General features: G+C 35.5%; 10 protein-coding genes across 14 annotated transcripts; 5 read left to right on the forward strand and 5 right to left on the reverse strand.

Moving 5' to 3' along the window:
• The first annotated feature begins 1050 nt into the window (after nt 1-1050).
• Nucleotides 1051-20863, forward strand: hrg (hiiragi). Of its 2 annotated transcripts, none has more exons than XM_053764566.2 (14): nt 1051-1265; nt 2110-2308; nt 3311-3540; nt 4897-5004; nt 5875-5986; nt 7021-7179; nt 8183-8394; nt 9380-9500; nt 9864-10040; nt 11723-11830; nt 12589-12638; nt 13028-13189; nt 13475-13633; nt 14059-20863. In XM_053764566.2, exons 2-14 carry the CDS (start codon nt 2185-2187, stop codon nt 14194-14196), a joined length of 1860 nt encoding a protein of 619 aa, XP_053620541.1. In that variant the 5' UTR covers nt 1051-1265; nt 2110-2184; the 3' UTR covers nt 14197-20863. The 2 variants fall into 2 exon arrangements, with proteins under 2 accessions (XP_053620541.1, XP_053620542.1); XM_053764567.2 differs by having other exon boundaries at nt 13475-13624; nt 14059-15399.
• LOC128681030 (zinc finger protein 2-like) lies at nt 18141-25927 on the reverse strand. The gene is made up of 8 exons (XM_053764568.2): nt 25771-25927; nt 25476-25685; nt 24724-25284; nt 23645-23985; nt 22866-23007; nt 22200-22337; nt 21413-21562; nt 18141-21089 (listed from the first exon to the last, which is right to left on the reverse strand). Exons 2-8 carry the CDS (start codon nt 25659-25661, stop codon nt 21084-21086), a joined length of 1524 nt encoding a protein of 507 aa, XP_053620543.1. The 5' UTR covers nt 25662-25685; nt 25771-25927; the 3' UTR covers nt 18141-21083.
• Nucleotides 25928-26142: 215 nt separating this feature from the next.
• LOC128681053 (zinc finger protein 28-like) lies at nt 26143-31641 on the forward strand. The gene is made up of 3 exons (XM_053764599.2): nt 26143-26522; nt 27801-28471; nt 28642-31641. Exons 2-3 carry the CDS (start codon nt 27803-27805, stop codon nt 30589-30591), a joined length of 2619 nt encoding a protein of 872 aa, XP_053620574.1. The 5' UTR covers nt 26143-26522; nt 27801-27802; the 3' UTR covers nt 30592-31641.
• Nucleotides 31642-34004: 2363 nt separating this feature from the next.
• GCS2alpha (Glucosidase 2 alpha subunit) lies at nt 34005-57501 on the reverse strand. The gene is made up of 21 exons (XM_053764598.2): nt 57353-57501; nt 56990-57224; nt 56552-56679; nt 55926-56139; nt 52275-52386; nt 50978-51122; nt 49817-49954; nt 49332-49440; nt 48245-48384; nt 47019-47206; nt 45737-45879; nt 44256-44353; nt 43579-43701; nt 42357-42522; nt 41321-41457; nt 40393-40505; nt 39177-39334; nt 38455-38568; nt 37591-37700; nt 36593-36732; nt 34005-36000 (listed from the first exon to the last, which is right to left on the reverse strand). The coding sequence occupies exons 2-21, from the start codon at nt 57221-57223 to the stop codon at nt 35927-35929; spliced, it is 2784 nt and encodes a 927-aa protein (XP_053620573.1). The 5' UTR covers nt 57224; nt 57353-57501; the 3' UTR covers nt 34005-35926.
• Nucleotides 57502-58164: 663 nt separating this feature from the next.
• LOC128681082 (uncharacterized) lies at nt 58165-63807 on the forward strand. Its single transcript, XM_053764670.1, has 3 exons — nt 58165-58690; nt 58908-59211; nt 60041-63807. The coding sequence occupies exons 1-3, from the start codon at nt 58406-58408 to the stop codon at nt 60124-60126; spliced, it is 675 nt and encodes a 224-aa protein (XP_053620645.1). The 5' UTR covers nt 58165-58405; the 3' UTR covers nt 60127-63807.
• Nucleotides 63808-64543: 736 nt separating this feature from the next.
• On the reverse strand, nt 64544-68999 carry LOC128681081 (valine--tRNA ligase-like). 2 transcript variants are annotated; one of them, XM_053764668.2, is made up of 4 exons: nt 68652-68999; nt 68003-68112; nt 66904-67394; nt 64544-66790 (listed from the first exon to the last, which is right to left on the reverse strand). In XM_053764668.2, the coding sequence occupies exons 1-4, from the start codon at nt 68896-68898 to the stop codon at nt 64654-64656; spliced, it is 2985 nt and encodes a 994-aa protein (XP_053620643.1). In that variant the 5' UTR covers nt 68899-68999; the 3' UTR covers nt 64544-64653. The 2 variants fall into 2 exon arrangements, with proteins under 2 accessions (XP_053620643.1, XP_053620644.1); XM_053764669.1 differs by lacking the exon at nt 68652-68999 and having other exon boundaries at nt 66904-67482.
• Nucleotides 69000-69259: 260 nt separating this feature from the next.
• Seipin (seipin) lies at nt 69260-76815 on the forward strand. The gene is made up of 8 exons (XM_053764811.2): nt 69260-69876; nt 70312-70457; nt 71095-71179; nt 72312-72429; nt 73045-73183; nt 73471-73553; nt 73789-73858; nt 74439-76815. Exons 1-8 carry the CDS (start codon nt 69608-69610, stop codon nt 74531-74533), a joined length of 1005 nt encoding a protein of 334 aa, XP_053620786.1. The 5' UTR covers nt 69260-69607; the 3' UTR covers nt 74534-76815.
• A 655-nt stretch (nt 76816-77470) lies between these two features.
• LOC128681055 (uncharacterized protein) lies at nt 77471-84036 on the reverse strand. Of its 2 annotated transcripts, none has more exons than XM_053764602.2 (6): nt 83463-84036; nt 82779-82941; nt 82410-82505; nt 81209-81383; nt 80721-80833; nt 77471-80148 (listed from the first exon to the last, which is right to left on the reverse strand). In XM_053764602.2, exons 1-6 carry the CDS (start codon nt 83951-83953, stop codon nt 80077-80079), a joined length of 1110 nt encoding a protein of 369 aa, XP_053620577.1. In that variant the 5' UTR covers nt 83954-84036; the 3' UTR covers nt 77471-80076. The 2 variants fall into 2 exon arrangements, with proteins under 2 accessions (XP_053620577.1, XP_053620578.1); XM_053764603.2 differs by having other exon boundaries at nt 77471-80130; nt 83463-84035.
• Nucleotides 84037-84281: 245 nt separating this feature from the next.
• LOC128681054 (uncharacterized) lies at nt 84282-90474 on the forward strand. Of its 2 annotated transcripts, XM_053764600.2 has the most exons (9): nt 84283-84545; nt 84841-85125; nt 85535-85698; nt 86067-86237; nt 86782-86964; nt 87202-87600; nt 87870-88103; nt 89228-89331; nt 90113-90474. In XM_053764600.2, exons 1-9 carry the CDS (start codon nt 84464-84466, stop codon nt 90204-90206), a joined length of 1716 nt encoding a protein of 571 aa, XP_053620575.1. In that variant the 5' UTR covers nt 84283-84463; the 3' UTR covers nt 90207-90474. The 2 variants fall into 2 exon arrangements, with proteins under 2 accessions (XP_053620576.1, XP_053620575.1); XM_053764601.1 differs by lacking the exon at nt 89228-89331 and having other exon boundaries at nt 84282-84545.
• A 2553-nt stretch (nt 90475-93027) lies between these two features.
• Nucleotides 93028-106687, reverse strand: tsr (twinstar). The gene is made up of 4 exons (XM_053764605.1): nt 106222-106687; nt 95517-95707; nt 94834-94965; nt 93028-93760 (listed from the first exon to the last, which is right to left on the reverse strand). The coding sequence occupies exons 1-4, from the start codon at nt 106222-106224 to the stop codon at nt 93640-93642; spliced, it is 447 nt and encodes a 148-aa protein (XP_053620580.1). The 5' UTR covers nt 106225-106687; the 3' UTR covers nt 93028-93639.
• Between the last annotated feature and the right edge of the window lie 629 nt (nt 106688-107316).

A 107316-nucleotide genomic window follows, 5' to 3' on the forward strand; every position in this document is an offset into this window, starting at 1 on the left:
GCGGGCGCCGTCACATGGTCTGCCGGTAACGATTCCGGTACAGTTTGAAGAGTTGGCCGCATTGTGGTCGACATTTTCACCAGTTCACTTGATCAGACACTTAACACCTCGCTAACCCACCCTCTCCACTCGCATCCCCGCGGCCCTCCCTGGCCCAGGCCTTCACCAGCTCGCCGTAACTCCACCGACGGACCAACAACGCCCATCTAACCGCTTTTTCTACCAGAAAAACACATCGCGAAGTCCTGCGACTTGAACTATGACACGGTACCGATAACTTCAACACTTTCACGTATATGCTAACGATCTACGAGATGGAAAACGGAAATAGACACGCAAAAAACGATTAGAAAGCTTACGGTGTCCTCTCCTGTCACATAAACACTAATAAAGAATTCGGCGTTAGAACTTTATGGTGCACGCAACGCGCTTCCCATATACCGACCCGGTCCAAAAAAATGTGAGCAGACGCTACGTTCAAAAATGTTCATCCATTTAATAATAAAATTACTAAAGATAATCACTTAACTCCGATAAAAGTCCTCACATTCTTGAATTCACTCTCAAGATGGCGGATTTTACCTACTCGTAAATGGGCACAAGGCTGACACGAAAACATCAACCGGCTCTCTATCAATCCCTTTCTTTTCATATGTTGTGAAACGAGACAGTAATATGTGAACAAGTTCAACGGCGTTTTGATACGTCGAGGATACGTCACACAAAAAAAACTGCCAATAGACATGCGCAAAATTAACGTATTGAGTGAACGCACTGGAACTATACTGGAACGCACCCAGATTTTTTTGCTAGTTTATTTAACACGAATTTCTTAAATCAATTTTATGGTGTCCGATAAGTTAATTAACGATGTTAGAAATGTAATAAAGACTTCAAAATATTGAGCAAAATCAACTAAAAATTCTATGTTACGTTATACTATTGCTCTTGTTTTAAAAACGTTACAATGTTACGGTATTGACATGACAATTTTTGGCATGGCAATACTTGCTGTGGTCCTTTTTCTCGAAGGGCAATATAATAAACGCCATCTTGCTAAAATGGCTGCCTTGTTGTTGGCGACTGTTGGGTGCTTGTTTGGAAACTAATGTTTATTTCTTTCAATTATTATGAGTTCAGTTGGTTGTTTGTGCGAAACATCGTGTAGTTCGTCATTGTGTTAGAATTTGTGATATGTATTAATCTGTATCGGCGCTATAATACGGGAATCCGAAGACAACGTAATAGCTGTTGGTTCGGGCAACGTGAGTTTTTTTTCAATAACGTTAGATTTCTTTGTTTCTGTACAAATAACTCCATACTATCTTGCATTGGTATCTTGTATATGTTTTTTACTTACTAATATTTGTTTTAAGGTCATTGTGCTGTTATTTACATAAGTGACCTTTCTGTAAAATGGCATACAAAAGATTTAGGTGGCTTCTATAGAATGACTAGTAACATCTTAGAGAAGAATAACATGTTTTGATATTTTGCTTAGCTTGCTGACGACAAAGTTATCATTAATGCAATGTTTCATTGAAATAGAGTATCACAAACTATATGTACTGTGCAACCGTCACAATAATAGGTGAATGAACCCTTTAGAAATCCGTAAATAGTCCAAAGGAAACTTCCTTTTTATTTTTGTTATGCCTCGTGTTATTATTCTGTTGCTAACATTTTATTTGGTTGCTATAGGGCGTTCAATGGTTGTGGTATTTTTCTAACAAATATATTTTCATTAAGTTTGACATGCCTTGATGTAGGAACTTAGGAAAGGCATATATCCACAGCTGAAAGGAAGTTAATTTTGACGCCGACCCTCCCATTCACCCCAATTTCTGGATGGGGTAGTTATATTTGTCAGTTTATTTTTAGAATTAATTATTATATCTCTTAAAAATGGGAAGATTGTGATGTTTGATTTTGAGTAATTGTAGAGGCTGCGTTCTTTAAAATCCATGGGTTTTTTCTTGCCCTCTGTGGCTGTCTCTTGTGTGTTTGTATATTACTATGTCTAAACAACAGGCACTTGGTGAAAAACAGATCACCGCACCTCACAGTAAATCTTTTACATATACAACACTAGCCACCCGTTGTTTACAGACCCGGCACAGTGAGCCCCAACAGAAGCCCTGTAGGAGAGCCAAGCCAATGAGTACATCCCGCAAGTAAACAACTATGTCCAAGATGTGGCCGGCGTCGCAGTACACACACTCCAATCTGAACACCCAGAAGACCAATGAGCATCAGAACCAACAGAATCTCAAAACATTGGGGATGACTTCGGCTATTTCTATGGCTGGTAAGTTACAAAGTACTAATTTATGCCCACAACTCTGCCTGCAAAAGTACAAAACATAATGTACAAACTCAATCAATTATTAAGTTTGTAATTGGAGGTTGTTTTTTGAACACAGAGTCACCAACCAAATTTAATTAGGATTTGGTCTATGACTAACAACAAATAAAAGACAGTCAAAACTATTAGATTCCTTACACTATTCCTTGTTTGACTTAATGCCTTTAGGCGACGTTTTTATAATACAGAATGACCAACCAAATTTAATTAGAATTTGGTCTATGACTGACAAAACAAATAAAAGGCAAAACAATTTATTTGAGTTTTACCAAGTTCAATAATAAATTGATTTATTTTTTTAATTTTTTAATTTATGAAATAAGAACAAAAACAGATTTGTACTGACAAATATGTGTCTACTATAATCTATTTGTCCTACTATAATAACATCAAGCAAGCAAACAATAATACAATAGACAGGCCGCATTTGCACCAGATGCATTGAAAATTCTATAATCAATTCACTGAATAAGTATTTTGCTAAAACACTAGCTGTTTACCTGCGGCTTCGCCAATAACTTTTTTGAACCAATTTTGATGAAACAATCTATAAATGTTTGTGAAAGTTTTAAATAAATCGGTTCAGTATTTTGAGAGATAATCATGATCATTCTTACAGATTTTTTTTTACTTTCTATTAAAGTGTCCCTCTATCCATTTCAGTTAAAAATACTAAATGTAGAGATATAATATCTTTTCTGTTTTATTATATGTTAAATAGCACTTAATTAACAAAGGACTTCTAATCATAATTTTTTCTCCCCTGATGGTGCACCCAGGATCGGCTACCAACGAGGGAACTCCCTCCACCCTCAACGGTTCGGACATGGGTTTTTGTCAGGCGTTAAATGCCACTAGATCTCTCTGACGACAATAAAAGCTTGTGGCAAAAATGTAATTTTTGTTGAAAACTTGTTTATACTATATCATTAATTTAATTTCCAGGTCCCAAGCCGATAGACATTGAGAAGACAAACGAACTGAAAGACTCGCTGACACCGTACGGAGTGTTTGAGTCTGAGAATGAGATGCATCACCGCATGGAGGTGCTGGGCCAGTTGCATAGGCTGGTGCGGCAGTGGATCAGGGACGAGTCGCTCAGGAAGAATATGCCGCCCAGCGTGGCCGATACTGTCGGCGGGAATATCTACACTTTTGGATCTTATCGCCTTGGGGTCAGTACTTTTGATAAATTCAAAGAATGTATATAATATAGGCCTTTTCAGACACATTTTCACGTCAAATTTATATAACTAGTTGTTCGCCACGTTTACTTAGACCTCGCGAACACAATATTTTTTTATACAAAATTGTGAATATTTAAAAAACGACTTAACCGATTTTGATGCCCCACAAACTTAAAAATTCTATTGACAGATCCTACATACCTTTTAAATTTCATCAAAATCAGACCTACGGTTCGAAAGTTATCGCGTTACAAACATACAAAAAATTTATTTGTGCCCAAAGTTAATATGTAGATATAGATACTAGATGTTCGCCGCGAACGTAAACCTCGCGAACACAAAAAAAAATATTGTGAATATTTCAATTGGGATCTCATGTCTAATGGAGGTGGCCAAAAACCTCTATCTCTCTTCCTCGCGTGGTCCCTGTTACATGAATATACAACCACATGATTCCATGTTCGTACTCAGGAAAAACATTCTGCCAAATACACGTTTAGCTTTCATCGGTCATAATTTTCCATAAAACAAGTCTCGAACTTACTTTGGGGCCAACTCAGTCTGTGTGATTTTTACTCTTGGAAACTGATGTCTGATGTGTGAGTGGTGGTCCAAACCTCTTCGCTTGTCCCTACGCGTCTTGTCAATGTCTCCTTACCTCAAGGCAGCGTGACAGAGATTGCACTAATGATAAGGTCGTCTATCGTACATCTTTTTAGTTGTCTTAATCGGAAACTAATGAGGGACCCGTTTCTCACGCAAACAAAATTCATTTGGGATTTAACACGCATTTTGCATTTAAAGAAAAAGTTCCATCGAACTTATTGATCTGTCAAAATCAAATCGAAATAGAATTTATCGATTGTGAATTTGCTTAATATCTGCGAAAACAACTGCGAGAAAATTTATGAAATGAAAGACAATATGAACTGAACTAGGTCACAACCCTCATTTAATTCTGTTGGATCCAATTTAAATGCTAATTTGAATTTGGGCCCATCTGGGTAATTATAAAATCTTATTGTATCCTCCATTCTGGTACAAAATTGTTGTGGCCTGGAAGATATTGCTTCTATTGATAAATCCATTATACTAGCTGCGCTCTGAGGCTTCGGCCCGGGGGAATTTCGGTGTCAAAAATACCCATGGGCTTTTCCAGGTTATATTCTACCCGTGTACCAAATTTTATAGCAATCAGTCCAGTAGATTTTGGTGTGATATATCGTCACAAACTTTCGCATTTATAATATTAAGAAAATTTTGGTTTAATTCTTGATTTCGCGGGTTGGTCTCAATATTATTATTATTATTTTAATGTCATAAAAAATACAATTTTGATTGCAGGTTCACCACAGAGGAGCGGACATAGACGCTCTGTGCGTCGCCCCACGCCACATAGAGAGGACAGACTATTTCCAGTCGTTTTACGACCTTTTGAAACAACAGCCGCAGGTAATTAATTGGCCACTCGGCTGGGTAAACAATTAAACGAATGAATGTATTTAAATAATAAAAAACGATAATTAAATGTCACTTTGATCAATTTTATTAATTACGAAATATACTATTTTTTCGGTCTCAATAAAGTGTATAAGAAATGCTTTTTGACTCCAAAATCCGTGAGGTCGCAATACATTATCATACAAGCATATAAAATACTAGATTTTTCCCGCGTAATTTTCCCATAGGAACAGTTATTTTTCCGCGATGAAAGAATATAACCCTATGTCCTTCTCCACACTTCAAACTACATGTATGCAAATTTTCAAGAAGATTGGTTGAGTAGATAGAGCGTGAAGAGGTAACAAACAAACTTACATTTGCATTTATATAATATTAGGATTATTTTTGACATTAGAAAGAGTTGACTGGTTGGAGAATAGTCAGTTGAGTGTTTAACTGTCACAACAATACATTAAAATATATAATATACTAGATGTTGCCCGGGGCTTTGCTCCCGTGGGAATTTTGAGGTAAAATATAGCCTATAACAATCTTGGATAATGTACCTTTCTAATGGTGAAAGAGTTTTTAAAATCGGTTCGGTAGTTTCGGAGATTATCCGCCTCAAACATACAAACTCACAAACGCTACCTTAACAGTATATTACAGAAAAACACAGCATGCACACATTTTTCTTGTACTAGTTGTTGCTCGCAGTTCTGCCCCCGATCACTAGCACACCTACCGTCAACTTTTGCCGTATGAATCAAATGCAACGCAGTTCGAACCTGAAATCACATCGCATACGAAAATCCTACTTGAGCGAAGACGCGGGGTACAACTAGTTTCTCATTTATATTTATATATTATTTTTATCAGGTGCGCGACCTGCGTGCGGTGGAAGATGCTTTTGTGCCGGTCATAAAGATGAATTTTGATGGCATCGAAATTGATTTGCTGTTCGCTAGGCTCGCTCTTAAGGAGATACCAGGTGAGGCGTGAAATCTAAAGAAATAAATAAATAAAATACGGGTTGCACTCCCGGCACTCAACAAAGCACAACGTTAATACGTTGTGTATTTTTGACGTCTTACGAATTTTCGACCGGTGTGCGTAGTGCGAGTTTGCTATTTACATCTTACATCTAGTCTATTCGCAGTGAGACAGCGAACCAATCACATTGCGCCAACCGCACTGTAATGTGATTGGTTCGCTGCGTCTCGCTTCGAATCGATTCGATGATGAGAAGTGAAATGGAAACCCGCACTAACCCCTCAGTTCACGTGTCCTGACGCAAGTTTAACATTTTTTACCCATAGCAAAAAGTGCAACGCCGCTAAAGAATTTTTCACTTCAAAAGGATTTATTGACATAATATGTACTTATACATACATATCTAAGATTATCTAAGACTATTGTATAATCTAAGATGTTGTGGGCAGTAGCTAGTTATCCAATAAGAATATTATTTTATTATTTCATATTGTCTAATATGAAATAATCAAACACAAAAAATCGTAAAAATCCGTTTCCCGTGGGAATTTCAGGAATTTCAGCTTTCTACGCCCAGTAGTTTCGGCTGTACGTTGTCTGTTAGTCACTCAGTAACGGAAGAGTTTTATATACAGGGTTACTTGTATCTGTAACTGGTCCTTCGAAAGCCGTATAAGATACATAGAGACTAACATCTTTTGTTCTATGACTTTTGTCTACACTTATTAAATACAAAAATTTTCCTTTTTTTCAGTTTTAATGTCGTTTCTATAAAACGTTAAGTATATGTTCAATTCCGCTACATAACGCTAATGTACTGTCTCGTGTTGCTTGGCTATTACATAGAGTTAAAATGTGTAGAATCGCAAATAAGGTTGTTTTTTTTTACGAAAAATTAAACCACCGAATCACGAAAAGTCATAGAATAAAAGTAGCTTGTTTTGATGTACCCGAGTAGTCTTTAACGAGGTTTTGCGTTTGATACCAGAATTAACCCTGTATATACTTGTCAAAAAAATATATCTTCCACAGATTCCTTCGACCTGCGGGACGATATGCTACTCAAGAACCTGGATCAGAAATGTGTTCGTTCCCTGAACGGGTGCCGCGTCACGGACGAAATACTACGACTTGTGCCAAATATAGACAACTTTAGGCTGACATTGCGCGCCATCAAGCTGTGGGCCAAACGTGAGTCTTTATTTATTTATTCAGTAGCTTTTGCCCGCGACTTCGCCCGCTTATTTACTGTATTACTAGCTGCGCCCAAGGGCTTCGCACCCGTGGGAATTTCGGGATAAAAAGTACCCTATGTGTTATTCCAGGTTATATTCTACCGGTGTACCTAATTTCATAATAATTCGTCCAGTAGATGTTGCGTGAATGAGTAACAAACATACACACATCCTCACAAACTTTCGCTTTTATAATTTAGTAGGATAGTAGGATTAGCACAAATTACCAGCTTCTGCCCGCGTCTTCTCCCGCATAATTTCTCACAGGAGCAGTTATTTTTTCGGCATGAAAGGCACCCTATATCCTTCTCCATACTTCAAACTATATGTGTGCAAAAGTTTCAAGAAAATCTGCTTAGTAGAAAGAGCTTCAGGAGGTAACAAACTAACTTACTTTCGTCTATATAATATTAGTTAGGATTTCGTTTATTTCGTACGCCCGCTCATTACTTATTATTAATAATATTTCGGGTTCTTAGCAACGTATCGTAACGTATACAAGATTTTAAGTTAGACTGTTTGCTAAGTACACTTGTGAACTGCAATATATTTCATCCAACTTTAGGTTGACCTGCGATTCTGCTGTCTTGATCATATTCTTTCATCTAAGCGTTTTTACGGTTGGTTTCTTCCTTAACCGTAAGAAGTCGGAGCCAAAGTGAAAAAAAAAAGTAATTTTTTCTAAACTTTCATATTTGTAATACCGAAATATGAAGACGAAAACCGCTTCCAAACTAATATTTTTTTACGAAAATGTCATTTTTGACAGAAACTTACTGTCGTCTGCTGTGCTGTGAACCCTCGTCGGGAGACTATACTTTGTCATATTGAAAAATAAAAAATTAATAGGCATTTAATTATTTTCTTAGTTACATATTAAATTTAACATTTTCCCATATATTGCAAGTCAAATAAAATCTTGTAAAAGAACTACTATAATCACATATAAACCCACCCAGGTCACGGCATCTACTCCAACACCCTGGGATACCTGGGTGGCGTGTCGTGGGCGATGCTGGTGGCGCGCACCTGCCAGCTGTACCCCAACGCGTTGCCAGCGACGCTGGTGCACAAGTTCTTCCTCGTGTTCAGCCAGTGGAAGTGGCCTCAGCCGGTGCTGTTGAAGCAACCGGACAACGTCAACCTCGGCTTCCCTGTGTGGGACCCCCGGGTGAGACACTTTAGTGTTACATTTCTCTCCGTGGTGTAATGGTTAAGGCGCGCGCTGTGAACTAAAAGGTCCAAGGTACGAATCCTACTCGTGCCGCATGAGTTATACCAATATGACTCATGTGTAGTATTTTTTATCAACCACCACTTATTTCCGGTGATGGAAAACATTGTGAGGAAACATGCACTCAGTAATAAATAGTGCCAAGAAAGTCGTTGTGTATTTTATTCCATTTAACGACCATCAGCCATGAGGAATATGACTATGAAGTATGAAGTTTCTCTCCACCAGAGGTCAAGGCGTCAACCTACTCCACAGATTAGTTGTTTCAATAATTAATATATATATGTATTATCAGCACTCTGATCACAATCATAACCTGTTTTGAGATACTTTTGACTACCTATGTAGATTATGTACTTTGGTATATTATCAGAAACAACAATAATGGCAAGCCCCTCTGGCTTGATAGGGACCAACACTGTTCAAATGAGTTTCTTTCGGCATTTCTTCTCAGTAGTGGTCGTTCCCAAATTCCAGTAGCTTGTAGCTTGTGAGAAATTACTATTTAATATAAAAATTGACGTGAGAAGTGCCTGTGTGGGTTTAATTATTGAATAAATGATTTGAATTTGACAGATCAGCACATCTACCTAAATAAAAAACAAGCTCCCGGACGAAATCGTTGACAGCGTTGGTATCATTTAAAACGAGTTTGAAACAGTGGCTAATTGAAAGGACCCTGTACAGCATCGAGGAATTCTTACAATTAAAATTTAAAAAGAAATTCGTATTTCTACTCTGACATTTAGTATAGCTACCATTAATTATTGTTTTCTTTCTTTATATAAAAACGTGTATTTTTTATATAATGTAATATTAAGTATGTTCCTTTATTTTAGAGCAATTATATATGTATGACGTGTAAAAAATATTATGAATAAATGAGTATTGAGTATTAAAAACAATTTATTTTCGCCAACAGGTAAACCTCTCGGACAGATTCCATTTGATGCCAATCATCACACCCGCTTACCCCCAACAAAACTCCACCTTCAACGTGTCTGCCTCCACCAGGACTGTCATTTGCGAAGAGTTTAGACTCGGTAAGGTCCCGATATCCTTATAAAACAAAGTCCACTGCCGCGTCTGTCTGTCTCTTCGCGATAAACTCAAAAATTGATGCTTTGATTTTCATGCCGTTTTCATCAATAGATAGTATGTTATGATTGAGGAAGATTTAGGTGTATAATTTATTATGTTTTTGCACATGCGAAGTCGGGTCGGGTATAATTTTATAATAAAGTATAATAGGCATGCTTTTTAACTCCAAAACTGTGACGTCGCTGTCATACAAGCTCTACATAGTAATTTTTTGTCATGGGAAAAAAAAATTGTTTAGTTGAATAGAAACAACTATTTCCACGATTTTATTACATGTATTGATATATATATTTTTCAATTAACAGGTTTAGCGATAACAGACGAGATTATGTTAAGTAAATGCGGCTGGGAGCGATTATTCGAAGCGCCGAATTTCTTCTCTCGCTACAAACACTTCATAGTGCTTCTGGCGTCGTCGGCGAACGGCGACGACCAGCTGCAGTGGTGCGGGCTCATCGAGAGCAAGATACGACATCTTATCAGTGAGTTTATTACCCTTTATAGTGGAGACAATGAGACTTTTTGACGGAAATTTCATTGGACGGAAGTACGGGTTAGAATTTTAATGTGCTCACTGTCGGATCGATTCGCAGTGAGACGCGGCGAACCAATCACATTGCAAATTCAAATTCAAAATAATTTATTCAGAAATTAGACCTTCACAGGCACTTTTTCACGTAAATGTATATCTTAAATAGCAATTTCTCACAAGCTACAAACTACTGGCATTTCGGAACGACCACTTCATAGAAGAAATGCCGAAAGAATCGCATTACACAGTGTTGGTCCCTGTCATGCCAGAAGGGCTTACCATTATTAGTGTTTATTTTTTTTTTTTCTTCTAATAATATATTAAAGTACACAATGTATTTTGCGTTGTTGTCGTTGCGTTGCAATGGCGCACTGTGATTGGTTGGCTGTGCCTCACTGCGAATCCAAGTGATACAAATAAGACAGCGGGCCCAAATGAATAAGTTAATACGTACACACCGTATCCTCATAGCTAATTTCATGTAAAACGGTCGAGTGGATTTTGCGTGATGCATGTGATGGAACGGATAATAAATTCAGAACTGCCAAGTAATCTGTGTTCAATTCTCTGTCGTTTTTTCTTACAAGTCTAATTATATAAACAATGTGGTCACGTCTTATGTTCAACAATAAGTAGCGCGAATATTACAGGAGTTGAAACTATTTTCCCTGGTCCCATAAGTGAATGGGTCTATGTTTAAATTATTTTTTACATCATCCAATGGGACTACATTAAAGAAGGGAAGATTGTTTACATGTCTATGTTTAGCATTTATTTAATACTAGTTGTTGCCCGGACTTCGCTCCTGTGGAATTTTGAGATAAAATATAGCCTATAGCAATCTTGGATAAAGTCTTGGATAAAATACAAACTCACATTTACCTCTTTATAATAATAGTATAGATGTCGGTTTTATTATTGTTTGAATAATTTCTATAAGTGAAGATGTACTTGTAAATGGCTATTGGTTACTATTTTAGCTTTTTAACCCCCGACGCAAAAAGAGTTTTATTTTAGTTTGAGTAGTGAGTTTTTTTTTTAGTTTTAATTTTATCCCAAATGTTCTTATGTTGCGCCATGTTTCATGAAAATCTGTTCAACCGTTCAAAAGTTGTAGTGAAAACATACCAATAACAAATAAACTTGTTATTGTTACATTATCTCAATCAATTAATTTAAGAGCTTTGTTCTTGTCGGTGGAGCATTTTCCATCTACTTCTGTCCTCAGCCATGGATTTCACTTCCCTATACGACACGAGCTCTGCCTTCTCTTTTATTATTACATTATCTGTTTAGCCGAGAATCTTCCAATCAAATAAACAAATAAACAAGTTAGGACACATAAGAAAAAGCGAAATGTACAGAATTTGACAATACTATTCACTTCATTTTTATTGTAATGTGTAAGCACAGTTGTGCAAAGCAGTGTTAACAATTGTTATTTACTAGAGGACTGTCCCGGCTTCGCTCGGGTAAAACCATAATATAAAAAGAAGCCTATGTCACACCAGAAGGTTTCGTCTATCTCTGTGCCAAATTTCATCAAAATCGGCCCAGTAGTTTTTGAGTTTATTTATTGCAAACAAAAATACAAATCTTTTCTCTTTATAATATTATAGTATTGATTTACAGACACGCTGGAGCGCAATCAACACATAACTATAGCGCACGTGAATCCGGAATGCTACAGTTCTGTTCCGCTCAATACTAACAACGGTCAACCTCTTGCCTTGCCACCAGGTGAGATTAAAAAAAGTAAAAAAAAAAACTTATGTACTCCGGGAGTTCCGGCAGAAGTGAAAACTTGAATATTATCGTTGTGCACTTTTGACGTCTTACGAATTTTAGATCAGAGTCACGTGTCCTGACGCGGGTTAAACATTTTCTACCCATCACAAAAAGCGCATAACGCCGCTAAAGAAGTTTTCACTTCAAAAAATATTTTCCTCAACAATCGTACAGACAAAAGCACACCAAGTTACCTTGCATTAACCTCTATGGCGCGGTAACAGCGGCGAGTTTGCAATGAATTTGGGTAGGTTCATGTGCTGTTGACTGTACATATGAGAAAACAAATTTTTGTGATGTATAAGTAATGTTATAATGAACTAGCTTCGCCCTAGGTTTTCGTTCCCGTGGGAATTTCGGGATAAAAAGTACCCTATGTAGTTATTCCAGGTTATATTCCAGCAGTGTTGGTACACTGCTGGAATATAACCTGGATGTCATGAAATTTGGTAATTTCATGACATCCGTCCAGTAGATTTTGCGTGAAAGAGTTAACAAACTTACATACACACATTCGCACAAACTTTCGCATTATTAATAGGATAAGGATAGGAATGCCTGGAGGAAGTTAGGGGAGGCTTTTGTCCAGCGGTGGGACTTAAATAGCTAGGGAAAAAAATAATGTTACCATCATTTAAGCGGGCGAAGCCGCGGGTAAACAGCTAGTGTCTAAATAAATGTTCTATTATTCGGTACCTACGCCATTTCAGGAGCACCGGTTCCAACCGACCCTGCGCCAGTCCTTGAGAAAAATGAAAACGTAAGCATAAAAAAACCCCCTATATTCTTCCTTTTATAAAATCTCACATTATTGTTAGCAATAATACATTCGGTATCGCTAACACTAATGTGAGATTTTATTATGAATGTATGCTAGTAGTGGCATGCACAGCACGCTAGTGATTTATATGGTTAACCAGTCTGTTTTATCTAAATTTAAATTAAAAAATAATTTTCATATTTTTTATCAATTTGTCTAGTATCTAGTTATAAAAAAACTTGAGTTGATTTTATATTAAAAAAATAAAATAATTTCCTATTTTTTTTTCTAATTTATCTAAATCTGGGATTTTTTATTATCTGTGAGTTCTGTGACATGACAGGTAGACATTATTTTTTATAATAATGTAATTTATTTGAAATCTACAGGGCGATATAATCCCAAACCACTGCTCAATGTGGTTCATAGGCCTCGTCTTCGAGAAGACCAACGTGAATGTGGACCTGACGTACGATATTTTGTCGTTCACTAAAGCCGTGCATTACCAGGCCGACCACACCAATATGCTGAGGGAGGGCATGACTATCGAGGTGAGAATGTTGGGAATAACGGGAAACGGGAATTATAGGTTGGGATGTATAATTTACACTATAATGTTGCACGAAGAGATGAATTGCTAAATAGTGGGAATTCATTGGGAATTCATGTTTATTTGCACCAACATGTTGTATGGGGTCTTAAAAGTTCATGTAACAATAATGGGAATTGTGTGAATTTAGAAAATACACGTTTTTATGAAAATAAAAACAAAATTAGAGGTACATAACGGCATTGATTTTGTGTATCTATTCCAACTATCTATATTTGTCCCCCAGGCCCGCCACGTCCGCCGCAAGCAGCTGCACCAATATCTCTCTCCCTCTCTGCTGAAGCGAGAGAGGACGTCGTCGTCGTCGAAACGGAAGCCGGAGCCGTGCGGAGCGCCCGCGCCCAGCAAGAAGACCAAACGGGTGTCCGAGAGTAGCGTGAGTTGTGTAGGATATCAGGCTTTATTTATATAGGTCTTGAATGTTACTGTTGGGAATTATGGGAAATGTGGGAAAAGTAGGAAGGTTGTGTAGGATATATGAATTTATTTACCTAGGTCATAAATTTCTTTAGCCAGTTTCAATATAATGTTTGGCAATTTGAGTATATCGAGAAATGTGGGACAAACGGCTAAAATGTAGTGTTTGTTGTTTTGCAAATTTTGGAAAATATGGGGAAAACAGAAATGTTTGTGTAGGATATCTAGCTTTTTCTTTCACTTCGTGCTAAGTATATAGTTAATATATGTATATATACATATGTAATTAGATGTCATTAGTAACAAATTTCGTAACAATCTGTCGAGCAGTTAAGCAAGAAATATTTAAAGATTTAGAAAATCATATTCCATCTGTAAACACTTTTCTTTCAGGCGGATGAAGTAAGCCTCCTATCCTACAACGATGACTCGAACTCGTCAAACATGTACGAGGTCCAGCTCCAGAACGGGACGCACACAGACAAGCAGACAGAGAAGCCGGAGCCGTCCAGCTCTATAGCTGTCTCGTAGCAGTACGAGACGTGGAGACAACGGTTCATATACGGGACCGGCAAGCGAAAATTGTGAACTTGTTTTAGTGATACAACAGTGAATTGTTTGTGACTATGTGAAGTGTTAAAGTGTAGGGAAAGGTGCCAGGTATTTGCTCGGTGAGTATCTTGGATTTTACGCTGGTGTTATATTGTTAGAGACTGAATTATTAAGTGTAGACGAATGTGGCAGGTTTCGGTGAGTATCGTAGATTTTATCGCAAACTTGTTATGAAATTCAGAACAGATTAGCTATATCTAAACTGTCTGACACTTAACTCTTTCGCCAGGCACGAATTAAGTAATATTTTTGTCTTTATATAAAGAGAGTAAACTATGAATGTGGTTGGCGAATTACTTAATATTTGGTCATAAATATACAAAGACTAAGAAAATTATGAATGCATAGCCACATGAGATAGAACTATTACTGCAGGTGGCGGCCCGTGTAAAAGCCCGCATACAATGAGGGACAAAAGATATTAGCGTTCTGTCTAGTTTCTCGTTATGTGATTTCAAAACGCGTTTCTTGTTCTTGTGAGCAAAATCAAAATGTAAAGAGGTCTATAATTTCCTCTGTATATCTGACTAGTGACTGTACTATGCGTAAAAAGTTATTAAGCTGATAGTGCGTTTATAGATCTATTTGATCTACTTTCTAAATCTTATATTCCACAGAGCTATAGGCGAAGAATACGCCGAATGGACTCGAGTTCGATATATATTGCTGGTTATTCCTTGCGTTGATACATAGCTCACATTAACTGCCAGCAGTGTATTGTATCTGAGTTTTGCTATTTGTAGCAAGCCATAAGGCATGGGAGTATGTTGCAGTCATGCCAAATGGAATGAGAATTCATTGATATTATAAAAGGGATTTAAGAGGAAGTTTGTTACGCCACACGAACTATATAACATAGGTATAACTTCACCGTCATAGTTATACCTTTCAGTGCACAAGAAAGAGATGTTGGGCTACAGATGAAAGGGATGGCAATACGTGAACTTTGGATGAAAAAGTTAAGAGGAGTATTGGCTACCTATGGACATATTTAACGGAAAGCCGATCTGCTTTCATCCTGCTTCTCATTTTTTTTATAACTGCATCCCTTTCTGTGTCGGTCGATAGTTTCCAAGTTGGATTGTCTGTTACAAGTTTAACAGAATTATGACTTAAGGAAAAGCCAAAGGAAGATAAATAGAAAGTATGAACGAAAAACGCGATACCATCTACAGTAAGGGCATGCACGAAAAATGTTGTTATTGTTATAATAACCATTTTGCATATACTAACGATTTAAACAAGGGCAAATAATAACCCCAGCCTTAACTTTACTAAAATAAGATTCATTTTCAAGTGATACTCATTGATACTCAATTAAGAGATAGATAGCCTAAGATGTCTTTAATTAGAAATAATTCATCTTAATTTCCATGCAGAATTTGAATGAATCTGATTTTAATAAAGTTAAGGTTGGTCTTTTTTGCGTTTTTTTTTCTTAATTGTATTTTTCTGCTTAGTCCTGTAATCTGTTGGGGATATATAATTCTTGTTCGTAAGCAAATAGTTTACTGTAACAATTTAACAATAATTTTTGTGCATAGTTATCAGTGTATAACTGTCGTTTTGGTTGGGTTAGTAGACACTCTAATTTTGCTATGATCTCGACTCTTTCGCGTCGTAACTGTAAAGACCGCTTTGAGAAGAAATATAACACAAAGTTTGACTAAATATATTCTATACTGATGTCAAATTGTTTGTGTTATATGTTGCAGAAAAATCAACAGATATACTATAGACAAATTTACTTGTCGAAAGCATTGCTAAAGACAGATTTACAGATATTCTTGACAATTAAGAACAACAATTACATAGTAATCGATTTTTCTGTGACTCTAGGCAATTTGATTAAAGAAATTTGATAATGGAATACCAACCTAATAGGTAAGTATCTAATTAGAACAGTCAAAGTTCAAATAGTCAGCTATTTGACAAAAAATACATAGTCAAGGTACTTGGAAGTAATTGTATTTGGTCATCTAAAATAATTTATATGCAATATGATTATTATGAGGGAAAATTTGTTGAGTAGAATACCCCCCCCCCCCCCCCCCCTAATAAGTGGTTATATCACAGAAATTACTGAATTTTGATTACTACTATTATTCTATCATTGTTTCACTGCTTACAGTAAAATGTTTATAGTTTCGTGAAAAATATCACCTGCGTGTTGCTTTTTGTTATGATGTTTTGACCCTATCTTCTTTCTTTATAATATTTAATAATTAACATGAAGAGACAAAACATTGCCTGAACAGGATTTTTACGAATAGGGGGGTTAAAAAATCTAGCTATATTTATTAGAAAGGATTAAAAAATATATCTGTATATCCATAACCTAAATACTAATTATCCATAACAAAAATAAGCAATATCTGACAAAAAAAATAGATATTTTTCTAATTTAAATATTTAATTCTTATTGTTTTTTAGGTTAACGATTTGGACAATCGTACAGACCTACGTAAGTCGATGTATAGCTATAGTGTGATGCATTTCGATATATGAAAATTATAAAAAAAATATATGTGAATATTATATTGTAATGATTGGTTTAGTTACAACCCGACGTGCATTCGGGGTACTATTGGGATAGCTGATTCTGTTTTTTGTAATGTGTGTTTAAATTAATACCGGCTTCACACTATCGCCAAACTCGGGACAGATGTCGACGCGTGATGCATGAACATTGCGTAATTTGTATGAGTGCTTTTATATACTGCTAAAAAAATCAGCAATGTATACAGAGGCCGCCAAAGATCGGCGAAATTTTACTCTAGTTTAGTGTGGAGTCGGCATAATGTACAGAGGTCGTAGTGCGACTTTGCTATTCGATATCAACCGCCGTGCGTTTTCGAAACGAGATGCAGCGAACCAATCACAATATATTATTGTGATGTGACAACAACTACAACATAATGTGATTGGTTAGCCGCGTCTTACTTCGATATCTAATGAAAAAGTCGCCTCAAATAATGTGATATTAAATATGTCCGATTTGCTAGGTTTCAGTGAAGTCAGTTTAACAAAACCAGAGAGTTTTTTTTTCGAAAAGTATTCTCTACTCGTAAAGATTATCAAATTGGCAGAGAAATAAGAATCACAATAAACAAAATAAAACTAAGTAAAATATAAATAACATCGCAATGCATGTGATATTGGGCGTACATACGTGTTTTTGGCTGTGTCTTTTATCTACTTTCGATGCGCCAAAAGCTTTTTGACCTCACATCATATGTAAGAACATATGATGTGGGGTCAAAAAGCTTTGCTGGTTGAAAGTCCTTAAACAATATTTCCATACGTTATTTGGTTCGTCATTTTTAATGCAATCAATATTTATTTACCGGAGCCTCCTTAATTAAAAAAAAAATTAAAACCTGAGAAATCAAATAATGCACTAATAAAATCTGTCTCTTCTGATTGTTTATAATAATATAATGCAAATAATAATAATATAATGCAAACAGTTATTAATTAATATGTTCGTAACTATCGTAATGAATATCAGATTTCAGCCAGTTTATTTTTTACCCAAGCCTCCTTAAAATATGTAAATGACTGAAGCCTAATATTTCGCTAAAGTCCATTTCTGAGTTAGAAGGAATAATAAACAATAAATACCCTGAATAAATATTTCTCTATCATTTATACACAGCAAATCTTGAAGTATCATCAGATTTTTAATCTAGCTCAGAAAAGGTCTTTAAAAAAAACGTTGTCACAGATGAAATCAATCCATTTGTTATGTGCGATTTGATTTTTATGCGATCTTTTATGTAGTTCTAAAACATGTACGTCTGTATTGATTTAGCCTTTGATTGAGATATTCCATATTACTGTACCGTTTTCAATGAAATATAGTGGTGACTTAAATAAAATTTTCTTCGACTTGTAAAAATCAAGGTGTAGTCTTGAGAGTCATCAGGGGTATTCGGGACTAAAAAATCCGGATGGCTACCATAGATCGATAAAAATATAGAAATTAAAGCATACCTACCCAAACTAGGTTAGGTTTGCGACCCACATTAGGTTGAAATGGTTGCATTTGTTTTAATTGCGGCCTTAATGTATATTTTTCTAACATTTTAACCGTAAGTCCACTGGACTTAACTTTTTAATAATATCACGAATTACTATATGTTACGAGAATATTAAGAACAGAATCAGCAGTCCCATTTGGTTTATACGGATAGTTTAAGTTTGTTAAGCGCTACATACAAACGTATGCACCCGTGTTTGCTTGCAGGTCGCTGTCGCCGGGGCATGTAAGTTGAATATTTTTAGTAAGAGCTGACTGAAAGAGAATGTATGAGACATTCTCAATTTACACGTCAAAATTTGTATCAATATTATGTTTTATTCTTCTATTAGGTGACTGACAGACAACACAGACGAAACTAATATTTCCGGTACCGGGTGTAGGGAATGTCGAAGGATTTTCCGGAAATTTCGAAGAACAGGAAAAAAATTAATTACACCCGTGTTTTAAGTCTTGAGCAAAAATTTGTTTTAGAATAATTTTATATTTATTTGATTTACGATAGTAGACTTGATTAGTACCACCGAAATAAATCAGTAGTTTTTGATATATTTTGTATTATCTTCGAGTGTTGAAAACTTGAGTGTGATCAACTAAAACATAAAAATAATTTCTGAAACTATTCTTGTTGTTAATCAAGGGTCCTGTCTCTTTCTCATCAGCTTTTACTATACACCTACTAATCACATTTGCAAGAAATATTATTTTAATATTTCACCCAATAACGAAAGCGTTCAACGAAGTTACACAAAATGCCAAATATACCGGTATATTGGTATAATCTGCAATCGCGAACATATTCGAAGTCAATATTATACAAAGACGTCTTCAAATTATTCTGATGTTATAACGTAAATTTTAATTTACATTCGATATTGGAGCGAAATTGCAATAAAGAACCTTATCGCGCAGTATATTAGAGTCCCATTATTAGATCGTCGGCGTCTCTGCTTCAAATTGCTTCTGATTATTCCCGCGCATTCAGCTAATATTAACAGCAACCGAGTAAGAATTTTACAAAGAACATAACGGCACATTTTTTTATTTATTTAAGGGGATATTTTGAAAAAGCGTGACATATATGTTTTAAATCGCGCACCCCCCGTATAACCCATATAATAATAATTTTAACGCCATTTGTGTACTTTTTTAGGTCGATATCTTTTTTTATGATACATAGTATAAATAAATGTAAGGTGCTATCAATTTCCAAAATACATTTTAAATAATATACCCAATGATTTTACGATGATTTTTACACTCGCAAAAATATTTGTGTAAAACATAGATAAAATAAACGAAACCACTACGAAAATACTTATATTTAAATTATTGAGTAACATTTAGTTTAGATTTTATAATATCAGCTTTCACATACCATACTATTATGTATATATATTATAATAAATAGCCATTGTAAATAGCATTGATTTCTATTATTTTAATGATATTTCTTGCAAATGATAAAAACAGGTACAAAGTGGAGGACATGTCGTGTAGTAATTGTTTAGTGTTTTGTTTTTACCTCATTGTACGCGTTCACTTAATTAAATCGCAAGAAGTCTAGGTTTAAAAAATGAAAACAGATGAATAAATAAATGCTTTTATATTAATTTCACATTATAAATATTCTTTTTATACAATCAATAGTTAAAATTCTCACTTTTTCATTTTATATCAATATTTCCTAAATTATTTGTATAGATAATTTAAAAATAGGTACTTAAATCTTAGCTTCGAGCGAGCACTTTATGTGAACCTAGATAAACATAATAATTCCGCGTTTTAATCGAGAAATATAAACATTATCGTGTTAGTAACAATTGCAATGTCGATTGTTTATTGTATTTTTAATACTTTTATATGAGATTGATGTTTCCATAAAGTTTTATTTATTGCTCTGTCCGAAAACAGTTTTAGCGGCGCATTTTTTCATATATTGAGAACCGATTGATGTTAACAGTGGTGCAAATTGTGACACGGCAGTAGTGGAACAAAATTACAGTTCATTAATGTAATGAAACTTACAAAATGAAATCAATACCTCTAGTAACAGCAGACATTTTTTTTCCGACTTTCCATAATATTTAAAATCTATGACGTCGTGTGATAAATACTGACTTTTGGACTGTAATCGTGGGCTAGGCTACATTTAATAGGATGAAAACATCAAAACGTGTATCGTTAAACTGTATTTACGGATTTATTCGTGTTGTTTTGTTATCGGATTTAGGCAAATACGGTTTAAATTTAATTTACATCTAAATACCAACAGGAAAAGAGATTTCTTCTACTTTCAAAATTATTTTCTCAGCGGTAAATGGATATTTTTTTTCTAAGCATGTGTGCGTACACGATTTTCTTAGATGTTTAGATTTAAACAATGATTCCACCTAGTTATAAGACTCAAATGTATCTTCAGGACACTCGTACATTGTAAGTTGTATATAACGATAGCCAATTGATTATATATAAAATATATATCTCGAAAAAATATTTAAAATTGAACAAAAAAAGCGGAATAAATGTACATACAAAAAGGAATTTGTTTTTCATTTCAATATCTTTGTCAAACTTCCTGAAATATTATTATATATGGTTCTACACATTTTGTTAATAAAACACTTTATTTCAAAAAATACTGTTAATATAATTACAGACTAGTCTCACATAATTTCATATACACTGTACAATGATTCTTATACAATAAGTCTTATTTCATCTATATCTCCAAATCTCCAAAAAAAATTGAGAATTTTGTTGTTTATACCTGTAAAAGGGAACTGCATTAATATAATGATCAATTTAGCAAAATTATCATATTTCCTTCTTGAATTGTTTATAAAACATTTTGTAGGTTACAATGTTTAATGCTTAGAATTTCTTGGAAGTGATAAAAATAATAATAATTATTATGTAATTAAAATAAATATTATCTAGCAAATAAAACAGCACACACACAAGTTGTATTACTTTTTTTAATCATCTTCCAAACTGTTTTGGACATTTAGATACCCCGGACTCGATTTTATTCATTAAATTAGTATTTTTTTTAAATTATGAGTGTGTGAAAGTTTCCACGGGTTCGCTAACCTCAAACTCGTGTTCCCCCGAGGCTTGTAGCTCCAAGATCTGGTTCTGTATGTCGACGCTGAGCTCCTGGATGGGCACGGGCTGCGTGGGCCACATCGCGCGCTGGTGGCGGCTCGACCGGTTGCGACGCTTGTGGGCTTTTAGGTGCACCTGGGCCGAAGGGGGAATGAAAAGTTTTTTATGTTATTTTGTCACAAAAAAATGACACTTTTGTTGTGACAAAAATGACGTTTTTGTAAAAAAAATAACGATCTGTTACTCTTTCACACAAAATCTAAAATTTTGCATACATGTAGTTCGAAGTACGGAGAAGAACATAGGTACCTTTCAAAAATCGAAAAATAATCTAATAATCTTGGAAAAATAACTGCTCCCGTGGGAATTCTCGCGGGCGAAGCCTCTCGTGTTGCTTGACTATTACATAGAGTTAACATGTGTAGAATCGCAAAGTAGATTGTATTGTTTTTTATATTAAAAAAAAAAGTTGTAGAAGAAAAGTTGCTTGTTTTGATGTACCCAAGTATTATAAATATAATAAATATATTAGGACCAATCACACAGATTGAGCTAGCCACGAAGTAAGTTTCTAGACTTGTGTTATGGGATATTAACTCAATGATACTATATTTTATCTACTGTCCAAGACCCGGGCCAATCAGAAAAAGATCATTTTCCATCATGACCCGACCGGGGATCTAACACGGGACCGCTTTACCACTGCGCCACCGAGGTCGTCAATATATAATGATGTCGTAAGCGAAAGTTTGAAAAGTAGAAAGAGTATAACCTTCTTGATGTGCGTGTTGACCATAGAGCGGAGATGGAAGAGCGCGGGGCAGAGCGGGCAGCGGCGCGCGGGCGCCGAGTGCGCGCACACGCTGTGCTGCTTGCGCCGGTTCTCCGACACGAACCCGCGACCGCACTCCTGTGTTTGCGTTACACTTCTCACCGTCGATTCGATTCGCGTTGAGACGCAGCGAACCAATCACATTGCGCCATTGTGACGCGACGACAACCACAATGCAATGCGATTGGTTCGCTGCGTAAAAAAGCTTGTAAAAAAACGTGATATATAAATAAAATTGATTAATGTAACCCCCCTGTCGCATCTGTCTGATTTTTGTACGATTTTCACCAATAAATAGTGTGATTCCAGAGTTTAGGTATAAAATTTATTATGGATTTTATCCGAGCGAGCAAAGCCGAGACAGGCTGCTAGTGTATATATATAAATGAGAAACGCGTTCACAATTTTGGTCACTTTTTATAGAGCGTTTGTCGCAGGACGCGACTAAGGGACAGTTTTTAGCAGCGAACAAGCAAAAATAATCACGAGAGGGTTGACATCGCACAAATATTAAATTCACAGTCGCATCTTCAACATTTTAAGGCCAATTTGTCACACTGACGTCGGGCTTCACGGCGTCACAGCCGAGGCAAGTGAATTACTCACTTCGCAGGTATAAGGTCGTTCGTTTGTGTGCAGTCTCTTATGCCACACTAGCGCCCTCTCCCCCAAGAAGTTTCTGCCGCAAGTCTCACAGGTGAACCTCTTCACGTTTGCCTGTTCATCTGTTTTGACTGGGTTAAGTTGTCTGCAATAGTTATAGGATAATAAGCTATTTTAGCACATAATTATGAAATTGTCAGAGTGACAAACTACTTTTGTATCATGATTATAATATACGATTACTGTCAATCGTTGTTACAAGTAATCTAATTCATACTAATAAAATGAAAAGATTTGTATTTAGGTTTATTTTAAATTATTTGTTTGTAATTAATAAACTCAAAAACTACTGGACCGATTTTGATTAATTTTAGCACAGAGATAGACGAAACGTTCGAAGTAACATAGGCTACTTTTAAAATTATGATTTTACCCGAGCGAAGTCAGGACGTGATGCTTTACACTTTCAGGTGAAAAATCCACTATCCAGCTTAACACATGGGCCTTGACTTTTGAGTCTCGTGACTCTTGGCTCTGTCTGTCCCGAAAAAGTTATTGAAGTTATTAAGAAAAAGATAAACTTAACCAGATAATGTTGCTAGTGAAAAAATAATATGAAAACAATCATGCGTTCATTGAAAAATCATTTGATTGATGTAAACAGATTACATTAATCATGGTTACTTTACTAAATGTAGATCGTTAATCTGATTACTTTTCGCATATCTCCGGGCGCAGCTAGAATTGTACATATAACAAAACAATAACTCAATAATACTCACTTCAACGCTTTTCCATTCAAATACTTCTCATGTTTCTCTATATGTTTATCAAAACTGATCTTTCCCTTGTACATCCTACCACAATAATAACAGGTATAATTCTTATAATGCTTCTTGTCACTGTGCTCCTGCAATTCTTCTTCGCTATTAGTTATTTCTCCACACACCTTACAAACATAATTCGCATCTGTATTCATTTTAGATTCGTGCCATTTAATATGGGCAATCATAGTTTCTCGTTTGTGGAATATGGTGTCGCAGAGTTCACATTGGTGTACGTTTGTGTGGGTTTTCAGGTGTTGGCGGAACTCAAATTCATCTTCCATAAGAGCTTGACATATCTGTAACATATGTTATAGAAAGATTATCATATATTGCTGCATAGCATTTTTATTTGAGAGTGGCTTGTGAACACTGTGGTGTTACTCCGTTCAAGTTCCTCTGTGATTATAATGTGAAGTAGCTGTGAGATTATGGCTATCTGTGTGATGAGATGAGATGTTAAGGATATTGTAATTGCTACATTACCATGGATAGTAGATGTAACTGTTGTGATCTAGAGTTACGTGCGGGGTGGAGTACAGAACCATGGCGTGGATATAGGCAAAGTTGGATGGGCAACAGTGCCGATAGGGAGTGTCTGTCCGACATATGTGGTCGTCCAAATCAAAAGGGGCCTTATGGCGCTCGGCACTTACGCCATTATACGCCGTTGTTTTGTATGCAAACAACAGCATAATAATCCGATTTGATTTGGACGACCACATATGTAGAATTTCAAGTCTCGACTGGAGTAGATACAACATGACAAAGTTACATTTAAAGTATATTTAGAACTAGCTGATTATCCGTAACTTCATCAGTGTAGAATAGTTGCTACTGACAGCATAATTAATCTTTTGTGATTAACATCATGCCCATGCCAGATTACTTGCCTTTGGTCATCTTTTCAACATAATTTTCATACAAATATTCACACCCATTATAGTATTTTGGGGGTTGAAGTTGGCCATGAAAGTGGAACAGACCGACAGACTTTCCTATTTATATTATTGGTATGGATATGAGAATATACAAACCTTGCATGCATACAAAACTATTCCATGCTCTGTTCTCATATGCTCCTTTAATTTGGCAACAAATCTATACTTGATTGGACATCGGCTACATTGTTTAAACAGCATTGGTTCTCGCTTCTTCCTCATTTTCTTCTCTGTGGTAACCACATTAGGTTTCTTATTCTCCATATTAATCTGGACAAGACTACCGTCCAAAAGAGGTTTGTAAAATGTCTGCAACCCATTTTCGCTCTTAATGATAACTATGGTATCTTCTTCTTCTTGTTTCTCCTTTTTAACAACACCTTTAGGGACATTCGCTTCTGAATTAACCTGTTTCAAAACTCCGTCTAAATTATAATCAAAATCGGGTGTTGACGGAGTGAATTCCGGTAATGATATACATAAACTATCTAGGGCTATAGAGTCGGGTAATACAACGGAGTTAGCATAGCTCTCAATCTCATTAACATAAAAACCAAAAATTTCATTGCTACGCTTTGTTTTTAAGCAAAAACTGTACGCATTTGAGGCATTTCTGAAGCATTCCAGACATACAAAATATTTGTCTGTTTCTTCAAACTGGAAATAGAAAAATTATTATGTATAAGTAGTGTAGTTAGAGCATATTCATCTCATTATCTAATAGGCCTCTCCCAAAGACATATTAAAGTCAGAAATATAGCGGGGTTAATTTCGAGTAGGGAAACATGAAGTTTCAATCAAAAATAGATTGGTATGTTTCCCTTCTCAAAAGCCAACCCAATACTAACCGTAATGCCACATAATTCTTCTAGCACATCAGCAATACAATAATCTTGATCCTCTTTGCTTATTTTAGTGAATATACTCTCTCGAAGTTCAGCAAGAGGTTGAAAACAAATCCTACACAAATTCTCTTCAAGATCTCCATTTAGAAGGTGGTTTATAACCAATTTCAGGTCTAAGATGCTAGTCATGTTTCTGAAATTTGTTGGCCGCTCCTGTTACAGAAAATTATTATTTATTTAAACATTTTCCCAAGTTTCTAAATTAATACAAACCCAAAACACAGTGTTTTCGATTTACCACTCAAAATAAAGATGCGTTCTTCTTTCCAAACAAAAGTGCAAGAACTTTGATACGATTTGGCAGCGATCCATTCAAAAATATTACGACGCCATTGTTGTAATTTGGTAAGTGGTCGACAACGTCGACGTAATTCGACTTGGATAGTTTGATTGAAACCAATTATTCTGAAATTATTTTGCCTACAGTAAACAAGTTAAAACAATATATGTTAATACATTATATATTTGTTACAAAATAAATTGAAAAATGTACTTGCGACAGATTTGGATTTATAGTCAAATACACTTTGCCTGTCCGTACGGACAGGCAAAGTGTATTGTAGTGTGGTTAAGAGAAATAAAAAATACTAATGTCAAATTTATAATTGATGGGTTGTGGTTGATGGATTGTATGGTCGATCTGCAAGGTTTCAATAAGAATTTTAATTTAGCTCTTAAATGTAGTAATTTGGATTAATAACTTCTGTAAATAATTACATCGCATAGTATCCAACTTGGGAGTTGAACTTGTGATGCGTGAAAATTAAACGAACACCTACAACATGGTGCAAAGTTTCATGAATGTCGGCTACTAATTACGACGATAATTATCCTATTTTACAATGTTCCTTTTTGATTTTACCATTAAATATAATAGTTTAAAATTAGGAAGAAACGTAACTTTCGAAATAATCGCATAATTTTGTTTAAAAGATAATCGTTATGTGTGAAATTGTTTTGGTATATTGATATTGATAAAACAATATTCAGGTGAGTTGTTTTTATTATTTTTTATAATTGTATCTGTAGTGTGTTGCACTTGTGCATGCTTATTTTCAGCTTATTGTAATACAACCTTGATACATAGTTGTTCTCACCTGTTAGGTACCTGATTGTACATTTTATTTAGTATGTAAATTTTATTCAATATTTTCATTGTTTCAATGTCTCTTAAATTTCTCGTGAATTATTTTCGTTTCTCATTTATAGCCTTGAACTTATTTTTTATTTTTACCCTTTGATATTTCTACTTCTATAAATTAACTAGCTTTTGCCTGTGACTTCACCTGTGTGAATTTTTCTGCGAAAGCAGAACAGACATGTTTTTCATACAAACTTTCCCATCCTATCATAGTCATTGTCATCCTATCATAGGGTTGATTTTTGAAAATAGAGTTCCCTATGTATTAGTGTGGGTCTTTAAGTTCATGCATACAAAATTTTATCAAAATAGATCCAGTGATTTAGCCGTGAAAGCGGAACAGACAGTCAGACATACAAACAGACTTTCTTTTTGGCTTTTATAGGTAATAATAGTATGGATAATGATACAATTTTCAAATAGAATAAAAAAACAGTTTTAAAACTAAAAACTTTTGGTAAAAATTATCTTTTTTACTTCAGTTTTTTCTTTTTGCTACTGTGGGGTTAGCCAAGTATGTTAAATCCTTTCATTTTGTCCTGACAGGAGACTTTTCAATTCACTTGCTTTTGCTGCATGAAAACATCAGTAGGAAACCTGCATACTGGTAGACTAAGAGTTCCTGGCTGCACCATCATATCATGCTTATCATAATAATGCATCGTCATCCAAACTAAATGCATGTATAACATTTCAGCATTGAGCTGAAATGTTGTACATGCATTTAGTTTGAAGATACCTGTTTCAAAATTGAATTGCTAGATTCCACCTGAATATATTCAGGTGGAATCTAGTAATTCAATTTAACAGGCATAGGGACATAGTTGCAAGTTAAATAAAAGTTTGTAAGAATTGCAAGTTAAATAAAAGTTTGTAAGAATTGCAAGTTAAATAAAAGCTTGTAAGAAAGAGATAACATCGTTCTATTATTCAACTTGTGTACAACTACAATCAAAGGTGCACAGAACCCTGTTAAGGGGTGCATTCCCATTCATCCGCCTCAGCCCCGCTTATCATACACAATTTTAGTTACATAAATGGCAGCTATAAGGCATCATCTTTGTTTTTGCTTCATGTTATAACATATATTCTGATTTAGTTTTGATAGTTTCTTTTATCTTTTTCAGCCATGTCCGAATCAGATCACCCCGTTGATTACAACATGGATGTCAACATCAAAGACGAGATGGAAGTGATAGAAGACATTACCATACACATCAAATCTGAAGTTGAAACAGATGATAACACTACATCTGATAATGATCATATAACTCCAGACATAAACCACACACCTGATGATCATATAACACCAGAAAAGGAATTAACTGATGATCACGTCACTTCAGAAATCAGTGAAAAATCTAATTGTGATCATATTAGTTCAGATAATGAAATAAATTACCACGACCACATAACATCAAATTTAAACGAAACAACTCATAACCAGATAACTCCGGACATAACAGATTTTGTACCAAATGATGGAACAACATTTGAAACTGTCCAGCTCGAGGTGAAGGGGGAAATTTTGTCTCCGAATTATGAAAAAGACATTGTTCCATCACATTGCAATATCATGGTAACATTGCCAACGAATTTGGATGGAGATATAGATAAGAACATTGAGATTGATAAGGTCGATGTGAAAGAAGAGGTGGGTGGTGATATGGTTGGCTATGATTATCCGAATTTTGATGATGAGAGCATGGATAGTGCTGATGCGACAGCCCTTGGTAATGTCGAGGCCTGTCTGCAAGACGATGTTGGTGTTAAAACTGAAAATGAATATTATACAGATGTAAGTATTATTTATGTAAGTGGAGGGATATAGTTGTGTAAAGAATCCTAAAAGTTTTTTTTAATAACTGGCCAAGTGCATGTCAGGCATAGAGTGAGGTTTTTAACAAAATTCTCTCTCTCTTGTCTCTCAGCTTTTAAAAAAAATAATATTACAATAATATTTTGCAGGAGCTGAATACCAATTACCTGATCAAACAAGAACCAGACCTAACTGTAACGGAAACACATTTGATTTCAAACAAAGTCATCAACACAACTTCAACCATCACCCATCCACAAGACGGCTTGATCGAGTCACGAACAACTAAGACATTAGTCATGGAAATACTACCTATGACGACCATGTCTCAACCGTTGAACAAAATCGGCAATCCAGAAGAAATCCTACCAACGACACATGCGAGCGATGATTACGATTCTTTCCAACTCAATTCTATTACAGGGAATGTATTGTCTTTAGAACAGGAAGCTTATGGGCTGTTAAAAGCAAAATCTGATAAGAAGACAATGGTAACTTGTCCAAAATGTCCGAAAACTTTCAATAATTACTATGGCTTGAAGAGACATTTAAGTGTACATGTCAGTATAGAAAACAGGGAAAAGGGTTTAATTAAAGGGCTTGAAACAAGGAAGGAGAATCAACAGAAAAGACTTGAATTAATGGAAAAACATTTGGAGGAAAGATTGCAAATGAAACAGCAGAAAAAGAGCGCGAAAGTCAAAAAAGAATATTCTAGAACTAGATCTGGCAAAATTCATGTCAAAACTGAGGTCCAAAAGAAGAAATTGAAGAACATCAAGTCGGAAGATATTGAAATGAAGCCTGTTGAAATTAAAATAGAAGGAGACAGAAACAGGAGTGATGTTAAAAAAGAAGGGTATGTATGTACGTGTGGGGAAGTTTTTCAAAGACGCAGCCGTATGGAAACGTGTTTAAGATCGCACAACATGTATTCCGATATAGATAACAAATATCCATGTGTTACTTGCATGAAACAGTTCAAAGATAAAGCAGAGTTGGCATCGCACCGGAAACGGTTGCACAGAAAGAAATTCCCTTGTAAATTCTGCCCTACCGACTATGGGACTAGGAAAGAACTATTCAAACACTTGCAAATACATCAAAAAGTCCAATTGCTAGAGTACAAAGTCGTGTCGGAATTTGTTAAAAACAAGAAAAAGTTGCGTTGCTTTATATGTACGAAGAGTTATGCAGAGTTATCAGATTTGAAGTGCCATGTTATGGAAGACCATAAGGAACCGTACATCTGTCCTATTTGTAGCGGAACGTTTTGTAAAATTATAGACTTTGCACATCACACTAAGAGTTTCCACCCTGAAGTTGAAGGGCAATCGGTTCTGGATGTCATCGAAGCATTCTCAAAGTTAGTCAGGGCTTGGAAGTGTGAAGAATGTAACGTACAATTCCATGAAGCGGATAAACTAGCTTTGCATCAAATAGAAATTCATAGTCCGGATATGAAACCGGACTGTCAGTTCCAATGTCCGGATTGCAGACGAGTCTTCATTAGCCAGAAAGGTTTAACGTCCCATAGACGGATACACCACAGCACGGAGAGCACGGAAGAAACTGAGGTAGTGGAGAAAGGCGTTATGTGCGTGGAATGCAGAAAGATATGTAAAGATATGACGGCGCTAACCTCACACATGAGACTGCATTCCCCGGAGAGGAAATATCCGTGTAAATTCTGTGACTTCCGTTTCGCTACTCCTGAAAAGAGGAAAGCACATGCTGAAATACATAACAATGTGGGTGATCTTAAATATGTATGTTTTATTTGCGAATATCAATGCAGCTCGGAAAATAGACTGAAACAACACAAATTATCTGTAAAACATTCTAGTATGAAGGAGTATTTGTTAACGGGCAAACCTTTGATAGAAGAATCTTCTTCGTCTAAAAAGAATGATGGGAAAAAGAAGGACAAGAAGAAGAAAGAGAGAAGAGATAGTGATAGTGAATCTAGTGACGAGGTGTCGTGTGACATTTGTGGTGAAAAGTTTAGGAGTGAAGCGGTGATGGCCGAACACAAACTGACGCATCCTTTCATAGAGTTCCCCAACGAAGATACACCAAGTAGAATATTTTTTAAGTAGAAAACTTGCCAGATATTTAGTTTAAGTGAAGTTTCAGCTGGTTTAGATCTTTTCTACAGTTATTAATGTGTTACTTTAAGGAATCTTTTTATTTATTCATTCTTTCTTGGTATAGACACGAGCGATTTTTAACACGCGATAAAAAAAATATTAGAATGAAACATAAGTTATCTATGTATCATAATGTTTATTTAAATTTTTAGCGCTCTGCATTGGACTGACTGTTGAATGTCGTATGTAACTAATCTTAAACGCCTTTTAAATGCGCCTCCGTCGCGCGTTGAAAAAGCGCTCGATGAATGAACCCTTTTATTTTGTTTTTTGGAAGAAAGTTTATGTTTCTTCAAATTGTCAAGCGAGTCATTCGATAGAAGAAGCACTATTCGTAATCGAATAATTTAATAATTATAATTACTGATTCACTTTTCCGATTATTTTAGTTCATATCGAACTTTAAAAATATTTTTTTCTATTTAATATTATTTTTTCAAATTTCACTTTTTTTTTGTTATATTTTGGGCTCAAGTTGGGGTTATACAAGTTTTTTTTAGTTTTATCGACATGAAGAGTGATTAGCACAAAACAAATTATTATGTACGAAAAGTTATTTAAGATTAAGATTTTATATTAAAAATTGAGTTTTACTTTTTAGCTCATCAAAATTTTTCACGTTTCATATTTGCATTACAAAAATAAAAATGTACCTAATCTGAAAATTAAAACTCAATTTAAAAATGTATAAAAATTATAGGATTATTTTTCAATTATTTCTTTTGTATCTGTGATTTGAAAAAGTTCTAAATTGCCAGTGATTGCTAGTCGCAAGTGTTAGACGGAGGATTGCTAAAATTATTTTTAAAAAATAAATAGGCATGGATGAGTGAGACATAAAATAGGAATGTTCCTATTTTATGATGAAAGTACTACAATTTTATTGGACTATATTACTATATCCCAAAGAATGTTATGATGTCAATCAGATAGAACATTTCCATACAATGGCAAAATCTCGTACAAAACGGTGAGCATTGTAAAACCGGGTACGAATGATGAAGGACAAAAAAAAACAGGAATAAATGAAAAGAAACGGGACAGAGCAAATCGGAAATTAGTTGTGTTGTATCTCTTTTTAACACTACAGTGCTAAAAGAAGATAGAAAGATATGTTGACTCGGTTTGGACATAGCTTTTATGAAACCACATATTTTACAATTACTGCAAATGTCTTCAAAAACATAGATTATAGATTGTCGAAATTGGACTTGCTTCAAAAACCTACCATTTTTATGTAAATATTTTTTCATGTATTTGCTACAATAATTTGAACTCGTCCATGCCTAAGCGATATAGTCAAAGATGTATGCTTCCATATGAGCGTGATGTTTTAACTTTTAACCGCTGCAAAACTAAGCTTTCACGTTATCATTTTCAACAATAATAAAAACTCAATAAGAGAAATCTATTTTTAAAATGAAACCCTCTTAATCATACAATAAAAATCGTTTTGTCCCTCACTTTGCAATGTTTGATACTGAAAGAACGAGACAAAAATATTGAAAGGGATTACATACACACACACACCGCACCTCTATTACAGTTTTATATATTTCTTAGTTTGTGAGCGCTAGTGTGCTAAATTTTCGCTAATAATAAATTGTAAAAAAATCTTCGGCGGCGTTAGTGTGCAGCTATCTCGATCGCATATTTCTGTTATTCAGAAACATATGATCGAAGTGTAGATTATAACTTTTATTATGAACAAAATGGTAAAAAAACTGTTAAAACCAGCTATTAAAAGTTAAAATATGTATGTTGTAGTTGTTTCAGTGCCTATATCGTTAGTTATAAAGCTCGGTCCGCGGCGGCCGGACCGCTTGCGGACATTGAGGCTAATTGTGTCATACAAGTTATATACAATGTTCCCTTTTTTCACCATAGCATAGTGTTTTTAAGAGAATTTGGACGGATTTTCTTTTATACGCAGTTTCTGAGGCAGTGAGAAAATTTGAAAATGCTTAAAAAAAACAGCGTGAACAGAAATAAAAGATCGCGATTTCACCTTCTCCTTTTTATTGAAGTCGGTTAAAAAGAATATTTTATTTCTTGTAATATGAATATTGAATTTGGAAATGAGTCCTTCCTCAAGAAAATTGACGGATCGTAATGACAGCGCGGCCGCAGCGGTTGAAACGCTCTGGGGTGAATTTCACGACTGTTTGAACGCGGCGTGTCACACATTTTTTAAAATAAAGATTTTTTTAAATTTAATATTTATAAAATTAACATTATACCAACACTTTACTTATTAATAAAATAGGATAATTAAATTGATTACTGTGTATGGTATAATTTAATAAACACTAATGACAGCCCGCGGCGGCGTTCAAAACGCTCGTGAAATTCACCCACGCGAATTCACCCACTCAACGATACTATATTTTATAACAAATGCATATATAGATAAACATCCAAGACCCGGGCCAATCAGAAAAAGATCATTTTCCATCATGACCCGACCGGGGATCGAACCCGGGACCTCTAGGTTCAGGGGCAAGCACTTTACCACTGCGCCACGGAGGTCGTCATTCACAAGAAAATGCAACTTTTCAATTTGGTCATGTATCCTTATCTGTTCGATGAATATTGTCTAATTGTATTGTAATCGAATCGTCTAGGGCCCGCCTAAAACAAGAATCAGTCAATCCTACACGAACAAATCCACAAATTACTTTTTATTTTCGAATTATTGTTTCATTCGCTAAACCTCTTTAATTATAAAGTGACTAGAGAAGGCAGTACGTAGCATTGCTTCCACTGGCTCAGAAACAGACTATTCATTTGCAGCTGTTTTATTATCTGATTTAGGACACCAGACTGTTTTATACTAGTTTACTTGTTATATATTATGGGGTATGGATGTCATGTCAAGTGTGCAGTATTCTTTTAAAAATTAAAAAAAAAGACCTTCATTGTATTCAAATGCTTTTAGTAGGAATTTGAAATAAAACCGCCAAGTGCGAGTCGGACTCGCGCAATAATAAATATCGTTGATTTGCATGGGGCCGCCCTTAAACATTTATTTTATTCTGTTTTTTAGTATTCGTTGTTATAGAGGCAACAGAATTACATCGTCATGTGTGAAATTTTCAACTACCTCACGGTTCATGAGATATAGCCTGATGATAGACGGACAGACCGCGGAGTGTCTCGTTTTACCCTTTGGATAGAGACACTAAAAACTTATTTAATACGTGTAGTATTAAAATATATATTTTTTTACATGTAGTATTTTAGTATCGCAAAATTTTGTAACATTTTTTGTTAAAAAATATATTTTGTAATATCCTTTTTTTATAATTTTAAAAGATCACTGCACATTGACACAAAAGGCTTACATAAATTAAAGAGTGACATATTTAAAATTTGTTTTATTATCACCAAACTAACACTCCACATACCGCTGTTGTGGTAAAACATGCGTGATTCAGAATTAACCTTCCAAAATATTATCTTTTAAAAATAATATGTTATATAAATATCCCGTGGTCCCACCAGTGGACACCAGACAAATCGGTAGGACCACGGGTACAATATGAACTAATTAAATCTCGATCAAAAAAAAAGGACGCCATTTCGCCATTGATACGCTAACGCGCTTGCATGTGCACGGAATGAATATAACCCACGAGTTGTCAACTTCTAACCATATGCTTTTTGCATATGCGATTGGATGGATCATTAATCTATGGTATACAAATCCTTGACCCGGTGATCGAAATTTGAAACTTTCCGAAGTCTTATTACAAAAGTAATTTCCTTGTCAAATTTATTCAACAGTAGCGACGCCATCGCCGCGCTTTATAAGTTTGTTCCTCTGTGGGTTATATGATCCAATCATACATGCAAGTGAATCTATCAAATTAACGAAGCGCACTTATACCGCACCGGCAATATGACGTTCATTGAAAAATTAGCTTTAAAACGTCGTCTGTAGGGCACACTTTGCATTGGCAACAAATAAGCTGAATGCTCAATGTCAGCTCTCATGTCGTCAATGTAAAGTATATCTACAGAGCACGTTTTAAAGCTCACTTTTCAATGAACGTCACCTTGCCGGGAGAAGAGCGGTATATGCCGAGATATTTTTAAATATATATAAAAGACAACATTTTCGAAGGTCAAAATTCGGTGCTCACAAAATTGTGACTGAATTATAATAAAATAAAAATGCTGAGTTGGTTTCACTAGTAACATTACAATAATAATTAACATTTAACTATTACAGGTAAAATAAATCGAACATGTTTCTTACAACTTAGCAAAAAGTGCATTATATTATTAAGTATATACATAGCCTATAGTTTATGGCAATAAAATAGAATATGCAGTGAAAAGAAAACACTATTAAAAGTGTACATATTTTTAATCAATTGTCGAGCTCATATTAAACTTCAAATACTACATTTGTTAAAATCAATGGGAATATCATCTGTCCTTTTCTATCGTATGTTAGAAAGAGACGGCAATATTTATGCCTCAGTACATTTAACCAATCTGCTGACTCATCCGTATTTAATCATTTTTAAATTTTGTTCTTTTATTACAGTTTTGACTCGTAAGTTTTAAACTTCAATCGTCAATAGCATTATTTTAAAAATACACTTTTAAATAGGAAGAAATTTTATATTTAAATCAATATTTAGAACAAAAATACCATAAAATCAGAAACACATGAGATAAAAGTGATTTGAATAAACTTAAAATGATGTCTGCCATATCGTACCTACCTATGTATAAATTTAAAAATCTATTCTAGATATTACTGACTGATCCAAAATAAAACCTTATACCAAAGAGTATCTATGATACTGTACACTGGATACATTATCTGCAAACTAAAACAGGCTCTATAACTTTGCTCATTAAAGTTTATATTGCAATAACTTTCGCCGACTTTTATCACTACTTTGTACCTTAAAATTTGATCAATTTTCAAAATTTGATAAATTGAAACAAGTTTCAAATACAATTTTCAAATTAATTAATGACAAAATACATTAAAAACTATTATATTCAAGAAAAAACTGTCATGGAGCTTACTGGCAACATTTTTTTGGTAATTTTTGACAACGGTATATATTTAGTTATTTTGTTGTTGTTTCCAGTATATATGTATTGTTTGTTTCCATTAATAGGTATTGACACCCTGTATATATCCATTTTGGCAGTTGTCAAAAAATAATAACCTCAAAAATCGTACAACAGTTGTATAGCAATGCGTCCAGTGTGAAAACTATCACAAAATTGTGGTCAGCCAGCAAAGAATACCTCACAATTAATAGCTAAACGTGATCTTCCATGGTTTGGCCATGTTCGCCGCAGGCTTGCGGATCACCAACACGTCGTTGCCTGAAAATAAATCAAATTTTAAAACTTAAAAAATCCTTACATATTGTAACAAGTTTATTAGACAAATTAAAAAGAAAACGACTTTCAATAGGTATATTATTTTGCTACAACTTTTGAACGGCTGAACCGATTTTCATGATACATGGCTAAGAATACTCGGAATAAAATTATCTATGACACAAAAAAAACTTATAACCCCCCCCCCCCTAGGTTTTATAGTAACGCTTATCTTGAATATTATCTTATATATTTTTCAAAAAGCACTATTTCAAAAATTCTGTTTCAATGAAAATGGGATAACATTGTCCAACTAGTTACAGTACAATGTAACTAAATACAACCTATACTATTATTATAGAGGTAAGTGTTTGTGAGTTTGCATGTTTGAGGCGGGTAATCTCCGAAACTACCGAATCGATTTAAAAATTCTTTCACCATTACAAAGGTACATTATCCAAGATTGCTATAGGCTATATTTTATCTCGAAATTTCCACAGGAGCGAAGCCCCGGGCAACATTTAGTAATAAATAAAACTGAGATCTAGAGCTGCATTGCCGAGAAAAATCTAATTGCAAAAGTAGTAATACTGACCTTTGTGCAGTGTCATGAGTAAAGAAGTGGTAGAATCCCCTTGCAGTAGTTTGGCGCTGCGCGGTGCGGTCTTGATCCCCGCTACCACGATGCGTTCCACCCACGATCCGGTCGGATATGTCGCGGATTCATCTATGTAACTGGAAATGTAAAGAGATAAGGGTTTTAAACAGGTTTATTTTTTACAAAAATGTCATTTTTGCCACAAGGTTTCATTGTCGTCAGAGAGATCTTATGGCATTCAACGCCTGAAAAAAAACCCATGTCCGTGCTGGAAACCGTTGAGGAGTTCCCTCGTTGGGAGCCGATCCAGGGAGCACCATCTGGTCACGCTTATCATAATAACGCATGTTCAGGAAACTGAAGCGACGTGGGAAATTTCAACTCAACTGGCCAACTGGAAGTGGCAAGAACCTAACTAGCAAGATTTGATTGCAGACAGACAGCGGGACAGGTGAAACTAAATAAAACCTTGCAAAACACCTTTTTCACTTGTTATGCCCGTAAAGTGTGTCCGTAAAATTAGATATTAACCGCAATAGCTTTTGCCCGCGGCTTCGCCCTCGTTGCTTTCCCACGCAAATAGTCATTTTTCCGGGATAAAAAAGTATATACTTTATGTCCTTCTCCATACTTTAGACTACATGTATACAAAATTTCAAGAAGATTGGTCGAACAAATAGAGCGTGAAGTGGTAACAAACAAACTTACTTTCGCATTTATAATATTAGGATTTGGATAGTTGTAAGTTAGTAAGCCCCAAAGTAAGTTATAGACTTGTGTTATGGGATACTAACTTAACGATAGTATATTATATAACCAAAGACCAGGGCCAATCAGAAAACTATCATATTCCACTGAATGGGGATCGAACCCGGGAACTCTCAGTTCAGACGCAGGCATTTTACCGCTGCGCTATCGAGGTCGTCAAAAGTTTCGTCGGATTTTCTTTACTTTTACGACTAACGCCATCTAGTGTCAAGTATTGTAATACTCACGTGTATGTCATTCTTTCCTGTGTGTACTCCAGTTTGGCGTAAATATACTTATTGTTTTTATAGTCGTATGTTTCGCCATCGTCTATGTAGAGTGTGCCAGTGGCCGTGTTCTGTAATTTAGGTTTTTTTTTATATACATAATTATCTTGTTCGCGATAAACTCAAAAACTAAGTCTGCACGGATTTTTATGCGGTTTTCACCAATAGATAATGTGTTTCCTGAGGAAGATTAGGTTTTTGACGAGCGCAGTCGGAACGGAACGCTAGACATATTATAAATTTATGTGATGAGGTAAAGACATTCGGGTCTTGAGTTGGGAATAGAACCTACTCTAACCGGGTGTAATTCCACCGCACCGGCAATGCTTTTGTGATTCAACCTTCAAAATTATTTACAAATGTAGGTTCTTTAACTTAGTGGTTAATATGACTGTCCCAGTTAGGCAGACGAAAAGAAGAAAAAAACATTCACGAATATCTTTCTTTAGTCCATGGCTTTGAGGCGTCACAGCCAAGAAAGCAGCGGAGAGCACGTCGAGATAAATTTATAAATATATAGAGGGGCAAAATCACACAGATTGTTTTGGCCACAAAGTAAGTTCGAGACTTACGTATTATTGGATACTAACTCAACGATACTATAATTTTTAACATATACATATATATGGGCTAAATTTAATATATTTTTAATAATTTAACTACCACTAAAAGAAAAATAAAACAAAAATAGATAAACAACCAAGACATCAATCTGAAAAAGATAATTTATCATCCTCACCCGCTAGGAAGAAATCGATAAATCATTAAGTCGACATGGAAGATGTAAAAACATTGTTGAAGTCGGTAAACAGAAAAGCGACTCACGTTAGCGTCGAGGGCCACCACCAGGGTGTAGGGGTCGTGTGCCATGAGCGCGGAGGACCTGCGCACGCGCTCCTTGCGCGGGATTATACTGCCGCCTCGCTGGTACACAGGGATCTAGATTTGACAAATATAATTCATATTATGTAAAGAGAAAATATATGTATGTTTTTTGTTTGCAATGAATAAACTAAAAAAAAAACTACTGAGCCGATTTTCATGAAACTTGGCACAGATATAGACGAAAACTTCAGGTCTGCATGCATGTCTATATTTTTTCGCTATCAATTGTATTTGGCCGCTATAATAGTTACTTCATAAATACATAGTATGTGCCAGTTGCTTCTCCTCCCGCGCAGATTGTAAAAGTCAATCAAGGGAAAGGGTTATATATTGAAGACTCGTAGGCGCTTATGGTGGGTCTTTACGAGACAAATAAAAGACAATTTTTTTTTGTCTTGCTTGCTTTCAGTACGCTTGTTCGCATCATGCAAAAACTGCTGGTCGGAATTTGATGCGGTTTCCACAATTGTATAGCTGATGATCTAATTTAAAATCTGGTATAGGTTACATCGCCATACGTCGCTTAGAACCAGAGATATTGACAATAATAAGTTATGAGCGGACGGCAAAAGCTATAGTCATTTTATAAAACAAAAATGAATCAATTTGTAACTTTAATGAGCAAATAATAAAGTCGATATTGGATCGTTACAACAGCTCACCTTAGATATTGGCGTGTCAACGGTGATATACCCGTCGGCCGGGTAGGCCTGGTAGGTGTCGACGTCGTACCAGACGGTCCGGGTTCGAGCCCCGGGCAGGTACACTTGCACTGAACTCACGCCTTTCTCTAACACCGGTCTCACTAACATTTTGTCGCCTGGGAGTCAAATTTTTTATTTATGTCACGTGGATTTATTTAGCCGCCTTGGAATACGACTACTACGTATCCTCTTGTAGATGTCGTAAAAGACGGCTAAGGAACACATAATATTGGCAGCTGAAATGGCGTGAGGTCATAGAATAGGATTTATCTATAATCGCATATTCTATGCTTAATTAGTTAATGTTTTGTTTAGTTGATGTTTGTCTATAAGAGATTCTGTAATTAGCTTTAGATTGGTGAATATTGAAATGTGTAAAGGTATTGTTGTAACAATTGTTGATACAAACAACTTTATAAATAAATATAATAGGATATAATACTAAATCCTCTCGAGGATGTCGTACAAGGCGACTAAAGGAGACATGCCTTAATAAGCCGGTTTTAAAAGAATAGCTAAATGTTAAAAATTCAATGGTTGATATTTTGTGTGACCTTATGTGACTGAGAACACGCGAGGATGTGACAGTGAATTAGAAGCTGATAGTCAACAACAGCATTTCAAAGGGGGGTAGACGACAGACAGGCGGCCGTAAATTCACAGCGGAATCTTCAAGATTATACGATTTATTTTTTACGCTGACTCCGGAGACGACATGTTAAGCTTCTGTCAACCACAAAGCCACTAAAATTCTACGTTATTCGTAACTGAAAATATATATTGGGACCATATCACATTTGTATAGCAGACTTTATATGGGACACATTTTGAGTAAAAAGAAAGGACATTTAGGCAATGGAACATTTTTGTGGTGAGGACAAATTATTCATTAATAAATCATTTATTCAGAGATTAAACCTTCACAGGAACATTTTCACGTCAAATTTTATATCAAATAGAAATTTCTCAAAAAGCTACAAACTACTGGCATTACCGAACGACCACTGCTGAGAAGAAACGCCCGAAACTCATTAAAAACAGTGTCGGTCCCTATCATGCCAGTAGGGCTTAATTAAACAAACCATCATTGTTTATTACATAGTTTCTTTCAATATAAAGAAAAAAATTTGACACCGAAGGACATTTTGAAAAATTCCAGACAAATTGGACTCACCGAGCAGATGCTGGTTGTCTATGGTAAGCACCTCGCTCTCGTCCCCGTATTCCACGAATAAGGGCCTGAACACCGGTAGACCGTCGCGGGTTTGTTCGAAGAATAGTGTGTACCTGGTGAAATTACGTGTATTCATTACTCATGGGTTGCACCGGTCAATGTTGACAAGTTTGACCTGCGCAGTAACACGCAAAGTACGAAAATGGAATCAAAAAAGGAATTTTAATTTTTTTTCTCGGGTGAATTATTGAGCGTTTCGATCACCGTCATTACGCTATTTCAAGTTTCAAATAAATAAATAAATAAATAAATTAAATTAAAAAATATATTAGGACAAATCACAAAGATTGAGCTAGCCCCAAAGCAAGTTCGAGACTTGTGTTATGGGATACTAACTCAACGATACTATATTTTATAACAAATACATATATAGATAAACATCCAAGGCCCGGGCCAATCAGAAAAAGATCATTTTCCATCATGGCCCGACCGGGGATCGAACCCGGGACCTCCTGGTTCAGAGGCAAGCGTTTTGCGCCACCGAGGTCGTCATTAAACAACAGGGTAGTAAGACATATTTTTACTACCCTAATTATAACTAGCTTTTGCCTGCGTAATTTTCCCACGGGAACAGTTATTTTTCCGGAATTGAAAAGTATCCTTTGTCCTTCTCCATACTATAAATTACATGTATGCAAAATTTCAAGAAGATTGGTTGAGTAGACAGAGCGTGAACAAAGCCTTCTTAGAAATCGCGGGCGACCGCGTGTGTTCTCTGTTCTCTGTACTTCTAAGAAGCGATATCTTAGCTTTTATAGCATCTAAGCCGCGGTCAAAATCCAGTGAAAAAATAAAATAAAAATCCCGTAATTTAATGTAACTAACGTGGCACTTTTTTTATTCTTGTTGGTACTAATACACTACTCACCAGAAGTCGAGTAGCGCGTATCTCCTTCTGTTAGCGTCTCTGATGAGGGAAAGGGTCTGGGCGTCGTAAAGCCAAGGCTCCCGGCGTTTGGTCTCGATGTGCGAGTGAGCGCGGAAGAATGGTTGGTACGCACCCGCCTGGAATTTATTCATACATTAAACTTTATTGTTACAAGTAAAACCATACATACTTATAAACAAATAGCGGACTTAATGCTAAAAACATTCTCACCAAGCTAACCATTGAATTGGAATCGAATAAAATAACTGATATTTGATGTATTGTCCAGAATCGAATAAAATAACTGATATTTGATGTATTGTCCAGTCCACTATCCTACACCTGGGAAACACAATTTTTATCTGTATGTAACACTTATAGACACCCTCATCTGACCGTTTTCTCGTTTTCTTCCTTAGCCGTTGAGCGTTGGAGCCCAGTGTCCGCTTTCCTACATTCTCGTGTCCATTTCGCACGGCCGTCCTGTTTGTCAGACTGTCAGGCTTGTCTTAAATTTGGTAGGAAGATAGATTCACTTACATAGGTACCTGAATAACACCTCGAAGAATACTGAGAGTCCAATTTCGAAGGGTATGTTACAATCGAATGTGGTAGTATAGTGGTACTAACCTCGTATCCTACCTGGTCACAAGCTCACTTTCGCGTCACTTGAATATACCTTCAAAATCGGACTCGCAAATTCCTAAAATCGAAGGTGGTATTAAAGTGGTATTAACTTGGTACCACCTTGATCATAAGTTCACTTTCGGGTCACTTTGAAACCCTCAAAGTCAGAGCCCTAAAATACCACAATCGAAGGTGGTACTAACCAGGTACCACCTAATCAATTAAACATAAGTTCACTTTCGGTTCACTTCAAGAAACTCTCAACACCAGAGCCTTAGAATCCCACAACCGAAGGTGGTACCAACCTGGTACCACCTGGTCATGAGCTCACTTTTGGTTCACCCGAAGAAATCCTCAATCCATAATTGTAGAAACCAATAATCCAAGTTGGTACTAAAGTGGTACTAACCTGGTACCACCTAGTCATGAGCTCGCTGTCGGGGTACTTGAAGAACCCGCCGACGTCGGAGCCGCAGAAGCTCATGCCGGCGATGGCTAGTGACAGGCACATCGGCACAGAGGCCGCTAGGAAACCCCACTCGGCTGAATTGTCGCCCGTCCATATTGCTGCGTATCTAGAGATAAGAGTTAGGGTTCCCTTTTTTCGCATAAATTTTTTATCCTAATTTAATTTAGCATAACGAGTTAGGCATATATTTTTTATACCTTTTCAATAAGCATAATTATAGTTTAGGCTAATGTATTTTACCATAATTTTGATTTGCATAAAGCTATAGTGTAGCAGTAGGTTAGGGCGCGGCGGGGCGGCCCTCGGGCTCCCCATAAACCTTTAGAATATTATGCTTAAAATTGTTCTGTTTATGGCAGGTATGCGTAAAAAAACTGTACTTAAAACATTATGCCAAATTAATATTGTGCGTACTATTATTATGATAAGTAAACGTATGCCATGTTAAATTATGACATAAATTGTATGCATAAAAATAGGGAATCTAAGAGTTAATATAATAAATAATAATAAATAAATATATTAGTACGAATCACACAGATTGAGCTAGCCCCAAAGTAAGTTCGAGACTTGTGTTATGGAATACTAACACAACGATACTATATTTTATAGCAAATACACATATAGATAAACATCCAAGACCCGGGTCAATCAGAAAAAGATCATTTTCCATCATGGCCCGACCGGGGATCGAACCCGGGACCTCTCGGTTCAGAGGTAAGTACTTTACCACTGCGCCACCGAAGTCGTCAAAACATAGTGTACGTTATCACAATACATGTCAACCAATTTTACCTATGTTCACTGTAGCCGACGCAATGAAAAAACTAGGTAGACTTGAATTACGCGTTTATTGTTTTTTTTTTTGTTTGACACAATTAGAAAGATTAAAGTTTTAGGACAGACACGTAGCAGAACAATCTTGTAGAATCGTCTCGAAGTATCGGACTACCGACTTACAAAAATAAAAAATAAAATATTCCACCGTGTTTAAGACGGTTCCACTGTTGCGCAACAGATGGCGCTACTAGTTGCAAAGCCAAATATTAATTTGAGAAGACATAATTTTTTGAACACAAAACAATATAAAATAAAATAAAATCCCAAGTGCGTCGCCTACATTCACAAAATAAATAATATATTTTATATACTACATATTTACCTCTGCGCTCCGGCGAAACCAGATCGAGTGAGTATAAAAGGTCTGTATTTTTTGTCGTCTCTTTCCAGCATGCCTTTGTGTGTCGCGCTGATGTGGAACAAGCCGTACTCATTGTGGATGTGTCTGCGGGGAGAGATCATCTATCACTAGCTGCGCTCCGGGGCTCCGCTCCCGTGGGAATTCCGTGTTAAAAAGTTGTATGTGTTATTCCAGGTTGTTATCCTATAGGTGTTACTTTCTTCATACTCGTATTCCACATGGCTAAGGGTCGTGGTTATTACGTGGAATGAAACACACGACACAACGCACTTTTTTGGCATTATTAATGGAGTGGTTTGCCATTGCCTTCTCCATTTTACACACAAGTTGATAATAATCAACCAGTGTGCAGGTTTCTTCACGATGTTTTCCTTCGCCGGAAGCAAGTGGTGGTCGATGAAAACTATTATACCTGAGTCAGATTGGTATATAAACACATGTGGCACGAGTAGGATTCGAACCTGGGACCGCTGCGATTATAAATGCGATAGTATGTTTGTTTGTTACCTCTTCTATCTACTCAAATATATCACGCGGACGATGCCGCGGGCAAAAGCTAGATTCAATTATCTATACTATCTATATTCAATTATATATTTATCTATCAAATCTAAATAAATAAATGCATATAAAAATACCTGTGTTCCCAGAAAGAGGATATTCCTTCTTGTCCCGGTTCAGGACTTTTATAATGGCGGTTGTCTTTCAGCATTGTGACCTCTGGACCGTTGAAAACCTGCACGAACAAATATATTAGGTTAATTAATCAAATTGTTAATTCATTATTAGGGTAATTATCCTAACTCAAATTTTACACTTTGACCCACGAAAGTCGGAATCTGTTCATACAAAGTTTATGCCTATTACGAGTGTTTCTACTGTTAACATTGCTCAATGTTTTATACAGGTGTAAGTTAGATTTAACAAAAATAAGTACGTCGAAAATGTACTGAGATGCAACAGTCATAATCAGTCATAATTTATCGATTTGAATAATTCGCGCAAGGACTCCCGTGGCTTAAATCCATAAATAAAACGAATTGCTCGTTTCTGTAAAATAATTTTTTTCCTATATCAGCTGCATTACCCCATAACAATAATCCGTAAGACAATACACGAGCCTAGCTGTTTCAATGTTTGTACACTGTCTGATCCTTCTCACTGCAAAAGCTGCCGAACTAAGTTTTTTGGCCGTGATTTCAATATGTTTATCCCACTTAAACTTACTATCCACAGTAATTCCCAAGAACTTGGCACTGTGTACCCATTCTAATACTTTACCATTAACTATTAAAGGAATATCAAATTGGGGTGCCTTTGAAAGAGAGAACTTAATACACTTGGTCTTGTCTCTGTTTAAAGCCAGGTTATTAGTTGTAAACCATTCAAGCACAAGTGACGTAATATTGGTTACATTGTTATAATTTCGACTTTTTCTATCAACTTTAAACAGTAGTGACGTGTCGTCAGCAAATAAAATTACATCACACAATTGTTGGTCAAGACAAGGAAGATCATTTATATAAACTAGAAATAGAAAAGGACCAATAATGGAGCCTTGAGGCACGCCCATGTGCACAGGAACGCTGTTAGAGGCTGCTCTATTAATTTCTACTTTATAAGTTCTATTGTCTAAGTAAGAAGATAGTACGTCAAGGGCCGCTCCAGTGACACCATAGAATTTAAGCTTATTTTTCAGTATGTTGTGGTCGACAACATACTGAAACTGTGGCTTTTGCAAGGTCACAAAATACACCTATAACATCCTGTCCGGCTTCCCAAGCATCATTGATAATTCCAACTAGAGTGGCTGCTGCATCAGAAGTGGAACGGCCTTTAGTGAAACCGAATTGAAACTGTAAAATGAATTGAATTGTGACGAAAATGACGTGAAGATGTGCCCGTGAAGGGCTAATTTCTGAATAGAATAATTAATTTTGATTTTGGAGTTAAATTTCTGAAAAAAAAAAAAAGAAAGCAATAACACTATTCCCTAAATATGCATTTTTTAAATGAGTTTCTTACATTTTTCAGCAGGGGTCGTTCAGAAGTGTTAGTTAATTTTACAGAAGTTCATGTCCTGGCCATAAGCCGTGGGACGAAAACAAGAACAACTCACGCTTGGCTCGTTCATATCGTTCCAAATGTGCACGTCCTTGCTGGTGCCAGCGAAGTTCTCGTAGCGGTAGAGCGACGCGTAGTACTCCCGCACGCGCGGGTCCATGAAGTCCAAGTACGAGCTGGACCCGGGCCAACACCAGCCTACCATGGACAATATTATACAGGGTCACTTTTTATACATTGGCTTTATTTATTTATACAGGGTGTAACATAACTCGTACCTTTGACATAGTCGAAACCCACGTAATCTTATGAACATTTTCCCCCAAGTAACCTTGTCTGGGAAAAGAAACCTGCCTATTTTTATGCATATCATTTTATGTCATAATTTAACATTGCATGCTTTTACTTATCATAATAATAGTTACGCACAAATTTTGCATAATGTTTTAGGCACAATTTTTTTTCATGCAAATCATAATTATGGTTCAATACATTAGCCTAAACTATCATTATGCTTATTGAAAAGGTATGCCAAAAAACAAGTGTATCAAAATAATATATGCCTAACTCGTTATGCTAAATTAAATTAGGATAAAACATTTGTGCGAAAAAAGGGATCCCGCCTGAATCAGTAGTTTCCGAGATAATGAGGTTCAAATTTTGAATTGAAAGATTTTAATTTTCTTTTGCAGATTTGTATAATTTATTCATGTAACCGTCATTTCATCCAAAGAAACCTCGTTAAACTTTTAAAGAATTTCCTATCAAAACTAACGCTAAAGTTTATTTAAATTATTTTTCCCTGTCAAATGTTTACTCTGAAGTGACTTTAATTGGGGTGCCCTATGCATACCTAACGGCTATGACGGAGGCAGTGTTACACCCTGTATATAAACAATAGATATGTTGACATTTATCACATCTCACTGTATAAATTAGAGGCAAATAGTATTACAACTCACAGCACGACATTTTGTGAGTAATGAATCTAACGACCTTTTACACTAAATGGACATAGTACATGAATCATGTGTTACCACCAAGTCAAATTATATTTTTCATATCAAGATTAAAATTTTGTGAATTCTTCATGGGAATTTCAGGAAATTGTAAAATAATAAATAAATATGTCAAATAATAAAATAAATTTTGTAACCACATGCCCTTGCGTTCAGCTGTAATATTGGGAAGTTTTGGGAATACGGCGTGGGAATTTCGGGAAACGGTAACAACTCGATTTTAATAGACACAAATCAATGCAAACAATCTCTCACATTGGGAATTTTAGAAATATAAGCTGGGAATTTTGGGGATACATATTTTTTTTCCGTACACACCATCGTAATCCTTGCCGTCCTTGTTCTTCACGTAGTAACCTTTCTCCGTCGCGTCTTCGTGCAGGAAGTATCCAGCCTCCCTCTTGATGTGAGGGTCGATGATGACGACCAGCTTACGGCCCTTGGCCGTTAGATTGGAGACCATTTCCGCTGGGTGTTGGAATTTCTCAGCGTCCCACGTGAAGTATCTTTGAGAGAAAATTACATTTTGCTTCAAAATTCCGTACTAATATCAAAAATGCGAAAGTCTAACACAAACAAGTCACCAACTTACCTTGTGGCCAAGACAATATCCATATATATATTTATTTATACTTTGCTGTTGCATTTGGGGCTGTGATGCCTCGAAACAAACCTTGTTTATGTCTTTCTGTCTGTCACGCTTTCTTTGCTATACCGCTGGGCTGATTTTGATGAAATTTGGAATATATATTTAGTTGATCAGATGTCAAACATAAGCTATCACGGGCGGATTTATACACATACCCACTTATTATTTTAATTACTGAATTAATTGCGGTAATTTAGTGGACTTCCTCAAGGCACAATCCTAGGTCCTCTAAAATCTATAATATAACCCTTCAGGGTAATATGGAATAGACCTTTTGAAACGCGTGTCATTCGACATTTCTTCTCAGCAGTGGTCGTTCTAATATTATAGTAGATTGTACCTTTTAGAGAATTAAAATTCAAAATTCTTTATTCAATTTAGGATTATATACATTACTTATTGATGTCAAAATTAAACTAAGTCTACTGCCTACTTCCCCAACAAACTTCACCGCAGCCTTTTCTCCAAGGACGTCAATTAACAAATGTAGTTCTTATAAATTATAAATATATTAAGAAATATTACAAGTATAACTTAAAGACGAGAAAAAGTGTCTGTAAACGTTCTCTCTCTCTCTCTCTCTCATCTCTTTCCCGGTTGTCTCAGTCGTTGAGCGTCGAAGCCCAGGGTCCGCATTCCTACTTTTTCGTCTGCACTTCGCGCGGTTGTCGGCATCCCTAGTTGTCAGACCATTGTCACGCTCATCCTTGACGACATCAAGCCAGCAATTCTTGGGTTTGCCTTCTGCCAGGGCCAGGCGGGAGAGACATAGCTAAACATTATCAGTGTCTGTATGTCCGATTCAGAATAAAACATTGACTTTCGTATCCAGTGCGGAGTTCCTCAAGGCACGGTACTAGGTCCTCTATCAGTTTAAAAAACACACAATACTAACTTTTTGCCGTTGGTATACTCGATGTCCAACCAAATAGCGTCGGCCGGGATATCGTGAGTGTCGAAGCCTTCGTCCACGGACGCGACGTCGTTTTCGTCAACGTAATTCCAACGGGACTGATGATAGGCCAAGGAAAATTTCTGAAAGAAACATTACAATTGAAAATACTGTGTAATCTTCAAATTTATTGTTAACGTTTGTAAATATACAGATAAAATACACTTTCTGTCATCTTCGCATCTTTCATTTGCGGCTGTGACTCCGCAAAGCCCAAGGTCAGCGTAACAAAGAACAACATGGGTGACTATTTGAACACCAATGGTAATTTAAGTTCACGAAATTGAGCAATATGAAAGTCAGCCTTAATGATATAGTAATAAGGTCGAAGTTACAACACCAAGGTTACAAAATTGACCCAACTGAAACTCAACCTTAAGGATACAACAATAAGGTGCAAGTTTATAACACCAAGGTAACAGGAGCTTACAAAATTGAGCCAAGTGAAAGTCAACCTTAACGATACAACAATAAGGTCGAAGTTTATAACACCAGATTAACAGGAGCTTACAAAATTGAGCCAAGTGGTTTCACTTGGCTAAGGTCGGGTTGTAACATTGGGTTAACTTACGATCTCACGAATCTGATATGAAAATGAGCCTTGACAACATAACAATCTATATATATATAAAACTCTCGCGTTACTGAGTGACTGACTGACAGACAGCGTACAGCCCAAACTATTGGGCGTTGGAAGCTGAAATTTGGCATGGGGAGTGTAGGTGAGCACTAAGATAGGGTTTTTGGAAATTCTACCCTGAAGTTAATGACTTTAAAATTTGGATTTTAGTTGTTTACAACAACTTAATGAATACGTGTTTCAGATTTTTCTGAAAACTAACCCTCAACCCCGTCAAAAGGAGGGTGAAAGATTGTATGAAACTTAATATAAATTTCAAAATTAAAAGCTGAAAATTGGTAAACATACTCTTCATATTTCTTAAAGAATGACCGAGATTTTACCATGAAATTCACGCGGGCGAATCCGCGAGCAAAAGCTAGTAAGGTATGTTTTACAATGTCAACTTACAGGAGGTAAGGGCACCGCTCCAGTGAGTGCAGTGTACTGTCGCAGAACATCTTTAGGCTTGTCACCCATCAAAACGAACACATCTAATACGCCGGATTCGCTCATAAAACTGTAACAAATAATTTAAGTGTTGTATTGCGACTGGAACTTTTATTTCTTACTTAATTGAAGCACATTCAGCTTGATTTTCATACAAACCATACTAATATTATTAATACGTTTGTCATGCTTTCACAGCTAAATCGCTTAATAACCGCTAAAATAACTCTGATCTTTAATTTAAATAAGTTAAAAATCAGAGTTTAAACATAAGCTACTTTTTTCAATGTTCCCAGAGACTTGAAATTGAACCTTATGCAATTAAAATAAGGTCGATAATGAAACTCACCGCGTCAACCTTTGGCTTCTCTACGGCAATGACCAAGTTGACGAAGGAAGTAAATTCAACCTTATGCCATTACAATGAGTTACATAATGAAACTCACCGCGCGTCAACCTTTCGCTTCTGTCCGCCTGTGACCAGGTTGACGAGGGAAGACACCACATTGCTGTCAGCGTAGTTGACGACATCCACCCAAGTTTCGGCGGAGTTGTGCCAAAACACACCCACGGAGCGTTTTGATCTGAAGATAAATATTTACATTCAAATTCAAAATTCTTTATTCAATTTAGGATGATATACATCACTTATTGACCTCAAAAAATTACTTAAACTAAGTCTACTGCCGGCTTCCAAAGCGCAGGTGAAGAAAAAGCGGCGCAACAAACTTCACCGCGGCCATTTCTCCAAAGACGACAATTAACAAATATAGGTACATCAATCAACATTGTACTATCGCTGTAACTTTTTATTTTTAAGACATTTTAAATTTTTTAACGGATCTCAATGAACTAAAATTTCCAATCGAATTAAAATTGCCTGAGTGTTAAAAGTTTAATTGTAAGCAGTTAACTATAGTTGCTTAAATTAATTAACCTATTCTTGTGCTTAAATTAAATAATAGTATTATGTAATATGCTTATCGGTTAAATGCCCACCTCTACTTAACCACCACACCACATTTAACACATAGATTTTGGTGAGTTTTATACTTTGATATTACGAACAGTCACTCCACGTTCTCGTCGCTCCTTTTGTGAGGGGACTATAGTTTTGTCATTTATTTAATACTAGCGGTATATCCCGGCTTCGCTCGGGTAAACACATAATAAATTGTACACCTAAACTTTCCTCGGGAATCACACTATCCGTTGGTGAACACCACAATAAAATCCGTGCAGCAGTTTTTGAGTTTATCGCGAACAGACAGACAGACGCGGCCAGCGAACTTTGTTTTATAATATGTATGGATAATTTAAATTGTTTAACTAACATAGTTATAAGTAATACCAAACACACACAATAGACTGTACATTGCTTGAAGTACATAAATAAACTCACTCATTACATTAAAAAAAAAAAACCTACATACATATTTTCGTATGCCCGAAAGCTGCTATAACGAAGTATTATCTAAAATAGAATTTGGATCAAAAAGTTCTTGGGAATGTTGGCTCCAGTCTTATAACTTCACAGTGTACTGTACAACAAAGAATCATTCTTTTGTTCGTTCATTCACCCGCCTTCTGCCTTCCCCTTCACTTACCCATGCGCATACATGACGGGTATAGCAGCGTATATAGCCATGCGACTGTCCAGCTCATACTCAAACACATCCAGATTATATAATCTGTAAGGTTCTCCGGATGTGGTAGTGGCCAGGTTCACCTTATCGCTGTGTTCGGGTATACCTGAATGAATGAATAAAATTAAATTAGTATTCAATTCGTGAATTTTCCGTTGGGAATCGAACCCTGGACCTTCGTATAGCGGACGGGCGTGGTGATCACTACGCCACAGAGGTCGTCCAATAATAATAGACGAGGAGAAATCACGTTCCACGAAAAATAATGATATATTTTTTCAGATTTAAATCCATATGCCAGTTATAAACATTAAAAAAAATCAATATTAATATAAAATTGCAAGAAAATTATAAAATAAATAATTGTTATTCGTGTATAGTAGTTTTCATCGACCACCACTTGGTTCCGGAGAAGGAAAACATCGTGAGGAAACCTGCACACTTGACAATTTAAGTTCACTAGTGCGCATGCGACTATTCGCTACTAGATGTCGGTAGGTAGTCGAAAAGTCATGTCAGATGCCTTTAAATAAAATCTGACACCAGGGTATTGCTAACACTGGTGTTCGAATTCAAAGATTCATCTTGTATCCTGACGGCTCCCACGGGAGCGAAGCCGGGTTAACTGGTACACAGGATTACAAGTATCAAACGCAAAACCTCCTAAAGACTACTTGGGTACATCAAAACAAACAACTTTTATTCTACGACTTCTTTTTTCATATAAAAAAAATAAGTACAATCTAATTTGCGATTCTACACATCTTAACTCTATGTAATAGCCAAGCAACACGAGACAGTACAGTAGCGTTATATAGCGGAATCGTACATAGAGTTAACGTTTTATAGAAACGACATTAAAACTGAAAAAAAAAAGGATTTTTTTTGTATTTATCACGTTTAGACAAAAGTCGTATAACAAAAGATGTTACGTCTCTATGTACCTTATGCGCTTTTGGGAAGTTATGCGTTAGATACCAGTAACCCTGTATATTAACCGATATTAATGACGACCTCGGTGGCGCAGTGGTAGTGCTTGCCTCTGAACTGAGAGAGGAGGTTTGATCTCCGGTCGGGTCATGATGGAAAATGATCTTTTTCTGATTGGCCCGGGTCTTGGATGTTTATCTATATATGTATATGTTATAAAATATAGTATCGTTGAGTTAGTATCCCATAACACAAGCCTAGAACTTACTTTGGGGCTAGCTCAATCTGTGTAATTTGTCCTCATATATTTATATTTATATTAACTCACCATATGCCTGGTCAGCGTCAGGGAAGGACACGTCCAGAGATATAGCCTCATTGCCCCTAGGCTTGCTATCGTGATGGGACTTAAAGGTTTCGCCCCAAGTCCCTTCCTCATCCTGTTGACAATAAAGAAAATTATTTTATATACAATTTTCACTTTTGCTCAACACTCGAAATAACATTATATAGTAATTATGCCTATTAAGTTCTAAGTATACTAACATAATGAGTCTGGTCACTTTAATAAATATATTTTCATTCATTCACTTGCTATGGGTGTAAAAATTTAGTTTGTTATCAATCTCCCGTGGGAATTTTGTCTCTTAGCGCTCCTCTATTTATTTGTTACGTAACAAATAAATAAACAAACTTACTTTCGCATTTATAATATTAGTTGGAATTTACACGCGTGAAGACGTCTAACGACGCGTGATCTACTCAACCAATCTTCTTGAAATTTCGAATATATATAATTAACAGTATGGAGAAGGACATACTAAGGTAACTTTTATAATTTATTATTAATTTCATAATTTAATGCACATGTCAATCGTCATCTCAACTATCAATCGAAGCGGTGCTGGTGTAATGGTTAAGACGCCCGCCTGTGGATCGAAAGGTCTCAGGTTCCAATTCTACTAGTGCCACATGAGTTTGTGTACCAATCTGACTCATGTATAGTCATGTATAGTTTTCATCGACCACCACTTGCTTCCGTTGAAGGAAAACATCGTGAGCAAACCTGCTGCACTGGTTGATTATATTAACTTGTGTGTGAAATGGAGAAGGCAATGGCAAACCACTCCATTAGTAATACCAAGAAAGTTGTTATGTGTTGTTATGTGTGTTTGACGACCTCGGTGGCGCAGTCATAATGGAAAATGATCTTTTACTGACTGGCCCGGGTCTTGGATGTTTATCTATATATGTATTTGTTATAAAATATAGTATCGTTGAGTTAGTATCCCATAACACAAGTCTCGAACTTACTTTGGGGCTAGCTCAATCTGAGTGATTTGTCCAAATATATTTATTTATTTAATTCCACGTAATGACCACGACCCTCAGCCATGAGAAATACGACTATGAAGAAGAGAACTATCTATTATTAGCCTAAGTTAAGAGTCTGTGACATTCATCTCTACCTCAGTTCTCGTCCGAGCTACCTCAAAGGTGCCAGCTGAAAATCAACTGTTACTCTTCTGGGTAACATATAGCTGAGCTGTAGATTTTTTGTTACTTTATGGCACAATGTAATTTTTAGTTTTAAATATTTTTAGTTTTTATTTTCTTTGTCTGTAATTGTGTGAAACAGTAACAAATAAAGTTTTTATCTAGCTAAATCTAGCAAACCTCTATACCTTTATAGGTGGCGCTGGATGCGCAGGGTGAATTTTAAATCAATGAGGTTAATATTTGGCAGAAAGGAAGATTTTGGAAATTCTTTCCCTAAAGGGGTGTAACAGGGTTCGCAAAATATTACGTTTTATAACTTGCAATATAAACACTAGATGGCGTTGCCTGTCTTTTAAATGCACTATGGATATTTTATTCCAACCATCTCAATCTCCTTTTAATTAAACGGAAAAATAAATGAATATCTAAATGACAATTTCAATTAATTTAATTAAGTATTTGATCTATTAATGTATACCTACCTGACAGTTAGATAAATTATGTAGACACTTTATAGAATAAATTATAGTATAAATATTATGTAACTTCAGTTGTAAAACCTATGACAAAAATTTCGTATGCCTTATGGCGGGACATAGAGAAGCTCATTCCAATGTATTATACCTATTATGTAACCTGTGTTCACGAAATAAACGAATTGAATTGAATTTAATTGAAAACTGTTCCCGAGGGAATTTTAAGCGCGTATTTCGATAATTGTGTCAAACATCGATCTATCGATCGAATAACATGTGTTAATGAGTCATCGTTTTGTATTTGTTGACGTTAACTGCTTAGACGTAATAGGCGATAGCGACTGAACTATCAAGCGTGTCGACCTCACGTATGTCATTATCATTGTGTTTATAAATATCTCACATATATACTTATTAGGGTTCCGTACCTAATAAGATATATCCTCTCAAACTATCGCTGGTTGTATATTTACCTTCCTGTTATGTATGTACTAGTAACATTTGTCCTTTGCACTATTACAAAGTTTTTTTAAGATAATGTCATTTTTGACACAAGCTTAGCCGTCAATCAAATTTAGACCTAATCCGCTGCACTGTAAGTGCATATTACATTTATCATGCACAAGTAATTATTTAAAGATTTTTAAACTTTAAATGGGGACACACTCGGAGATGAGAGAGAGAGAGAGAGAGATTGTATTTATGTATGATTTTTTTGTATGAAAATCTTCTATTGAAAAATTTGTTGCGTTTAAATCATGACATTTCGAGCAAAAGCCATAAAAATAAGATAAACTCGAGGGGATCAGATATCGGAATAGATACATATCAGTCACGTACATGAGAGATCAATGACATAACTACGCCACGCTACAACATAAATATGCCATGGTCAATGAGTACTAACTAATAACATAAATGTGAAAGTAAGTTTGTTTATTTTTTACCTCTTCACGCTCTATCTATTCAACCAATCTTCTTGAAATTTTGCATAAATGTAGTTCGAAGTATTGAGAAGGACATAGGGTAACTTTCACCCTGGAAAAATAATGCACCCATGGGCAAAAACGCGGTCGAAGCCGCGGGTAAAAGCTATTATTATAAAGAGGTAAGCGTTTGTGAGTTTGTATGTTTGAGGCGGGTAATCTCCGACACTACCGAACGGATTTCAAAAATTCTTTCACCATTAGAAATGTACAAGATTGCTATAGGCTATATTTTATCTCACAACTCCCACGGGAGGGAAGCCCCGGGCAACATCTAGTTTACAATAAAAACATTTAAACTTTTTATTTTATACAGTCGCGTATAATGAAGCGGTGGTGTAGTTAAGACCGCCTGCCTGTGGTCGAAAGGTCCCAACTTAAACTTACTTTCGCATTTATAATATTAGTTAGTATGTAGAGATGACAAATCTTGAATTAACTTTGGGTCCAACTAAATCTCTGTCATTAAAAATAACTATTCCTTAATCGCCTCGTACGATATCCACGGTAGGATATGGAGTGGTACTATCCTAGAGAGGAAGCACACGCCACAACAGGCCTTAAATAACAGACAGGTAGGTCAGTTATCATATCAATACATACATGACAAGATATTTCAGTTAGTACAATAGTGAATTTCTATAAGATCACATTCTTATAATAACTAAACCACTTGTAAAACCACGTTTTGCGACAACAGGGGACGAGATATGGATACACAATCAGTCACAGATAGACAGATCAACAGGGCAGATGAAAAACATTTGTAATATATCTTCGTGAGATGGATTAAGATTAAGTAGGCAATGATTGAAGACTCAAAATAACAGTCAAAACTTAAAATCCGTTGCAGTACCAGTTAGGCCGGTAAACAGTGTGTTTTTCGTATCCAAATACATCAGTATTTGGTATCCAAATACATCAGTATTTGGATAAGAAAAACACACTGTAACAAATACTAATGTATTTTGATACGAAAAAAACACACTGTTTACCGGCCATTTGTATAAAACTTACCTCCTCCAGAATCTGTCCCGTCTCATCTTCTACAGCTTCCTTCCGCTTCCTCAGAGGCTCAACAAACAGCTGGTTGTTCTCGTTCAGCACGACCGCTGACTCCCCAGACTTGTCCAGGAACTCAATCTTCAACGGGTCCACTGTGATCACCACTCTATGTCCTTGCGAGTTGGCTGCAATGACTTTTGTGTCGTCGCTGGAGACTAGTTCCAATCTGGTGGTGAAATCGTCATATTAATACACTGCTAGATTATCTAGATTATAAAATCATTAATAAATTTTTGTTATACGATTCATATTCTAAATGATTCATATTCTAAATGCGAAAGTTCGTGTGTGAATAGGTAATTCACACTTTATGAAATTTCTTATATATACAGTTAACAGTATTAAAATGGACATAGGGTACTTTTCAAAATCTATTACCAAGTTTTAAAGATATAAGCATACATAGGGACAGTCAGTGGCTTTGTCACATCACAGGTCCAAATGCAACCATGAACATGAGGAATAAACTGTCAAGCGCGAATTGGACTTGCGTGACGAGGGTTCCGTACAAATTTGCAAGTCAATACTTTCCTTTTGAGGTACAGAACTACAGAACTCTAAAAAAGAGAGATACTTACTTGTCAGTTACTGGAGCACTCACTAATGCCAGCTGAGGCACATAGCGTGGATACAGGGGCTCCGCTTCGTTGATCTCCACTCGGAACGTGCCATCTTTGATTGCTGACAGTTTCAGCACATATTTATGCTGAAAGATATGGGAAATTATTATTTGACATAATAATAATAATTTATTTCAGCACATTGTATATACATGCAGGCATTCTGTCCCAAATCTCTACACTTGGGATTAAATGTATAAGGTCAATGTTTAAATGTATAAGGAATTTATAGGATGTTTTAACACAAAATTATTTCAAATCTCATAATTAAATAATTGAAAAACATGTTATTTAGAAAGCCCAATTCGATAGCACAAGTCATGCAGTTAAGACTAATTAAAAACCTTGACTAGAAACTAAAATTTATTGTTATGTTTAAAATAATGAAAACCTCACCAAAACTTTAGGCGGCTGAGTCTCCCTGTCGACTGTCACCACATTCGCGACCAGAGTATTCCCTTGGACAGCTACAGTTTTAGGATCCAGCGAATATTGTGATTTCTCTGGTTTCTGGGCCCTTAGACGCTTACAAAAACCCGACTGTTCACAGGTCTTGAAATTGTTCCTATCAACAGCAAAACTACCGTAGATAGCCAAAATCCCCACTAGAAGACAGCACAAGGTCTTCATCCTAAAATAGACACGAGAATTTTACATAAACACAAATTAATAACGACGTTATGCATGGTGTTATGACAAAGAACCGGTGCCAATTAACTAGTGAAATAACAGCTGATATTTGAGATGTTGAAAGTGTACCTGCTCAAATCTTAACCTTCAGCGATGTAATACTGTTATTATATCAACGAATGATTTGTTTAAAAAATCATTTCAACATTAATTTATATATTTTTTGGCCTGATACAATCGACCGGACACTAACGTTACGTGGAGAAATCTGGTTGTTTGAGAACACGTCCATATTTGACATTGACAACTAAAAATAGAGTTGCCATATTCAAATTTGTTTTTCGTGCATATTTTACAAATCATGAAAACTTATCTCTTGCAGGAAGCATACGAAATCTACATGGGGTAGAAAAGTCCTGGATTAATTTGTGAGATTGTTAAACTAAATATTACACAGTGAAAAGATTTTCCAAAAGCTACGTACCTTTGTTTTGCCCTACGACTGCGACTTACTAATTCGATTAGGGCAGGGCAATTTTGTATGAATAACATTTGCATTTACGTCCACTTGTTTCGCATATTTTTCAAAATAATTCTCCCCATATATTGGGATGTTTCATGATAGTGGCAGCATATATTAATCATAGACAAGATAAAAACAGAAATGCTTGTCGTGCGCCGTGCATGACGTCATGTCCGCTGAAGTGATAAAAATGAAAGAGTTAAATTGTCTTGTCCGTAAAATGAGATTAAAACGAAAATAATGTAACTTTATTTAAAAGAACTTATTCCATATTTACGTGATGTAAGATAGGAATTTTATTAATTACATAGAATACCTACTTATTGGTGCCGATAAGTTTGTAAATAAAAATACAATAGGTATTATATTTATAGCAACACTGGAAGCTATCATCTATTTAAAATTCATAGTTTGTGTTCCGTCAGTCAGCCAGCTGTCATGTCATTTATTTCGTCTCAGTTTAGCCATTTCTTGTTTTTTCTTTTCGTAGAAATCGTAATTTAAACATTAAAATTGGCCCGAGTAATGAAATTTGCGTAAAAAAAGGTGTAGCGTTGCAAAAATCAATTGGTATAATCAAAATGAATGATATATAATGCATGGGGGCCATATGTTTGATAACAAACTATTAAGGTCGCAAGTGGAAAAATTTATCGAAAATGTCCTCGAATACAGAGTCTGAGGACTTGGAAAACATTCCTCTAGTTCGCATGGAGGACGTTCAACCAGCTAGAGACAGGAATTGTGAGGTTTACAGTGACAGCACTGAGAATGACATAGAAACTTGTATTGTTGATGATTTAGATTATGACAATGAGTACATCGTAGACAATGATGAGGACTCTAATATTGGGAGCATGGTGTCTATACACTCTGAAGAGGTTCAGGAGGACAGTGATAGCGCGGAAATCATAGTTCCTGAAGTTTTGGATGCTAAAAAAGAGGTAAGTGTAAAGAAACCTTGTGTTATGGGATACTATATCTTATGGTCAAATGGTTATTATGGAACAAACCTAAGGTAGAGGTTCTAAAAGTAACCTACTAGGTGTTCATAATCACTAGTGACCCAGAATTCATCTTTAGCGATATCCCTACTTATAAAAATTAAATTCATAAATTCAAATTTTAAATATGTTCTTAGAACCATTTTTTAATTTCCAGATAAAACCTACAAACACTGGCTATAAATATGAGGAAGTTATCATAGAAAAAAATCCAGAAAGTTGGCCAACATTAGAGATACTGCCGGGTGGTGTGATTAAACATAGTGAAAAATGTGAAGAGAATATTCCTGCTCCATACCCTGATGATGACCTGACCACAGAGTCAAATAGTGAAAATATGTATGCCTGCGCGAAATGTCCGCAAACCTTCAAGTTTCTGTTCTGTCTGGTCAAGCATGTGCGGTGGCACGAGATAGAAAAGAAATTAGAGAAACAGAGACAGGAGGAATTATCAGATATAGGTAATATTTTTTTTGGTCAACATGTAGAAGAGATTTTTCAATCACAATATTTTCTTGACCTTTATTAAATAAATCGCATTTGTGCGGATTTTGTTGTGGTTTTATGATCGTCTGCCTGCCTGACCTCAACCCTCGTTGGGCATGCTGTTGCTTATTATCCCCTCAGTTACTTAGTTTACTAGTGTTTATCCAATAACTTGTCACTAAAATTACAATAGGTAGTAACAGCCATGTCATGATGCTTTTAGGCAACTTGATTAAAGTCCAACACTAGTGTTTGAAATAACACATTTGAAAAAGAATTTATTGTTGAGCAGTCCATTATCACAGGTGTTTAAATCCATTTATATCTTGTGGACAAGCATTATGAAAGCTAAACAAGTTTATATTAGAGATCCCCCATGAGGCTGACATAGTCACACAAAGTGCACTGAAGCCTTGTCAAAAAATTTAGAAAAAGAAAGAAGAATTAAGAGCATACAATAGAGGCTTGTGGTAGCCTCTATTGTCTATGGTATTAAAATGATTTTGATTTGAAAGGTTAGGCTGATTTTATGAAATCAAATATTTGCTTCAATACTAATGCTTATAAGCCTATTTTGTGTCCCACTGCTGGGCAAAGGCCTCCTCTTTCTGCTTCCACAACTCTCAACTTCAGTGCGGTTTCCCGCCATTCTGGCAAGAAGTGCTGGATGTCGTCATGCCACCTCGTTCTCTGTGTGCCTCTCCACCGCCGACCCACAGGTTCCCACAGCATCCGACGTCCACCCTTTGCCTGTCTATCCACACACATGTGCTTATGTACTAATTGTAATTTTTTTATTCACAGCTCCAAAATATGCGTGTTTGCATTCTGTCAAGAGCAAAGGCATAACAAAGTCGCAAAGAAGGATACCAAAAAAGACAAAATCATAGCTTAAGGTACATTCAGAGTACAATTCGCATTATGAAATTAATATTTATACCTGTTCAAACAAAATGGTCTATGGTTCAATTGTCACTAATGCTATATACACTGGGTTAACAATGTTAACGCCAATGTATTTCTATCTCCTTTGCCTCTTTAACGCTAAAAAGAGATAGAAATACATTCATTTTCGTTGGCCCAGCGCTCTAGAGAAATACATGTGGACAACGCACAAAAAGTACCAGTGAAGTCAATTAATTTAACTATAAGCATGGATATATAATTTTATAGATTATCTCTGTTATTCATAAAAAACTTGAACATACTTTAAGCTAAAATATATTTTGTCTCTTTTTGTCAATTTCAAATTTATATAGTGTGATAGTGACAAAACATATTTTAGGTTAGTATGTTTTAACTTTTTTATGAGTAATAATAACAGATTTCATATACATTTCACACATCATGTTAGATTGTAAACATAGAAAACTATAGACTTCGCCATATCTTTCGTTTCACTACACAAGCAAAACGGGACAGTATGATAATATCTTTTGTCCCTCACCGTGTGCCCGGTTTTTCAAGGCCCAATCTCCTGTATGAGATTGGCCGGGAAGTTGTACGGAAATCATCTATCTCATTTTGGTACGCCAGCCTGTCGTTTATAGTTTTCTTTGTCTTTTATATATTATACTGTTTTTTTTGCCGAGGAATCGTGTTTTTACTATTGCTTGGAAATGGCTTGTTGTTTATTCCAGTGCAACATGCAGTGTTACTACTTACATTTAAAAGTTTAAGAGCCATGTCCCATTGCTACGTCGTCTCCCGTCACGTTGACGTCTGTTGGCGGATCAACGGGTTAGAAATTGTACGTACATCAACGCACGTCAATGTCAAAAACAACGGCGCTGCAACGTGCTGCGTCGTCGCAACGTAGCAATGGCGCATGGCTCTTATATACATGCTAAAAAGACTTTAAATTTGACCGTTACGAGTATTGAAGTAAATCAAAAACTAGTAATTTTATATTTGTATGGATCTTACCAATGTGTTTAGGCTAAGAGTTGTTTTGTGTATTGTGACATGTGTGTTCGTAATGTGTGTATATTTACTATGAACAAACTTCGCTTGCGACCGCCTATTTAACCTGGCTTAGTTTTCCTTCTATTATGTTATGTACAGAACATATTTAAACATCGGCAAACAGCCAACCTTTGGCGGATTCGTCATACATTGATGGTTTTTCATTATCTATATATATAAACTCTTCCGTTACTGAGTGACTGACTGACAGACAACGCATAGCCGAAACTACTAGGCGTAGAAAGCTGAAATTTGGTGTTGTTCTGTGTTACTGTGTCTACTGTTCCTAGGACAGTGTAGGAGAGCACTTTGAAGGGATTTCCTGAAATTTCCACGAGTAATGGATTTTTACACATATACGAAGTTGTGGGCAAAAGCTAGTTGTAAATAAAAGCTCTCATACAAACTGCGCAATGTTCATTGGATTCGCGTCGGCATGTGTCTGTCGCGCGTATCTTGTATGTATGTAATATTCTTTATTACTTTACATATCTCCAAACCCACTGAACGGAGAGGTATTGTTACCTTCGTCTTTGCTGGCCGAGTTTTCAGGTGACGTTAAAAACAAACATGGCGGCTGAGCAACGCCATTGGGCTTGGTGAAAAACATTTTTTCGAATATTACAATTAGAGGTGAAATTTACCAAAAGTTTCCGTAACTTTGAAGGTTTCCAGGAATGTTTCAAGAAATATTCGCGAAAACTTCTATTTCTTTAAATATATATATTAAACTTCTTTCTTTAAATTTCAGCAATTTTTCAATGTATTAAAAAATAGTTTTAATGTTTGTATTGTTAGTAACATAAAAAGACCATAAAAGCTACAGACAATATAATTATACAATAATAAAATAAAAACGCCGTGTTCGGTGAGGCCTATGGATATAAATATTGTTATTGTGATCAAAAAAGTTTATTTGAAAACTTCCAAAGTTGCCGGCAGTTTTGGAAGTTTTCAGGAAACTTTCCTTAGATTAGGAAACATTCCTGGCAATTTTCATATGGAATAATTACAATATAGGTCTATTTCATCTGAAATTACAAGGTTCAACGCGGGTTTTTTGTTTATTTAAAATGTTTGCTTGTTTTTAGTTCTTGATTATGGTTTGTTGGTGGTAAATATATTTGTTTATTTAAAATGTTTGCTTGTTTTTAGTTCTTGATTATGGTTTGTTGGTGGTAAATATACACGCTCTTGTTAAAAAAATCGCTGTTAATTGGATATGCAGTTGTAAATAGATCTAAATAGATTTTATATCGTTATAAGTTTACGGGACATTATTAATGTATTCTTGGTTTTTTAAAGTATGGATATCTTGTTAAATGAATGAATGTTGCCTGCTTACCTTCGGCTAGACTTAGGTGTAGCCGGCCGCAGATGGTTACACCAAGGTTTACCCGTAACAGATTGTATGCTCGGCTATTATAAAATGGGAAAATATATTATCTGTTACGGGTAAAATGTCTCCAAATAAAATTACAGTCAGAATTGGCCGTAATCAATTACATATGTAATCTAGATTGATAAATCAGATTTTAATTAATCAGATTACTTTCAATCAAGATTACAAGTAATCGGATTAAAAATAATTATATTCAGCCACTTTTTTCTCCTGAGATTACAAGATTATTTGTCACTAGGGACCCTATCCGGTTTGGTTTTATCACGTCTTTATTATTTACACATGTCTTTCGGGTCTCGCGATTTTTGGACTACAGAGTCTCGTAATCCATGGTTCTATCTACCCTGGAATCTAAAAAGACATGATATATTAACCACCCCACCAAACTGTTGTGGATCGCTAGTGAAAAGTAATAAAGCAGTTTTTTTAAGATTATTGTGTTATCTGTAATCTTTTCTGAAGATTACAAAATGTAATCGCAATCCTCAATCGTTAATCCAATTGCTTTTTGCCATCTCTGTTTTGTATTTATGTGTTAAGATTTTATTTAAATATTACCATTGAATATTTCGGCTGTAAGTTAGCATTCTATGAATTTTTTAACATACAATATTATTTGTGGTTATGTTTGAAAATTTTATTAGTTTAATCTATGATTCTTATTGTGAATATTAAGAAGAATTTCAAAAGAACTTGCGAGTGTGAAATGTTTTGTGATTTTCTCTGTATAAGAACAAAAGTGAAGCCAATCTTTATTTACAAATTGTACAATATTTTAGCATTTTTCATAAAGAAGTCTCTCATTCATCACTATCGAGTAGTTATCGGTAAAACAGCACTTAGTGGTTGTCTTAAATAAATGCTGTTTTACCGATAAATATTCCATTGAGTACAAGACACATTTTAAAGTTTTCTTTGAACTTCAAACGTTTTTTTTTTACATTTTCTGGGGCCACTGTCGTTGTTAGTCAATTATATTATTATGTCCGATATATATTGTCGAAGACCGTGACAAATCGACGTACATTGCTTAGATTTGATGTAATTTTTGTATCAACGTAAGGAAAAACGAGCAAGGTATTTCGAATCGCCACGATCATTGACGATAGTGTAGATTCGGCATTAGATATTTATAAATTGTTTGTTGTATATAGATTTATTGAGTTTTTAACAATAAAGTAATATTGATTTTGGTTTGATAGTAGTTGTGTGTTTAATTTCTCTTTTCGACTATTCAACTTAGCCTAACCTAGTAATTTAAAAAAAAATCAGTACAAAAAGTTCGTATCATTTAGAACGGAGCATTTGGACAAGCCCAAATTTTATTTTTGTCATATATTTGTTAGCATTGTCATTATGTTCTCACAAATTTGTACGCCAGAGGACTCTATCCACACTGTCGCCGTAATCAGACACATGCCAACGCGAATGCGTGAACATTGCGTAGTACCTGTGAGTGCTTTTCTTTACCGCAATGAGAAATCAGTAATGTATACCGAATCCCCCCAAGTACAACTACTGTAAATGTATTAAACTGCTTTATAACATTTAGTAAATTGTGTAAGAATCTTAAATTAAGTATAGATTTGAACAAGTGTTGGTAAACCTTAATAAATAAATAAATTAAACTGTTCGACGTTGTGTTCAGTGTTGAAGAAGTTGATAAATAATAAAAAATAAAAATAAATATATTAGGACAAATCACACAAATTGAGCTAGCCCCAAAGTAAGTTCTATACTTGTGTTATGGGATACTAACTCAACGATACTATATTTTATAACATATACATATATAGATAAACATCCAAGACCCGGGCCAATCAGAAAAAGATCATTTTCCATCATGAACCGACCGGGGATCGAACCCGGGACCTCTCGGTTCAGAGGCAAGCACTTTGCCACTTCCCCACCGAGGTTGATGATGAATAAAACAAAATAACTCGTCAACAAAATAATTTACCTACATTTTCCTCATTGCGTCTGCTATGACTATTTACAATTTTGTTAATAAATTAAATTACACAATCGGAAATACTCGACAACTCGCAGGTTACGTACTACTATTCTCCTCCAATAATTTTCTTAAATTATCTAATTCTTCCTTTTTATTTGTCAAGCGTTCTCTGTCTATAACTTGTGTCCATTCCGGCACAGATGATAAATAACCCGAATTCGCTAATTTCTCTTCCATTTTCGCCACACTATATTCCAATTTTCTTATTTTCGTCTCTAGTCTAGATCTAGCCGACATAATAGTATCAGTTACATCTTCTCCTATTATTTCTATACCTATTTTAGTATCTTTATCCAAAGGTGCGTGTATGACATTGTTTTTAATACATTGGCCAAAATGTAAAACGCCACAACGCGTCAAATTTAAAAATACAGCTTTATTTGCTTCCAAATCTTTGGCTAAACGTTCATTTTTAGTTTCGACTATAACAGATGGCTTCACTTTGTTCGAAATGCCGTATAAACCTTTCATTTCTCTGACTAGATTGAGTGTTTTCAGTAACCTCTCACTTTGCTTTTCGAAATCATCGTTTTTCCAAATAATAAAATCTTCCGGCCTTGGATTGTGGAAGTAAGGCATACTTGCATCGTCATAATTGAAAATTATATTCGACACAAAGTTTGGTATTTTAGGAATAAGCTCATGTGTCAAATAAACCATAAAAGGCGATAGACTTCTAAGGGCCGTGTTCAAAACTGCCGATAACGTATGCGCGTGAGCATATCCCATCTTGATATTATCGCTAGCGAAGCCGGATTTCGTCGCTTCTAAATATATATCACAGAATTCACTGTAAATCAATGTTCTGATAGCTTTAGTGGCCAAATGGAAATCGTACGAGTCCATAGATTTATTAACCTTTTCAACCATATTACTAAGTCTACTGAGGATCCATTTATCGAAGTACGTTAAATCACTACGTGTGACTTTATCTTCAGTTTTCTTCAATTTGTCAAAAGCCATTTGAGTATATTTGACGCTTTGGTATATTTTGTTGCAAAACAATTTGTTTGCGTTACACTGGTACACGTCGAAATTGACGAAATGTGCTTTCACGTCTTGAGACAGCAATGTAAATCTCAATGCATCAACGCCACATTGTGGTATGCCTTTTGTACCGGAGAAGTTAGCTTTGTGATAATCCAATGCTTTCTTCAACTCATCGTTGCTAAGAATACCAGATCTATTCATGTCAACTGTCTTTTCTTTAAGCGATTCCATTGAAATACCATTTATAACGTCTATAGGATCTATAACATTGCCTTTACTTTTAGACATTTTCGCACCTTTACTATCGCATATGACTCCGTGTAACAGCACATTCTTAAACGGCAGTGTCTCTGTCAATTCTAACCCCAACATAGCCATTCTGTGCACCCAAAAACCTAATATATCATGAGCCGTCGCCATCAAAGACAACGGATAGTACAAACTGTAATCCTTATTCAATGTATCCGGCCATCCCATTACAGCAAACGGATATATAGCGGATGAAAACCAAGTGTCCAAAACGTCCGTATCCCTGACTGCTTTGATCTCAGCGGGCATAGTTCTAAGGAATTTAGAAGCCTCTAGTTTAGCCGTGTTTATGTCTGTGCAAGCGATCCAAACTAAGTGGTTGTCAACGCTGCATTTGAATGCGGGAACCTGATGCCCCCACCACAACTGTCTTGAAATACACCAGTCCCTGTCATCCTCCGCCCATTGGAGCCAATTCTTTTCGAACTTTTCTGGTAAAACTTTCAATTTACCGCTCTTTAATGCATCGACCACACTTTTGTTTAATTCGCTGCACGCCAAAAACCACTGTTCTTTGGGCAGATAGAAAATTATGTCGCCGGTTCGACTGCACGTTGGCAACGTCATTTCGTGAGGCACAATGTCCTTTAATAAGGACATCTCTTTCAACAAATTCACAATCACTTCCCTACATTCATATCTGTTCTTAAATTTGAACTGATGATCACAATTTACCATGTTACCGCACTCGTTTATAACTTGGTGTATTTGCAAGAAATGTGCTTGACCGATTTCAAAATCCACTTTGCTGTGTGCAGGCGTGATTTTGACCGCGCCTGTACCGAAATTTATGTCGACGACGTCATCCCCTATGATAGGGATGGGGGTGTTTCTGAAGGGATGATACACCGCTCTGCCTATCAAGTCGCGGTATCTGGAATTAGGAAATAATTATGAAAGACGTGATATAATTTAAATTAGTAATTATTAGTAGATTTGAGAATAATTTATACTTTAAGAAAGTAATTTGTACAAATTCGCCCTCACCTCTCATCTTCTGGATTCACAGCTATAGCAGTATCTCCCAACATAGTTTCCGGCATAGTAGTAGCTACAACAATCTCCTGATCGCTATCAATAACCTTATATGCAAAGTGGTACATCAAACCGAATTTAACCGGTTTATCGCAATCTGGCACCTTAATCTCTGTTGGTCCTTTTATGAGTACATTGTCAATTTCAATATCTGAAATTGTTGAATTAAGTTTCGTACACCAATTGACCAAGGCCTTCCTGCGATATATCAGTCCCTTTTTGAATAACTCGATGAAAGCTGTGTTGACAGCGTGTGTGTGCCTGTTGTCCATTGTGAAATTCTGTCTTGTCCAATCTAAAGAACATCCTAATCTTTTGAGCTGTTCGTATATAGAGTTGCCATGTTTGTCTTTCCATTTCATAACCTCTTTAATGAATTGTTCGCGGCCTAGCTCACGTCTACTTGTGTTCATTGTGTTCTCCATATATTTTTCCACTACACCCTGAAATTTTATTTTCATCAATATCTCTTTCATCTGAGCTTGTTTCCGGTTACATTTGCGGCTGCAACGCCTCTAAACCTGGAGTCAGCTAAAAATATACGTTATTTTAGATTCGGCTATGGTTTCAGGACTGGCCGCCTGCCTGAAATCAACCCTCTTTGGGATTGCTGTTGTTGCCTCTGCTTTCAAGGCTTTAGATCCCTTAGTCGCGTTTTACCACATTGGAGGATACAGAATGGTCTTGTTTCAGGGTGGGTACCACCTCCACAGCACATCAAGTTTCCAATATTAGATTTTTTAATGTTTATGATGATAAACTCTCATACTACTGGACTGATTTTGACGAAGTTTGACACAATGATAGAACTAGAGGAGATTCATACAAGGGTTATCCTAATTTACATAAAAATAGAGTATAATATATAAAAAGTATACATCAAAATGACATTTCCCACTTTTTCTTATCTCCACTTCATACGGTTTGCCGGCATCCTAGTTGTCAGATTATTAGCGTGCACATCCTTCACGACATCAAGCCAGCATTTTTTAAGTTTTTGCCCCTTCTGCCATGGCCATGGAAAAGGGCAGCAACAAAATTAGAGTAAAACCTGTGTAGCAATCCCTGCATGATCCATTCCGGGTACCCACAAAACATTGTGCCCCAGTGTCCGTTTCCTCCTAGCAATAACATCCTGAACTGTGCACGCTAAGGCATGACCTGGAAATATATAACACATGTGCTATACAAGTTATGTAATAAATATCTCCACATCCATTATGGGTAATGAAATATAGTAGACTGGGACAAATATACCTGAACTCCATTTGGTAGACAGTGAGTTAGGTGGCGGGTTAGATTTATATATATGCTCCAACTGTACATAGGGAGGTAAATAAGAAAAAAGTCAAGCCAGTTTGACTCAAGGAGGATTCTATAAAAACTTTTTCCTGCACTCAAGTATGTTGTTGAGCTTAGAGTATTCTTAAAGTTATTTACATTATATATATATGTATAAATATTGTATAAATGTTTGTAATACTTAATTTAAATTACTACAAAACATTTAGGTGCTCTTTTTTATGTTTGATTTTCAGCTTTTATATAGGTTTTTATTTATAGGGAAAGCTCCTAACTGATTTTAGCGACTTTGCTTATAAAATTAACTAGTTTCACATACAATTTTCTCTTATAATAGTAATTAGACATCTAAAACAGTAAAATGCTGTACGAAATACTAGGTAAGTTAGAAAACTAACCTAAATGTAATTTTCCTGTAACATTTGGCGGAGGTAAAACCATGCTGAAGATCGACTTTTTACTCCCTTCCCGGGGTTGGAAGTGTCCGCTCTTCTCCCATTTATCATATTTATCTTTTTCGACAAAACCGGGTTGGTACGCTGGTGCGGTTAGATTTTCTCTATATACTAATCTTGTGCTATTGGACATTAACCTTTGTTGAATTTTTAAAGATTTTATTACGTAATTTTGATGAATAGTGGCCATTTTTGTATTTTATGTTATTCAAAAATAAATTAATAAAAGGATGAAAACCTATGCTAAAACATTTGTTTTGTTTTTTTGGGGTTACTAAAATGTCAATTTGGTTGGCGTTGTCAATGTCAGATAGACGTTCCTTTCTATTTATTCATTGGCACTCAAACTGGCTAGAAATAATTTATAGATAAAATGTGTTCGTGTATAAAATTATTTTGTTTTATATTTATAACAAGTATGAACTCAAATAATAATAATAACTAAGTCCAAAACATCCACTACAATAAAAAGTTTTATAGTATCAATGAAAAAAAAAAAAAAACAAAACGCATATAAATACGAACCTCACGTTGAATGGAATGCACCCACCGTCAATGTCAAACAAAGGCAAAGTTTGTTTACTATTTTCTTTTTTATTCATTGCATTTAGTTAAATTAATTTGAAAACGTTTATCTATCGAATTTAACTTCAGATTTTACTTATATATTTTATATAATATCAGATTTCCATTAAGTCTTTCTATGTAATAAATCTTCGCGAGTTTCAGGATATCCTTGATTTCTAACCCGCTCGCCTTATCAGTAAGGGACTAATCATGTATTATCTACCCCCATATTTTATTAGGTCCGGTTTCTTGACAGTGATATAGATAAGCTACAGTCGAATAATAATTTGGATCGTGAATGGCGTAATCAGTGTTTCTTCCATTAATTAGTAATGTCTTTATTAAACTATGTGAATCCGTTTAGGATATCTAGAGAGTATGTAAGGGTACCTATAGAGGCGTTTATAACTCGTCAGTATTTGGAGTATAAAAAGAAGACTGAAGATGGCATTACCAGTGCTAAGGAACTCTTGTATAGAGCGGGAGTGATAACTTTATTTCTGACAGCAATTTTGTGGATTTCTATATTTATGTATGTAATTTTTTATTACACATACATGCCCAACGTCACGCATGTTCGGCCGGTGCATTTACAGTTCAAGTAAGTATACATTAGTTCAATATTTTGCTCTTTTTATTACTCTCATTTTACCTCTATAATCCCAGATTCGATCCCAGTTAGGTCCAAATAAATATTTTTTGTCAGATTGATCTGGCTCTTGGTTGTTTATACATGTATACAACTTCCACACTAATATTATAAAGAGAAAATATTTTTATTTGTGATGAAAAAATGCAAGAACTAATCTGGACTGATTTTGGAATGGATTTTCAACTGAATTTGATGAAATTTGGAATAGATATAGTTAATGACCAAAGGTCAAACACATACTACCGCTTAAGCTGTGAGCAACTGCTAGAGTTTAAAATAACTGAAAGGATAAATATACAGTATTTGTATCTATTTTATTTATTAACATCAAAACCTCTCCAAAAAATTTATTTGTAGCAAAACCTAAACTAGAAACCATTACAGATCATGCGAGGAGAACATGGGAACATGCTCATTCCCATCCGCACATGTCCAGCTCACGAGACGCGCCTCTATGCTCATGTCTACCCAATCGTACCACATCAAACTGGTCCTCGACATGCCTGAATCACAGATGAATAAGGATTTAGGTTAGCAACTAATTCAGAAATTAGGCCTTCACAGCCACTTTTTCACGTCATATTCTAAATGAAATGATATTTATCAAAGCTACAAACTACTAGCATTTCGGAACGACCACAGCTGAGAAGAAATGCCGAAAGAAACTCATTCAAACAGTGTTGGTCCCAATCATGACAGAAGGGCTTACTATTTTTTAAATATAAATTTATGTATCATTTTTATCAGTAACACAATAAAGTACCAATGGTCAAAAGGTATACTTAAATATGATTGTGATCAAGTGCTGATGAAAGGAAAAAAATGTATAATTAACATAAACTTACACTTAAGAGAATAATCCCATTTAACTTCCTTCTGACTTCTTTTGTTTTTCTAAAATATTTTTAAGTACACTCATTCCACAGGATTCTGTTACATATTTATTACTCATGTCATTACATAAAGTATTTAATTCTAAATTTCATCCAAAATACATGTGCTACATAGAACTTACTTCTCCAATTTATCAGATCAGATTAATTTGATGAAGAAACTACTCCTGAAATACATTGGTATGCGCGTGGCCCGATCGACTGTGATTCTGTTTTGTTGTCCAATTGTCTTTTTTATCACGGAGCTCGGCTCATAATTTTGTTCAATCCATAGGCATGTTCATGGTTTGCGCTCAAATGCGCGCCAAAGGAGGCGTGCTCGTGTCGTCGTCGTGTCGCTCCGCTATGCTTAGACATCGGTATGTTAAATGCTAAAATAGTTATTAAGTACTACGTTATAACAAAAAAATATATTTTTGACAAGCTAATATTATAAAAGCTAATATTATATAATATTAATCTAGGGAACTTCTTGTCTCCGCGTTTAGGGTGTGGTTCCGATAAACAAGTTCTTTCTCATGATGCGCGTGACTCGGATATGTGTACTGTGTGTAACAAGGAGGAAGACTTGATACACGTCTTGCTGGAATGTGGTCGATATTCTGCCCTACGCGATAGATTTTTAGCCAAAGGATTGCTGAACATAGTGTTGAGCAGTCCATTATCACAGGTGGCTAAATACATTTATATCTTGTGGACAAGCATTATGAAAGCTAGATAAGTTTGTATTAGAGATTCCCCAGGAGGCTGACATAGCATTTATAATTTGATTTGATAATTTTATGTGTCTTTGTCACATGCAATAAATTGATTTTATTTATTTATTTATTATAGTCACACAAAGTGCACTGAAGCCATGTCAAATATTTAGAAAAAAAAAACGCTAATATTAGACGCTTATCAGAGAGATCTCGTCATCAATGACATGTAAAAACATCATCTTCATGAGATAGATTGACATCGTATAATATTGAGGGTAAAAAAAACTTTTTTCTCTTTTGAAAGTCCCGAGTGACCGGTAGGCGTTCCTCTTAAGGCGCATTGTGCGTGCCATTTTTATCAATTTATTTCTAATAAATAATTCTTAGCTAAATAAAAAAAAAATTAAACTAATTATACCATACTGAAATAAGAATTTTATTAGAAAGTACGTTCCGACGAACTGTCTGCCTTCGATAAGGAATGGCAAGGAATAGAAGTGGTTAACAAAGAGGGGAGGCTTTTGCCCAGCAGTGGGACCTGAAGGCTACATAAAAAAAAATTAGAAAGTATTATAGTTTTCCATTACACAATGTAGTGTCACAGTTGACTATCTAAATCGAAAACGATGGCCAACAAAATCAGTTTAATCAACTGTGAAAACATTGTGTTAAAGAAAACTATGTACTTTCTTATAAAATTCATTATCTAGTGTGGCATAATTTGTAAAAAAAAAAAAAAACATTTTTTCGATAAAAAGATACAAAGCGCCTTAAAAGCCAATGTTGGCAGGTCCAAGCTACATGAAGTCATACGTACATTCATTCTGTCTCCATTCCTACTGATCGGAGTGGACGAGGAGAAGCAACAGCTGCAGGTGGAACTCTTCAGCGACTTCGAGGACGATCCGGTTGGTAACTGTTTTATCTATACTATTATCATAAAGAGATAAGCGTTTGTGAGTTTATATGTTTGAGGCGGGGGTAATCACCGAAACTACCGAACCGATTTCAAAAATTCTTTCTCACCATTAGAAAGGTACATTATCCATGACTGCTATAGGCTATATTTTATCTCAAACTTCTCACGGGAGCGAAGCCCCGGGCAACATCTAGTGACATATATTTTACAAGTTTGAATTTAACTTGCAATCATATGTAAGTATCTTGAAGCAGTTATCATCAACCGATTGAGCTGAAATTTTGTACACACGTTTAGTTTGATTATACACGTTTTGTAGATGACAATGCATCATTATGATAAGCGTGACCTGATAGTGCACCCAGGAACGGCCCCCGACGAGGGAACTCCTCAACGGTATATTGAACGGACTTGATTTTTTTTTGTCACACATCAATAAAAGCTTGTGCTCAAAAATGTCGTTATTATATGAAACTTATTCATTAACTGTTTCTCACGTCGAAATATTTTTATTAACAATTACAAAAGTCACACAAAGTGCACACTGAAGCCTTGGAAAAAAAAAAACAATTACAAAAACAATTTCCTTCCACCCGCTCATCAGAATATGCCAGTCACGGACGCGTACGTGGAGCTCCAGTCGCGGTACGCACAGGTGTACTCGTGCGAGTTACACGTGCTGGCGCACTTCACCGGCCTTAGATATTACATGTTCAATTGGCCGAAGGTCTCGGCATTTATTGGTGAGATTTTATTTAGGAAATTTGCTCACTACATATTTGTAAGACACAAAAAAAGCCACTTGTTGGATAAGTGATTATTAAAGAGATATTTTCAGACCAAAGATACATATGTATTTATCAAATATATTTATTTTATTTATATATATATATATTTGAGTGTTACATAATTATGGCGTAAAGTCCACACATTTTGTACTTTTTTTTTAATTTCGTCTTGTATATATAATAAATTAATAAAATAATAACAAATATGTTTATGTATCTGATATATTGTTTTAATATTACAGGTATCAACACGAATCTTTTCTTCGTAACGTTGGTATTCATTCTAAGCTGGTACCATCTGCAGGACGGGTTCGAATTTTTGAAGGTAACTTCAACAATAAGTACCGTGAAGATTGTATAACGTTGCAGTAAAAACTCTTATCCGGTCAAAACCACTGTTAACCAACGAAATCAGTCTAAAGTCGAAACTACTTTTGATCAACCTCTTCAGTCAAAAGTAGTTTTGACTGATTTCGTTGGTTAAAAGCGGTTTTGACCGGAACAACGTATACATTTTGGGAAAAAAATGGATTCTACTTACATAAAATTAATTGTTTCAGAGAAAGTTTGGAGGGCAAACACCACCCGAAGACAAACCACTTGTGGGGAAGATGAAATTGGAGAGAGATGGTGAGTTGAGATTGGCGTGTGGTTCCGCTCTAGAATACATAGACTAGGTAGCTGATAGGCAACGAGAGCATTCCCAAGCGGGGTAGGCGACAAGCAGGGGGCCGGTCGTAAAATCATTCGTAACACAGACATTTGTGACAACTGTTTTGTCAAAGATGACTTACACCGTATTTTTGCCAATCCTAAGCATAACCTAATTACGCACCCAGAATCGGAACAAAGGAATTCCTCAACAGTTTACAGCACGTACATGGGTATTTGTGAGGCGTTAAATGCAATAAGATCTCTCTGATGACTATAAAAGCTTGTGCCATATAAGACTAGGTTTTCAATTGAATATCTCCATTTTTAAGTTTAACCGCTAAGTGTGTCTGTCTGTCTGTGTACGTGGCACCTTAGCTCATCAACGGGTGAACCGATTTGGATGCGGTTTTTTTTATTTGATAGCTAATTTTTATGCGGTCGTCTTAGATATTTTTGATCGAAATTGGTTCAGCCGTTCAAAACTTGTAGCGAAATGAATATTGAAAGTCGTGGGTTTTTTTTAAATTGTCTGACAAATAAACTTGTTATCTTCCAGATTCACCTTCCTTCGCGGTTTACGAAGGTGACATACTTCTAGAAGAGTTGCAGCGCATAGAGCAATCCAAAGTCAAAGAGGAAAAGAAAACATAGCCATAGACTCAGAGGAATTGTGGTCCAGGCTCCTAAAGCTTTTAAATGCTGTGAGAATATTACTAAATAAAAAAATATCTTAAAGTCAAAAAGTTTGTTCAGAAATTAGACCTTCATATGCACTTTTTCACGTCATAACTCAAATTTAATTATATTTAAAGAAATAAGCTACAAACTACTAGCTTGTGGGTTAGCTATTAGTGGCACAGGTTGGATGATATTTTAAATGTAACTCTAAATTATAGTTTATTCAAGATTTAAGAAGCTCAGCTTTTTTGATCATGTTGTACGATCGACCAAAAATTTAGAATTAACTTTTTTATATTTTGTAATATAAAATTATTATGTATTGGCATCAATTGCCTAGTTCTATGAAGGTCAGAAAAATTCATAGACGTTTAAAGTTATAATCTATACAATACATATGTATGTATATATTACGGCTTAACCCCGAAGCGCGGCTAGACCTCGATTTAGCCGGGCTCAGTTGGTTAAACCTAGTTGTAACCAACTTAGGCTATGGTACTACAACAGCCAAAGTGGTGATCGACGATGAGCAGGAAACACCAAGGTCTGCCCATACTTCGGCGTTTAGCCGTAATATATACATATGTATGGGTTATAACTTTAGCTGTCCTATATATGATTCAAAGTTTATATAAATAAAAATATTAACTACTCAAAAGTAATTAAAAGACGGTTTTTATGCATACAATTTTATGTCATAATTTAACATGGCATACTTTTACTTATCATAATAATAGTTGCGCACTATACTAATTTGGCATAATGTTTTAGGCAAAATGTTTTTACACGTACCTACCATAAGCATAACAATTTTTAAGCATAACATTCTAAAGCATATTGGCGGCTTATGGGTGGCCCGAGGCCACCCCGCCGCTACTGCTACACTATAGCTATATTAAGTAGGCTGCTATACTAGGTTTGCTATACTAGTCCTGACCTACTGCTACACTATAGCTTTATGCAAATCAAAATTATGGTAAAATACATTAGCCTAAACTATAATTATGCTTATTGAAAAGGCCTAACTCGTTATGCTAAATTAAATTAGGATAAAAAATTTATGCGAAAAAAGGGATCCCCTTAAAACACATGTCTCTATAGCGTCAAAAAATCTAGATCTAATCTAGAGTTTATGAGAAAGATGACCTGCATTCGAAAATTTCGAGAAAAGCCCATCGCTCACAAACTAATGAATCTGACTGTAATTCCAAATATTTTATGTAAAACATACTAAAAACTAATGTTAAACATCATATTTTACTCATGACATTTATCCATACTAATATTTATAAAGAGAAAAGATTTGTATTTTTGTTTGTAATGAATAAACTCTAAAACAACTGGGCCGATTTTGATGAAATTTGGCACAGAGATAGGCTAAACCTTCAGGAGTGATATAGGTCACTTTTTATTAAGGTTTTATCCGAGCAAAGCCGGTAGTAGTAATTTAACCAGCAAACATTCCAACTTTCTTGTTTATTAATCGACTATTTAAAAAATCTGCGCTTTTGACGACTTCCGTGGCGTAGTGGACCGTGTCGTCCGCTATCTGGAGGTCCTGGGTTCAATTCCCTTTGCAGATATTTGTACATGTGATCACAAATATTTGTTTGCGGTTTTGGGTGTGTTGTGACCGTTTGTGTCCATTGCATCCACACAGCTTAGTGCTTAGTAGGCCGTTGAGTATTGTCAATAAAGAAAACTGTTGCCTTAGTTTGAAAAATCACGACTATTGTACTAAAATAACTGTAGGTAAGGGTGAATTAATTAATCCTATGTTTTAAACCCGACACAAAAAGAGGGGTGTTAATAGTTTGACCGCTATGAGTCAAAAGTCAGTCGAAAGTAAAGTCTGCCTGTGTACGTGGCACCGTAGCTCATCAACGAGTGAACCGATTTGGATGCGGTTTTTTTTATTTGATAGAAAAATTTTATGTTTTGTCAAAATCGGTTCAGCCGTTCAAAAGTGGTAGCGAAATATTGAAAGTCGGGATTTTTTATTATTTGTCTAACAAATACACTTGTACTATTCTATAACCCTTCCTTGTCTAATGTCGCGACAGAAATATTACTATAGGGAGTATTGTAAAGTTAGCTAAGTATTGTAATATTTATAAATTTTGTCTTAATAATATCTATAATGAAATGAAAAGACTTATATTTATTAATGAGCCAAATTATGAAAGTGCAATTTGTTTCTATGTTAAGGATTTTTTACTTTGGGATGTTAAATAAATGTTATTTTTTTGTGTAAATTTTGTAGTTTCCTTGATAATTTACCTATTACTTACCTATCAGGCACCATTGCATCAAATACAGTCAACAGCACATCAAGATACCCTGCATGAACCTCTATGGTGCGGTAATAACGGCGAGTTTGCAATGAATTTGGGTAAGTTGATGTGCTGTTGATTGTACCTTATCAATACATATAATAAAACAGTAGAAAAAATCGTGTACATTGAATAAATTTGCATAAAAATAAAATTAGGCGATAGAGTCAAGAGTAAGAATTTGAAAAAAAAAATCTGTACACGCTAATCTTCGGAACTACAGGACAGATATGAAACTTTTTTGTTATATAGCTATTAAGCCTGGGCAACATATAGGGTATAAATTATTTTGAAAACTGGAACACCTGATGGAGAACTATGATGGTACAGCTAAACTATAGGAAATATTGAAATGACGCCGGTATTCAGCCTGATGAGCATTTTCTGTTGAGATATAAAAATCGAAGATATGGAACATCTGATCGGCCACGTGAACGAAGTCGCAGGCATTAGCTAATGGTATATATGTATGTTAAAGGATAAAAGACTAATTTTGGTGGAATTTGGTTCGTGTTAAATTCATTTCCATGGTAACATGACCACGGTTTTTGCTAGTACAAAAATAAAATACAAAAAATTGGAGAAAAAGTTTTTTATTTTAAAAATTTACTTTATTTACAACCTTTAAATTCATATGACATGGATATGATTGATAACCACTTAAAATATTTATACAATATTATTATTACAATAATAATAGATATATTCTAAATATTTTTCAACCTTTCCAAATTTAAATTGAACTGTCTGCCATATTTATTTATTGACCAATCACAATCATCTCCGCGCTTTATTTCTAATGATTGATTGAACATGTAAATATATAATATGTAGATAAATTAGTCACATCTTAAATGTAGGATTTGTCCTAAAACGGTAGTACTTTTTGACAACTGTCATAAAAACATTGTAAGGTGAAATTATGTAATTAGATATATAATGAAACAATAGGTAGGTACACAAAAATTAACAAAACTAAATAACAACAACGTAACAGAAAATTGACGATGTTTGTCAAATTTTATAGGTACACATTTGACATCGGCCAATCTTACTAAATCCATGTCATAAGTAATTTATAAAAGGCATATAAGAAAAAAAAATTAGGTTATGAAATATGATGTATTTAGATTAAAATTGTTCCAAACTTTGACATGATAAAAAAAATTAACAGAATAACTTTAATTATAACAATTTTTATTTAAGTATTAATTTTAAAACCTAGTAGTTTTAGATTAGGGGTTATATTGATTACATGAATGGCATTTACTATGATTTTTATAAAATATTACATTCTAAATTACAAAAATCCTAAAGTATAATATCGAGAACAAAATATTTGGCCCTGATATTTTAAAGCTTTTAATTTTAGTTTTTATTTGGTACATTTTAATAAATAGACAATATTGGAGCCAAGAGAAAAAAATTGTGCCTGTTCACAATTGTGCTATGGTTAATAATTTTATATTATACAAGCATACGTGGTCTCGATAGCTCAGTGGTTAAGGGCACTGTTCCGGATAGACAGGGGCACAGGTTCAATTCCCGCTCGATCCCCGATCCCAGAATTTATTCACCTCATAATTTAAAAAAAATACTTTGCAAAGTTTTATTACTTTTTTAATTATTGTGAAAGTTATCGAGAAAATTTATTTTATAGTCATGTAGTTTCCTATATACTGGACTAATATTGAAATTTATCCGTGGAATATAGTGATTATAATGCATATACAATTGTGCGTTACGTTTATTTTATAATATTATTTTTATCATACTATGATAACACACATTTAACAATACAGACTTGAGCAGTACCAAAGGGCTTAATATTCTATCTGACAAAATGTTGGTTTCATGTCTCTTTCAAGAATCATTACATTATAGAATCATCAAAGTATCGAAAGTATCACATAAATTTTTGTTCTAAGTGTGAGAGTGACATTCACATTATAATTTAATAAAACATCCATCCATATACATACGAAATGGTACCTCCATTAAATTATTCAAGTCACACACTATCGCCGGACTCGCACCGATGCCGACACGAATTCATGAATATTGCGTAGATTTTTCGAGTGCTTTTGTTTACCGCAATGATAAATCTGCAACGTATGCCAAATCCGAGCCGAGAATTAGATATCACATGTCTTTTTTATTTTATGGCGTAGCTGTTTGATCATATAGAATATATATACAGCTCGGTGCATTCGTAAGTATATATAAAATGTCAACCGCATATATTTTTAAGAAGGTGAAGTGAGTTTGAGAGTCTGATAGAAAATTAGCTAATAACGGGACCGCCAAGCTCTATGGTAGCCACGCCACAGATTCAAAATTTTTTGATAAAGAATCAAACTCATGAAATTCTAATGTAAGACTCCAAAGAACTTTTTAATCCAAAGTACATGTACTGCTATCCCTTTCTCAACCGACGACCTTCATGGCTTAATGGTCAAGATGTAAAATGAACTTTTTCAAATTGACCTTGGTCTTGGATATTTATCTATATATGTAAATGTTATAAAATATAGTACCGTTGAGTTAGTATCCCATAACACAAGCCTAGAACTTACTTAGGAGTCAACCAAATCTATGTGATTAGCGCGCTGAAACTATACGGTGAGTACACGTTACAGTCTGTCAAGAAAGTGAGGAAACGAAGCTGCTGTCTCCTGTCGGCTGACAACACTGGGTGTTTATCAACCAATCGTGACCATTATACTTGGTGTTGCAATGTCAAAAATATTTAGGTTGTTTAAAATCTGTTTTTTTTTTTCACTTTCTTGACATCACTACATAGTATAAATAAAACAAAGTCGCTTCCCGCTGTCCGTCTCTATATATGCTTAGATCTTTAAAACTATGCAACGGATAATCTTGCGGGTTTTTTTAATAGATAGAGTGATTCCAGAGGAATGTTTATTTATATATGTGTAACATGCATAATATTGCACCCGTGGAGAGTCGGGGCGGGTCGTACTGTATATACCTCGCAATGTATAATTAACAGACGTCTGTTTAAATATGAACGAGATAGCAGTATATGTACATTGCATCAAAAAGTTCCAGTGTTATTTATAGCTTCATGGTTAAACTTTTAAAAAAGCCGACTAAATACCCTCAATACGCTTATACATATATACCACTCAACAGCGTATATCGTTCAGTCGCGCCGGGTCTTCAGCTCGCGGTGGACGCGTATCGTGATAGCTCCGGCAAAGCAGCGCCGACCGCCTGCAACGTATCCGCGATCTGTTTTAACAGGTTCGGCTGGGTAAGGTGGGAAATTTGGGAACGGGTACTATGGGAATAAGTTAATATACTATTATTATAAAGAGGTAAGCGTTTGAAGCGGGTAATCTCTGAAACTATCGAACCGATTACAAAAATTCTATCACCATTATAAAGGTGCATTATCTAAGATTGCTATATTTTATATCAAAATTCCCACGGGAGCGAAGCCCCGGGCAATATATAGTGTTAAATAAAACATTTTTTAATCAAATAACAATATATCAAATATGTTAGTAATAATATGAACTAATATCGTGTTAGTAAATATCAACGCAGGTGAGTTGCAAGCTATGTTGTCAAATGGCATGCACCGAACCACATTCTTACTCCAGATAGAGAGGAGTGTGCTGTTAAACTTGGAACATATTGCTATCAGGAGTTGTTACTTTTAGTTAAGTGACATGCGGCGGGGTACGTTGGGAATTTTGGGAACGGGTGATTGTGGGAACAAGTTTTTTTTTTTTCTTCGATATACGCAATTTAAAAATTATTACAGATAGATAGATATATAAGAAATTGCAATAAATTACCTCGTTTTCGGCCCTCTCGTCCTCGCTTTGGTACTGGACGTCCAGCTCTGAACTGTTGACGCTATTTTCCCAATCTTCTGAAGATTCCACTGACGATGCATCCATGTCCATATCTAATTAAATTTTACCACTTTTAACACTAATATTATAAACGAGCACAAGTCTGTCTGTCTGTCTGTCTATATGTCTTTTTCACGGCTAAACCGCTGGACCAATTTTGATGAAATTTTGTATGCATGTATTTAAAGACCCCCGTTCAAACATAGGCTACTTTTCTTCCTAAAAATCAAACCCCGACAATGACTGTAATGGGGGTGACATTTTTAAATAGAAACGTCGCAGTTAAATTCACATGGGCGGAGCCGCGGTCAAGAGCTAGTAGTCTATAATTATCCGAAACCATAAAACATTAAATCGGAACCCTTTCGGCAGACTGTTCGACGCGAGTGTGGAGCCGGCAATTGACTTTGGCGATGATCTGTACCCACCTAAAACATGGTCGTTGTTGTGTCTAGGCGGATTCCCTGGCTGTAGTCTGATTGCTGTGCCGTTGATGGCCAGCCGCTCAACATTCTGCGGGTGTCGACTGCTGGCTGACCCTTGCGACGAGAGCTCGGGTTCCGCTGTTGGCAGTTCGTCTGTGTAGCGAACTAGAGGGTGCTCCTAAAACAAATAATGGACAAGTTTCCACCAAACAGACAAAACACCTCGCCTCTCAGGTGTCTATAAAAGATTTCTTTTTTAAATTAACAGATCAGTTTTACCTCGACAACCTCGGCGGCGCAGTGGTAAAGTGCTTGGCCCTGAACCGAAAGGTCCCGGGTTCGATCCCCGGTCGGGTCATGATGGAAAATGACCTTTTTCTGATTGGCCCGGGTCTTGGGTGTTTATCTATATATGTATTTGTTATAAAATATAATACCATTGAGTTAGTATCCCATAACACAAGTCTAGAACTTACTTTGGAGCAAGCTCAATCTGTGTGATTTGTCCTAATTTATTTATTTTTTGTATACTTTTTTCTGTATCTAAACCATTCCTTATCCTTGCATATTATAAACCAAGTCCACTGCTTCATCTGTTTGTTAGCGATAAACTAAAAAACTGATGCATTAATTTTCATGCGGTTTTCACCAATATATAGTGTGAACCTTATGGAAGTTTTAGGTGTTAATTTATTATGTTTTTACCCGTGCGAAGCCGAGACGGGCCGATAATATTTTTTTTATTGCATTAAATGTGTGGCAAAAATATAATATCCGTGCTGTAAACTGTTAAGGAGTTCTCTCAGGATGCCATCCTGGGTGCACCATCAGGTCATGCTGATCATAATAATGCATTGTCATGGAAACTGAAGCGATGTGAGAAATTTCAGCTATGTACGACAAGCGGAAGTAGGTGAAATTCAACCTGCAAGATTTGATTACAGACAAACATTGGGAGAGGTGGAACTTAGCAAAAGCTTGTGAAAAAAGTTGAGAACGGCCTACCATGCCAAATGAGACAGAAGATATTAATTACAGTTTCCTGGCTGACCATTCTCATACAAAGCAGCATATGGTGTCTTTGAGTGACAAAAGATATTAGCATTCTGTCTCATTTCTTTAATACATCTTCCTCTTTCTCATATTAGTGAAACGAAAGTTATGGCGCCAACCCTGGCGTCTCATCTACGTAAGGAATACTTACTGGATGTGTTAAGTCACAAATGGGATTCATCCGAAGATCAATAGTTTCTAGATCCGGCAGGAAACATGTATCAAAGTCCGGTGGCAATGTCGATATCTGTATGAGAAACATGAAATAACTTAGTGGATGGAATTCAAAGTTTTACACCCTAGAATAGATTCACTCCATATCATGACGTGAATGGCGTACACGACTAAGGGATACACAGCCTAGGCAGCTGTGTATGCAACAATAGCATTCCCAAGGCGTCAGGAAGGCAGCTGTTCGTAAAATCACAGAAAGAACTACAAGATTATTTTTTACACTGATTTCTAGCTTTGTGAAATCATAGCCCTGTGTACAATTGGAATATGCAGAGAGAGAACTCACCTGATTATTATTCAGCTGCAAATACATAAGCTCTGTACATTTAAGTATGGAAATCGGGAATTCCTTTATTCTATTGTTTCTCACATTGCAATGAACTAGGGCGACCATGCTGTCCATCGTGGCTGGCATCATCTCGATTTCATTGTTTTCCAGAGTTAACCATCTGAAAAACATATTGTGTGTTGAGATTTAAATAAAACTTATTACTTTTTTAGCTAAGCTTTTATTTTGTTTCACCTGTCCCAATGTTTGTTTGTCTGTAATTAAAACTTTCAAGTTAAATTTCAGCTAATTCCGCTACTACAAAGTTGAAATTTCCCACATAATTTCAGTTTGCATAACAATGCAATATTATGATAAGCAAGACAATAATCATCAGCTCGTAAAGAAGGCATAGATATTGTTTTTTTTTTATGACAATAGAAGCTTGTGGCAAAAATAAACATTTTTCACTAAAAAATTGCTTACTCTGTTTCCTTCTTTAGTATGTTCTTGTTATTACTAATACTATCCTAAGATAATACTAAAACAATACTGATAATGAGAATCTCATCAAAACTGCTGCACAGTTTATTAGATCTGCAAATGCAGAGACATGAAAAGCAATCATAATTCACAGATCACATGATAATAGCCCTCAATGTTCAAAGCTCAAGGTCTCATAAATAAATTTACACTCCTCACCTTAATTTAGCCAGCATTGTCATTTCTTCCGGTATACTTTGCAGCTGATTGCCCCTTGCACCAAATGTATCCAATTTCTCCAACTTCCCGATCTCCTTCGGGATCTCTCTTAAACCTATTCTATTACACCAGAACGCTTCTAGATTCTCAAGCTCCCCGATTTCCGGAATCAAAACATTCAATGGATTGTAACTTATGTTCAAATTAACTAAGTTTTTCAAGTTACCTATTTCCGATGGCAACGATTTTATGTTGTTATAGTCTAGCGTCAAGGTGGTTAAGTTCAATAATTCTGTTATCTGCACTGGAATAACTGATATTTTGTTTTTGTGCAAGTACAAATGTTGTACTTCCATGCAAGTGTATAGAAGGTCAGGGATTTCTGTCATTTCGAACGCATTCAAACTGAGTCTTGATTTTCTTTTGACGATAGCTTGTTCAATAAGAGCTAGGATGTGATTCTCACGGATAAATTTTAATATTGCACTCATTTTTATATTATTTTTGATTACATTTCAGTGAAAAACTGCGTTGTTGTTTGATAGATGTACATGACATGACTTTGACTGACAAAATAGACAATGACAGATAACGTTGGTTGACACTATGCCTTGCATTGACATAATGTATGCAAAGTTGCCACATTATAGTTAAATGTCTACCAATAAAAGTATATTTAATCATAAAATATTGCTCAAAATAAGAAATATAAAACAATAAATTGAATGTTTAGATTAAACAACTTGTTCTTTGAAGAATTAATAAAAAACTTTGTGTAGGTACATACATTTATCATTTCTGTTTGGAAAGTAAAGAATGGAACGTTTGGTTCGGTATCGATTTTCCGCGGAAAATGTAAAAATGACCCAAGTTCTTTTGTAAATAAAGTACAGACTTAAAGTTATTGAATGTGATTGTAACTGTATAGAATCTGGTATAAATTTAATGTATTTTTATTGATAAAATAGTTAATATTTACGTGTAGCTTTACGATAAACATTATGGCGAAAATATATCAGCATATTTTTAAAGTCACTATTTTTGTTTTGAGTGTATTACAATGTTTTAATAAAGAAGTTGATGGTGAGTGATTTACTTTGAAAGTTAAAATTAAACCGAAAAATCTGACTTCGTTTTCAAAGAAACCTACAATACAATACAATACCTGGGCAATATTTAGGTCAAAGTAACTGCGCATTTAGTTGCATTCATACTATTGATTTGATTTCTACAAACTTAAGAGATTATTTTATTTTCTTCGTATACTTTCGATTATATATTTCGATTACATATATTTTATATTTAGTAAACACACAACTGAAACTCAAATGCACGTGCCAATACAATGAACAAAGAAATAAAGTTAATATTTTTTTAGGAGTATCTATCATAACGAATCCGCCTAACAAAACGGGCCACCACGTCCGGCGCTCAAGCGTTGACGACAGCTTCTTGAACAAGAAGGTATCCTCATATAGGTCCTTCCAACCGGTCTCGATTAAATACCACAAGGCCACATACCCCAGGGAAGACAGACCAGATTATGATATAACTTCCTACGATACTGAGTACGGGGGAGTTGTGTCAAACTTCACGTCTTCCATTTACGACGACAACCCCCAGTTATATCCAAACCCGGAATATGTTTCGAAGAATAATCAAGGTATAATATGCTTTTATAATGTTTTATCCACTTACTTCGTTTTTTTAAGACGTTTTATAGAAATGTAATTGAATACGCTACACGCTTCACAATTTGACATAAATATATCCACCACGTCATGCCCTTTTTTAAGTTTTATTCTACCCATGCAGTAACTTAATAGTTTTTTTGCGGGATAGACACAAACATGAACGAGATGGCGCGACAACATCCAGCGCTTCTTGCCAGAATGGCGGGAAACCGCAGTTGTGGAAGCAGAAAGGGGAGGCCAGCACTGTCAGCAGTGGGATACAGAATAGCCTAAAAAAGACACAAACATCCAAATATCGTCAGTAATATTCTAACAGAATATTGTGCTAACTCATATACTACTTACTTCCTGATAAAATAAAAAGTTATTTTCAAACAGTGAACAAAATGCAGCAAGAAATGAAACCCCCAGAAGCGGAAGTAGAGCTCCCTGATGATTCATTGGCTGACGCAGATCTCAAGGAGCACAATATTATTGACAGTGTCACGTACTTGTACGGATTCAACAATTGCCACGGCGTTAGGAATGAATGGATGATATTGGTATGTAGAAACAAAAATAGAATTTTTCAAGCAAGAAAATGCCCAAAGCAACTCTAAACTAATCTGCACTCTACCAAACAAATCACAATCTACCATTTAATATTTTAGTGTGTATATTGAACCATTCTTTCTCAAAAAGACGGATTCTCATAAGGACAGACTCTTAAAAGGACCGATTCTATTTTAGTGGCCGTGCTGCGTTACAGCACCGTCACTAAAATAAAATTGGATGTGATCTGATTTCTCCAAACAATTTTCGATATCTATCTATCGGTAAATTTCTATTGTGATAAACTTAGTTATAAGGAAAGTGATGGGGTAAATGACATTGAACTGTCAATTAGGTAGGTACTAATTCTTTCTTTTAGATATTCATAACAAGCGGTATAGCAGTGATCTTGCTGGTGGGAGCGGTAATGTGGCTGATGTGGAGCGAATACGCAGCGGAGTTCCGTCGCAACAGTAAACTGTACCCAATCAACATCAACCTCCTCTGTTGCTTGATTGCTTGCACCCTGATATACATACAAGCTACTATGGTAAGTAGAAATTGTGATCTAGAGTTAAGATTACGATTTATAGTGGTTGTGTTCGAAAGGAAGGATTGTAACTATTTGGAAAGATACAAGATACTTAGTATAAGAAAGGACTATTGTTGTCTTTTGTATGTCATGAAATGATGATGACATGAAAAATTTGATACCTGCCCACAATTTTTTTTTGACTATATTTAATGCAATAAAGTTTTCATTTATATTTTGTGACAACCCTGACTGCGTTGTCACCGCTGGCGACAGTTTCGCCTTTAGCTAGGCCGCACAATAAACTGTTCTAGGAGTTTGCTTCTTCTTTTATCTTGAGCTTTAGAGGCCTCTAATCTATAAGTAATATTTAAAAAAAATGTTGCAGTGCATCCAGATAGCCTATCATGAAACATACAAACACGTTGCTCATTACTAACGATCACAAGCTGTCTATTTTTCCCATATTGTGTAAAAAAAGAGAGAGAACGTGTGGAAGCAATAGGTTTTAGTGGTAGCCAGTATTCAAAATAAATATGATTTAATTTAATACGTTCTCCAGGGAGTATCATCACCATCCCAATGCGAGAGGATCGCCCTTCTGCTCCACTACACACACATAACGTGTTCGATGTGGATCGTAGCGTTAGCCGCGGCTGTTTCAGAATATTGCGTGTGCGATTCTCTGCTCCCGTTGAAATATGACTATTTGCTGGCGTATGGCGCCCCAGCTGTTGTTGTTATGGTGAGTGGAAAACATAATCTTTTTAATTTGTCTTCTTAAACATGTCACACTTGCTTACTAGATTTGAAAATAATAATAAGATCAAAAAATTCACTCATTCATAGCAAGTACTGTCTCGGTGAGGCAGGACGCGCCATTCAGACGTGACGAGTTACCAAAATTAGAGAGAGAGAGAGAGAGAGAGAAACAGATAAATATTGATTGATAATGTTGAAGTTAAACACGAATACATTTCAGTTCAACTACGCGCTATCAATGGAACAATACGAGATAAAACACTACTGTTGGATGTCGATCGAGAAGGGAATGGTGATGGGTTTCATGGTCCCAGCCATGATACTAATACTCATAAACACAGCAATAATCATACTCGGTCTACAAAGCGTAAATAAGAAACAAGCTGAAATGCTAACGGCAAAAATACAAGAATTAGTCGACCACCACATAGCCAATTGGCCTAAAAGTGAACAGAATGAAGATATTAAAAACGGAAGTTTGGAAAACATTGAAATCTATTCGCCGGGGAGTAGCAGGAAGAATACCGATAGTTCTGATACTTTGGACAAAGAATACGGTATGTGCGAAGACGATATTGGCGGTTCTAGCGGGGATGTGACCGGCGAAGCCGGAAATGAGGTAAGTGTTGCCAGTTTCGACTATGGTAGTTTAGTAGGTTTTCGTAACGACTGAACAAAAAGTGATTTGTCTCCGACTTTCTCCATGATTTCCGTTGTTATATAGTGTAAAATCAGTCTTAATTTGTTAATGTTAAGACTAGTTTCATGTAAAATCTACTGGACAAATTGTTATGAAATTTGGTACGCGGGTAGAAAATAGCCAGGAATAACACAGCCTGGAGCCCCGAGCTGCAGCTAGTAATCTATAATCTAATCTTTTGTTTTCAGTCGAACGTAGCAAAGACAATCCACGACAAAAGCCTTCTAAACATGTTGTACATGGACAACCTGTCCTGGCGATGGAGTTGGAACACGGAGGGCAACGAACTGAAGACTTATCTGAATCTATGCCTAGTTCTGGAGCCGTTCTTCGCGATAAACTGGGTGATGGGTGTGGTGGCCATAGAGAATGCTGCGCATTGGTCCACGCCGACGATCTATTTGATTCTCGTTGTGTCTATGGTAAGTGTGATTTGAAGTAGTGTTGTAGCCGAATTGCAAAAAATGGAGGTACTCATAGAAGAATTTAGCAAATCCTTACGGATAATATACGTCTTTGTCGTTAGTGGTTTACCTAGGTATTGCAGAGTTAACTTTTTGTACCCATGGTTCACCTAGGTGTTCCTGGATACATTTTCTGAACCCTTTAATAAAAGGGTTCAGGTAAGAACTACACAGGTATTCAGCGAAAATTTGCGTTCTTCATACAAAAAAGAACCATTACTCACAGAAAAATAAAAAAAAAACTATCATAAGCGACACAATTTTTATTTTTCTATTTCATATCATCTAGGTACTTATTGAAACGTACTATCAAACTGACAACTTAGTTTGACAATTTAGTTTGCGGGCGCATGCATTTGTGCGTGAAAAAACTACGAGTGTAAGTTTGTTTGTAATAGAACGACATTTCGGTGATATACATACGAGTATAATTTTACTAATCCCTTGTTAAAATTCTAAGATCTACATCCAGATTTGGCTGACAGAGAACGTTTATTTAGGTTAAAGGAATTATTAATAATAACTTTTTAAATTGTGCAACTTTGAATTTGTTATTGATAAAAAAATGTAAAGCCTACTTGAAGTTTTATGTTTTGTCTCTATCTGAAAAGTCTAACTAATAATAAATGCGGAAGTAAGTTTGTTTGTCATCACGCTCTATCTATCCAACCAATCTTCTTGAAATTTTGCATACATGTAGTTTGAAGTATGGAGAAGGACATATGTAGGGTTTTTATCCGGGAAAATTAACTATTTCCGTGGGAAATTTAAGCGGCCGATGCCGCGGGCAAAAGTTATTTCGAATATTATAAAGTGTACCATAGTGACAAAACATACCTACTTACTTAGTTTGCAAAGTAACACATCTCACCATCGAATCGATTATGACGTAACGACAACCACACTGCAATGTCATTGGTTGGCTGCGTCTCACTTCGAATCGATTCGATGGTGAGAAGTGAAATGTAAACCCGCACTAACCCCTCTGTTCCCGTGAGAAATTAACGCGAGCGGAACCGCGGATGAAAGCTTAAAGTGTGTTTCAACTTGTATGTGAATAAAGGAATAAATGTGTGTGTTAGTATGTGTACCTGACGGTGACTGTGTGCACGACGCTGCCCGTGGTGCGCGCCCGGGCCGCCGGCTGCGAGGAAGTCGTCGTCGCCGACCAGCCGCCGCGGCCCAGGTAAAATACACACTATAGTGTTACTACTCGACAGGAAACTGTAGGCGAAGTGCGGGTTAGCATTTTCACTTCTCACTCATCGAATCGATTCGAAATGAGACACAGCGAACGAATCACATTGCGCCATTGTGACGCAACGACAACCACACTGCAATGTCATTGGTTCGCTGCGTCACACGTCGAATTGATTCGATGGTGAGAAGTGAAAATGCAAGCCCGCACTTCGCCCTTTTCTTTTTATTTATTCATAGAAACTTTATAACATACCTAACAGTGTTCGCTGGCACTAAAGCAATGTTATAAGTACATGAATGTATGAAATACTTATTACATAATATATGTATATATAAAAACAAGGATGATCATTTACAGCTTGACCTTAATTAGAATAGAAATTAATTAAAGTGGAACAAAAAAAATTTCGTACAAAATTGTTGCCATAACGAAAGCATTTACGTCAAAAATGTGACAGCTCAGAAGAATTTAGCGCTGGTATTTTTTGTCATCTCTTTATGGTCAAACTCAATGTAATGTTTTTATATCTGTGGTCAAACTGCAATCATGGATTTAGTAAGTACTTCGTACGGAGTACCTACTAATTCCATGACTGTAATATTATTTCATGTATTTCTGAAGGACGACCATGATCTTGGGCAAGCTATCATTAATCTTTTTGTATAGGATGTACATATACAATAACTCCTTACCTTTAGGAATATTATTTTCTTTAGTTTCTTAGGAGATTTATTTTTAACTTTTTGCTTCTGTTTTTTTTCCACAGGACAACAGACAGCATCCCACTGCTGGACCCCACGATACAACAGCCCAACGTCACCCCAGCCCCGGCCGACACAATCAGCACAATCAGTATTTAACTCTACGACTATTACAATACGGTCCAAAATGTTTCGGCTGACGAGCCGTTGGAGGACGAGTATAACGATACGTACTTTTGAATTTAAGCTCTATTACCGTTGCAATACGGTGTAAATTACAGTCGACGGGCTGGACACGGATTTTCGAAATGTTGTAACTCTATGGCTGTAGCAATAGGGTTAAAATTTGTGATTGATAGAGCAACAAAGGGAGATGACTTAAAAAAATGAGGTTAATGAACCGACAAATGGACAAGATTTTTTGAAAATTTCTGTCAATACTCTATGGATTTACATGGATCAGACTATTTTATCTTCATTCTTATGAAGGCGGCTAGGATAATTATTGATAAATTTATACGGTCCGTTAAGGAAGTTCCTTTTTTGAAAAGAATGCGCAGGAGTGGGTAGTTGGAAAAGTTATGGATATTCCATAGATTGAAGTGATATTGGAGTTTTAACTTGTGCAATTTAGCTTGTGATCTAATCTGCTCTCTGCGGTGGTTCGTAAAGCGTTTCGAACGCTGCGGTCGCGCTGTCATTACAATTTTTTAAATTTTAACTAAGACAAGAATGAGTTTTACTATATGACATTAATTACTCTGTACTGTAGTAATGTCAATTTTATGAATGATTGATTTTGGAAATGATTCCTTCCTCAAGAAAATTGACGGATTGTAATGACCGCGCAGGCGCAGCGGTCGAAACGCTCTGCGAACCACCCTCTAGCGTTTGTTTTCTGCACTTGATATGAATTTTGTTGTAAAGAAGTAAATGAAAGGATAATACAGCCTGTCAAGAAACGGTTTAACAAACAAAATTGTTTTGCTATTGCAAAACCAAATATAATGGTCAAGATTGGCTGATAAACATCCCGTGTTTGTAAAATCAACTTTTTTGACAGACTGTACTAGCCTAACATGTAAATTGTTGAAATGGAGTGACAATGCTAAAATTCCGTAAAGAATGGATAAATAAAGGAAAAATTTCGGAGTGTGGATGATTCTAAAATTATGGGACTATATTTTATGAAAGTACGGCTACGGATTTAATTTTTTTTGAAATTAAAGTGTAGGCAAACAGTTACATAAATACAATTTTTCTATAACATATTTCGACATCTATATTTTATCATAGAGTGCAGTTATAGATGACTATAAATAGATGGTAAAAACAATATTTTCCACATACCTACTTACCTTTTCTATATATTATAATACACTTCTGAATGTTTTGATGTGTAATAAATTAAATAAACACGAAACAATATTAATAATATTAAATACATATCTACAGCAATTTTCACTTTAATATAGTGTTTGGAAATGTGATTCAATGAGAAAAATATATTAAAAAATCTAGTAGATATATTACTATATAAACTATCAACTTTTAATCTGTAGATTGAAGTAGATAAGAAATATTTTTGAAAAATAAAAGCTGTTCTATTCTTGCGCATAATGCATGTTTTTACGACTTTCGAATGATCTACAATACAACAATACAAACTACTATGAATTACAGAGTCAGATTTCGCACAAATAGTATTATAGAAGTACTTACCTAAGTATAAATAAAAATCTAGAAAAAATTGTCAAAAATTCAGAAAGAAGAAAAAAAAAAAAAAACTAATTGGTTTGTTAATCTTCCAACGTCACACTAAAGTGACCACAAATTGTAACAGAAGAAAAAAAAATATCACAATGGACTAAATTACAATTTAGTATACATATATACATACCCTTCATAAAAACTAGGTACTTCATAAAGTAGTTTTTATGAAGGGTATACATACCCTTCATAAAAACTACTTCACGCTCATTTAAAAAGCGCGCGCTTGCGTCGCAGTTTTATTTTACATGACGTCGTGCCGCCATTTGCCAATAGAACGAATTATTTCGACGAGGCCTATACGGTTCACAACAAAGCACCGCTACGGGCTCTAAAGATTTTTTTGCGCGTGGGGAAATATCGAAACAAACGTTGGCATACATGTTCGCGAACTTATTTGGCCCGGTGAGGGCATCGCTGCTTTTGAACAATTTGACATTTCAAAAAGTTCTTGACAGTTTTTATCGCTGGGTCAAGTATTATTAAAATGTAATTCCGGATCATATAGGTGAATAATGTCAGGGTGAATTTGATCACCGTCATTACCCCTCCTTCAAATTTCAACAAAGACAAGAATCTTTTTACTACCTTCATTATGAATAATAATCTGTGTTGGGGGTATAAGATTGTTTATTTTCAAGAACGGTAATGACGGCGTTAAGAATTCGAAAATTTACCGGTTAACCAAAAGACAACAAGGTCCTTTAATTATGTTAATGTCGTCCTTAACTGAAATTTTTACCATTCTTTTCTTTAACCATTTTGCGAGCGGTTATCATTATGCGCTTATAACATTATGCGTCTACGCGATCTTGGGTATTCCATCATACATTACATCAACTATATTATCCCAAGTGCTAGAAGATCCTTGTCGACTAAATATGGTGTTTCTAATTTAAGTCTAGATGCTAGACTTTTCTTGAGGTCCGAACGTAGTTCACTTCTAGTAAAGATCTTGTGATAAGTTAATAGTGTGATAGCATTTGTTGCATAAGTTTTAATAAATGTTTCATCATTTTTGTGAATTTTCATTTTGTCTTTATTATAGTGGAACCTTTTAGTTATTTTTATATCAATTAGGATATACATTACATTAGTATCTAAAACCTAATGAAATATTTCTTTAGAAACAATTGCACATCAATGCATCAAGGTTCGCCATCCCTGATTTTAGAGCAAAATTTTAGTGGTAGCAAAATGAAACAACCGATTACTTATATCGAGTGTATTTCTGGATAAATTGGTTACAAAATAACTATCCAAAGCCCGCACTGAACGGAGCTTGGTAGAAGCTTACGTAGCAAGTTCAATCTCAAACGAAGTATGCATTTGTATAAAACCTTTATATTACATCTAAATAGTACAAAAGCCGTCCAGTATTCAAACGAAACGTCGCTGTATTAAATTTAGTTTGAGCTTAACTTACTCTTTAGTTTATAGGAAAAAAAATATATAATTAGTATAATTTAAATTATTACATAAGAGCCTTAATTGCTATAGTGTCGCCGGCGGCCGGAATACAGTCAACTGTACAAGATTCGGCCGTCTATCGATCTATTCGACTGCAAAAAGGACTGAAACGATATAAAATGAACCCGTTGTGACTAAGCAAAACAACACTAGTAACGGCACGCGATTGAAGAGCCGGCGCCATTACTGTAGAAATGTCAAAATTGGCGCCATTCGACAATCCTTCCAGCCCGTTTGAATTTTTCCGGCCAGTTCGAAATTCTTTCCGGCCAGCAAATCGAATTTAGAATGACGTAACCGAGTGCTAGTGTTGTGCGTGCGAAGTCGATAGCTAGGTTAAATGCTGATTAATTTACTGACGATCCGTGGCGCGAAGTTTTTCTTCGACCGCCTCTTGCGAAGCTTCAGAGAGGTCGGTCGCCTGGATGTACTTTTGTACTCCGACAAGAGATTTCTTCAACGCGTCGAAGGAGCTGAAAAAATTGAGAATCTTATGAATATCATACTATGTTCACGAAACTGTGCGAAGCGGAGACGAATCTGGGCTCCGATGCACAACGGCTGAGGAATAAACTGCTAAGATGAGAGAAACATATTTATGTAGCATGTGGCTCCTACCTAGAATAGGACCATTCAATATCCTCTCGTGGATTTCGTACGAGGCGATTAAGGGACACAACTAATATGCAACTAGCATTACCAAGGAGGGTTAATGTCAGGCTGTATAATTAGCCGAAATTTTCAAAATTGTAAGGTCCACTTTTACGCAGACCCGAGCTTCGCGCGCCCCAAACGCAAAAGAGAATATGCAAATACGAGTGTTAATGCGTAAGTTTGTCGGTCAAGTCTCGGCAAAATGGCTCGGATTTAGATGAAACTTGACATATGTGTAAAATATATCCGGAATAGCATACAGACAATTTTCTACCCAGAACACCAGCACTCTGACAATAATAGAAAATATTGTTTACGGCTTTGCAAAACAATTTTATCTGCAAAACATCCGTCAGGGTGTAGTTCCTTTGTCCACGCATATCTGAGAGTAATTTCTGATATCATAGCCTCTAGATAAGTGGCGTAACGATTACAATGCTCGAATGGCGATTTGCAACTAGTTATCAGATAAACGTTTATGCTAGTATCATAAGGCGGAATCAATATTCCGTAACAGTATTGTGCCGTGTATCAATATACACGGCACAATACTGTTTTCACATTCTATGCACACAAAGTTTAACATTTAGATTGGATTCAATCAATCGATCAACATTTATTTGGTAGAACACAGGGTAAACACATGGTATACCCTCTGTTTACTTTGCGGTGACAACATAAAAAAAAAAAACAGTTTTTATGCACAGTATACTATCAGTAGCGCCATCTACTTTATAAAGCGCCATATACTATCAGACTTTGATCAATCCAAGGTACATAAAAATTGGCCCAGATGTTTGAGCATGAAGGAACAAACATATTCGCAATCTTTTGCCTTTATAATATTAGTATATACTAACAATATGTATAATCTGTGGTATATAACCCTCACCTAGAGTACAACATCTTCTTCTTAACCTTAGCGGTGTCGGGGCACCATGACATTAGGAAGAGCTTCTGTTTCTTGCTCGCCTCCGACGTGCCTTGACACTGGTGCGTGTATTCAAAGTCGAACAGGCCATATCTGGAAACATTGACAGACAATTTTAATGTATTGACAGTAAATTTTAATATTAGTAATAACAATACGAAGTTTGCCAATTAAACAAAACACTCACTCATCTCCGCGTGTTCCCGGCTTCATTCGGGGCTATGACGCCGCGAAGGCCAGGGTCAGTGTAAAAATAAGTCTTTAAATTTTGAAGTTTTAGCTATGATTTTATTACTGGCCGCATGCCTGACGTTCCTTAGGAATATTATTGTTGCCTATAGTTGCTAAGGCTTTGTGACCCTTAGTCGCCTCCTACGACATCCACGGGAGGATATGGAGTGGTCCTATTCTAGGGCGAAACCACAGGCCACATTGCTTTAAGAATGTTGATATCGGGCGTTTCTCAGAGCTGTCGCGCTGACATTACAATTTTTAAAATTTTTAGTTTTACTAACTGACTGTACTGTCTGTGGTCATGACAATTTTATGAATGATTTTGGAAACGATTCCTTCCGCAAGAAAATTAGACGGATAGTGATGACAGCGCGGCCGCAGCGGTCGAATCCACCTCAGGTATACCTCACCTGCATTCGCCAGTGCCGCCCTTCTGCAGGTCCTCAAGGAAGCCATCATACTCAGCGTTGCGCTCCCCGACCGTCTCCACGTCTATCTGTTTCTCGTCCCTGATGTAGAACACCACGTAGCGGTGTTTCTTGTCCTTCTTTATCTCCTCGTACGTTGTTTTGCAAGCGTCCGATACTGTTACGCCAGACGCCTGTAAAGATATAAGTTTATTTTACTAAAATGTCTTTTTTGACACAAGCGTCTGAATGGAGCAAAGAATTTATAATACTAAACTAGAATGCTTACGAATAAGCAAAGCCGATCCTAAACTTGGGTCTAAAATTTGTAGACATTTTTTTCTTGCATATGACAATAACAGTTTGCCAGAAAGGGATGGCTACAAATTTCGTGCCTAATTTCAGGAACTTTAGGTATTGGCAAGGTCCGCGTCCTTGTGGAAATGTGATCTTTATAACAAAGCAAATAGTAATGTAATTATTGACATTTGTTATTTGTAATTATTCCAGTTAGCATTTAAGTTCTTTGGAATGGAGAGACTGCTGGCGCCATCTAGTTCGCAGTTTGTTAATCAATTATATGTTTTGTTAGTTAATACAAAGTAAGTCTTGTTGTGTCCAACGCATGACAAATAACTCATGTCCGTGTCGTAAACTGCGGAGGAGTTCGAATATTTGTGCACCATCAGGTCATGCATATCATAATATTATATATTGATATATGAATTGTATTTAGATCAATTTATTAATTTAATTTTATTATAAACTACTAACCGGGGAGTTTCGGGATAAAAAGTATCCTATGTGTTATTCCAGGATAAATGGTTATATTCTACCCGTGTACCAAATTTAATAACAATCCGTCCTGTAGTTATTTGCATGAAAGAGTAAAAAACACACACAAATACATCCTGATAGATATTCCTTTTATTAATCACAATGTGAGGTAGTTAATGATTGTCCTATTGATAATTGATGATCATAAAAATACAGGATTTTATTTTGAGAAACACCCTGTATTTATCTACACATTATAGGGTCAACCATAATGAGCGCACCTCTCTTACAAATATGATTGGTTAAATAAAAGAAAACTGAAGAAGAAATCAACCACAAATGTGTATTGCGATTGTTTGGTTATTTGTGTATAAAAAAATTGAAAAATTTGTGAATGAAAACTCATACAAAGTGTCTAATTTTGGACTCAAATAGGTCGTACGCACGACACCTCTGCCAAAACCTTTAAATACATGTTTGTATGTAGCGTCATTTGCTAATGCAAGTCAGCTGCCGACGCTTTTCAGCTCGAGTTGGAATAGTTACGCTTATCTAATCAGGAATTACGAGAAATCTGATAATGTTTTATTGGAAGGTTGAAATGTTGAATCTAGAGATGTGTTGATTGAAAGAAAAAAAAAATAATCATAGTTTTTTTGCAGGAAATTTCAACGGATGCTTCGTGTAACTATACTATGAATGAGATAGTTTTAAAATAGCTCTATGTTCACTCATTCACTCAACGTTGCGTGATCCTGGCTGCATTCGGGGATGTGACACGAAGATAAGGGTTAGCCGGCATGTAAGTGTGCATGTAAGCTAAGATGAATTTTCTGCCTTTATAAAATCTAATAAAAAGCAAACCCTATCCCAGTGAGACAGTGCTGCCATTTCGATCCAATAACATGTTACAACACTTATATTTTGAAATGGCAATGACTCGACAAGAATCCCATCTGATATGTTCGGTCACGACATGACAGACATGTGAACTAAACTTTGGCTTCTAAGTGTAAGACTACTAATAAAAATCGTTTTCACGGGGGCAAAATTGTGCAAGATGATATAAATTTGTTTTATCCAATTAAAGGTAACAAATTCAAATCAGTGAATCTTTAAAATATATATTACCTATGCTATCACATTGTCACTCAAATTATTTTACAGATACATGTCTGTACTATATTTTATGTATGTATAATAAACAATTTCATTCTATATTAATACTAATATGGTTATAATAATATTTCATTATGTCTACAACCAAAACACTTCAATGGATACGATAGAATATTATTACTTAGTACTACACTTGTTTATCAATGCATTGTTTAATCAGGTGCTTCTTATTAAACGGTACGGATGAGTCGGTATGATTCAGACGTCAAGAGATTAATTAATTTCTCATGCGAATATGCGAGACTTAAGACCGCTAAATCATCTAGAATCAGTAAACATTCCAGATTCTGGAATAATGACATTGCGTGATTGTTTCGTGATGGCAGACACCATGTATCAGTACATCATCAACATAAACATGCTATCGGAACAATGACGTCATTATCGACAAATAGTGATGAACACTGTGAATCAGATAGTACTAATCTTGATTCGGTATTCGTGTTCAAATTATTACAACACGCATGATGATGCTCTTACATTTCTGAGAATATACACAAAACAAACTCTCTCAACGCTTTCACGCACACTTGACGGAATAATTGTTATATCTACAACACCCAAACACGTGCAATCAATAATGAAAAGAATAAGGATTAGAAGGAAATGAACGATGGCAGAAATACAAAAAGTGAAATTTAAGAAACTAAATTTTGCCTTGTTACGAATATGCTTAAAATAATTTCAAAGTTTCTGTCATGGAATTGTCGCCTTTTGACAAAGGAGCTTTCAAAATCTCTCTTCCCCATTAGGGTCCTGTCATTTGGAATGGCACGACTAGTTGTGCATATAGGTTGATTCGGGAGGTAACTAATCAAAATGAATGTAAATCACAGTAAGTTGCAAGCTATCTTCGAGATCCGTCGAGGCTGTTAGTCATATTAATGATATTATTAGCCGCATTTATGCTCATCTTGAATTCCTATTAAATAAGTGATCTCTTGAAGCCCAATAATTCAGTGCACACGTGTGTCCATCTATTCTTAGCCCGACGGCCAATGTCTTGGTCTATTTTTATGATGCCACGCGGGAGATATAGAGAATGAGCTTGGATACTTTCACTGATATCTGCTTCGACATTTGGATTAAGATGATGCCTTCCAATCGTGAAAGCATTGCGAATAATTTACGATTGTCATTTATTCTATTAAAAACCCGCATCAAAAACCGTTACTCAGTTTTAAAAATCTGCGGGAAGTGACTCGTTTTATACTATGTAGTGATTAGTATGCTTTTATGGCAATTTAGTTTGTCAAGCCCCACCTTAGTCTGTCGTCAGAATTAACCCGCAGCATGGGGCCATTGATTAATGTCATACGTTTTTGGAAGTGACAAGATAATCTCCTGCCAGAAGGTCGTTGAAAAAATTATGTTTCATCTTGTTAGCATCACGATGACAGAGGGTTCTCACAAATTCCTTTTCATGATTTAAAAAGCCCACTTGTGAAATTATAATCCTTCTCAATAAAAATGTCAATATTCTTAAGATTAGTTTTTGTCGCCACAAACTTTCACAAGCGATATTAAAACGATTCTGTTGTATATATATAAGATTCAAATTTTACAAGTTGGTAGACTGAATATGTTCACATTTCATCTCATCTGAGTTATTTTCTCAGGTTTGAAGCATCCAGAGCCAGCTTCTTTGATTTATCTCCTACACTTTGCAAGGTCATCGGCATCCTTAATTGTCACGCATATAATTCTTGATGATATCAAGCAGCAGCTATTGGGATTACTTAACTCTCTTTTTAGCTTCACGTATTTAACTGTTCCAATAGGGCTATTCAGAAAATGTTGATAGTAGAATGAATCCAATGTCAATATACATAGAAACATAATCATGTGTTTTTTATACATTCTATTGACAACTTTGCAACTTCCGTTGCGTCTCCGGATACTGTTTTCTGACGTCATAAACGTTCAAAGGTGACTCCGTTCACCAATACACTTTATTCCGATTTCTGTGTACAATACATGTATTCAAGTTCGTTAATGTGACGTGGTCATTTTAAGCCTGTGGATGAGTCATATTCACATCTATTTATAGCAGTTGGAGATATAAAACAGTATTGTAACCGTTTCTACATTAAGAATGGAATTTTTCACAATAACTGTTGGGTTTTAAGGTCTTTGTGGGGGTGGTATCAATATTCTAGAAATAATAAGGTTGTTCAAATCTAAGAAACTTCATTCTATAACATTTGCAGGTACAACTTTACCAATTACTTAGTTACATAAAAGTTTTGAAGAATATAAGAGTGTTTTAGCTAATGTTTGGTTTGGCAAGAACCTATCATAATTCACAAACGAAGTTTACGAGAAGTTTTATCTTCACTCATACTCTTGACAGTTGGAAGATATTTAAATTTTATAGCAACCTTGTCTCAAACGCCAATGTGACCAATGACGTAACTATTTATAAAACGCTTCGTATATTTAGTACTCATGTTGCTAAATCTTTTATTAAGAAAATCCCTTCTTTCGTCGACATGGAGAAGCTACTTATTAATTCTTTCTATTCGAGAAGGTTCTTATTAATTGTTGGCAAAATCTATTCCATGAAAGACTATAACTGTTACACAATTTTGTCTCACCAGTGTGACAAATTAGTTTTTCTTTACAGTCACTCCAACTTCAATACCGTATCCATTTTAATGAGATTTGTGTCAAATATGTATCATCGGTATTTAGGTCATCTAGTATACTTGATGAACTGTGAAACCAGTATGGTAAAAAGCGGTAGTTATGATAATCAAAACATCTACGAAAGTGAAAAACGAGTTTGATAGTTTGGTGAAAATTCTAACAAGATTCCGTTATATTAATATTTCAGTGAGCTAATCATCTACACACGTCGACTTCTATCGATTGATGATCAAATGTCTCTTATTTTTTGCAACCTGTCTTACCACAGGCATAATATTCAAAATGTATATACTGTATCTAAGAGCTACTGTGTATTTTCATCTCAGAACACTCCTAGATCAAAACAAAATTCACCTTGTGCCCGTTAACAACAATATATTCGGATCCGCGTAGGCGTTCTTTGGCGGCATTTCATACCAATTTTTGAGATCATTCAGGCTAACTTCAGATATCAGTTTTGATACGTTCATCACCATTCATGTACCAATATTTAACGTCCGATTCTTCTACAGCTATCGATTAAATTAAAAACAAAATAAAATTATGAAAAAGCTACGTAATAGCTTTTTTGGAATTTCCATTTCATTATAGATAATTGAAATAATTATCACATCTTAATTGCTTCCCTAAAACACTTGGAATAGATGCAATGCATTCAACCAATGCCCAGATAAACCCTGCGAGGTTTTTGTGGTGCGCTTTTATAATGTTGTTGGATATTGTAGATTGTACAGAATAAAGAATTAAAAAAAAAAGGTTTAATCCATTGAAGACAATAATTAGGACTTCTTGTAATGAGCAACACATGTCAGATGGGTTTAGCAATTTTACAATTATTAAGAAGAATATTAATCAAAATCAAAATCAAATCATTTATTCAGAAATTAGGCCTTCACAGGCACTTTTTCACGTCATAATCTAAATTAAATGATGTTTACCAAAGCTACAAACTACTAGCATTTCGGAACGACCACTGCTGAGAAGAAATGCCGAAAGAAACTCATTCAAACAGTGTTGGTCCCTATTATGCCAGAAGGGCTTGCCATTTTTTGTATATAAATTCATGTATAATTTTTTATCAGCAATATAACATTAAGTACATAATAAAGTACATGGTCAAAAGGTATACTGAAACATATTATGATTGTGATCAAGTGCTGATGAAAGGAAAATATATATATACTTATACATATACGTATAATTAACCAAACAAAAAAAAAAAACTTTTAATAAAAGATCGAGCTGACCAGTTCCCCCGGCAGCACCCGTTCACGAGTTGAGGCGTGAGTCAGCCATCGCGAAGCTCAACCACAATAGAGGGAACCTCCCGACCCGATCCACGACGCCGCCACCGGTTTGACCATTTGAATGTGCATGACATACTCGATCTCCATAATCTAACATAATAGATACCTATGTTACTTTCAGACACTTGGAGATCACAAATCACGTATATGTTTTACAATAAATGTCAAAATATATGTAATAAACATGTCAAGAAAATATATAAATAATAATAAAAAAATTAAAATCAAGTGTGAGAGGTGGAAGTTTTAGGAAGGGTCCAAGGTTTTTTATCATTTAAATAGTCGCTAATCGTGTAATAAGCATTAGCCATTAAAGCATTTTTAATATATGATTTAAATTTTGGCATTGGCAAGTTAATAGCCTCTACAGGGAGTTTATTGAACAATTTAACACTTTGACCCACGAAAGACCGCCTAACCTTTTTAAGTCGGAATCTGTTCATACAAAGTTTATGCCTATTACGAGTGACTACACTGTTAACATCGCTCAATGTTTTATACAGGTGTAAGTTAGATTTAACAAAAATAAGTACGTCGAAGATGTACTGAGATGCAACAGTCATAATATTTATCGATTTGAATAATTCTCGCAAGGAATCCCGAGGCTTAAGTCCATAAATAAAACGAATTGCTCGTTTCTGTAAAACAAAAATTTTTCCTATGTCAGCTGCATTACCCCATAACAATAATCCGTAGGACATTATGCTATGAAAGTAGCTGTAATACACGAGCCTAGCTGTTTCGATGTTTGTACACTGTCTGATCCTTCTCACTGCAAAAGCTGCCGAACTAAGTTTTTTGGCCGTGATTTCAATATGTTTATCCCACTTAAACTTACTATCCACAGTAATGCCCAAGAACTTGGCACTGTGTACCCATTCTAATACTTTACCATTAACTACTAAAGGAATATCAAGTTGGGGTGCGTTTGAAAGAGAGAACTTAATACACTTGGTCTTGTCTGTGTTTAAAGCCAGGTTATTAGTTGTAAACCATTCAAGCACAAGTGACATAATGTTGCTTACATTGTTATAATTTCTACTTTTTCTATCAACTAACACTATTTACTACTCAAACACTATTTATGGGTAGACCCGTATTTGGAGTGCCTAAGACATTTTGGAAAATCTAATTTACAGCATAAATATGCCTTTGTGTTGCCACTAAGAAATCATTCGAGGTAGCGTAAGCACTTTATTCAACGAAAACGGAATGTCATGCAAAAACAAACCGCATGCGTCGTCAAATTAGTTCTCATTTACAAAATTAGTTTTAAACGTGATATTTAATGTATTTGGAGTTATTTCCGCTGAATGTCCATGATCACAGCAAGTGGTAAGAAAGAAGTCTTCATTTAGAACCGAAAAGTTTAACAATATCAGTTGGATATCGGATATTGATTACTCATGCACAAATCTCTAGATGCTTCTTGAAGTTGAAACAGTTATTTTGAATCTTCTTAGTCGTTTACCCATTTTGTTTTGTCACTTGCCTTTTAATTTCACTCAACACTATTCAAACAATCTTTGACGCAAACCATCTCTTTTTTGGTCTTTCTCTATTCCATTGAGATTTGTTTTTTTGGCCTGAGCTTTCTTTACTAATAACAAATGTGCATGTATGTGTGTTTGTTTGTCTTTTTGTAGGTAGACGGATATCAAAAGCAATAGCGGAGTAGCGGCGCATTTAGTGTGACTAACGTAAAACCAAATCGCACCAACAAAATGCCTACAGATCGATAAGGGACAAGGGCTGCCCTGCCCGTATTGCATCCCAGTTTGGCGAGTTGAATGACCTCGCGTCAATCATAGACCAGGTGACTGAGTCATCTATTGTTACGAGACAGTATATACAGCTTCAAACTTATGTCCCTTCCGTCAGACTTAATGATTACACACACAGCAATACGTGATGACGTCATTGTTTTCAACTTCTGACGCATAGAAGGCGTTAGGTCTCGATTATCTAAGATCCGAATGGATTTTAGTTTTATTTAACATATTTAGAAAAATTACGGCAGGAATTGTGGATGAAATGAAGATTGAAGAAAAGAGAATGTTAAAAATGATTTGAAACCGTAATATAGGTATGACAGGAAAAATACATTATGGCTGATCCCATCTGAAATGGGATTTGTTAGAAGACAATAAGATGGGGAACTTCGTTCTCGTCGTGGTCATAATGTGGAATGAAACAACGACTTTCATAGCAATATTGTAGTTTGCCATTGCCTTGTCCATTTCATAAACCTGCTCATAACTAGACAATAGGTTTCTTTAACTATGTATCACTTCTTTACGGCACAGGTGGTGGTCGATGAAAACTATGTGACACAAGTAAGATTCGAACTGGAGACCTTTAAGCTCATAGGCGACAACTGATTCAATTACAATTTTAAAACTTTTCACTTAGAGCTGACACAATGAATAATTGTGTTTTATTCACTGCATCCTATGATTTCTAGAATAATGTGATTGAAATTAGAAAGTAGACTTTCATATTTCATAGCAAACTTGGATGCAAAGGAATGAAAAAAATATATAATGTCATGAAAATTTATGATCCTTATGATGTGAATGCTTGGTAAATGAGGTAAATGATCCTAGTGTCAAAGTCAAATGTTGGGTAAAACCACAGAAAGTTTAAACTAGACAATTTACAAATAATCTAAGTTTACAGGTTAAATTAAAGGTTACAAATGTACTGATATTTAATATAGATTGTTTGGAATATATAATTATTTATATCCAACTAGTAACATGTATAATAATAAACATCTAAAGATGAGTTCAAATCAAACAAGTACTCATTCTATTCCAGTGTCTGGCCATAGGTATTGGTGGGGTGGACAACCAGTGTAGGGAGAGAATAACCATTCGCTCATGCAGTATAGAGGCACCTTAACACTACAGGGATGTGATCATCATCATCTACAGCCCATTCATTTACTACATAATCAGTATTTTTTTAAAATCTAGGACTAGATATGGTGGTGCTTAGTTTTTGGATAGGACTTTCAATTTTTGGTATTGATTCCCAGTTGGACAAATATTTGTATGTATATGATCACAAATATTTGTCTGCTGTTCTGGGTGTGAAGTGCATGTTTCTGTGTGTGTCCATCATTGAGTATTATCCACTTATTTATCTTTTTACCAATAAAGTTACAGAATACCTACTTGTTCTCTGTCACAAACTATCTGACTAAACATAAACTTATATAAATATGGATATGTAAAGGATGGACTAAAAGACTAGGGCTTCTTCTACCAGTCAATGGGTGGAGTAGAGAAGGTGAAAAAGTTAGGATGAGAAAACCTTGTGTGGAAAAGCAACAAGATTAACATTAATTCACCTCTGATGAATTAATATTTTTAAGATAAAATTCATAACATAGACATGGAAAATACTGAATAATGAAAATTTTACAAGTAATTTTTGAGCCTATTTGGGTCAGAGTGTTAGAAAGGGTGTGCAAATATATGCACTCCTTTTATAAAAATCTTTATAGGTGGATTTATATTATACATACTTATATTATCCATACATTACTATGAAACAAAAATTTTATAATTGACCTTAGAACTTTAAGACCTATACTGACACACCTTAAAATACAATTTGTACATAGGTAGGTAGTTATTCCTTTTTAAAGCCCGTTGCTTGTCTCTATGTCAATCACAGAATTCAGAAATAATTTCAGTATAACGGTCAGCATGATATGCAATGAATGATTTGGGTTTGAGCATTAGAATACCAAAGTTAGAAACATAACTGAATACCTATTATTAAGACAAATTAGGTACAAACTTATGTGTTAAATTTCTCAAGCCATAGGTAACTATATGGGCATATTCCTATAGCAATAGTAATGGTCATGAAACATTTACTTTTCTCATTGAACACACCTTTAGCAAGTATCGACTGAATACATTGCAAGGTGATTCATCAATGTGGAATGATTCATTGGAGGTGAATAGCATATTCACTCAATAATATGAGCATATAAGGAAATCTGCTCATGCAAGTCTCTGATAAGACTTATTTACAGGATATTGCTCATAATGACATTTACAATAGGGGCCGTTTTGCTTTGATAACATGTGATAGGAGGTAGAAACTGTTCTAGTTGGCTAGATATCACAGGTGTTAGTATGTAGCGACCTTGACTTTGTGATTTCGGGGCAATAGCCCAAGACCATGTCGTTAGAGCGACAGGGCGCGCCCAAACAACACCGGCTCTATAAGCACCGAAATAGACACGAAATGTGTGACAGTGCCACCGACAGACCGCTATACCATATATGGTCAAACTGATTTGCGATTGCGCGGCGTTGCAATGCCACTCAAGTTCGATGCCCCCCGTTCTCCCGGCGGCAGATGATAACTAAAAACCGAAAGGTGACTGACACGGACCGTTCAGCAAAAACGGCCCTCTTGACACTAAGACTCGTCAAAAAAGGAGGTGCAAGAATAACCTTCCGAACAGTGAAATTTAACACCGTCATACACACCCTTCATATTTGTAACCGAAGCTCGATACGTCGACGGAGACAAACCACAAAACTCGGTTAACATTAAAACACAACACGTGGCATAAAATCACTGAACGGTGACAACAATTTTTAACAGAAAGGCGTGCGAACTCGGTTGTTGGTTGTGCGGAATATGGCGGCACCGGTGCCAATTGGACGAAATACGTTGTTATTTCGTTCGTAACGATAAAAATTCACCACTTCAGTAACGTAAATACACAACACGAACTTTTATCACTTCATTTTATTTTCTTCACTTACCATTTTTGATGTTACACACGTAAAATTTCCACCACTAAAACTTCACCGACACACGACAGCGGCTACCGGAACGATACTGTTCGGAATGTTGGCTACGAGCAGATGCAGCGGCCAATCAGCGCATGTGTCAAAAATCGGACTACGAGTCAAAACACTGTCCTTTTAGATGAATTAATATTTTGTAATTTGAAACTCAATATTAGTAAATAAAAATGAATTAAAAAATATATAATTAATATTAACTGTACTTTGAAATAAGCTTTGGTATGTCTTCAATACTAAAAGGTTTTGAATGTTATTCTGACAACAGGATTTAGGGTTGACAACCTTCTAAAAATACAAAGTAGCTGTGTCGTTGAATTACGTAGTAAAACTAAAGCGACAAGCCTATATTGTATTTATTTATACTATGCCGATCTCAGCGCAATGAGATAAGAGAGAACTACTGCCTTTTTTCACGCCAGAGATAATACTCGTTTTTACTGAATGCTACTCTAAAAATGACTCATTCATGACGACACTTTGTTAACCAATCAGGGGCCAGTATTCAATAAATTGCCATATAGGGACAGGCGGAAACTTATCAAAATCGCCATGTTTACTTTTGAATTGTGGCGGGGTTTATGTATAGTATGCAAATAACATTTTGTTTCATTGTTGTTCATTTTAATTTCGTACGAACGTTTCGTTGTTTACCTGGATAAAATAGTACATTAAAAAACATAACATGACAATAGTTATGAATAAAGTTTATGCCATTTTAGCATTTTAAGCATGAATATTTATTTTTGAATTTGTTATAAGATAAATAAATTTGTAGTTATAGTAAACACCAAACAACAAAAAAGAAAAAATTACGCCCAATTTTTCGATGCCAACGTGAGATGAATGTTATTTTTAAAAGTGTAATTATGTAATGTATTCAAAAACAGTTCATTAGTCACAAAATTAAACAATAACTCTGCGAAAACCTGTATTGAAAACTGCAGATAACATTGTAGGTTAAGACAGGTAACAGGTACATGTAAATAAGTCATCATTTATATCAATCGTTACTTTTATCATATTCTGCTATAGTAGAGAGAGATGACCATA

The sequence above is a fragment of the Plodia interpunctella genome, chromosome 26, assembly GCF_027563975.2.
Source record: "Plodia interpunctella isolate USDA-ARS_2022_Savannah chromosome 26, ilPloInte3.2, whole genome shotgun sequence".
Classification (NCBI taxonomy): domain Eukaryota; kingdom Metazoa; phylum Arthropoda; class Insecta; order Lepidoptera; family Pyralidae; genus Plodia; species Plodia interpunctella.

Bases quoted from the DNA above. Each gene is read 5' to 3' on its own strand.
- hrg (XM_053764566.2), top strand. From the start codon at position 2,185: ATGTCCAAGATGTGGCCGGCGTCGCAGTACACACACTCCAATCTGAAC. The intron at 12,639-13,027 runs GTAAGCATAAAA...TGAAATCTACAG, and splicing joins TCCTTGAGAAAAATGAAAAC to GGCGATATAATCCCAAACCA. The intron at 13,190-13,474 runs GTGAGAATGTTG...TTTGTCCCCCAG, and splicing joins GGGAGGGCATGACTATCGAG to GCCCGCCACGTCCGCCGCAA.
- LOC128681030 (XM_053764568.2), bottom strand. From the start codon at position 25,661: ATGACTAGCATCTTAGACCTGAAATTGGTTATAAACCACCTTCTAAAT. The intron at 22,338-22,865 runs GTGAGTAATTCA...ACGCAAACACAG, and splicing joins AACGACCTTATACCTGCGAA to GAGTGCGGTCGCGGGTTCGT. The intron at 21,563-22,199 runs GTTATACTCTTT...CCTTCGGCCCAG, and splicing joins TCAACACGCACATCAAGAAG to GTGCACCTAAAAGCCCACAA.
- LOC128681053 (XM_053764599.2), top strand. From the start codon at position 27,803: ATGTCCGAATCAGATCACCCCGTTGATTACAACATGGATGTCAACATC. The intron at 28,472-28,641 runs GTAAGTATTATT...AATATTTTGCAG, and splicing joins AAAATGAATATTATACAGAT to GAGCTGAATACCAATTACCT.
- GCS2alpha (XM_053764598.2), bottom strand. From the start codon at position 57,223: ATGAAGACCTTGTGCTGTCTTCTAGTGGGGATTTTGGCTATCTACGGT. The intron at 45,880-47,018 runs GTGTGTACGGAA...TGTCCATGGTAG, and splicing joins GGACGGCAAGGATTACGATG to GCTGGTGTTGGCCCGGGTCC. The intron at 38,569-39,176 runs GTGAGCTGTTGT...TGTCAAATCTAG, and splicing joins TTGACACGCCAATATCTAAG to ATCCCTGTGTACCAGCGAGG.
- LOC128681082 (XM_053764670.1), top strand. From the start codon at position 58,406: ATGTCCTCGAATACAGAGTCTGAGGACTTGGAAAACATTCCTCTAGTT. The intron at 58,691-58,907 runs GTAAGTGTAAAG...TTTAATTTCCAG, and splicing joins TTTTGGATGCTAAAAAAGAG to ATAAAACCTACAAACACTGG. The intron at 59,212-60,040 runs GTAATATTTTTT...TTTTATTCACAG, and splicing joins GGAGGAATTATCAGATATAG to CTCCAAAATATGCGTGTTTG.
- LOC128681081 (XM_053764668.2), bottom strand. From the start codon at position 68,898: ATGGCCACTATTCATCAAAATTACGTAATAAAATCTTTAAAAATTCAA. The intron at 68,113-68,651 runs GTTAGTTTTCTA...ATATATTTCCAG, and splicing joins TACAGGAAAATTACATTTAG to GTCATGCCTTAGCGTGCACA. The intron at 67,395-68,002 runs GTTTTACTCTAA...ATAAAATTTCAG, and splicing joins ATGCAGGGATTGCTACACAG to GGTGTAGTGGAAAAATATAT.
- Seipin (XM_053764811.2), top strand. From the start codon at position 69,608: ATGTCTTTATTAAACTATGTGAATCCGTTTAGGATATCTAGAGAGTAT. The intron at 70,458-71,094 runs GTTAGCAACTAA...TTCAATCCATAG, and splicing joins ACAGATGAATAAGGATTTAG to GCATGTTCATGGTTTGCGCT. The intron at 73,184-73,470 runs GTGAGATTTTAT...TTAATATTACAG, and splicing joins GAAGGTCTCGGCATTTATTG to GTATCAACACGAATCTTTTC.
- LOC128681055 (XM_053764602.2), bottom strand. From the start codon at position 83,953: ATGAGTGCAATATTAAAATTTATCCGTGAGAATCACATCCTAGCTCTT. The intron at 82,942-83,462 runs GTGAGGAGTGTA...TATGTTTTTCAG, and splicing joins ACAATGCTGGCTAAATTAAG to ATGGTTAACTCTGGAAAACA. The intron at 82,506-82,778 runs GTGAGTTCTCTC...TTTCTCATACAG, and splicing joins TGCAGCTGAATAATAATCAG to ATATCGACATTGCCACCGGA.
- LOC128681054 (XM_053764600.2), top strand. From the start codon at position 84,464: ATGGCGAAAATATATCAGCATATTTTTAAAGTCACTATTTTTGTTTTG. The intron at 86,238-86,781 runs GTAAGTAGAAAT...TACGTTCTCCAG, and splicing joins TATACATACAAGCTACTATG to GGAGTATCATCACCATCCCA. The intron at 86,965-87,201 runs GTGAGTGGAAAA...AATACATTTCAG, and splicing joins CCCCAGCTGTTGTTGTTATG to TTCAACTACGCGCTATCAAT.
- tsr (XM_053764605.1), bottom strand. The intron at 94,966-95,516 runs GTGAGGTATACC...CAATGTTTCCAG, and splicing joins GGCGGCACTGGCGAATGCAG to ATATGGCCTGTTCGACTTTG. The intron at 93,761-94,833 runs GTGAGGGTTATA...CAATTTTTTCAG, and splicing joins AAGAAGATGTTGTACTCTAG to CTCCTTCGACGCGTTGAAGA.